The sequence below is a fragment of the Rana temporaria genome, chromosome 9 (assembly GCF_905171775.1).
Source record: "Rana temporaria chromosome 9, aRanTem1.1, whole genome shotgun sequence".
Taxonomy (NCBI): Eukaryota; Metazoa; Chordata; class Amphibia; order Anura; family Ranidae; genus Rana; species Rana temporaria.
The window spans coordinates 38,395,978-38,518,726 of NC_053497.1; the positions used below are offsets into that span (position 1 = coordinate 38,395,978).

Genomic DNA, 122,749 nt, shown 5'->3' on the forward strand with positions numbered 1-122,749 from the left:
AGATTACCATTCCTGCAGTTATCCATTTACCCTCTAAACTTGTCTCCTGTGAGGCTTTTGTGGATTCTGGAGCTGCTGGCATATTCTTGGACTACACTTTTGCTAAAGAAAATAACATCCCATTTGTTCCAAAGTCTAGACCCCTGAACATTACCACCCTGAATGGACAACCCTTGGGAGATGGCATTGTAAAATTTGAGACTACAACAATCACCCTTCAGGTAGGCGTACTCCACAAAGGGGAAAGTTGTCTTGTCTCTTATTGATTCTCCACTTCTGCCAGTTATCCTTGGTTACCCATGGTTACAACAACATAACCCTTCTTTTGATTGGGAAAATGGAGAACTAACCTATTGGGGGTCGTTCTGTCATCCAAACTGTTTGTCTCAACCCAAAAGACTTTCTGCTTGTATGTTGGCTCCCGTGACCGTCCCACCTACCTTGCCTCGTGAATACCATGAGTTTGCAAACAAAAGGCAGAAGTTTTACCTCCACATTGTTCTTTTGACTGTGCAATTAAATTGATTCCTGGTGCACCTCTTCTCAAAGGAAGGACATATGCCCTGTCTTTGCCTGAACAAAAATCCATGGAGAAATACGTAAAAGACAACTTGGAAAGAGGTTTTATCCGACCCTCTTCTTCTCCAGTAGGGCAGGTTTTTTCTTTGTTGAAAAAAAAGATGGGGGTCTTCGACCATGCATAGACTATGGAGGGTAAAAATCAAATCACTGTAAAAGACTCCTACCCTTTGCCTCTCATTCTTGAACTGTTAGATGTACTTAAGGGGGCTGTTATCTTCTCCAAGCTTGACCTACGAGGGGCTTAGGCCTCGTACACACGGACGGACTGTCCGATGAAAACGGTCCGCCGGACCGTTTTCATCAGACATGTCCGCTGCAGGATTTTGGTCTGATGGTTGTACACACCATCAAACCAAAATCCCCGCGTACAGGATACGCGGTGACGTGGCCGCGCCGGCGCCGCGACGATGACGCGGCGATGTGCGCGACCCTGGAAGGTCAATGCTTCCACGCATGCATCGAATCACTTTGACGCATGCGAGGGCTTTCGGCCAAGCGGACATGTCCAGTAAGTCGTACAGACGACCGAACATGTCCGACGGACAGGCTTCCAGCGGACATGTTTCTTAGCATGCTAAGAAACATTTGTCCACTGGAAACCTGTCCGATCCGCCGGAAAATTGTCCGGTCGGACATACAGACGACCGAACATGTCCGCTGAAACTGGTCTGCGGACCAGTTTCAGCAGACATGTTCGGTCGTGTGTACGAGGCCTTATAATCTCATTAGAATTATAGATGGGGACAAGTGGAAGACAGCATTCAACACTCGTAATGGATATTTCGAATATCTGGTTATGCCATTTGGGTTGTGTAATGCCCCTGATGTCTTCCAACATTTCATGAATGACATTTTTAATGATTTCAGCAACAGTTTTGTGATCATATACTTGGACGACATTTAGATTTTTTCCAAGACTCATCTAGAGCACATCTCGCATGTAAAGCAGGTATTACATCGACTGAGAGAAAACCATCTTCTGCGGCTACCCCTGTAAAGCTGATCTCTGCCCCAGTGTGGCTCTTGTCCCCTAGGCAGACCAACTCAAGCACCGCATGGCATCTTTTAGCCTGACTGCTTGCGTAGCCCCTTGAATGCTTACTGAACACTGCTGGTTCAGAGGACAAATCTGCAGAAGAGGCCATAGAGGAAGAAGAAGAGGGGGTGGAGGAGAGAGCTGTGGCAGAATCACCACTAGAATTTTGGAGGCGTGGTGGCAGAACAAGCTCCAACAACACTAAACCCTGTCCTGCGTCCTTCCCAGCTGCCAGCAGAGTTACCCAGTGTGGTTGGCTGCAAGTACTTGGGACACCTATTGCTATACCTTTATTCCTCTCAGTGCAGGTTTTGAGAGGAATGGAGGTATAATAGGGTTGGAGATCCCAGATGAGGAGCAAGGAGAAGTCCAACTTGTTCTATGATGTGAATCTTTCAAGTGCTGTTGCAAACGGACTGCATGGCAGGTCGTCATATGTCTGGTCAAACATGTTGTGCCCAACCGGCTGCTGTTCTGGCCACTCTTGATCTGGTTCTGACATAGGTTGCAAACAGCAAAGGTGCGATCTGCTGCACACGTGTCGAAAAAGGCCCAAACCAAGTAACTTTTTAAAGTCAGCAGGGAGTCAGCAGCGCCCTGCACCTGCGGAGCTCTTTAGTGTGATGTAATAGGGTGGCTGCCCTTAAGCTGCCCCCTAGAGGACATTCTGCCTCATTGGAGTTGTGCCTCCTCCTCCTCCTCACTTTCCTCCTCTCTTCTCTTAGGCACCCAAGTACAGTCAGTGACCTCATCATCCCCACTATCCTCATCACTCTAGCAAACTTGGCAGTGTGCTGCAGCTGGGAGAACATGACTGCTAGTTTCTTGTCCTTCTGTGGTATCCCCACTCTCTAGGCTTACATTACTCTCTTCCTCAACCTGTAAATTAACATTGGAGCCTTTAAATCGCTGCACATCCTCCAGCAGCATAAAACCGACACTGTGGTCGAATAATTCTGGGGACTCCTCTGTGCATGATGGTGGGGCTACGGTAGGAGTGACTGTGGAAAAAGATTTGGGGGTATATGCACTGGGGGTGATTTGTGGGTATTCGTAAGGGGGGAAATTTGGGGGGTATTTGTACAGGAGGGATAATTTGTGGGTATTTGTACTGGGGGTGATTTGGGGGGTATTTGTAGTGTGGGGGTATTTATAGAGTGGGGACATTTTGGGGGTATTTGTACTGGAGGGACATTTTGGGGGTATTTGTACTGGGGGGACATTTGGGGGGCATTTGTACTGGGGTGATTTGGGAGCATTTGTACTGGGGGAGATTTGGGTGGTATTTGTACTGGGGGTAATTTGGGGTGGGGGTATTTGCACTGGGCAGGTGATTTGGGGGATGATTTGGCGGTATATGTACTGGGGGTGATTTGGGGGGTATTTGTACAGGGAGATGATTTGGCGGTATATGTACTGGGGGTGATTTGGGGGGTATTTGTAGTGTGAGGAGTGTGATTTTGGGGGTATTTGTACAGGGGGGTGATTTGGGGGGTATTTGTACTAGAGGGACATTTTGGGGGTCATTGTGCTGGGGGGGGTAATTTGGGGGCATTTGTACTGGGGGTCGATTTTGGAGGTATTTGTAATGGGGGTAATTTGGGGGGTATTTGCACTGGGCAGGTGATTTGGGGGTATTTGTACTGGGGGGTGATTTGGGGGTATTTGTACGGGGGGGGTTGATTTGTTGTTTTTGTACTGGGGTGATTTGGGGTATATATATATATAATATATACATACATACACTCGGGGGTGATTTGGGGGGTATTTGTCCTGGGGGGCGATTTGTTTTTTTTTGTAATGGGGTGATTTGGGGTGTAATATATATATATATATATATATATATATATATATATATATATATATATATATAAATTGGGGGTGATTTGGGGGGTATTTGTACTGGGGGCAATTTGGGGGTATATGTACTTGGGGGAGATTGTAGGGTATTTGCACTGGGGGTGATTTGGGGGATCTTTGTACCAGGGGTGATTTGGGGGGGGGGGGTATATGTACTTGGGGGGTATTTGTACCAGGGGTGATTTGGGGGGGGTATATGTACTTGGGGGTTATTTGTACCAGGGGTGATTTGGGGGTATTTGTACTGGGGGTGATTTGGGGGTATTTGTACTGGGGGTGATTTGGGGGGATTTTGGGTCCAGTGTTCTATGACTGAGTAATTGTCATTCAAAGCGCTGAGATCCTGGGCACGGAGGGGGAGAGGAGTGTAGTAGTAAAAGGGTTAAAGCGAGGACACTCCCTCCTAATGGCGGGAACATCAAGTTTGGTATAAATTGTATTCTTAGTTATTTCTATGTGTATAGTAGGAGCGTCTGAAAAATCCAAAGTTTGTATTTTTACATATTTTGGTTATTCATAAAATAATTATATACATTGTATTTATATCTTATATAGTTGTACTCGTTTTTATTTTGGACAGATCCTGTATTTGATACATGATGTATTTATTAAACCTTGGGGCGTAGTATAATACAGGTTTCTATGAGGGTGTAATACTGATAATCTTCCACTAGATGGTGGTGTACTTATAACGAGGAGAGCTAGGGGCCGCCCTGAGGATTATTTCCTCTTTTGTTGGAGAGGAAGGAAGTCTTCCGGTGGCCATATTGGTTGTGGAAAGGAAGTTCTCTGGTGGCCATTTTGGATGTGGTTTTTCCTCAGATCAGCATATATGGACCTACCCCACTCGTCTGTAGAACCATTAATATGGGAGGAGTTACACCCGGGGGTGTATAGGAGGTGGGAATACCCCCAGTGAGGTAGGTGCCCTCGCTAAACTCTGTGCAGATTGTAGGGGAAGCGATGATTAGATAACAGAGACAATATACACTATATTACCAAAAGTATTGGGACACCTGCCTTTACACACACATGAACTTTAATGGCATCCCAGTCTTACTCCATAAGGTTTAATATTGAGTTGTTCCACCCTTTGCAGCTGTGACAGCTTCAACTCCTCTGAGAATGTTTGACCATTCTTCCAGAGGTCAGGCGCTGATGTTGGACGAGAAGGCCTGGCTCGTCTCCTCTCTAATTCATCCCAAAGGTGTTCTATTGGGTTGAGGTCAAGACTCTGTGCAGGTCAGTCAAGTTTCTCCACCCAAACTCGCTCATCCATGTCTTTATTGACCTTGCTTTGTGCACTGGTGCGCAGTCATGTTGGAACAGGAAGGGGCCGTCCCCAAACTGTTCCTGCAAATTTGGGAGCATGAAATTGTCCAAAATGCCTTGGTATTGCCTAAAAGTGGGAGTTCACCCATAAAACAATTTTTCCCCTTAGATGGATGCTCGTTCGGTCTAGGGGAATCGGCTAGTTGTTTTAAAATATGAGCAGTACTTACCCGTTTTCGAGATGCATCTTCTTCCGTCGCTTCCGGGTATGGGTCTTTGGGAGCGGGCGTTCCTTCTTGATTGACAGTCTTCCGAGAGGCTTCCGACGGTCGCATCCATCGCGTCACTAGTAGCCGAAAGAAGCCGAACGTCGATGCGGCTCTATACTGCGCCTGCGCACCGACGTTCGGCTTCTTTCGGAAAATCGTAACGCGATGGATGAGACCGTCGGAAGCATCTCGGAAGACTGTCAATCAAAATAGGAACGCCCAGTCCCGCAGCCCATACCCGGAAGCGGCGGAGAAGATGCATCTTGTAAACGGTAAGTACAGCTCATATTTTAAAACAACAAGCCGAGTCCCCTAGACAAAACGAGCATCCATCTAGGGGGAAAAAGAGTCATGTACGGGTGAACCTCCGCTTTAAGAGTTCCCTTCACTGGAACTAAGGGGCCAATCCCAACCCCTGAGGAGCTATACCCAACCCCTGAAAAACAACCCCCACACTATAATCTCCCCTCCACCAAATGATTTGGACCAGTGCACAAAGCAAGGTCCGTAAAGACATGGAGGAGCGAGTTTGGAACTTGACTGGCACGGGGACTGCTGGGACTTGTAGTTCTGTATTGGCTGTGTGCCGCTGTCTGGTAGAGGCGTCACTAGGGTTGGTGTCACCTGGTGTGGTAAAACATGGTTCCCCCCCGAAACCATACTTAGGTTATATACACTGGTATGTATATATGTAGCACTACCCCCGGAGGAGCTGCTGGTTTGTTTTGGGTGGCATGTTACCTCATGGCTCTTCCGCCGGCCTAGGGGTGTATGGTGCATATAGCAGTAACGGAATAACTGCACGGACAACAAATATAACCAGCCAATGTCTAAAAATAAATTGTAATCTCGCTACACTCAATACTTGTGGTAGTGTCTTGATTACCCGATCGATCGTAGGAGTCCACGCACTCAGATCAGAGCTCACAGAACAGAACAAGGCAAAACCTTACAATGTCCACGTCAGGCGTCTTTTGCTGTGCTCTTTATTACCCAGCCGGGTAAAAACATTAAAACTTGTGATGAAGAGTAGAGGTGAAGTAAAAGAAGAAGTAGCAGACTCAGGCGCAACAAAAGGGAAATAGTCCTGCTTCCAACAATGCTTTGTATTCTTCACCACTCCAGCTGGAGTGGGTATAGCGTACCTGGACAGGCCTCTCTCACTGACCCGGCAGCCAGGGTATTACTCAAACTTGATGGAAAAGTCTCTGCCACAGACCCTCCTGAAGTGGACTCAGGGAAAAGCCTCTGCCACAGGCCCTCTCTGTGATTGTGATTACGGAGATGATCCTCCTTAATAGAATTGCGTCTGGAACTTCTTCAGATAATTCTCAGGCAGGGATGGACTGGCCATTGGGACTACAGGGAGTTTCCCGGTGGGCCAATGGCTCAATGGGCCTGCATCAGTGACAGCAGACCGCCGCCCCCCTCCGCTCCTCTGTCTCTCCCTTTCCGCAGCGCTCACCTCCTCTCCCTCCCCGCAGCGCTCACCTGGGGGGAACAGAGAAGCAGGGGGAGGACCAGAGGGGACAACAGAGGAGCATGGGGAAGGGGACAGACAGCTGACTCAACAGCATGGTCTGGGAGTTTCTCACTTCTGCCTAATCTTGTCCCATAAGGGGGGGGCACCAAACTGATTATTTTATTATTATTTTATTTTAAAATAATGTCTAGCTTCCTCACTGGTACTGCCTATAAAAGTACCAGTACCAGCTGCTCTACTCTAATAAATTAGAACGGCTAGTGGCTAGTGAAGGGGGAGAGGGGGCTTGGGTGGCCGGTGGGGGGGGGGGGGGGTGCGGGAGTTGTCCGGCCGCCATGGGAGAGACCTGTTAAAGTGAGCCAGTCTGGATGAAGTCCAGGGCCAAATTTTTGTCCCAGTCCAGCCCTGTTCTCAGGTACCGACAGAGAGGTGACCAGTCTCTCAGTGTCCGGCTACCTTGATCCCCGGGGGTTTGTCGAGACCCTATTGGATGGCCAGCCTCTCATTGGCTCTCCTCAGATGGACTCCCCACCGAACAGCTATACCGCTTGGAATCTTCATGATTGGAAACCCAGTCGACCACTGGGCTCCCTGCCACAGCTCAAATGCTCTGGACCAGCATGGTCCCGGGAACCAGGAACACCGCGTGGCACGCGCACCCCGGCCTGGAAGGCCATTTCGCCGGGGCGCCATGATGCACGGTCACCCTAAAGGTGGGTGCCGCACTCCGAAGAAGAACCCAGAACAATGGCGTCTGCCCCCAAAAAAACCTCCCCTAGCATGCACAGCGAGGCTCAACCCTCCTGATAGGCTGCTGGGGAAGAGCACCCAAACCTTGACTCCACTGCTGCCACCCACTGTCCTGGGGTATGAACTACACCACAGTACCAACAGACAGAACATAATAATTGGATAAGAGTCAGTTAACACTCTGATCCCTCTCTAAATTTGACTAGCATCGGTATCTTTTAAGTAACCAGGCGCTACATATATAATGTACAGCATTGTGTGTCAGGGTATAGACTATACATTATATACACAGGTCTGTATATAATGAGAAGAGAGAGATGAAAACAAGAGTTGGTGGAGGGAGAGTGGGCAAAGATAGAGAAGGTGATGGGAGAGAGGAAGATGGGGGGGGAGTAGAAAGAGAGAGGAGGGAAAAGGAGGCGGGTGAGAGGGAAGAAAAAAAAACAAGCATGCCCCCCTTCTCTCTGGCTTCTCCCCCTGTATAGCAGCCATTGTTTTATATATCCCACCCAGCTGCTCGCATACACCTCACACAGCTCACTGAAGGTATTGCTTGCAGAAGGTTGGAGTGTGGGCAGACACAAATTGGAGGTAGAATGTGGGATTGGACAGGTGGTGGTGTAAGGGAGGGGCTAGAAGAGTAGTGACAGGATAGGACACTAAGCACTTACACCCCGACTCCCGAGTAAGATGTCTCTCCCAAGGTCGGTGTCAGGCAGAGTCCCACTATCTGGCCTTAGAAATTACTGGAAGTCGGAGCGAGGCAGAGCAGAGATTAGAAATGAGTGAGGGAGTCGGAGCGAGGCAGAGATTAGAAATGAGTAAGGGAGTCGGAGGGAGGCAGAGATTAGAAATGATTGAGGGAGTAGGAGCGAGGCAGAGATTAGAAATGATTGAGGGAGTAGGAGCGGGGCAGAGATTAGAAATGATTGAGGGAGTCGGAGCGAGGCAGAGATTAGAAATGATTGAGGGAGTAGGAGCGAGGCAGAGATTAGAAATGATTGAGGGAGCCAGAGTGAGGCAAAGCAGAGATTAGAAATGATTGAGGGAGTCGGAGCGAGGCAGAGATTAGAAATGATTGAGGGAGTCGGAGCGAGGCAGAGATTAGAAATGATTGAGGGAGTAGGAGCGAGGCAGAGATTAGAAATGATTGAGGGAGCCAGAGTGAGGCAAAGCAGAGATTAGAAATGAGTGAGGGAGTCGGAGCGAGGCAGAGATTAGAAATGATTGAGGGAGCCAGAGTGAGGCAAAGCAGAGATTAGAAATTAGTTAGGGAGTCGGAGCGAGGCAGAGATTAGAAATGATTGAGGGAGTCTGACTTTTTCGTCTCCATTTCCCTTATCCTACTTGCTGTTACTGAAACCTTGAAACCCGCCTTCAGGAATCTGACTCTGCCTCTCCGCTGGTGACCTTCACTAGATTCACTAAGGGGGGTGGAATCCTATCCCCACAAAGCACTTCTATCGTTTATTTTTCTCCCGTTTCTCTGAGGATTTCTGTGATTTATCAGACTCCTGGATGAGTTTCTGGCTTCCTAGAAAACTTCTCTACCTGGCTACTATACTTTCTCTCCTCTGAAATACTCACTATCATTCCTGGTGACTTCAACATCCTTTTTTAATGCTAACACCCCAACTACCTCCCAGGCTCCTCAGACTAAGATCACCTTCTAACACAATGGACACGCTCCTACTCACTGTGACGACAACATCCTTGATCTCCAACACCCCTTTTCTTCTTTCTAATCACAATCTTATCAGATTCACAATCACCCTGTCTTCATCTGCATATCCTTCCAACCAGCAAACACTTACCCGTAGAACACTTCAAACCTTCTCTTCTCTATTCCACTACTGACCACCTCTCACACCTGTCCTACCCCAACCTGGCCACGTCTGTCTACACCAGCTCACTCTACTCCTCACTGGACATACCTATTTATTTACACCCTTACTCACCCTGTGTAGGAATGTACAGATCTGGTCAAATTGAATTTAATGAGACTTCCATATCGCTATTTTTCTTTCAGCGATGGCATCTGCTGATCTGAGGAAAGACTTGGAATGTTCAATCTGTCTGAAAATATATAAATATCCTGTAACCTTAGAATGTGGACATAACTTCTGCCGGGACTGTATCGGGCGTGTGCTGGATACACAGGAGAGGTCTGGAGGTTATTCCTGTCCTGAATGTAGAAGAATATTCAAGAATCGTCCAGTCCTTCAGAAGAACATTACTCTGTGTAAGATATCAGAGACCCTCCAGACTACACAGGGCGATCAGGACAAAACCGGGATCTTCTGTACTCACTGTATTCACATTCCTGTACTTGCTGTGAAATCCTGTCTGCATTGTGAAGCTTCTCTGTGTGACAATCACCTGAGAGTCCACAGCAAGTCACCAGAACACATCTTATGTGACCCCACCACTTCCCTGGAGAACAGGAAATGCTCTGTCCATAAGAAGGTCCTGGAGTATTACTGCACTGAGGACTCCACATGTATCTGTGTGTCCTGCAGGCTGGATGGAGAACATCAGGGACACAAGGTGGAGACCCTGGATGAGACCTCTGAGAAGAAGAAGAAGAAATTGAGGAAAGTCCTGCAGAAACTGAAGAGAGAGAGAGAGAAGATAGATACAAGAGTCCAGAGTCTGCAGGAACAGAGGAGGAAAGTACAAGGAAAAGCAGATGGTGAAACAGAGAGAGTCACTGCCCTGTTCAGAGACCTCAGAAGACGTCTAGAAGACCTGGAGAAGAGAGTGCTGAGGGAGATCTCCATGAAGGCAATGCTGATCTTCATCTCTGTGTTTGATGTGATCCGGGAGCTAAAAATTAAGAAGGAGGAGCTGTCCAAGAAGATGGGTGACATTGAGAAGCTGTGTAACATGACGGATCCACTGACTGTCCTACAGGAATCAGACACAGGTGACTTGTGTGATTCTGAGGATGGAGATGATGAGGACAGAGAGAGACATGACGATCTTCTCCATGATGGAGGGGATCTGGATGTGGCTGCAATCTCATACACATTACACACAGGTTTATCTGATATCATGTCTGTGGTAAATGTACAGAAATGTACAGGCACACACGTCTATCCACATTCTACTACAAAGGGCAAAGGTCACATCAATGCTGAACCATCCAGGAAACGCCTTAAGCTCACCCCCACTATACAACGCTCACACCACCAGACTGGAGGACCAAATATTGGGGCTGTACAGCAAAAATGGGGGGTGTTGGGGGTTACAGACATATTATTGGATGTAAGTACAGCTGGTAATCATCTGCGTATCTCAGATGACAAGAAAACTGCATCCAGGTCTGATAAGAGCCAGAATCACCCAGAAACAAAAGAAAGATTTGAGTGTTCTCAGGTGATGAGCAGCCAGAGTTTCTCCTCAGGGAGACATTATTGGGAAGTGGATGTTGGGGGGGCAGTGTACTGGAGAGTCGGGATGTGTTACCCCAGTATAGACCGGAGAGGAGATCAGTCAGTGATTGGATATAATAAGAAGTCCTGGTGTTTGGAAGGGAAGTGGATGTGTTCTAACCAGTACTCGGTAATACATGACAGTAATAGGATCCCATTAACCGGCGATGTTCCCAGTAACAGAGTCAGGATAGATTTGGATTATGAGGCTGGGCGGATCTCCTTTTATGATCTGTGTGACCCGATCCGACACATCCACACCTTCATCACCACCTTCACTGAGCCCCTCCATGCTGGGGTATGGTTAAGGGGAGGTATGAGTTGTGTAAAGATCTGGGGGGAAACAGATGTGTGAAATCTTCCCAGAGACTGGTGACATTACAGGGTGGAGAATCTGATTGGTGCAATATTCAGTCAATAGTAGGAAGCAGAGCACAAGAAACAACATGACTAATTTATTTAATTAGCGGACCTCCAGCTGTTGCAAAACTATGAGTCCCATCATGCCCCCGCCTCTGGGTGTCATGCTCGCGGCTGTCAGAGTCTTGCTATGCCTCATGGGACTTGTAGTTCTGAAACAGCTGGAGGTCCGCTGATTGCATATCCCTTGTGTATAGCCAAAATGTGTTTTATTTTCAGTTTTGCATGGTGTGAGGAAGGATTAGAACCCCTGTCATGTTTTTATTGATTTCTGTAGCTCCATTAGACAGGTTCCCTCCCACTTCCTGTCCTAGTGACAACATATTACCAGACAGGAAGTGAGGGGAACTCTCCAACAGCAACTTGAAAAAAAAATACAATTCTTTTGTAGAGTAGGGAAAGGCTAGAACCTCTGTCAGTTTTATTTCTGTCTGTGTCCCTGTTGTAGATCTTACTTTATTTCCTGCTCGATAAAATGTTGTCACCAGGACAGGAAGTGAGGGGAAACATCTCTAATAAAGCCCCAGATAGCAGTAAAAACGTGACAGGGGTTCTAATCCTCCCCTACTCCATCTAAAGTTAGAACAATTGGTTTTGTTTAGACACCTCTATGATCCTTATGGAGCCGAGCAGTTGTTACATTTCTTCTATGGCCATATTCATCTGATAAAGAGAAATAATTATCATATGACTTACTAATGATGCAATTACATGACCAAGTGCTTATATGCTAATGTTAAGTTCTTTCTATAACAGGTTCTCTGTCTAGAACGACTGTACAGAAAGATGTTATTAGAACAAATTGTTGTTCTCCGGGTCGTTGGGAGGTCTTGTTGGGGAACATAGAGACAGTTGGTCTCCATCTTCTGCAATGAGGGATTTGGGAAAATGGAGGTGGGACAAGCTGATAAGGTGTTGAGAAATAACAGAAATTAATGTCTCTTGTCATGAATGATGTGCTGTTTGTACACATTTTTTCAGTGAATCATTTCATCTGTAAAATGTTAATGTTTGGTACGTTCCTCCATGACAACTGCCCAGGATCGCAGGGTAAAAGCCTCCCGTTTGATGAAGAGGTCAGATTCTTGGTCCACACCTTCATCTCTCTACTTTCTAATCTTTACTTTTACTTTATAACTCTTCGCTTCCAAATAAACTTCCAGAACCTTTACCAGGATCAGAGTTTGTTATTTTCATATCACATTCCACAAGGACTTTGTAATACCGATGGAACACATCAATCATTTTATTGGCACACACAAGGCTCAAGGTCAAGATTGTCCTACATAGATCATTTTCTATATATAATGTAACAGGAAGCCAGGAACGGGAGATATATTTGTCCCAGGTTCATGCTGTACACTGATTGCTGTGCTGTGTAGTGTGCCTGTTTGGTCTCAATGAGGGGTAAGGATCTCGGGTGTAACCAGTGGCGACTGGTGCTCAAAATTTTTGGAGGGGCGCAAACGAAAAAAAATTGCAGCCTCACTGTGCCCATCAAATGCAGCCACTGTGCCATCAATTGTCACCACTGTGCTGTGCCATCAATTTGCACCACTGTGCCATGCCATCAAACGCAGCCACTGTGCCATGCCATCAAACGCAGCCACTGTGCCATCAATTGTCACCACTGTGCCATGCCATCAAATGCAGCCACTGTGCCTATCAATTGTCGCCACTGTGCCAATTGTCACCACTGTGACCTTTAATTGTTGACACTGTGCCCATTGATGTCACTGTGCCCTTTAATTGTCGCCACTGTGCCCATTGTCCCCACTGTGCCAATTGTCTCCACTGTTCCAATTGTCCCCACTGTTCCAATTGTCACCACTGTGCCCATTGTCCCCACTGTGCCCAGTGTCGCCGCTGTGCCCATTGTCAAGCGGGGTGCCCTGTAAAATGCCCCTTACCTTTCTGGAAGTCAGCCATCCTCCTTCCACGTCCCTCGATGTCTTCTCCCGCCTTAGATGACGCTTCAGCCAATCAGGTTACCGATAACCAGAACCGGTGAACCTGATTGGCTGAGATGCCTGTCAGTCTTATCCAAAAAACGCCCCCCCCCCTCCCGTATGTCCCCTGGATAAGCATCCGGAAGGCTGAGGGCTGTACTCGAAAAGCATATCAGAGCCGCTGGCTCTGATAGGCACTTCCGCACAGCCAACCAGCTGCCGTTATTCAGGTGGCCGGCGCTCAAGGTCCGGCCATCTGAATAGACCAGCGGCCGGCAACAATATCATAGATTCATGCAATGCATGAATCTATGTTATTGTAATCAGTGGTGGTGCCAGAGCCAGAGGGGAAGCGGCGCCACTGGGTGTAACAGATTAGCACTCAGGGCTCTATAAAACTCCCAGGCTGGTTGGGGAAGATTCTCCACCCTGGAACCAGATTCCTGTAGGACCAGGAAGCAGCATCTTCTGGTGGCGGTGAGATTAAGTATGTGTGACTACAAGCCCCTGTTCATTCTGTGTGACAGTCATGTGTCTTGGCAGTGGTAGGCTGTTCCACGCCAAGTAGTCAGGTTTCTGTGTTTTGCAGTTATAGGCCCGAAGTGGCAAGGGTTTATTTTCTGTTTTGACTTAATCTCACCACTCAGAAGATGCTACAGGACTAGGGAACAAGTTCCTTTCACACTGGGGCGGGAGGTGTGGTGGCGGTAAAGCACCACTAATTTTACGGCACTATTCGGCCCCTGCTAGCGGCCGAGAAAGGGTAAAAAACTGCCTGCAATGCGTCTATGCAAAGGCGCATTGCCAGCGGTATAGCCGCGCTGTCCTATTGATTTCAATGGGCGCGAGCAGTGAAGGAGCGGTATACACACCGCTCCTTCACCACTTCAAAGATGCAGCTAGCAGGACTTGTTTTCCCGTCCTGCAAGCGCACCGCTACAGTGTGGAAGCCCTCGGGCTTTCACACTGGAGAAACAGCAGCAGCTGTTTAGGGTCAGTTTGCAGGCGCTATTTTAGCGTAATAGTGCCTGCAAACCTCTCCAGTGTGAAAGGGGTCTTATAGAGCCCTGAGTGCTAATCTGTTACACCTGAGCTTATTCTATATCTATCTATCTATATACAGGTGATACTCGAAAAATTAGAATATCGTGCAAAAGTTCATTTATTTCACTAATGCAACTTAAAAGGTGAAACTAATATATGAGATAGACTGATTACATGCAAAGCAAGATAGTTCTAGCCGTGATTTGTCATAATTGTGATGATTATGGCTTACAGCTCATGAAAACCCCAAATCCACATTCTCAGAAAATTTGAATATTGTGAAAAGGTGCAATATTCTAGGCTCAAAGTGGGCCACTCTAATCAGCTAATTAAGCCATAACACCTGCAAAGGGTTCCTGAGCCTTTAAATGGTCTCTGTCTGGTTCAGTAGGAATCACAATCATGGGAAAGACCGCTGACCTGACAGTTGTGCAGAAAACCATCGTTAACACCCTCCATAAGGAGGGAAAGCCTCAAAAGGTAATTGCAAAAGAAGTTGGATGTTCCCAAAGTGTTGTATCAAAGCACATTAATAGAAAGTTATGTGGAAGGGAAAAGTGTAGAAGAAAAAGGTGCACAAGCAGCAGGGATGACCGCAGCCTGGAGAGGATTGTCAGGAAAAGGCCATTCAAAAGTGTTGGGGACTGCGGCTGGAGTCAGTGCATCAAGAGCCACCACACACAGACGGATCCTGGACATGGGCTTCAAATGTCATATTCCTCTTGTCAAGCCACTCCTGAACAACAAACAACATCAGAAGCGTCTTACCTGGGCTAAAGAAAAAAACACTTGGGCTGTTGCTCGGTGGTCCAAAGTCCTCTTTTCTGATAAGAGCAAATTTTGCATCTCATTTGGAAACCAAGGAGCCAGAGTATGGAGGAAGAATGGAGAGGCACACATTGCAAGATGCTTGAAGTCCAGTGTGAAGTTTCCACAGTCTGTAATGATTTGGGGAGCCGTGTCATCTGCTGGTGTTGGTCCAGGTGTTAAGTCCGGGGTCACCGCAGCCGTCTGCCAGGAGATTTGGGAGCACTTCATGCTTCCTTCCACAGACGAGCTCTATGGGGATGCTGACTTCATTTTCCAGCAGGACTTGGCACCTCCCCCACACTGCCAAAAGCACCAAAACCTGGTTCAATGATCGTGGGATTGCTGTGCTTGATTGGCCAGCAAACTCGCCTGACCCAAACCCCATAGAGAATCTATGGGGCATTGCCAAGAGAAAGATGAGAGACATGAGATCGAACAATGCAAAAGAGCTGAAGGCCGCTATTGAAGCATCCTGGTCTTCCATAACACCTCAGAAGTGCCACAGGCTGATCGCTTCCATGCCACGCCGCATTGAGGCAGTAATTGCTGCAAAAGGGGCCCAAACCTAGTACTGAGTACATATGCATGCTTCTACTTTTCAGAGGTCTGATATTGTTCTATGTACAATTCTTGTTTTATTGATTGCATGTAATATTCAAATTTTCTGAGATTGTGGATTTGGGGTTTTCATGAGCTGTAAGCCATAATCATCACAATTATCACAAATCACGGCTTAAACTATCTTGCTTTGCATGTAATGAGTCTCTCTCATATATTACTTTCACATTTTAAGTTGCATTAGTGAAATAAATGAACTTTTGCACGATATTCAAATTTTTAGAGTATCACCTGTGCCCTTTAAAGTGCTATTGCTCTGGCTTTCCAGAGGTTCAGGTCGTATATTACATTTTCTGGGATGTGGATACGATTTAAGGTTTCCTGGCAAACCCAAGGATTATTTTGGTGTGTTCTCTCTTTAAATATATACACTTAACAGGCCTCCTGGATTCCTTTACCAAATAGCCCAGTTTCAAAGGAGTAAAACATTCATCACAGGGTCTATAAGCTTTACAGGATAAAACATTCATCACAGGGTCTAAAAGCCTCTTCCCCTTTTTTTTTTTTTTTTTTTTACAGAAATGTTTTTTTATTGGACAAACAATGACAGTACAAGACACAAGCAAAATATCGAAGAAAGGTCATGCACTACAGTAGATGTCATAACAAAAGCACCAGAGCAAAATTAGCACATAGAGTATTGATTACCCACATACAATAAAACATCATATAGAGGGAGCAAAATATGCATAAAAAGAGTTGAATTAGGAGTTTAAACTGTAGGTATCCTTAATCCTGCACTACCCCATAGTGCCAGCAGGTAGAACAACCAGGATCTCTAAGAAACTGGGTGGGGGGACCACCCATCCCATAGATAAATATGCAAGATAGGGTACTATATAGGCTGTTGAGGGATTAACCACAAGCATCAATTCAGTTCCATTGCGCGCCAAACTGCAATTCTACTGTGCATGCGTGTGTGAACCCGTCACTACCGTCTGTTGACAGCCCTGCCATGGGCATCATTGTTATTTCCCTGAAAATATGTCTGTCACAGCTCCTGAAATTACATTACCCCACCACCTGTCATCTAAGGCTGCATGTTATGGTTCCTTCATCACTACAGGACACAGTACTGACATAGAGGCCAGTGGGAGGAGCCACAGTGTGCAGTGGTGGGGACAGGCATCTGACACTCCTACAATTGTCATGGCAGAAAAAATCCCACTACCTGTGGTCAGTGGAGAGAAAATAAATCACTATCTGTAGGGAAAAAAAAACATCATCTGTGGTCAATGAGAAAAAAGTGGAGAAAAATAACCATTACGAGTAGTTAGAGGGAGGGGATGCCGCTATTGTTATCAGTGAAAAAGAAGAATTGGTGATCACAGGGAAAATGTGAGACATTGGGGGTTAGTAGGAAAAAGAGGGAACATTGGTGCTTATTGAGGAGCAAGGGAGTGCTGCTCATTGGTGGGACAGCAGGGTGGTGAGGTTGACAAGTGGTCGTGGGAGGATAGAGGGATGAAAAAAGGGGCAGTGGGGTGGACAGGGGAACAGTGGAGTGCACAGATGGACAGTGGGAGGGGGACAGTGGGGTGCACAGATGGACAGTGGGGTGGAAAGGGGAACAGTGGGGTGCACAGATGGACAATGGACATATATCCATTGGACTAAAGAAGGAATTGGACTCTCTGAGAACGACAACCGTCACCACCAGGGCCTGGACTCTGAGGGTGGCAACCTTAACCCTTCCAGTAGAAAATCATCTGTTTTACATCAAAGTGGATCCTCCTCCACCAGGCAGTGACACAAACCAGTGTCAGGCCTATAAGATGTAGGCATTCACAGCATGAACTCTAAACAGGTTCTCCCCAGGTCAAGGCAAGAGAGCTCACCAGGCCACTCCCTGAGCTTTTATAACCTCTCCCAGCATGCATTACTGCAGAAACTACTAGTAGGAGCCAGCAGGGACATAACGACGTATTAGCACAATTTTTACCGAACCCCATAGCTATAGGCCTAGATGTCAGAGACACCTAATGGTGACAATAGGGTGCTGCAGCAACTCTAAACATACACAATGAGCAACTAACAATTGTCCCAGGTAGCTAACAGCCAGGGAGTATAAATTTACACATTTACTAAACTACAGGGTGGCTACACGGTGGAATACCCGTCAATGTACGTCCACGGTTTTAAGGACACTTATTAATTTCACTTTTTTTAAATAACATTTGTCTTATGTGGGTACTTTTGTTTCTTTGTACGATATACTGGCATGGTGTCAGTTACTTTACTACAGCAATAAAAAAAAAAATTCAAAAAAGTATGGCACTAATAAAAAAGGACAAGACCAGTAGGAAATTATGTCCAGAATACAGAACATATAAAATGGCACCTTTATGGTCTCTAACAACTTCAACAAGTCTTGAGTCTACCGATGCAGAATACCATACATGGTGAACTATAAAAATCTGTCTGAGAGGAAAACATGCTGTAAAAATTCTTCATATTCAATATATTGCATATAAAAAAAGGATCATAAAGCCGTGCCCCTTGTTTAGATCTTTATTATTCTATGACATTCCTAACACACCATGGTGACCATACCCCCCTTGTTTTGACTCAGGAGGGGCGGAACGCACAAGTTTCTTTTGGTACCTCTGTGCCAGCTACCATTTACAGGAGTCCAATTCTGTCTGACCATACTTTTTTCCTAAAGGGGAACTCTACCCAACACCTTCTTTGTTGTCTCCCTCTAAGCATCACTGTCACTCTGCTACAGGCAGAGTCCTTTCCAACCTTTTTCCGAGTTCTCCTCCAAAAGTACTTTCCCTCCTGAAATTTTAACGGGGCCTTTCAAACAAACCTTCTACCTCCACGATTCTGGTTCCCAGGTTTACCTGTACCTTTGGACACCACATTTTCACCACATTTTCATGTACCATTTTTACTACTTTTTTGGCCCAGTGACCCCAATCTCTTTAACCATATTTGTCTGAGCCATGGTCATGATCTCTGCTGCTCTCTGGTCCATGCTTGGCCCTTCCTCTTCACGTGGTTTGGCCACTGGAGAAGCATATGTGCTCTTTACTAACACCAACAACTGACCGCCACCACCCTCTACCATAGCAGCAGAAATGCTTCCCATCTGGCTGTTAGGAGGTCAAACCTCTGACATTTAGGACTTTATTTTCGTTTCTCCATAGCATCTCCCAGGTACCATTTTTTTTAGGAAATAACCCAGCAGCATACCCAGAGGCAACTTTTAACAAGAGTAATACATTCAGGAATAAACCATTCCTGTCTTGTTCTGTCCAGCCTGAAATTCAGTGCTCCACCTTGTGGTACTCTGCAGCACCACACTGTCAGACTGTGGAGGAGACACACTAGTATAAATTGGCTGTACATCCCAAATATTAAAGTGGAGGTTCACCTGGAAATGACAATTTTTAAGATTAGATTCATGCTCATTTTGTCAAGGGGAATCGGGTAGTTTTTTTAAAATCAAAGCCGTACTCACCGTTTTAGAGATACATCTCCTCCGCCGCTTCCGGGTATGGGCTGCGGGACTGGGCGTTCCTTCTTGATTGACAGGCTTCCGACAGGCTTCCGACGGTCGCATCTATCGCGTTACGATTTTCCGAAAGTAGTCGAACGTCGGTGCGCAGGCGCCGTATAGAGCCACACCGACGTTCGGCTTCTTTCGGCTACTCGTGACGCGATAGATGTGACCGTCGGAAGACTGTCAATCAAGAAGGAACACCCAGTCCCGAAGACCATACCCGGAAGCGGCGGAGAAGATCGCTCTCTAAAACGGTTAGTACTGTTTAGTTTTTAAAAAAACTACCCGATTCCCCTTGACAAAATGAGCATGAATCTAATGTTAACATTTTTTTTTAGGGTGAACTCCCGCTTTAAGCATCTCCTTTAATGCTTTGGTTACAAACCAGACTTTTGATCCCAGACCCAAGTCCTTCCTGGAGACTGATATTACACTAGGAATGCAGACAGACTAATTCACTGAGACTTGAGAAGTTGCAACTTTCAAATGAACATCCTCCGAGCTGGAAGTAACCAAAGCCTGGTGCTCTACCAGAGCACTGCCAGATGCTCGACTCATCCAACTTCTCAGGTTTAGCATGAATGAACTGCTCCAGAGCATTGCCAGCGACATCGTTGTGTGGATACTCCATGCCCACATCACTTTTGTGGATCACGTACTAAGTTTCTGTTGTATGCTCACCCTTATTTGGTCTATCTTTCTCACAAGGGTTAACCCCTGCAGCAGCCACCATGCCCTCAGGTACAAGCTGTTCTGCAGTCCTTCCTGCTGGCACAGCAGAAACAGTGTCCACCTTATTTTGTGCATGAAAGTCTTATCTAACATCTGGGGTCACTCTCACATCGTCGTGGGCAGTTGCATAACTGATCTTTCTTGATATGACATTACCAGTTCCAGCTTTCATTTCATTAAAGACAGTCTTACCCACCACAGTAGTAGGGGTCACCATCTTCATTTGAGTAAAACGTTTCATAAACCAGTCCTCAGCTGCACTTTCACAGGTAAACTCTCCTTGGTGGCCACAGTATGAAATTACAGCAGGCATCTCCAACTGTTTAGCACCCTCTGCAGACACAGCAGAAAACTCCTCCTTGTTGCCAGGGGTGACAACAGATATGCTTGCAGAAGACCCAGGACTGATACACTGATGCACACTCACGCTTTTCTGAGTCATTGCTGGACTCAGTGAACTGGTGCTTTGTTGTCCAAGTGATGCCTCTCCTAATGCTACAGGTGACGACCTCCCTTTGCTGGAGCGTTGCTGGTTTTTCCATTCACATCGGAACATTTCTCCATGCAGAAAGGTGGTCCTGGAGGGGTCAGAGAGGACAGAGCTAATTCATAGTAGGCTGACATGGGGAGGTCCAGGAAAAAAAATGTCTGTATTGTCTATATGGTTACACCATCTTTGTGTATATAAACATGGAACACACCCTTTGTTCTCTTTTTTTACACAAAGTGCAGTAAACCCATCAACCAATTACAATGCAGTAAGTTCAAATTTAATTACATGATTGTTATAGATGATTGAACTTTGTACATTGTTTTCTTATTTAATAAGACTTACACAGTTCAATCTTCCCACTTTACTCTTCTGTCCTCAGTGATGGCGTCTTCTCATCTGAAAGAGAATCTGGAATGTTCCATCTGTCCGAATATTTCTACGGATCCAATAACTCTGAGATGTGGACACAACTTCTGCCGAGGCTGTATTGGTCGTGTGTTGGATACACAGGAGGTGGGTGGAGGTTATTCCTGTCCGGAATGTAGAGAAAAATTCCAGAAACGTCCTGTCCTTCAGAAGAACATTACTCTGTGTAAGATATCGGAGACCCTCCAGACTACACATGGTGATCGGGACAAAACCGGGGTCTTCTGTACTTATTGTATTCACACTCCTGTACCTGCTGAAAGAGAATCTGGAATGTTCCATCTGTCTGAATATTTATACGGATCCAATAACTCTGAGATGTGGACACAACTTCTGCCGGGGCTGTATTGGTCGTGTGTTGGATACACAGGAGGTGGGTGGAGGTTATTCCTGTCCGGAATGTAGAGAAGAATTCCAGAAATGTCCTGTCCTTCAGAAGAACATTACTCTGTGTAAGATATCGAAGACCCTCCAGACTACACATGGTGATCGGGACAAAACTGGGGTCTTCTGTACTTATTGTATTCACACTCCTGTACCTGCTGTTATATTCTGTCTGCTGTGTGAAGCTTCTCTGTGTGACAATCACCTGAGACTCCACAGCAAGTCACCAGAACACGTCTTATATGACCCCACCACTACCCTGGAGAACAAGAAATGCTCCGTCCATAAAAAGATCCTGGAGTATTACTGCACTGAGGACTTCGCCTTTATCTGTATGTCCTGTAGGATGGATGAGGAACATAGGGGACACCAGGTGGATACTCTGAATGAGGCCTCTGCAATGAAGAATAAACAACTGAGGAAAGTCCTGCAGAAACTGATGAGAGAGGGAGAGAAGACAGAGAAAATAGTCCAGAGTCTGCAGGAACACAGGAGGAAAGTACAAGGAAAAGCAGATAATGAAAAAGAGAGTCACTGCCCTGTTCAGAGACCTCATGAGACGTCTGGAAGACCTGAAGAAGAGTCCTGAATGAGATCTTCAGGCAGGCAGAGCAGGTCTCCCTCTCTGTTCTGGATATGATCCGGGAGCTAGAAATAAAGAAGGATGAGCTGTACAGTAAGATATATTACATTGAGGAGCTGTGTAACATGACGGATCCACTGACTGTCCTACAGGAATCAGACACAGGTGACTTGTGTGATACTGAGGATGGAGATGATGAGGACAGAGGGAGACATGATAAACTCCTGCATAATGGAGGGGATCTGGATGTGGCGGGAATCTCACACACATTAAACACAGGTTTATCTGATATCATGTCTGGGGTAAATGTACAGAAATGTACAGGCACACATGTCTATCCACATTCTACTACAAAGGGCAAAGGTCACACCAATGCTGAACCATCTAGGCCACAACCCCAACTCACCCCCATCATACAGCCATCCAGATGTCCCCAACCCACCCCCATTATACAACCATCTAGGGAACAACCCCCATACCTTATTAACAAACAATGTTCACAGGCTGGTGGACCAAATATTGGGTCTGTACAGCAAACATCGGGGGGGTAGAGGGTTACAGACATATTACTGGATGTGAGTACATCTGGTAATTATCTATGTATATCAGATGACAGGAAAACGGTGTCCTGGTCATATGAGAGCCAGTGTTACCCAGAAACACCAGAGTGATTTCAGGATTACTCTCAGGTGATGAGCAGTCAGAGTTTCTCCTCAGGAAAACATTACTGGAAAGTTGATTTTGAGGGGGCATCTAGTTGGACAGTCGGGATGTGTTACCCCAGTATATACAGCAGAGGAGGTCAGTCACTGATTGACTATAATAGGAAGTCCTGGGGTTTGAGGAAGAAAAGAAGTATTTTTATGCAAGATTATCAGTACTCAGTGATACATGACAGTAATAAGATCCCCTTACCCAGCGGTGTCTCCAGTAACAGAGTCAGGATAGATCTGGATTATGAGGCCAGGCGGATCTCCTTTTATGATCTGTGTGACCCGATCCGACACCTCCACACCTTCATCATCACCTTCACCGAGCCCCTCCATGCTGCCTTACATCTATATAGAGGTTGTATAAAGATCTCCAAGGGGAATCAGATGTGTGAAATCTGTCCAGAGACTGGTGACATCACAGGGTGGAGAATCTGATTGGTGCAATACACAGCCAATAGGAGGAAGCAGAGGACAAGAAACAACATAACTTATTTATGTATAAACCTGCAGGTTTCGGGGCTCTCATCTTCATCCTAAGGCTGGGTTTGCAATTGTGCGACTGCGGTTTGCAGCCCAGGTTCCGTTGCATTCCTGATGGGATTCAAGTGCAGATTTTTTACCTAAATTTGCACCTGAACCGGACCCAAAAACACACTGGACCCTTTTCCAAACCGCACCGCAGATGCCCCAGACATGTCACTACCTAGTGTGTCACTGACCAGGAACAAGCATGCAGGAGGGTAGAGTGTTCAGACTTCACTGGCTGCATGCTTGTTCTGGGTCAGTGACACACTGCATAGTGTAGCCAGGATTGGGATGACAGCCCTGGAGCCTTCACTGTTTTAGTGTATCTATAGCCAAAAGTTTTTTGAACTGGGGGAGGATAAGAATCCCTGTCAGTTTCTTACTGCTTTTCAGGGGAAGATTTCTTATGTGGGTGATAACATTTTATTAGACAGGAAGTGAGGGGAACTCTCCAACAAATCAGACAGGAAAATATTACTTCAGTAGAGTAGGGGAAGGCTAGAACCCCTGTCAGATTTATATTCCTGTCTGTGTCCCTGTTGTAGATTTTCTTTCATTTCCTGCAAAATATTGTCACCAGGACAGGAAGTGAGGGGAGATCTCTCTAATGAAGCCCCAGATAGCAGTAAAAACCGGACAGGGGTTCTAACCCTCCCCCATTCCATCTAGAACTAGAACAATAGGATTTACAATCCACAACGAGAATTCCTTAATTTCTGTCCTCACAGGTTTCTTTACATGACAAATCCATGGATCTGTGATTGCTGCTAACCCTCCATGTGATTGGCTATGATGATTGTCACTATGAATACAGCCAGTGCTAGTCTTGTTCCTATTGGTTTATAACGTAGAGGGGGTGGGGATTGTGGACAGGTGACGGGGGGATATACAGTCTCAGGAAGTGGAAATCCTTGACTCTTTATATGGGAATATTGATCAATGATTGCATATAGATAGAATCATGGGAGGGATTGGACGATGACTGCAATCACCTTTATACATTTGCACCTTTATACCATTTTTTATACAGTTTTATTATGCCACAGTTGCGCACTTCTTGCTAGGAGTGAACCTGGGGACATTGTTACTGTCTGTACCATTCACATTAGCCTGCTCTTTAGCAGGTTACTGTATGACATTATTTTAATAAATACAGATTTATCTAAAGCCACTTCAGCCTCAGACTATATCACACTATTGGAGCCCTTGATTTTTCTTTTCGAGGAACTAATACAACAGCATACTGGGAAACGGCTATAATCCATATACCCACCTGAGAAGGAGAGGAAGCAGCGGACTGGACCAGCAGCCACAGGATCCCCCGAGTTATGCACGCTACCCCAAGAGGGGGCTTCGTTCTGGTGAGTGGGGAACCTTGAGGGGAGCACCGGGATCACGCCGAATTCTGTTGTAGGAGCACCTCACCTGCCACATTCTGCTGCATCAAGTTTCCTCCATATCTTATTTAGATGTATTCCCCTATGCCTAAGGACTAGTGGATATGGATGGACTCTAGTTGTTACCATTTCCAGGATTTTCTATATCTAATTTTTGTGATATCATAGCATCACGGACTATTTTTTATCTATTTTCTATGTGGCTAGATATAGTTGCGGTACAGACGCAGATTTCCGTAACATCTGTTAATGATCTTTGATATTTTTATTTTTATTTCAACTAATCAATTTTTTAATTTTTTATTGGTATTTTTTGTGTCATAGTAACATTTTATGTTAGAGAGAGATCCCTCCTGATTTATAGGGATATACTGACACTTCCTTACCACTGTCTAGCAGCACACTTTCTCCAGGTTCAGACTTCATGTTTTACCATTAGAGCACTTAAGTGTAGCTGTCGGCCACTCTGTGCCTAGACTCATTGGTCCGTGCAGGACATTGGATCTTATTCCTTAGGTCTGCTGGCCTATTGGAGATCCAGTTACCCCTTTCTTGGGGCCATTTATGACACCTATTCCTGGCTAGGTATCACACCTCCGGGGTTTAACACATCAGGTGTACACTTAGGCAGCGCCACCTATCCTACTTACATATATATATTCAGTTTCTGCCCCTTAGGGGACAGTTTTTTAGGAAGGCAGCAGCCTACAACCTCATATATCCTAGCGCAGGTTTCTATTTATTTTTTCAGTTCTACTTACCTTAGGGTGAGATCTCTTCCGTGCAGCTATGGATATCTTTGGTTACATGAGCAATAGACAGATTGATGTAGGGGGAATTTTTAGCCAGGAAGACATCACCAACAGACAAGATATGCAGGGGCTGATGAAATCCCTCAGGCACACTATGGAAAAACAACTCCGGGTGTGGTGGGACATTGCCTCATTGGAGATGTATATTAAAGAAAAAATCACCCCCAGAAGATTAAGGTGGGATATACACCCAAATGATAACATTGAAGATGCAGCCCTGATGGATGAATGGTACTCGTTCTTCAATAAATGTGAGAATGAGTTACTACATAAGATCATTAGCAGAAGACGTTTTAAACTTAAAATGATTGAGTCTAGCATTGCAGATATTAAGGGATCACTGACACCTTTTGCAACACAACAAGACTACAAAGACAAAACGCTAGAACTCCAAGACATCATTAAGAAATATGATGCTGACATACAGGCAAAGAAACAGAAGAAATTTAAAAGGGATGTAATTGACTACAAAGAACTCAGAGTATACAAATGGCAGTTATATATGGAAGACCCTAATGAAGATCTAGATGAAACCCTGATGGAAGCCAGTGGAATAGACTCTACATTCCCTAATCTGGAGAATTCTCCTACCCCTGGTGTTAGTCCTGTACCACAGATGAACACACCGGGTAATAGGAACCAGGTGGTGACAACACAGGGTTGGCATCAACAAAGATCGCGGAGTAAAAAAGTCAGATACCAGGATAACAGGAGCCCTCGTAATAGAAGAAGGACACCAAGTACTCACAACAGATATTCGTCAGCGTCTGACGAATATTCTGATGACTATGATGCTGTACCACGATATCCCCAACCAGGGAACCACCATAATGGGCAACATCAGAGATCTAGGAGATCCTCTTCCCATATGAGAGGAAATAACAGTCGGGATTTTCACAGGGGAGGACCCCGAAACAGACCCCCGGGTCGGTGGCAAACAAGACCAGGAAACAACAACCCAGGCTGGAGGGGGAATGGCAACCGAGGGGCTACCCGTGGAAATACCCGAAGAGAGGAAGATCATCGAGAACCACGGACAACACAACCACGAATGGAGCAAAGAGATCCTACATGGGACAACAGGAGCGTGGGACAATCAGGAATACTACCACAGAGGCACGCATTAAGAGAAAGCGGCCCAGAGGATGTAGGGGAGGGAAGAAACAAAAGGCCAAGACACCATTAGGTAGGGGTATCTTTAACCTCAGTGGGGTTACGTTCACACCAGAGGAAATAAAAATCTTGGACCTTGGTCTCAAATATGCCCCCGATAAGCCCCTGGACCAATTTGAAGTGTATATTGACTTCCAGAAATTTCTAAGGAAAATTAATTTAAAGAAATATTTTGCCAATAACACAGAGGAAAACGTCACTAACGACTCTCGATACACACAAACAGGACTGAAAAATAATTCCACATTCAATCCCACCAACCCAGGGAACCAATGTGTGATCGCGTTTAAGAAAATGGTGGAAAATGACCTTAGAAAACTAGAAAGAAAGATTGACAAGAAGAGTAAAAGCACATGGAGAACCATTAAAGAAATTGGGAACAAACACGAAGTGGTCATCCGCCCAGCGGATAAGGGGGGCAGCCTAGTCATCCTTAGCCGGAGTGACTATGAGGAGGAAATGAAGAATCTCCTCTCAGTACCTAACACGTATCTGAAACTGAATGGCAACCCTAAATATAAGTACCAAAAGAAGCTTGAAAATTATGTTAAAAAGGGGAACGATATAGGAATACTCAATGGAAAGGAGGCAGAATATCTCATTTCTAATTCTACAAAAACACCAGTGATGTACTATACCCCAAAGGTCCACAAAAATATGACCAAGCCCCCTGGAAGGCCAATTATTAGTGGCATCAACTCCATTTTCTCACGACTTGGAGAATATTTGGACACCTTCCTCCAACCCCTGGTCAAACAGGGAAGATCGTATCTAAGAGATAGCCTCCAACTGATACAGGAACTGAGAGGGGTTGAGAGAGCAGAAAATCTCATGCTAGTCACCATAGATGTCAGTTCTCTATATACAAGCATTGAGCAGGAGGATGGGATCATGGGGGTGGCAACAGCCCTGTATAATAAAACCACATACAGACAAGAACAAATACAGTACATACTGGAAGGATTGAAACTGGCGATGCAGTGTAACCATTTTTGGTATGCCAATGAGTATTATGTTCAAACAAAGGGGGTCGCAATGGGGGCACGGTATGCCCCCAGTGTCGCCAATCTCATGATGAATATATGGGAGGATGAGTACATCTACAATGGAAGACACCCGCAGATTAAGATGTACCGTCGATATATTGACGACCTCCTCATTCTTTGGGATGGAACAGTAGAACATCTGCAGAAATTTCTAGATAACCTAGACAACAATAGGTTCAATCTCAAATTCACTGGGAAGTTTAGTGCCAATAATATTGAGTACCTGGATCTAGAAATTTACAAGAGTGGTACATCATTACACACCAGGACATTCTTTAAAGAGAGCGATAGGAATGGATACATCCCTATCAACAGCTGCCACCATCCGAAGTGGAAGGCCAATATCCCTAAAGGGCAACTCCTTAGGCTCAGAAGGAACTGTGACTCAGATGAAGACTATGGAAGGCAAGCCGAAACCATTGTGGGCAGATTCAAGGAAAAGGGGTATACATCTGCAACTCTGGAAAAATTGCAAAATGATATCTCACAGAGGGATAGACAAGATCTACTAAAGCATAAGACCGCCACAACCCAGAGCCAGAATCACTGCTCCTTTATTACTGGCTTCAACTCCCAGTACAAGGAATTTGAGAGTATCCTCAAGAAATATTGGCCTATTCTGAAAGAGGATTGTATCTTATCAAAAGTTCTCCCTAATAAACCCTCATTTATCTACAGGAAGGCTCCCACCCTTAGACAATATCTGGTACACAACATCATCAACCCCCCGAAACAGGTTGAAATTTGCCCAGATCTAAAGGGGTTTTACAAATGCCAAAGGTGCATAGGGTGTAGAGAAACCAAAGCCCAACCCCGTAGAAAAACTGAGTTCAAATCTAGACATGACCACAAGGTGTATAAGATCAGAAACCTTATCACATGTAACACCACCCATGTCACGTATGCCATTGAATGCCCCTGTCATATGCAGTACATAGGCAGAACCACTAGAGAACTGCGTGTCAGGATTAGAGAACACATAAACCTCATTAAGAAAGGGTCCTCTAAACATCACCTCTACCGTCATTTTGAGCAATTCCATCAGAAAGACCCCTCATGTCTCATATTCTATGGCATAGATAGCATCAAAGATAACTGGAGGGGAGGTAACAAAGAAACAGCAGTGTCACAAAATGAAACGAGCTGGATTTACCGGTTGGGGACACTGGTGCCACATGGCCTTAATGTGGACATAGATCTTAACTGTTTCCTGGCTAATCCCTAGTGACATAGGTGTGTGTAACTCTAAGCTATCCTTACCTTTAAGACATCCCCCATTTTCCTTAGTGTCCTCTATCTTACACTTACCGGGCGTGGCCCTACATGGAGTATGGCACCCGGACTCACGCCTACCAGGCCCCATTTTATTTACTTTACATATATATATATACACTTTTTCTCTTACTAAATTATCCTCAATAGGAATGTTCAACATTTGGTTTTCACATTTAATATTGTATATGTCACTATGCACATATTTATGCAGTATAGGGTATATCAGCCCTCATGTATATTGCACACTCACCTATGCGGGTGAAGCAGGGATATTACATTGATTACTCTTTTTATTTTAATTTTATTTTCACCTTATGTATTCATGCACATTAATATATAGCGTTATGCTGTATACTTTATTACTATCCCAGTGGGATTTTCCACAATGTTATCGTATCACTTATACTCTAGTACTCTATACAGAGGTATGTATCACCTATATTAATAATGGCCTCCTCTGTATGCTCAGGGTTCCTGTGTCCCTGAGTGTATTTATAGCAATATGCTCACGATTTGTCTATGCCCTAATATAGCGCAGACACTTTAGAATTATTATTATATTTCAACATCTAATTATACTGTATGCTCTATGCAAGGATACCCCCGCGCTGATTTTCTAGTATACGCTAATTGTCACCCTGGTTCCTATGCTAACTAAACATCTATGTACTTCACTGTATGTAAATGCTCGTATCCTAAGTGGGATGTTGAGATCTTCCATCCCCCCATATATATCCCTATATACGTATAGGTCATCATGCAGCATCCCGTTACCTATCTAGTCAATTCACAGCCGTTTTTATTTTTAGTTTGTGGTACTAAGGGTATATCTATGGGCTACGCCGTGCCGCGTATATTTTACTCCAAGGGTTAACACATACATTGATCTAGCCCTCGCTATCAGAAACGGAGGTTCCGTATGAGGGATACCTATTGGATGTAGCCCTGGGTGGGTGGTCTGATGCGGCCTGGCGATTCCCATAAATTACACCTGCAGACGCAACACTGACACGCCTCAGAAGACGATCAACATTTTCGAAACGTACGTCAGGCTACGTCACGTGCTACGTCACTTCCGGGTACACGCCAGATGGTTCGGCTGGAACGCACGCCACCATCTAGCTAGCACACGCCAGTCTCTGAGTCTAGCCAAGCAGCGTTATTTACACGAGCACGGCTCTCAGTAGACTACGGCCCTTATATATATATTTTTTTGCTTCTGTCTTTCCATTTTTTATACAGTTTTATTATGCCACAGTTGCGCACTTCTTGCTAGGAGTGAACCTGGGGACATTGTTACTGTCTGTACCATTCACATTAGCCTGCTCTTTAGCAGGTTACTGTATGACATTATTTTAATAAATACAGATTTATCTAAAGCCACTTCAGCCTCAGACTATATCACACTATTGGAGCCCTTGATTTTTCTTTTCGAGGAACTAATACAACAGCATACTGGGAAACGGCTATAATCCATATACCCACCTGAGAAGGAGAGGAAGCAGCGGACTGGACCAGCAGCCACAGGATCCCCCGAGTTATGCACGCTACCCCAAGAGGGGGCTTCGTTCTGGTGAGTGGGGAACCTTGAGGGGAGCACCGGGATCACGCCGAATTCTGTTGTAGGAGCACCTCACCTGCCACATTCTGCTGCATCAAGTTTCCTCCATATCTTATTTAGATGTATTCCCCTATGCCTAAGGACTAGTGGATATGGATGGACTCTAGTTGTTACCATTTCCAGGATTTTCTATATCTAATTTTTGTGATATCATAGCATCACGGACTATTTTTTATCTATTTTCTATGTGGCTAGATATAGTTGCGGTACAGACGCAGATTTCCGTAACATCTGTTAATGATCTTTGATATTTTTATTTTTATTTCAACTAATCAATTTTTTAATTTTTTATTGGTATTTTTTGTGTCATAGTAACATTTTATGTTAGAGAGAGATCCCTCCTGATTTATAGGGATATACTGACACTTCCTTACCACTGTCTAGCAGCACACTTTCTCCAGGTTCAGACTTCATGTTTTACCATTAGAGCACTTAAGTGTAGCTGTCGGCCACTCTGTGCCTAGACTCATTGGTCCGTGCAGGACATTGGATCTTATTCCTTAGGTCTGCTGGCCTATTGGAGATCCAGTTACCCCTTTCTTGGGGCCATTTATGACACCTATTCCTGGCTAGGTATCACACCTCCGGGGTTTAACACATCAGGTGTACACTTAGGCAGCGCCACCTATCCTACTTACATATATATATGCAATCACCTTTAACCCCTTCAGTCCCAGCACTTCTATGATCCTTATGGAGCTGAGCAATTGTTCCATTTCCTCTATGGCCCTATTCATCTAATTATCGTATGATTTAATAATGAGGAAATTACATGACTAATGACTCGTACACACAAACGGGTTTCCTGGCTGACTTTTTACTGCCGGGAAACCCGAGGGGAAAGCCGAGAACCTGCTCGGCAGCTTTTTCCCCCTACACACGGCCGGTATTACTGGCAGGAAAACTGCCATGAGAGCTTTGGCCGGGAAGCCATGTGTATGCTCCACCGCAGTGTTTCCTATAGGAAAACTGCCGGGAAAAAGGCCGCCGGGAGAACATGTTCGCATTTTTCCCACCGGGATTCCCAGTGGTTTTCCTGACGGGGAAACTGCCATGGAGCATACACACGGCCAGTTTTCCCGGCCAAAACCTGTCATGCCAGTTTTCCTGACGGGAAAACTGGTCATGTGTACGAGGCATTAGTGCTTATATGCTAATGTTAGGTTCTTTATATAATAACAGCTTCTCTGTCTAGAATGACTTTACAGAAAGATGTTATTAGAACAAATTGTTCTGGGGTAGTGGGGTAGAAAGCATCAGAAGAGAACTCTTCAAATCCACCCCCACCATCGCCTAACCATTGACCTACAACCACAACAATTGAGTCAGTACAGCGCGATCTCCAACCCTACAGAAGCTGCTTTTCATGAAGGATCGCTCAGTTTCTCATCTGCAACAGATCCCTTCCTTGGGACTGTAGGCCATACTCCTCACCAACCACCTTACTCCAGGCACAATAACAAATAAACACACTGACCCATTATTGGCGAATAAAGGCCGCGGTAACTTTTATTGGTTTAAACACAAAGAATTTTAAAATTCAAATCCATTTTTATTACATAACTTCAACCATCAATAAATTGCCATTAATCAAGCAAAACCAAAATATGTGTAACTGCTCAGTTTTTGTAACTCAAGCAGAATTTAAATTATAATTGACATATCACGTCCCCCCTGGATCCCAAGGTGACGCATACCACATAAACTTTACCGCGACAGGGGAGGAGGGAGGGAGTTCCACAGCTGCTGCTGCCAAAGGGAAAGAGGGAGATTCCCAGCCCAGCCAATCCTTATAAAGCCTTCCCAGGCTCCTAGAAACTTCCGACACCTCCTATTGGCTGGCTGATGATCCCAGAATTTAAAGGAACAGAAGCATATTAATTACATACATCATTTAAACAGATACAACCCATACTCCAGCAACTATTAACCTATTAACCCCCTGTTGGCCACAATCCCACTCAAGTGGGCTCCTAATGTGCCCCCTTTCTTATGGGACTGTAGGCCATACTCCTCACCAACCACCTTACTCCAGGCACAATAACAAATAAACACACTGACCCATTATTGGCGAATAAAGGCCGCGGTAACTTTTATTGGTTTAAACACAAAGAATTTTAAAATTCAAATCCATTTTTATTACATAACTTCAACCATCAATAAATTGCCATTAATCAAGCAAAACCAAAATATGTGTAACTGCTCAGTTTTTGTAACTCAAGCAGAATTTAAATTATAATTGACATATCACGTCCCACAAGCCGGGCCTGAGCATCATGCCCGGCCCCACCCCACCTCCGCGGCCTTCTCGATTCCATACTGCAATCCCAAATTAAATATATCAATTCCCACGTCCGAGAGGTGGACGCCATCCTGCCTGTATAGCCCGTTAAAACCCCCTTCTAAATCCACATGTCTGTAGGACAAACCACCAATTTGGGTCATGAACTTGCACATGGCCTGATTTATACGCTTCCTTATCTTCTCCATGGCCCTCCTCTGTGGAGAGGAGAGCCAAGAGAGGCGCGGAACGATTTCTGAGAAAATTTAAATTGTACCTGGAGAGGCTAACGAGAACCTTTGCAGATCCCTTTGCATCAAAAAAAGTAAATCCAGGGTTCTTACTTTACCCAAATCATTCCCACCAGCATGAACTAATAATAAATCCGGCTTAGGCCATTGCTGACTAAGCCTACTTAAGTGAAAATATAGTTGGTGCCACTGTAGTCCCCGCACACCTTTCCAAAAGACCTGGAATGATTCTGGACAAAGTGATAAATTAGTTGAATACCTCCGCAAGGCCGCTCTCTTATGCGCCCAGTGAATGTAGGAATGCCCCAGAATCCAAACCGTGCGGGGCTGACCTGAAAATTAAACAAACAAGTTAGGACGAACATAAACTCTAAAACAATTTGATTTCCACCTCCCCATGTCTTTAATGGCTGACTCACATACTCCTCTCCGGGCCGCCTCTGATGCGGCGCCAATTCTAAAAGAGTGGGAGGATATTCGCATGTTCTGCAAACCTAAATTTACCAGGCACTTATGCAGCACCGCATCAAATTGAAATTTGGTAAGCGGCCCTCCATTCTGGTGAACTAAAAATAACCCTGGAACTGGGGGCCTGACACCCAAAAAACGAGTCACCGCGTCAACGGGGCAAACAGCCTTGACACCCTGGGCCGCCAACCGAATCCTAACGCCTTTACCTAAAGCGTCGGTCTTAGAACGACTTAACCATAGCTGAATTCCCGTGGGATCTACCGTTACGTGGTCGACTAAAATGCCCGACCCCCCCCGTTTAGAATTTGGGAGTAGCTCCGATATCCGTAACGCCCCGTGAAAAGCGAGCACAAACGCCGTTCTGAAAAGTAGGGATTCAAAACTTGAAAAACAAACGGACGACGCTGTCTCGCACAACTTGCCCAAAAGGTCAAGTGAAATCGGCCTTCTGTCGTCTGGAACAAAATTAGCCCTTCTATACCCTTTTAAGGCCTGTTTCACCGAAAAGTAAGCTGTGCACGGCGTAAAACCCCGCAGTCGGCAAAAAAAGGATATTCCTGCTAAGGTTTTTGAGATATGGCTGAAAGACAAACTTTGCTCCATCAAGGAAGCCACAAACGCTAATAAAGCCCCCTCGGAAGGGCGGCCATCACTAATTCCTAGCTCTTCTGCAAAGGATAGCCAGCTCTTCCAAGAAGCAGCGTAGCACAACCACGTCTTTGGTGCCACCGAACCCTGTATTGCTCTTGCCACTAAGTCCAGATTAGGTCCCACAAATATTCTGGGCAACGAATCCCTTCCACATCCGCCTCCGGCAGCAGCTGGCGAAAGCGGTCCATCTGAAACCGAGATAACGCATCGGCAAGGTTATTTTGCACTCCCGGTGTGTGCTTAGCTTTTAGCCAGACATTAAAGTGTAAACAAAGAAAAACGACCTGCCTTAAAATCTTGACCACCAGCAGAGATTTTGACGAAAGGCAATTTATGGCAAAGAGGACCCCTTTATTATCTGTTTCCACCAGAATCCTTTTATTTGCAAACTGAGCTCCCCACAACGTTAAAGCCACCAATATCGGAAACAACTCTAACAGAACAATGTTTCTTGTGACCTCTTGAACCACCCAGGACTCTGGCCATGCTGCACAGCACCAGTGTGTTCCCCATATTGCAGCAAAGCCCTTGGACCCCGCCGCGTCCGTGAATAATCTGAAATCTGGCGCTGCCACAAACTCCTCCTGAAAAAATGATCTGCCGTTGTACGTCTCCAGGAACCGAGCCCAGACCAACAGATCTGCCTTGATCGAACTCGTCAGCCTGACATGGGCAAACGGGGACTTTAAACCAGCTATTGCTAAATACAAACGACGCGAAAAAATACGCCCAACAGGCATGATCCTGCTAGCAAAAGCCAGGACTCCCAGCAGCGACTGCATCTCTTTGAGCAGCACTTTTTTTTTTGATAGAAAGGAAGCTATTAATGAATTTAATTTCAACAATTTTGCCTCTGGCAAACGAAACTCCATCCTACACGTGTCTATACAGATGCCTAAAAACTCCAGGGTTGTCGCCGGGGCACACGTTTTCTCCTCCGCCAGCGGGACGCCAAACTGCGCCGCCATATCCTGAAACGCCTGCAATAACTCCTGACAACTCCCCGAATCCTGTGGTCCTATAAACAGAAAGTCATCCAGGTAGTGGACGATTTTGTCACTACCTGAACGAAAGCCAACCACCCAATGCAAGAAGGACGAAAATGCCTCGAAGTAGGAGCAAGAAACTGAACACCCCATAGGCAGACACCTATCGAAGAAATAGGCCCCGTCAAAATAAAAACCTAACGAATTAAATGCCTCAGGGGCAATGGGCAACAGTCGAAAAGCCGATTTAATATCGGCTTTTGCCAGCAACGCACCTTGGCCACACTGCCGTACTTTAACAATCGCCTCCTCGAAAGTCGCATACTTCACCGAGCAAAGTTCCACATTAATCTCGTCATTAAGCGAATCCCCTTTAGGGAAGGATAAGTGATGTATAATCCTATAGGTATTCTGCTCCCTTTTGGGCACCACTCCTAGAGGTGATATACGGAAATTGTCAAAGGGGGGGTGCTCAAAAGGACCCGCAATGCGACCTTCCGCAATTTCTTTTACAACCTTTTCCCTCACCGCTTGCGGAAACTGACTGACTGATTTTAAGTTATCCACTACTGTGCATCCTGCCCCTGAGAATGAAGGGAGGGGGAAACCAAATTCAAAGCCTCTACTGAGGAATTGCGCCGTCTCCTGGTCTGGATAGATTTCCAGCCATGGGCGCATACTTTCCAGCCTCACTGGCGTGCAGGCTTTTTGGAAAAATATCCCTAGTACTTTGACTAGCAGCATTTGCCGACTTCTTTAAACACTTTGCCGCAGGGTGAGCCCCTGCGCAAAACGAACACTCGTGTCTGTATTTACAAGCCGCATTCCAGCGGCACTGACTATCATTGAATGCGAAACAGCTTCCTTTCCTGAAAACTGCGCCAGAAGTGGAAGCCGCAGCTGGCTTTGGCATGGCAGACCTCTGTGGGGCCAGCAGATTTAGCCAAAGGCCGACGTCCTTCATACCCCAGCGCAATGAGGGGTGGACCGCCAATTTCTGTCTAAACGACTCATCGTAATAGAACCAGCCAAGTCCACCAAAACTCTTGTATGCCTCCAATATATGATCCACATGTTGGAACAAACCACTACTGCGTTCCGGGTACTTATCCGACATGACACCAGCAAAGATGCAAAACGCTTGCAACCAGTTATTGAAAGACCTAGGTATGGGTCTGCGTCTGTCATCATCATGTTTGTAATTTTTTTCCGTTTTGGCCATAAAGTCCTTCTGGGAGGGTAAAAGGGATAGAATGTCCATAAATTCCCCCCTCCAAATTTTTTCCTTCACTAACGTGCTCAAGTGATACCCCAGGGGAGACATTTCGCAGGGCATCACTTCTTTCATGCATGCCTCAGGCACGCTGCCCCTCCCGGCGGAGTTACCCTCCCCCGACACACTCCCAGGGGCCATAACCATATTGGGGGATTGCTGTACTGGAGCAATGGGATGTGTGCTGTGTAAAGGATTAATCATTAAATGTGACACAGTACTTGCAGTTTGCACAGGACCAGCAGGGGTCAGTGTTCTGACTAGGGAAGACAGAGAATCTACAATGACATTCAGAGCCTGCAACTGAGCACACTCACCCACTGCTTGAGGCTGTGTACTGACGGCTGGACTAGGCTCTTCACACAGCATGGCTGCTGCAGGCTCCTGCCTGAAAGGTGAGCCTTGTGGCTCCTGTCCCCAAACGGAGACCTGCGGCTGTCTGGGTGAACGTGGGGGGGGGGCGGGCGCCCCCTCCCCACGCTTGCTGTGGGCTGCACAGCCCTGCCTCTCCTGGCGTTCCCCCTCGCAGGGGACTGAGAAATGTTCCTCTTCTGCCGCACTCAGCGGCGCACGCTTGCGGGTCCGCCCCCGCCATCTTCCTCCTCACATTCGCCGCTCCTCCGCTCCGCCTCCACAGCTGACTGGGATTCCCCTGCGCGTTCTGGAGGCTGACTCCTCCGTGCTCTGACAGGGAGCTCCCTGCTCCCAGACGCGCTCTCACTCAGCTGCTCAATGGGTGACACAAACCCAGAGTCTGACGCCACTTCTGCAGGTTGTTCTTCAGGGACAATGTCCCCCAGAGTTAAGCAGCGTTTAAGCCACTCTTCCCCCCCTTCACTGCCTGCCTTCTCCAAAAGTTTTTTAAAGAGGGACTCCATACCTTAAAGAGAAGGGCAGCTAGACCAGAGAAGTCCAAGTTCCACAGCTGCTGCTGCCAAAGGGAAAGAGGGAGATTCCCAGCCCAGCCAATCCTTATAAAGCCTTCCCAGGCTCCTAGAAACTTCCGACACCTCCTATTGGCTGGCTGATGATCCCAGAATTTAAAGGAACAGAAGCATATTAATTACATACATCATTTAAACAGATACAACCCATACTCCAGCAACTATTAACCTATTAACCCCCTGTTGGCCACAATCCCACTCAAGTGGGCTCCTAATGTGCCCCCTTTCTTATTCTCTCAGAGCTGTGTTGTTTACTAACACAAGACCTCTAGACTGTAATTGCACATAGCCGATCAGCAGATCCCAGCAAATGAATCATGCTAGGCCCCTAAACCTGGAAGTAGGCAGCAATGTACCAGCTTCTACAATGTACTGCGGGCAGTCAGCAAGTGGTCAATAAAAAATAAATATAAAAATGACCAAAAGTTATAATGTTTCCCTTCTTTTTTTACAAAAAACTTTGCAAATAAAAATCCTTCTTCATAAATCTAGGTCAAAATGTATTCTACTACATTTATTTAGTAAAGAAAAAAAAAAAGTATATTATTTAGACAGTGTGAAAGTTATAGAGTTCAGAAGCGATGGTATATATATTTGAAATGTATCAACCCTGAGGCCCCATACACACGAGAGGATTTATCCGCAGATACGGTCCAGCGGTCCGTATCCGTGGATAAATCCTCTCGAGGATTTCAGAAGATTTCTATGCGATGGCGTGTACACACCATCGCATTGAAATCCGCGCTGAAATCCTCTGGCGATGACGTGTCGCGCCGTCGCCGCTATTATGACGCGGCGACGGCGCGACGCTGTCATATAAGGAATTCCACGCATGCGTCAAATCATTACGACGCGTGCGGGGAATCCCTTTGGACGGATGGATCCGGTAAGTCTGTACAGACGAGCGGATCCATCCGTTGGAATGGATTCCAGCAGATGGATTTGTTGTGCATGTCAGCAAATATCCGATCTGCTGGAATCCATCCCAGAGGAGATTTCTCCGCGGAAACGGATCCGCTGGCGTGTACACACCATAGGATCTATCCGCAGAAACCCATTTGCTGGGATTTATCTGCGGATGGATTCTATCGTGTGTATGGGGCCTGAGTTGTTGACTGCCTGTCTCATTTCTTCAGGCTATAAAATGTTCAAATATATAAGGGGTCCATATAGTGAACTTGGTCTTGAGTTATTCACTTTACGGTCACAACACAAAAGACAAGGGGCCAGTTTTTACGTCTAGCGGAAAATCCGATTGCCTCTCAGGGGATCAGGAAGGGATTTTTCCCCTGCTGTAGCAAATTGGATCATTCTCTGCTGGGGTTTTTTGCCTTCCTCTGGATCAACTGTGGGTATAGAATTGGGTATATGAGATTATATTTTTTATTTTTATTTCTTTTATTTTTTTATGGTTGAACTGGATGGACTTGTGTCTTTTTTTCAACCTGACTAACTATGTTACTATGTAACAATTGTGAGATTGGGGGATCAGACTCCAAGGGTAGATACGTTTTTCAGTGAGACGCCAATCCGATACTGAGTATTTAAGGGCTGGTAGCCCACTTTTATTTAAAAGCAAAGTTTAAAGAAAAGAAAAGTAGCCCTCGCAGGGGGTTTTCATCATTCCTGTATCTTGGAAATACGACAACAATTCAGCCTCCCGGCTTTCACATTTGCCATCCGGCTGTTCAGGCCTTTAGCTTAGGCCCCACGTTCTGCTCCTCAGAACTACCCGCTTCTTAGCCATAAGCACACGTCTAGCTTAAATCCTGCTGCAGCTAAGCACACACCTAGCTTATCTCTTGCTGCTCCAACAGTAGTCACCTCTGCCTCCTGCAGAGATGCATCCACTCTGTCTTCTCTCACAGAGCTTTTGGGAGTCACCTGACTCCTTAGCACAGACCTCCTGTCTGTGGGGTGGGGCCCTGAATGCTGCTCAGATCAGCCTTTAAAAAACCAAAACACAGCTGACCAATTATCATGTGTTTCTTTACAGAATCTGGCGTAAAATAGCCATTTCTCACCCAGCACAAGGTCCTATCCTCACACAATGTTTTGGAAAATTAAGAAAATTAGAAAAAAAAATATTTGCAAAGTCATTTAAACAAAAGTGTCTCATATACTGCATAGGCATACTAACAATTACACCCCAAAACACATTCTGCTACTCCTAAGTGTGGGCAACTACATGTGTGAGACTTTTTTGCTGTCTAGATGTATAGATGGGTCCAAAACCTGATGAGCACCTTCAAGCTTTCAAGAAGCATAATCAATGCATCAGATTTTATCACTTTCTATCACATTTTTTGAGGCCCTGCAGTGCCAGGACAGGAGAAACACCCACAAAATGACCACATTTTGCAAATTAAACCCTAATTAGAGGTATGGTGAGTCTTTTGAAGATCAGATTTATTTGCCACAGGTTTTTGGAAAACTAAGACAGAAAATTAAAATGTAATTTTTTTATACACAGCTGTCAATTACTTTCCCACACAAAGCTTGTGCTCTAGCTGCATTGACGTGCCCAAAATTCAAAGAGTAACTTTATGCTTTCAAGGGGCATAAATTACATTACATGACATTAATTTCTTTTTTTTTTCTTCAATCATTTTTATTAATTTTAGCAGGAGTATACAAGCATCAGTTGAGTACAAGATACAATTTCCGTAAGTAGTGCGAACAATATAAACATCGGAAACAGCATGACAATGTGCAACGTCAACGTGAGAAGTAAAACTAGACCACAATTGCATATAACTCTCGAAGGTACTTGGTAAATATAGTGCAGGAGCGTGACATTAATTTCTTGACCTATCACATGTTTGGAGTCCCTGGAGAAACAGAACAGGGGAAACACTCACCCCATCCTGGCTTACATTGGTCTGGGGAAATTGAGATTGGTGTGGCAGCAATCAGGAACACTGTTGCTGGCTTACACTTTATCTGGTGACACTGGGACAGGTGTGGCAGCAGTCAGGGGTACTGTTGACAGCTTACACTGGTCTGGTGGCTCTGTACTGATGTGAAATATTACATATTCCGCCACAATGTATAATAATATAAAATCGCAAAATCTGCAATTGATTGTAGTGAAGATAATAATATACAGATGTAGAGATATGAGCTGGCAAGTGTTATTGGGTAGATTTATGTCTGGTTGAAGTTGACTATTTTAAATTAATTGTGTACAATAAAGTTATGTTTATGTTAAATTATACAGCATATGAGTGTTAATTGATACCACTTAGAAAATAACAGGTAACCAAATATTGTAATTGGTTGACAATGATAAATGGACATGGGTGCTAACCCTTCCCTGCTCTTCCTAAAACAAAAAGATGTTATATTCTAACAAAAAAAGATAGAAACATGATGGATGATCTACTTTAATTGACAAAAAAGTAATGTGACCTGGCCACCACAACAATGACAAAACTCCATCTCTAATCTATATATATAAAACTCAGTGGCCCAGATTCAGGTAGATCCGCACAATATTTGCGTGGGCAAAGGGCAAATATTTTTCTCTGCGCCCACGCAAATATTTCGATTTGCCCGCGATTCACGGAGCAGTAGCTCCGTAAATTGCGCGGGCGCTATGCTAATTAGCCCTGCGTAAGGGCGCCTAATGTAAATGATCCCGCCGGGGGCGGGAATCATTTAAATTAGGCGCGCTCCCGCGCCGAGCGAACAGCGCATGCTCCGTCGGGAAACTTTCCCGACGTGCATTGCGGCAAATGATGTCGCAAGGACGTCATTTGCTTCTAAGTGAACGTGAATGGCGTCCAGCGCCATTCACGAATCACTTACGTAAACGACGTGAAATTTAAATTTCACGAGCGGGAAGGGCGGCTATACTTTAGCATTGGCTGCTCCTACTATGAGAAGGAGCAGCCTTACGCTAAAGTCGCCGTACGGAAACTCCGTACCTTGCGTGCGCAGGGCCCGCGCAACTTTTGTAAATTGGTGGTAGTATGCAATTTGCATACTATACGCCGATCACAATGGCCGCGCCCCCTAGCGGCCAACGCAAGAATGCAGCCTGAGATATGAAGGCATAAGGAGGCTTATGTCTGTCATATCCTAGGCTGCAGTCCGCGTAGCGATGTTCCTGAATCAGGGGCATTCGCTACGCGGGAGCAAAACAGCTATTGCGCCGCGCAACCTATGGTTGCGCGGGCGCAATAGCTTCTTGAATCTGGGCCAGTGTGTGTATGTATGTATGTTCCAGCATCACGTCCAAACGGCTAAAGATATTAACATGAAACTTGGCACACATGTTACTTATATGTCAGCAACAAACATAAGATAGGTGGTTTAACCCTTACCCACCCCCATTTGCCATGGTCGGGGTTTTCCTTTAAAGTCCCATTCAACTCTATGGGAAATACATGTTACTTCATAACTTCCAAACGGCTGTACATATTTCGATAACACTTGGTCACATGTTACTTATATGTCCACTTAAACTATAGGATAGTTAATTTATCCCTTAACTACCCCCATTTGTGAGGGTCGGGGTTTTTGTTTAAAGTCCCATGCAAATCAATGGGAAATGTATGTTCCCACATAACTTCTGTACGCCTGGAGATATTTCAATAATACCTGGTACACATATTACTTATATGCCAAATAAAAATATATGACAGTTAAATTAACCCTTACCTACACCCTTATATAAAAGATGGGTATATTTATATTACTATGATTTTCCTCCTCAAAAGGTTAAGATAGGAAAACCGGGCAACGGTATTCAGCTAGTATACATATAAAAACAGAGGAGAAAAATAGCGGGACTTTAAATGAGGGATGTCACTGCAGACAGATATTGCATAGAGTATACCTGTAAATTGTATGTTTCAAATAAAGGTATATTTGAACATTTCATAATATGGGGATACACAGTGTGTTTGTAGCTAGTAATAAACAATATGCAAAAGAGCAGCCATATACAAGAATACACATACATAACATAAAACTGAATAAAATCTTGGTACATAGATAATATATATTATACACAGGCCAATAAATTGGGTAGATATTGGGCCGACATTGTCAGAGCACCCTAAAAAACTCAACGTGTTTCATGGCTCTTTACCATTCGTCAGGAGTTAGGTGCAAGGATATAGCTATAGATACAAAAGATTTGGGTTAATGAATGCTGCCCTTTAAAAAAGGGAGAAAAGGCTGTTTGGGAGCAAGGGACCTGTAAGTCGGCTGTAAAGTGTGCCCAGCTGATATAAAGGTAGGAGGAGCCCCAGAGAAATTGTCTTTTGTATTTATAACTATATTATTGCACCCAACTCATGGCAAATGGTAAAGTGGTAGTTTTTTTTAGGATGCTCTGACAAGGTCGGCCCAATATCTACCCAATTTATTGGCCCGTGTATAATATATATTATTTGTGTACTGAGATTTTATTCAAAGGAGAGAAATGAATAACTTGTCATCTGTCAGGCCCCATACACACCATAGAATCTATCCGCAGATAAATCCCATCAAATGGGTTTCTGCGGATAGATTCTATGGTGTGTATGGGGCCTAAGTCATTGGCACCACATCCCTTTTGTTAGCAAACATATAGAGGAGATTTTGGACTTTAAAGGTGCAAACATACACAATTGGATACTGAAAGATAAAAGAATATGATGAACAGACATAATACACAAATAATATTCAAAAAACAAAGAATCAAAACACAATATACAAAATGAGTTCAATCCCATAATGGCTGGATTCACAAGAACTGATTTAGTAATGAGAGACAGCCATTACCTGTATGTAGATGAATTTAGTTTGAAAATATAAAATAGACCAAAAAGTGAAGAGGAAGCCTGGAGATAAGGATCAATTGGTGTGCTATAGAGGAAGGCATACAGAGAAGACATACTCAAAAGACTGAAGAGTAATATGGGATCCACCTGGATTGGGAGAGAGATAGCTTAATGAGTGATTTAATAATTGTTATATAATTGATCCTTATCCTAGGGCTTCCTCTTGACCTTTTGGTCTATTTTATATTTTCAAACTAAATTCATCTACATACAGGTAATTGCTGGCTCTCATTACTAAATCAGTTCTTGTGAATTCAGCCATTATGGTATTGAACTAATTTTGTATATTGTGTTTTGATTCTTTGTTTTTTGAGTATTATTTGTGTATTATGTCTGTTCATTATATTCTTTTATCTTTCAGTAGCTAGTGCTCTACAAATGTAAATCTCCTGAAGAAGCTACCAAAAGTAGTGAAACATGTCAATAATTATGTCCACTGGCACACTCTGAAATTGTATGCTTATGCATTAGATGGATGCAGTGCCGATCCTGCCCTCTCTGGGGCCCTAAGCAAAATGACATGGCACATTAAAAATGAGAAGTGGGGGGGCGCTGATGACAGTGACATGTCACATTAAAGAAAGTTGAGAAGCGGGGAGAGGGGGTGTTCTGCTGTCGGAAATGACATCTTACATTAAATTGAGAAGCGGGGGGTGCTGACTTCTTACCTCTTCTCCCATGCAGCCAGCGAGTTGAGAAGCGGGGTGAGGGGGCGAAAATGACTTCTCACCAGGCAAGGCCTCTAGTAATTTGGGGGGCCCTTCGCAGCTTTGCGGGGCCCTAAGCGCCTTGCATAGTGAGCCTATAGGGCGGATCGGCCCTGGATGGATGGTATTCTGTCAATTTTAACTTAAAATAAAAATATATATTTTTTTGATATATCTAATTGTGTATGTTAGCACCTTTAACCTCCCTGGCGGTATCCCCGAGCGTAACTCGGGGTTGGTTCTCAATGCTAAGATCGGTATCCCCGAGTCACGCTCGGGGTGGACGTGCAGCGGCGCGGCTTACCTTTCGCTGGATCCACAGGCAAGTTACTCACCTTGTCCCTGGATCCAGCGATGCCACCCCGCTGTGTGAGCGAGCGGGTCCTCCTCGCTCGATTCACAGTGTCCGTGTGCCGCCGATCTCCGTTCCCTGCAACGTTACAACGCACGGGGACGGAGAACGGCGCCAAATTCAAAAAAGTAAACAAACACTTTACATACAGTATACTGTAATCTTATAGATTACAGTACTGTATGTAAAAAATACACACCCCCCTTGTCCCTAGTGGTCTGCCCAGTGCCCTGCATGTACTTTTATATAATAAAAAATGTTCTTTCTGCCTAAAAACTGTAGATTGTCCAAAAGTGTCCCTTTATGTCAAAAATGGTTTTAGATCAGCTAGAAAACAGCGATAATAAATTATAATCACTTGCAGAAATGTGCGATAGCGATTTGCGGGGAAATTCGTCATAAAAAAAAAAAAAACAATGACAGCGACAATTCTGCAACTGCAAATTTCAGTGATTTTGAGTTGATTACATTATTGAATAATTTTTATTATAATTATATTATTATTTGTTATAATTATTTATAATTATTTATTATATTATAATTTATAATTTTGTTTTAAAAAAAAAAATCATACCCGGGATGCCTACAAGACTCTTGCTTGGTCAGATTTAAGTGAGTTATTTCTAAAAATTACAGGCCTACAGTATAAAACGCCAAATTTCCTTGCAAAATAATTGTACCGCTTTTGGTACGTAATTCCAGACAGAATCATACCGCCAGGGAGGTTAAAGTCCCAAATCTCTCTATATTTGAGATTTTATTCAGTTTTATGTTATGTACTCTTGTATATGGCAGCTGTTTTGCATATGGTTTATTACTAGCTACAAATGCATTGTGTATCCCCATATAATGTAATGTTCAAATGTACCTGTATTTAAGCAATAAAATTTACAAGTATACTGTATGCAATGTACACTAAGATGCTCAATCGCCCTACCTAAAATAGCAGCACTCAGGAAAAAGCAATTTAGATCTATGAGCAAGAATTAAAATGCAGTAATGGCTTAAAATAAACAGCAGCTACTTAAAAAAAACATCAAAACATGAATAAAACAATATTAAAACAGTCCAAAATAATATTGTAGCAGCGCTTCAATCAAACGACAGTTTGACCAACTTCAATGTAATGTTCATACAAGGGCCAGTAATGGTGCAGAGGAAAACAACAGTGATTGATAATGGAATCGATATTAAAGCGGAGTTCCGGCCACAATTTCACTTTTTAAATATAAATACCCCTGTAATACACAAGCCTAATGTATTCTAGTAAAGTTAGTCTGTAAACTAAGGTCTGTTTGTTAGGTTGTTACAGCATTTAGACACTTTATAAAATAGAAATTGACTGGGGCCATCTTAAGTGTGGGCATCATGAAGCCAGACTGTATGAATTCCTGGATTTCAGCCGTGCAGATCTCGCACATGCTCAGTGCTGCACAAGCAGTGTAATAGGTTTCAGATCAGGTTTCAGCACCTGTACTGTCCAAGTCACATGATTCTTCGAGACTGGGGAGTGCACAGACTCCTGGAAAGTTACACCCACTACATTCCCAGGAGTCTGTGCGGTGTAGGTTAGGAAGCTTAAGCACCTAGGTGCAGGAAGTGGGAAGATTAACTATTCTGCCTAGCAACAACACTTTGAAGGCATCTAAAAAAAAAAAAAAAATCTTAAAGGACTAATGACATTTCTTTAAAACTACTGATATAATGTTATATTTATGGGTGGAACTCCACTTTAAATAGTGCAGCTTCCACCAAAAACTCTTCACCACGTGGAGGGGGGGGGGGTTATTTCACCCCCTTTGAGGATGCACTCACCACAATTGCAAATCAGATGCGCATTGAATCACCATGGTCTTCCACTGTTTAAACTGCACTCTCCACCAACATTAGTTGCTTAATGATATGTGAAGAAATAAAATATCCACATAGGGTAGTGCTGCTTTAAAAGTTTAATAACCCACAAGGCCCCTTACAAATAAAACGTACCAAAAAGCAAATAATCACAAGCAAAATATGATAAAAATTTAAGTGTGGTCACGTGACTAGGAAGTAGAGCCGCCTGTGTTACCAGCCATTCTGTTGCTTCCTGGTTCTTCCCTGGCCCTTGGAGCACACACGTCACTTCTGGTTGGTTCACAGGAGTCACACACTGGAGCGTTTCGTCACTTTCTGACTTCGTCTGAGGGCGTCAAGTGAAAGTTGGTCAAACTGTCATTTGATTGAAGCGCTGCTACAAAATTATTTTGGACTTTTTAAATTTGGAGTGTTTTAATATTGTTTTATTCATACTCTATGCAATATCTGTCTGCAGTGGCATCCCTCATTTAAAGTCCCACTATTTTTCTCCTCTGTTTTTATATGATATACTTTAATTATCAAGCTAAAGACATTAATAAATCAAGGCTGCTAAAAATTAGACCAAAAAAAAAAAACAGAGGTTCATTCCTTCCACTGTCCACATGTAACTGGCAGCAGAATATTCACCCAGTGCACTTTACTAAATATGCTCGGCCTCTGAATGTTTAGGTTGCAGTAAGAAGGTTGATCTGCATGGATTTGTCTTGGACGTCACCAATCAAACAGAAGATGAGTTTATCTGGGGACCAAACATATATCATAAGGCCGATGAACAGTGCTGTTACTGTCTGGCAGAGGAGAGATGTCAATATCTGAGGGATCCTCATCAGATTGTAGGTGAAAGTTTTGCAGGATAGTGGTAATAAATAGGAAGAGCTCCATTCTTGCCATTCCTTCTCCAAGGCACATTCTCTTCCCTGTGGGCAGAGGAAAACCCAAGGCAATCATGATGTTGACTGATAGGGATTTTTTCTCATATCTGATCTCATATCACCTATTTATCCACTCCTTCTGTTTACCTGTAGAAAATGGTATGAAAGCCTCCTTCTTCCGAAATCCACCCTTCTCATCTAGAAAATTATTTGGGTTGAATTTGTGAGGGTTCTGAAAGTATTTTGGATCCTTCAGGACAGACGTCAGAAGTGGAAAAATAGTGGTGCCCTTCAAGAAGAAAAATGGTTACTAAAACATTCTAGATAATATTAATATAATAATAAATATTTATATAATAATATATATATATATATATATATTATTTTTTTTCAGATGACTTAAATAAAACTATGGCCTCCCATAAAAATAAAAGAAAATATGTCTTTTAACTGAACACCAGTTTTTAAAAAGAAATTCAGTGTCTAAAAAAGTATTCACACCACTTATAATGTTCTACATTTTGTCATGTTACATCCAAAAACATAAATGTATTTTATTGGGATTTTATGTGATAGACCAACACAAAGTGGCACATAATTGTGAAGTTGGAAGGAAAATGATAAATGGTTAATTTTTTTTTACAAATTTGTGAAAAATGTGGGGTGCATTTGTATTCAGTGAAATGAAAAAATATATGCGCCACCCAAAAACAAATACATAAAAAATTAATCAAAAACCCCCAGGAAAAGGGGTGAAGCAGCTACACAGGAATGTGACAAATTCAAACAAGTAAAGATAATTATGTAGCGCTACATAAGAGCCAAAAGAGCATTAAACTGTGTATACCCAATAGGGTGTAACCATATAATGTGACACAAAAAGTGTTAGGCAATGATTACCCAACAGAAAAATGTGAGAATCACTCTGTGGATTGATTCTCAATTTTTTTCTGTTGGGTAATCATTGCCTAACACTTTCTGTGTCACATTATATGGTTACACTCTATTGGGTATACACAGTTTAGTGCTATTTGTATTCAGCCCCCCTGAATCAATACTTTGTAGAACCCCCTTTCACTGCAATTACAGCTTCAAGTCTTTTTTGGGCATTTCCCTACCAGCTTTGCACATCTAGAGTGACATTGTTGCCCATTATTATTTGCCTATAAGCTCTGTCAGATTGGATGGAGAGCATCTGTGAACTGCAAATTTCAAGTACTGCCACAGATTCTCAATTGGATTTAGGTCTGGACTTTGACTGGGCCATTCTAACACATGAATATGCTTTGATCTAAACTATTTAATTGTAGCAATGGCTGTGTGTTTAGGGTCATTGTCCTGCTGGAAGGTGAACATCTGCCCCAGTATAAAGTCTTTTGTAGACAGGTTTTCTTCTAAGATCAACTCTGACCGGCTTCCCTATCCCTGCTGAAGAAAAGCATCCCCCACAACAGGATGCAGCCAACACCATGTTTCACAGTGGGGATGGTGTGTTCAGGGTGATGTGCAGTGTTAGTTTTTCACCACACATTACATTTTGCTTTTAGGCCGAAAAGTTAAATTTTGGTCTCATCTCACCAGAGCACCTTCTTCCACATGTTTGCTGTGTCCCCCACATGGCTTCTCGCAAACTGCAAATGGGACTTCTTATGGCTTTCTTTCACCAATGGCTTTCTTCTTGCCACTCTTCCATAAAGGACAGAATTGTGGAATGCACAACTAATAGTTGTCCTGTGGACAGATTCTCCCACCTGAGCTTTGGATCTCTGCAGCTCCTCCAGAGTTATCATGGGCCTCTTGGCTGCATCTCTGATTAATGCTCTCCTTGCCCGGCCTGTCAGTTTAGATGGACAGCCATGTCTTTGTATGTTTGTAGTTGTGCCATACTCTTTCCATTTCCGGATGATGGATTGAACAGTGCTCTGTGAGATGTTCAAAGCGTGGGGTTTTTTTTTTTATAACCTAACCCTGTTTTAAACTTCTCCACAACTTTATCCCTGACCTGTCTGGTGTGGTCCTTGGCTTTCATGATGCTATTTGTTCACTAAGGTTCTCTAACAAACCTCTGAGGTTTATTTATACTGAGAAACAATTACACACAGGTGGACTCTATTTACTAATTAGGTGACTTCTGAAAACAATTGGTTCCACTAGATTTTATTTATGGGGTATCAGAATAAAGGGGGCTGAATACAAATGCACGCCACACTTTTCAGATATTTATTTGTAAAAAAAATTGAAAAACATTTATAATTTTCCTTTCACTTCACAATTATGTGGCACTTTGTGTTGGTCTATCACATAAAATAAATTTACGTTTTTAGTTCTAAAATGACGAAATGTGGGAAATTTTAAGGAGTACGAATACTTTTTCAAGACACTGTAGCCTTGCAGTGCGTCTTTCCACCCCACATAAAAGTTAACAGCTTGCTAAATCCTACTCTACACTAAAGCCTCGTACACACGATCAGTCCATCCGATGAAAACGGTCTGAAGCACAGTTGTCCTAGGTTAACCTATGAAGCTGACTGATGGTCCGTCGTGCGTACACACCATAGGTTTAATAATCGATCGTGTCAGAACGCGGTGACGTAAAACACAACAACGTGCTGAAAAATGCTTCCAAGCATGCGTCGACTTGATTCTGAGCATGCGCGGGTTTTTAACCGATGGTTTTGCATACTAACGATCGGTTTTGATCTATCGGTTACCATCCATAGGTTAAATTTTAAAGCAAGTTGCCATTTTTTTAACCTAAGGTTAAATAACCTATGGGGCCTACACACGATCGGTTTGGACTGATGAAAACGGTCCTTCAGACCGTTTTCATCGGTTTAACCTATTGTGTGTACGAGGCTTTAATAAGCCCCCCTCCCTTCTCTGCCTCCATTGAACCCCTAACCAATCGTACAAGGCTTTTTACTGTGCTTACCCGATGAAGCAAAACATAATGTACTTAAGACCCCTTCCAGGTCCCTCGCCACTGCTGTTCCTGGGTGCAGGGAACCATTGAGTGCTGCAAATACACCTAAGACCACAGGTAGCCCCTGCTATTCCTCTAAGGTGAAGAGAAAGTTCCCCTCTGTAGGCGGGGTCTGAACAAGGTACCCACAGGTCTCGTGAGGTAAACTTTTTATTAATTGTTTGGAGTTGAAACAGTCACAATTAATACATAATTGTCTCACTGTAGAACAGGGCAGTTCAGTACAGTATCACACTAAGGCCTCATACACACAATAGGTTAACCAGAGGACAACAGTCTCATGGACCGTTTTCATCGGTCAAAACCGATCGTGTGTGGGCCGCATAGGTTATTTAACCATCGGTTAAAAAAAAACTTTAAATTTAACCGATGGATTCCTAACCTATGGGAAAAAAACGATCCTTAGTAGGCACAACCATCGATTAAAAATCCACGCATGCTCAGAATCAAGTCGACGCATGCTTGGAAGCATTGAACTTCCTTTTTTTTCAGCACGTCGTTGTGTTTAACGTCACCGCGTTCTGACACAATCGTTTTTTTAACCGATGGTGTGTAGGCGCGACGGACCATCAGTCAGCTTCATCGGTTAACCGATGACAATGGTCCATCAGACCGTTCTCATCGGATGGACTGATCGTGTGTACGAGGCTTAAGATTACCGGAGGATGGCTAGAGGGGTGGTGGTATTCTGTATAACCAGTCTGCATTAGCCCACTGAATGGAATCCTAGGAAGGTTCTACAGCACCATACTGTGTCCATTACGCTGTCCCTAATTGGCAGGAACTTTTCCATGCACTAAGCACTGTACCTAACCAGCAGGTTCCTTTCCCCTACCTACAAAAACATACATACTGTATAGAAGAAGAGCTCCCGTACTGTCTAAGAGCTAAAAATAAAATAAAGGGGCACTGCTGCAGACACCTGATGATCTGATCCAACCAGAAAAAATGTGAAATGAATAAGTGATATCTGCGCTGTGTAACACAGAGGAGGAGGGGGGAGGGAGTGGGGTAGCTAGTGGATTCACATGACGTGACATGACGTGATGATACGCGTTGGGATTGGAGCACTGGGCATACTCACAGTCTGATGGCAGGAGACGCAGATATCACTACTTACACAGCGCAGATATCACTACTTATTCATTCAACATACATACTGTGCTCTTGTAATCAAAGTAATATGTGAAAAAAACATATGTGATAAATGATCAACTCATTTAATGTGGTAAGTATTCAGTGAAAAAACATAAAGTGAATTCAAAGTCCATCAAGTGTGCCTTTTATATCTAAAGAAAAAAGAACTAAACTTTTGCCACACAAATTTGCTAGATTGGAAAAGTATCAACTAGAACTTGTGATTCAAGTGCTCTGCCCTTTGCTTGCCTTTATCAGCTCTCAGGACACTATTCCTCCCACTGACAACAACAAGGGGGCTCCATTCCTTCCACTGGCACCAAGAGTGGGCAACCAGTCCTCTTACTGACACCAAGAATGGATCATTTTTCTTTCCACTGGCTCCAATGATGAGGCACTATTCCTCCCACTGACACCAGCTATGGGGCATAATTCCACCCACTGATATAAACAATTTGGCACTATTTCTCCCACAGATACCAATGATGGGGAACTATTCCTCCTACTGATACCGATGGGGCATTATTTCTTTCACTGATACCAATGATGGGGCACTATTCCTCCCACTGATACCAGTGATGGGGCATTATTCCTTCCACTGACACAAATGATGGGGCACTATTCCTCCCACTGATACCAGTGATGGGGCATTATTCCTTCCACTGACACAAATGATGGGGCACTATTCCTCCCACTGACCCCAATAATGGGGCACTATTCCTTCCACTCACACCAATGATGGGGCGCTATTCCTCCCACTGATACCAACGACGGGGCACCATTTCTTCCACTGATGCTAATGATGGGGCCTTCCACTGGCACCAACAATAGGGTACTATTTCTCCCACTAATACTAATGATGGATCCTCCTTCTACTGACTACAGGAACTATGTAATTTTTTTTATTGCTACTGATGCTGGGCATTTTCTACTTCCACTGACTACTCCAGCCCCATTTTGGAGACAAATGCTCCATGAGATGACGTATTATTGCAGAATACAAGGTGGTCAGTGATGTTACAGCAGACCCCTCTATGTGGATGCGATGTCAGATACCATGATCCATGAAATATACCAGGGAGCACACAAGGAAGAACCAGCAGTTTCTAAAAACTAAGATGGCAGCCAATGGTGGTGTGATGATGCCATACGTGATGTGGGTGGGTGTGGCAAGATGTTTTGGGGTGGGGAGCCCCTTTCTCAAGCCAAGAGTCTTGAGAAAGGGTTTCCCCCACCCTGAAATGTTGCCATGCCCATACACCTCACAGATTAAGAGTGCTTGCACACTCCCAGTGCCCGGGCATCGACAGTAAAACTACGCTATTTTTAGTGCTATAGCGCCTGCAAAGTGCCTCAGTGTGAAAGGGGTCTTAGTCCTCATACCCCAGCAAACTCCCCCATCATGGTTTTTACATACCGCTGGTTCATTTGCAGGTTCTTCCTGGTGTGCTCCCTGGTATACTTCCTGGATCATGGTATCTGACATAACATCTACCTAGAAGGGTCTGCTGTAACACCACTGACTACCTGGTATGCTGCCACCTATAGGAGACTTGACATATGTACATATATAATCGTATTACATGTAAGTGCAATATATCATTTTCATTTTTATTATGTTTGCAAGCTACCACAGTGCAGATCCCAGATCTTTGACTATTATAAAATTCAGACCCCCACATGGTTACACACAGTGCAGCTTGAAATACAAAGATATAACTTTTTTTTAACCTTGGGGATGGTGTAACCTCGGAACACGATAGTCTGTGCAGTTGCATGTGGTACACTCATGGGCAAGACATCTGTAATTCTTTGTATTTCATGGATCACGGCATCTGTATATGGCATCTTGCTTCGATCCTCCACAGAGGGACAGCGGTTCTGACCAATCACATAGTCAATTTCTTCCTGCACTTTAGCTGAGTAAAAAGGATTAATTGTTTATTGAAAGTTTTATTTAAAAACTTGTTCCTCACCAAAAACATGCAGCAATAGGCTATTGTTATACAGTGTTGCAGAGTTTCCTGGTGCATTAGGCCCCTTTCACACATGTGGACCGTATGTCCGCTTTTCTTTTTCTTTTTTCAATTTTTTTTTTTTTAAGTGTATTTTGTGCGTGTACTCGAGAGAGAGGAGCCGGACTGCAGGAGTTGGGAGTAGGCAGGCCTCCCCCAGAGGCAATCTGCCACCTTTCTCCATGCCCCGGGTGGCAATGGTGGGTGTGTGAGGGGGTCCTCCCACACAGCCCGCCGTACCTGCTCCGCTTTGAAGCCCAACGGGGAAGAGGGACTCCCTATAAAGGAGTGAGAGGATCTAGCCCGCTCAACCAGCCCCGTTAGTCCTTCGCCTCTCTTTTTTTAGAGACCACGTGGTCAAAGTGCGTGCATGTTAACCCAATTTCGAGTGCGTGTAAGTGTGGTGGTTTTTGTGGGAGGGGGGTGGGCGTACTAAGCGCAGGCTTACCTCGCATAGCACACCCACCGGGAGCCGGGCTGAGACCACCAAACTCAATTCACATGTAGCTGAGACCGGGATTCGAACCCCTAGCTGCAGAGGTGAATGGCTTGTCAGCGCAGTGCCAATCGCGTTGAGCCACCGCAGCTCATATATGTCCGCTTTTCCATCCATCCGTTTACGGATGAAAAAGGGATATACATTGATCCCTTTGAGATAGCGGGTGTCAGCGGATGAACATTCGCTGACACCCGATCTCATCAGTGTCCGCATTCCTCCAATTCTGCAGACGGAGGAAAATCCTATTTTTCCATCCGTCTGCGGATCGGATCGGGTGGACACGGACAGACAGTCCATGTTCATCCAATCCCCCCATAGGGGAGAGCGAAGATCTGACATGGCGGTCCCTGCACAGTGTGCGGGGACCGCCCTGTCATCTGCCAGCTCAGCGGGGATCAGCGGAGCGATCCCCACTGAGCAAGCGGAGGTTCACGGGACGGATAATCACGGATCCGTCCGTGTGAAAAGACCCTTAAAAATATACAGTACTGCGCAAAGTTTTAGGCCGGAGTGAAGAAATTCTGTGAAGAATGCTTTCACAAACATAAATTGATATAAATAAAACATAAATTGTTAAAAAATAAACAATTAAAATATAACAAATACAAAGTTAGTGAACAGAACTTCAAACTTCAAACCAGCTTCAATTCCTACACACGACCGTTTTTCGGGTTGTAAAAAATGACATTTTTAATGGTCTAGAAGTTTTTTTCAACCCGATAGTTAAAACGGCTTTGCCTACACACGATCGTGAAAAAAAATGCTCTAGCTACAACACGTACCACGACACTATAAAGGGGAAGTTCCATCAAGATGGCACCACCCTTGGGGCTGCTTTTGCTGATTTTGTGTTAGTAAAAGACAATGCGCGCTTTTCAGTCTGTTACAGCGTGATGAATGTGCTATCTCCATTACGAATGCTAGTTTTACCAGAACGAGCGCTCCTGTCTCATAAATTGCATCTGAGCATGCGCGTTTTTTTCACATCGTTAAAGCCCACACACGACCATTTTTTACGACGTTAAAAACGACAACGTTAAAAACGTTGTGAAAAATTAGAGCATGTTCTAAATTTTTAATGGCCATTTTTTTACATCGTGAAAAATGCTCTGGAGCCCACACACGATAGTTTTTAATGATATTAAAAAAAAACTTAATTTTTTACAACCGGAAACACATCCGTGTGTACGCGGCATAACACTTGCACACTTTGTAGACTTGCATAAAGTCAGGGATTTTATAGGATTAGAGTAACGTGTATAATTACCAATTATACCAAGCAGGTGTTAATTATGATCAATTTCATATGTAGGCTGAATCACAGCCTGAAGCAGAAACAGCTGTGTGGGAGGTTTAAAACGGTGAGGAACTGCTACTAAGGTAAGATTATGGAAGACAATTTCATGTGACAGGTCATATACCATGGCAAGACTGAGCACAGCAACAAGACACACAGTAGTTATACTGCATCAGAAATGTCTTTCACAGGCAAAGATTTCAAAGCATAAGAGAAAACAGAAGGCGCGTAGGCCTAGTGCATTATCCTTGATACATTATTTTATTAGGTAAAAAGAAGGTGAATGTACTCACAAACCAGTACTTGTGTCATGGTTAAAAATATAAAAATCATCCGCTCATGTCCGTGTGGGAAGATCCACTATACATGTAGACACATTGGCTAATGCGGTTCGAGGTAACCCTCTTCCTCAGAGCCTTGTCTAGATGTACATGTAAGGAACTTAACGGGATCCTGATCTGTGGTAGTCTTGTCCAGTGCTGCTTTCCCTGGGAGCCTCTGTATGCTCCTCAGGAGTACCCTGAGCCCATCCAGTTGTGTGACAATAGCAAATTAATATTCGCTATTGTCTTCTTGATTCTTCTCCCGTCCCATCGGGATGCTGGTTCTGAGACCCTAGGAGTAGAAGTAATTGTATTGGCTGCCGTACGGAGGGAAGCCTCCAAGGAGGAAGCTACCATGAAGCCCAGTAAAGCCGCCGAGGAGGACCTAGATGGGGTAAGTGCGAGGCTGGTGGTGGTGTAAGTAGTGCGGACCGACCTACCTGGGATGTCTTGTTTGCCGCCCCCCCAAAATATACAGTACCAGCCGCCACCACCTGAAATGACTAACAGACCTTCATGTTGCCCGGCATAACGCCAGGGAGGTTAACAGCCAATGTCCACTGAACTGTTCAGACCCTCCAAAAGTTCAATTGGTCCTGAAGCTTCAGAAATCAGCACTGGAACCAACTCATTGCTTGGAACATCTCCTAGTCCAGGGAGTACAGGGTTCTCCCTCAGAAGAAACTCCTTATGCCCCGTACACACGACCGGTTTTCGCGTTGGAAAAACTGCGATGAGAGCTTTTCGTCGGGAATCCCCACCGTGTGTATGCTCCATCTGACTTTTTCCCACAGGAAAACTGCCGGGAAAAAAAAGAGAGCAGGAAAAAATCATAGCGGGAAAACCGTTCGTCTGTATGCTTTTCCGACGGGAAAAAAACACGCATGCTTGGAAACAATTCGAAGCATGCTCGAAAGCATAGGACTTAATTTTGTCGGCTCGTCATAGTCTTTTACGTCACCACGTTCTTAGCAGTCAAAATTTCACCGGACTATTGTGTGACCGTGTGTATGCAAGGCAGGCTTGAAAGGAATTAAAAGGGGTTGTAAAGGTTTGTTTTTTATTTTCTAAATAAGTTCCTTATTTTTTAAATAGCTAGTGCATTTTTGGTTCACTTACCTTTTCCCTCGATTTCCCTTCTAAATGTTTTTTTTCTTTGTTTTCTTTGTCTGAATTTCTAATTTCCTGTTCCTACTCAGTAAGCTGTTCTGGCTGACTAACCCCCAGCCAGAATGGCTCGGATGATGGGGGCAAGCTTACTGAGAAGAAACAGGAAGTGAGAAATTAAGACAAAGAAAAAAAAACATTTAGAAGGGAAATCGAAGGAAAAGGTAAGCGAACCAACAATACACTAGCTAAAGGGAACCTATTTAGAAAAAAAAAACGAACCTTTACAACCCCTTTAAGTTAGGAAAACCATCAGTTTTTTTTTCTGATGGGAAAACCTCTTGTGATGTATACTGTAGGGTCTAGGAAATTGACATGTGTGTTTTTATAATCCATGTTTAGTTTAATAGATGGGTGAAAAGTGTTGATCAATGAGAAGAATTGTTTTAGATTTTCTTCACCTTCAGTCCATATCATGAAGATATCATAAAAGCGGAGGTTCACCCATACCTTACACATTTTCCCCTTCGCTTTTTGCTCGTTTTGTCTAGGGGAATCGGCTATTTGTATTAAAATATGATCCGTACTTACCCGTTTTCGAGATGCATCTTCTTCCGCCACTTCCAGGTATGGGCTGCGGGAATGGGCGTTCCTTCTTGATTGACAGTCTTCCGAGAGGCTTCCGACGGTCGCATCCATCGCATCACGATTTTCCGAAAGAAGCCGAACGTCGGTGCGCAGGCGCAGTATAGAGCCGCACCGACGTTCGGCTTCTTTCGGCTACGAGTGACGCGATGGATGCGACCGTCGGAAGCCTCTCGGAAGACTGTCAATCAAGAAGGAACGCCCGCTCCCGAAGACCCATACCCGGAAGCGACGGAAGAAGATGCATCTCGAAAACGGGTAAGTACGGATCATATTTTAATACAAATAGCCGATTCCCCTAGACCGAACGAGCAGGAAGCTAAAAAAAAAAAAAAAAAAAGGAATTGGTTGAACTCCCGCTTTAATATAGCGATAACATCTGTATGGCTTTTGTTGTATGCTGTTCAGGAATTTGTCCTCCACGTCAGCCATAAATAAGTTTTCATATTGGGGAGCCATTTTACTTTCCATAGAAGTACCCATACACTGCTGATAGATGTCATTATTGAAAGTGAAGTAGTTGTGTGTAAGAATGAATTTGATGAGCTGTGTTAAGCCCCATACACACAGTCGGACTTTTGACCGTCCAAAATCACGCCGGAATTCCGACAGAATTCCATCAGAGTAAAAGAGAACATGTCTCTATCTATACTCCGGCGGAATTCCTTGGAATTTCCGATTGAAAAAATCCTATGGGGAAAACAAACGGTCGGTCGGCATGCACTGTTAACTGTGGGACCAGGTGTGCCTTTCCAAATCATGTCCAATCAACTGAATTTACCACAGGTTGACGCCAATCAAGTTGGAGAAACATCTCAAGGATGATCAGTAGAAACAGGATGAAGTTTCATTGCAAAGGCTGTAAATAATGATGTACATGTGATTTTTTTTTTTAATACATTTGCAAAGATTTCAAACAAACTTGTTTCATGTTGTATGGGGTATTGTTTGGAGAATTTTTGAGAAAATAATGAATTTAATCCCTTTTGGAATAAGGCTGTAACATAACAAAATGTGGTAAAAGTGAAGCACTGTGAATACTTTCCAGATGCACTGTAAGTGTTGAATCCCAGTTAACTGACTGAAACTTGATTATTTTTTTGGGGTTTATACTTATGTCTGTACTAACATAAACCCATTATGTTGTCACCCATTTGTCAAAAGTACCAAAAAATTAAAGTACCATAATTTCCATTAAAGTATGAACAGGATTTTTCAAGAGAAAAAAAGTCTTTGGTCGCACTTACCTAAAACGTCTGGGTACTTTAGCAAAATCCGTAAGCCGAGTCTTATTGTCGTACTTGTTGTTTCTGTCCCAGCTAAGAAAATATTTATCACGGTGACAGATAGGTTTTGAAAGACAAACTCAGTGGTAGGGTTATCCTTCTCCTAAGAGCACAAAATAAATGATTTAAAAACTAGATATACTCCTAACTTTCTCTACAATAGCAACAAAACTACTTTTCTGCCTTAGGTTGGTGCGACAGTTTGAGAAGCACTGGGTCCTAGTTAAAGACCCATTTTGAGATATAATAAAATGTTTTCAAAAATGTGAGGGGTGTACACACTTTTGTGAGATACTGTATATATATATATATACAGTATCTCACACAAGTGAGTACACCCCTCACATTTTTTTAAATATTTTATTCTATCTTTTCATGTGACAACACTTTGCTACAATGTAAAGCAGTGAGTGTACAGCTTGTATAACAGTGTCAATTTGCTGTCCCCTCAAAATATCTCAACACATAGCAATTATTGTTAAAGTCGCTGGCAACAAAAGTGAGTAGACCCCTAAGTGGAAATGTACAAATAGGGCCCAATGTGTCAATATTTTGTTTTATGTGGGGCATTCTCAAATAGAAGGTGGAGGAGTGCAAGGTCTCTAACATCCACCAGCTTCATGATGTTGTCATGGAGGAGTGGTAGAGGACTTCAGTATCAACCTGGGAAGCTCTGGTGAACTCCATGCCCAAGAGGGTTAAGGCAGTGCTGGGAAATTATGGTGGCCACACAAAATATTGACACTTTGGGCCCAATTTGGACATTTTCACTTAGGGTGTACTCACTTTTGTTGCCAGCGGTTTAGACATCAATGGCTGTGTGAGTTATTTTGAGGGACAGCAAATTTACATTGTTATACAAGCTGTACACTCACTACTTTACATTGTAGAAAAGTGTAATTTCTTCAGTTGTCCCATGAAAGATATAATGAAATATTTACAAACATGGGGCTTGTACTCACTTTTGTGAGATACTGTGCATATGTGTGTATATGTATGTATGTATGTATGTATGTGTGTGTGTGTATATATATATATATATATATATATATATATATATATATATATATATATATATATACAATTATATATATATCCTACATGTACTCTAGAGATGGACAGGTCTTTTACAAACGCAAAGTATTGTGACTGAACTCTTACTTGCCTGCTCCATTTTTATGAGGAAGCAATCTATGTAATCCCTGGGACAGTTTTGATCCAGTGTCTTCTGATGCTCTTTAACTTTATCCATCACAAATTCATTCAGAGTGAAGAAATTCTGAATTACTTGATGATGTGGCCCTGGCAACTGATGCATAATTTTTGGAAAAGAATTCAGCAGCTATTTTTGAAAAAGAAAATAAAAAGTATATCAGATAACCTCAGCAACTGCAATATTTGCATTTAAGAAACAGTAACTTCTAATACTAATATCTACTACATCTCCCGACAATGAAGCGATCTGGTTACTTTTCTAGAAAGATTAAAGAAAAAAAGAATGAAGCTAGATCAGTTATTACGCAATTCCAAAGATGCACAATCACATCCCGGCAAAATTTGGAAATTTGTAAGAGAAGATAGCCCCTGGGATGGGTATATAAAGTAATATAGTATATAAAGTATATAAAAATAGAAAAGTTTATTAGGTATAAATCATGATAGTCACAATATACAAATAATTAGAGAGTCCCAGAGCCGGGAGTGCAGCGGTAGGAGGAGGGACGGCATGACAGGGGGGGACCGCAAGAAAGACAGGGTCTGTGGCCGTTTTAAGAAAGGAGGGTCCGTGTGGGGAATCAGTGCAGCGCTGCTTTAAGAGAGTGTAGCAGGCTGGGGGAGGAAGGAGGGGCTGGCTGGCTCTGGACTGTAGGGAGGAAGTGACGTAGCGTCACTCCTCCATCTTACCCCAGCAGGAAAACGTGTGTGTCTGCTCGGCTCTGCATCATGGCGGCCGGGGCAGATTTTTTGGCGCAATTGCGGGCGGCGGTGTCCGTCCCGGGTACAAAGTGGGTTAGAGCACAGATGGCAGCAGCACTGGATGGCTCGGCGGCGGCGGCGCCCGGCGGGGGGGGGGGGCGGCAGCAGCAGCACGCGCTCGGAGGTCTAGGCCTCCGGAGCGGTACAGCCCGGACAACTCCCCGGGGGCTGGGAGGCATGATCGGAGACCCGATGGGGGCCCTCAGACCTCATCTTCACAGCGCTCTCCACCTGAGTCTGTGGGGGGGGCCGGGAGGAATCCGCGGCGTGGACGAAGTGCGACGGCGGGGACAGCGAGCAGGTCTGCGGGATCCTCCCCACCTGCGCGGAGGAGGTGCCAGGATGACGCGGTCGGGGCTGCCAGAGGGGTCCAGGGCAGTTCCGCGGCCCGGCGGGGAAGACCTTGTCAACGGGCCGGAGGCCAATCAGCGGTGGCGGCCAGGGGTCCCAACTCATCCGGAAGCGGCACAGCAGGAAGGTCGGTTGGGGATGTCGGCGGTGGAGTGAGCGAGTCTGGACCCCGGGGAAGGGCCAGGAGTCCGTCGGTGGCAGTTGCTAGCGGGTCCAGTTTGGGTCGTGGGGGACGGAGCGAGCAGCAGCCGGGGCCCTCCGCATCCAGGTCATGGGAGACGGGAACGAGATCAGAGGACGCCTCGCCAGCACGGAGCGCGGTCAGGTCGGAGGGGGAGCTGTCCGGGTCGGAAAGCGGAGAGGACTCGGGACATCGGTCAGCGGTGGATGGCGGTGCAGCGGCTCGGGGACCCGGTCCTCGGCAGCCCGGTAAGTCGACTACATCTACTACTATTTGTGCACTCTTACACGATTTGTTAGGTCAAGGCCGGCAGGGGGTGGGTGCTAACTCAGTGCAGACACATACGGCAGGTAAGGGGGCCTTGGCGGGGCAAGGGGCGGAGGATCAGAGTCAGGACTTGTGGTTGGGCCTGCTAAATTTGGTGCAGCGTTTTGGGCCCGACAGCGGGGGGGTTCGGTCACCGGCGGTGGCTTGGGGGTCGAGGGTGGAGCCGGCGGCGGCACCTATGGTGCCTGCGGTGGCTGCACCGGTGGTGCCCACGGCGGCTGCTGCTCCGGTGGCTCCTGCAGCGTCCCCAAGCACGGTGCCCTCGGTGGGAGAGACGCCGGCGGGTGGTTCTACGGGCGAAGGGGTAGCCGAGGCGGGGGACAAAAAGAAGGATGCGGTTAGGTTGGCGGATGCGGCGAAAAGCGAAATGTATTTTTGCTTTGAAGCCCCTCTGGGAATGCATCTCAAGGCAGAGGTGAAGGAGAAGATCTGGAAGGGGGAGTACGTGGAGATCTTCACGTTGCTGCCCCTGGAGAAATTCAATCTGGACAGATTGAAGCCGGAGGAGAGTAAGAAGGAGGATGAGGAAAAGCGGCGTTATCGCTTGATTCCTCGCACGTTTAACAATTGGCTGCAGGCCTTTTCGATTATGGCGTGCGTGATTGGGGAAAAACACCCTGAGCATTGTTCGGGCTTGTTTATCTATCAGGAGTCGATTTGCGAGGCTCAGCGGACGTATGGGGGCACGGCGTGGCTCCGTTACGATGAGCAGTTCAGGCAGAGGATGGCCGTGAGACCGTCTCTGCGCTGGGACCACAAAGACATAGCGCTGTGGATGAAGATAATGACGGCGGCGAGGGTGCCGGGTCAGTTTTTTCAGGGGGGGGTCGGAGGTGCCTCGGCCTCGGGACAGCCGACCGAAAAACGATGGGGCTATTGCTGGCAATTTAATTACAATACGTGCAAGTACGGCGCGAACTGCCGTTTCAAGCACACTTGTTCAGGGTGCGGGGGCTCCCATTCCCTTTCCAAGTGTTTTAAGCGCGGAAAGGGGCGTCCCGGTGATTCTACGGGAAAGGGGGTTGACTCCGGTCCGGGTGGAAAGGATGCGCCCCTTTCTCAATAGGTACCCTGACAGACGAGCCGCCAGGTTGTTGGAGGACGGTTTTACTGACGGCTTCAGAATTCCGTGTTCCCTTTCGGTGGTCCCCCCTGAGGCAAAGAATTTGAGGTCCGCCTTCTTGCACCCCTCGGTGGTGGCTGAAAAGCTGGCAAAGGAGGTGCAATTGGGGCGGATGGCCGGGCCTTTTCCGGTGATTCCGCTTAAGGACTTGGTGGTTTCTCCTTTGGGGGTAGTCCCGAAGAAGGAGCCGCTTAAGTTCCGCTTGATCCATCACCTTTCCTTCCCGAAGGGTGGTTCGGTGAATGAAGCGATTGCGCCGGAGGCATGTTCCGTGTCATACACTTCTTTTGACGCGGCTGTGTCGTGGGTACGGAAATGTGGACAGGGTGCTCTCATGGCGAAGGCTGACGTGGAATCGGCGTTTCGGTTGCTTCCGGTTCACCCGGAGAGTTTTCGTTTTTTGGGTTGCGCTTGGGATGGAGCATACTATGTGGATCGCTGTTTACCCATGGGTTGTTCCATCTCTTGTGCATTATTCGAAACCTTCAGCTCCTTTTTGGAGTGGGTGGTGCGGGATTCGTCAGGGCTCAGCTCGGTGGTCCACTACCTAGATGACTTCTTGTGTGTGGGCCCCCCGAAGTCGAACGTTTGTTCGGTCCTTTTGGGGACGTTGCAGTACGTGGCGGAGCGTTTCGGGGTCCCTTTGGCACCCGAAAAAACGGAAGGCCCCACGTCGTCCATCGTCTTTTTGGGCATTGTGCTGGACTCAGTGAGGATGGAGTGCAGGTTACCCGTCGATAAGTTGGAGGCGCTTAGGGAGGAATTGCAGGGAACTATTGGGATGCGTAAGATTCAGCTGCGAAAATTGCAGTCCCTGCTGGGGAAGTTGAACTTCGCATGCAGGATAATTCCCATGGGCAGGGTCTTTTGCCGCAGGCTGTCCGCAGCGACTGCTGGGGTGAGGGCGCCGACTCATTTTGTGACTTTGATGGGGGAACACAGGGAGGATTTGGAGATGTGGCACGAATTCTTAGGGTCCTTTAATGGACGGGCATTGTGGGTGTCTGGGCCCGTTAGCAATTTTGACCTGGAATTGTTTACGGACGCCGCCGGCTCCACTGGCTACGGGGCCTTTTGTCAGGCTAAGTGGAGTGTGGGCGAATGGCCGAAGTCATGGGAGGAGGCGGGTTTCTTGAAGAACCTTGCACTCCTTGAGCTATTCCCGATTGTGGTGGCGTTGGAGTTGTGGGGCGAGTCTTTTCGGAACTTGAAAGTTCGCTTTAACTGCGACAATTTGGGCGTCGTTCAAGTGGTGAACCGAGTGTCGGCTGCTTCGCAGCCGGTGGTGCGGTTGCTTCGGCATTTGGTTTTACGTTGCATGTCCTTGAACGTGTTTGTGTATGCTGTGCACCTGCCTGGGGTGGAGAACACTTTAGCTGACGCTTTGTCTCGATTCCAGTGGGACAAATTCCGTGAGTTGGCACCAGCAGCGGAGCAGCACGGAGTCCCCTGTCCCGTATGGATGTGGGACATTGCTTTGAGCAAGCGGCAAAGTAGATTCGGCGGTCGGTGAGTGTTGCTACATGGAATGCCTACTCTAAGGTATGGCGGGAATGGCAGGCTTTCATGGATGGTTTGGGAATTCCACCGGCGGGTCAGGAAGCTGGCCTGGCGTTGCTACACTTTCTTAATCTGAAGATGGAGGAGGGGGTATCGGCGTCAGCAATTGATCGGCTCTTGGCCGGTTTAGCTTTTCTTTTCAAATGGCATGGCGCCAGGGATTTCACCAAGGATTTTTGGGTGAAGCAGGCAGTTAAGGGGTACAGGAAAGGGCGTCGGACGCCGGACGGCCGTCGCCCAGTTTCATTTTTGATGTTGCAAAGTTTGTTTCACCACTTACAGTCAGTGTGCAACTCGGCTTACGAGATTGCACTTTTCCAGGCAGCGTTTGCGCTTGCCTTTTTCGGGGCTTTGCGTATCGGGGAGTTGGTCAGTGCGTCCAGGACGGCCCATGGGGGCCTCTTGGAAGGAGATGTGGAGTTGTGTGGAGACGAGGTGAGGGTTTGGGTACGCAGGTCGAAAACGGATCAGGAAGGTAAGGGCATGCGCCTATCGCTGTTTCGCGTTCCGGACGTGACAATTTGTCCTGTACGGGCGGTGGAACACTTTTGTTCCGTGCGTCCTGGACTAGGGGGTTCCTTTTTGGTAGTGCGTGGTGGCGGCGGGGTATAATCCCAGGGATTATGCTACGCATTCATTTCGCATAGGGGCCGCCACGGAAGCAGCGAGGGCGGGATTGGATGCGGCCGCGGTGAAACGGATTGGGCGGTGGGATTCGGACAGGTTTAGGATTTATGTTCGCCCGCAGTTGTTGCATGAGTAAGGGGGTGGAAATAGGGACGTTGGTGGAGGTTGGGCATTGGGGTATAGGTGAGCAAATTTTATGGGGGTTGTTTGTGTTCTTGTTTTTCAGATGGTGAGCCCTGTCTGGTCTGGATCTTTGGGCATTCTTATGTGTCTTGGGGGGCCAGGCGGGCCGAGGTGAGGCCTACGGGTAGACAGCTGGGGATTCCCACTCAGGACGCGAAGGTTCGGTGGATTGGGTTTCCGGGAATGATGTGGGGCAGGGTTTTGCCGGAGGTGCTGAAATTCACCCGTTTGGACAGGGCCCCTGACATTCTGCTGCTACATGTTGGGGGTAATGATATGGGGGCCAGGTCCATGCACCAACTGATTAGGGACATAAAGTGTGATTTCTTGAGATTGCGCGCTTTGTTTCCCGGCATGGTGATAATTTGGTCGGAGATGGTGGGTAGGACAAATTGGCGGTGGGCCTGGTCAGTAGACAAAGTAAACAAGGCCCATGTGAAAGTGAACAAGGAGGTGGGGCGGTTCGTGGTCAGGAATGGGGGGTTGGTTGTGAGACACAGGGAGTTGGAGGAGGAGACTTGGCGTTTTCTGAGGAGTGATGGGGTCCACCTCAATCCGATAGGCATTGATTTGTGGGCCTTGGGTCTGGAGGAAGGAGTACGTAGGGCCCTTTCGGTGTGGAGGTGCACGCATGGGTAAGGTTTTGCCCTTGCATGCGGTGGCGGTGTTTGGGGTTTCTGGAGAGGGTAAAGGCAGGAAGTTTGCTTGCAAACGGTTGTACCCATAGGTATATGGGGATACGGGTACCTTTCGGTCAACAAGGTTGACCAGGAAGGAGTTCATGTGTAGGTCACTGTGGACAGGTGTACTGCCTCCGAGTCTGGGGTTTGCGACTGAGGCCGAAGTTAAAAAACAGTTATTGTCCCAGTGGCCAGTTGAAGTTGTGGTCTTTAGACCACCAGATGGTTTAAAGTTGTGAAATACGTTGTTTATAGAAAATGGTTATTTATGTTAATCTTAGTTTTGTTAAATAAAATCGGCCGTAAGGCCAACTTTACTCCACACCGGTGTCAGTCGTTAATTTTGGTAAAGGGGGTAAAGTGGGTAGCAGGTAAAAGGTGGGTGGTCAGAATTCTAAGTCGGCCCTTAACATGTCAAGAGAGTCCCAGAGCCGGGAGTGCAGCGGTAGGAGGAGGGACGGCATGACAGGGGGGGACCGCAAGAAAGACAGTGTCTGTGGCCGTTTTAAGAAAGGAGGGTCCATGTGGGGAATCAGTGCAGCGCTGCTTTAAGAGAGTGTAGCAGGCTGGGGGAGGAAGGAGGGGCTGGCTGGCTCTGGACTGTAGGGAGGAAGTGACGTAGCGTCACTCTTCCATCTTACCCCAGCAGGAAAACGTCCCACCCACCCTCCCATGTGGTAGGCGAGTAGTAAGGGGAAGGCGGTGTTTGGGGTTTCTGGAGAGGGTAAAGGCAGGAAGTTTGCTTGCAAACGGTTGTACCCATAGGTATATGGGGATACGGGTACCTTTCGGTCAACAAGGTTGACCAGGAAGGAGTTCATGTGTAGGTCACTGTGGACAGGTGTACTGCCTCCGAGTCTGGGGTTTGCGACTGAGGCCGAAGTTAAAAAACAGTTATTGTCCCAGTGGCCAGTTGAAGTTGTGGTCTTTAGACCACCAGATGGTTTAAAGTTGTGAAATACGTTGTTTATAGAAAATGGTTATTTATGTTAATCTTAGTTTTGTTAAATAAAATCGGCCGTAAGGCCAACTTTACTCCACACCGGTGTCAGTCGTTAATTTTGGTAAAGGGGGTAAAGTGGGTAGCAGGTAAAAGGTGGGTGGTCAGAATTCTAAGTCGGCCCTTAACATGTCATGAAAAAATTCATTTAAAACAAAGGAATTGACATACAAAGTGAATTCACCAATATACAAAAATCCACACCCGAATTCTGACAAATAAATCAAGACAAACAAGGGTGGATAAAACCCGACATGTTTTGGAGGCAGACGGTTAGGTTAATTCATAAACCATATTCAAATTCATTCTTCGGGTATTCTTAGTATTGGTGTAAACAACATTTTTTAATTTTTCCTAGTAAGGAGAAAAGAAAAACATAATATAAATATAATTTGTAGCATTGTTAATTTCTTAGATTGCTTCTATAGCTTTTTGTTCTGCATATCATTAATAGACAATTAGCTAGATTCAGGTACGGCGGCTTAACTTTGTGCGAGCATAGCGTATGTTATTTACGTTACGCCGCCGCAATTTAGAGAGGCAAGTGCAGTATTCACAAAGCACTTGCTCCGTAAGTTGCGGCGGCGTACCGTAAATTGGCCGGCGTAAGCCCGCCTAATTCAAATGTGGAAGAGGTGGGCGTGTTTTATGTAAATTAATCGTGACCCCACGTAAATGACGCTTTGAACGAACGGCGCATGCGCCGTCCGTGGACGTATCCCAGTGCTCATGCTCCAAATCACGTCGCAAATAGTCAATACTTTCGACGTGAACGTAACTTACGCCCAGCCCCATTCACGGACGAGTTACGCAAACGACGTAAACGACGTGAAATTCTACGGCATGAAGGGGAGGAAATGGAGGAGTCAGCTGCACATGAGGCACACCTTACTGCTTTTCCCACAACTGGGCAACCTGTAATTGACACCGCCCTCAAAGAAATGTCATTATCACTCAGAGGGGCTTTGCAACTTGACATGGCGTCATTTATGAGCTCCACACATAAAGAGTTAGAGGCCATTGGTGACAGGATGGACTATATGTAGAAAACATGGGGGACTTTACTCCCCAAAGCCTAAAGTGGCAGACTTGGAGAGCAGGTCCAGGGGAAATATTATTACATTTAGAGGGATCCCAGAATCCATTAAACCTCCTGACCTATGCTCCGTACCTGCAAAAGATGATATTGGAGCTCATACCCTCTTTTTCTCTTAGTGATGTTCTTTTTGACAGAGCACACCAGCTACCTAAGCCGGCCCACCTACCAGAAAGAATACCAAGGGACGTGATAGCAAGGATACATTTTTTTCAGGTCATTGACCAGCTGATGCACTTCTCTCAGCAACACCCTGCTCTACCAGAGCCTTACTCAGGAATATGCCTATACACTGACTTATCCCGGGTCAATTCATCCCTACTACTAAGATTCTGCTTAACCGTTTGAAGACCGCCACACAACGATATACGTCAACAAAATGGCATGGCTGAGCACGCGGGGGGGGGGTAATGTATGTCCCCTTTAAAAATCCAGCCGTGGGTCGCGAGCGTGCCGTTGGCGGTATGCTCGCGACCCGGTCCTCTTCTCTTTGACGATCCATGCAGGAACAGCAGACCCGATCGCCACCAGTGTCCCGCAATCGGGTCACAGAGAGGAAGAACGGGGAGAGGTAAGTGAAAACAAACCTCTCCCCTCGCTTCCTAGTGAGCCTGTCACTGATCCTCTGTTCCCTGTCATAGAGAACGACAATCAGTGACGTCACACGCCCAGCCACGCCCCCTCACAGTAGGAATCACTCCCTTAGGGCACACATAACCCTTTCAGCACCCCCTCTTGGTTAACCCCTTCACTGCCAGTGTCATTTTTACAGCAATCAATGCATTTTATTTTGCCAATGGTCCCAAAATAGTGTCTAAAAGTGTCCGATGTGTCTGCCATAATGTTGCAGTCATGATAAAAATTGCTGATCGCCGCCATTACTAGAATTTTTTTTTTTTTAATAGAATGCAATAAAACGATCCCCTATTTGGTATACATTTTGTGCAAACCAATCAATAAACGCTTATTGCAATTTTTTTACCAAAAATATGTAGAAGAATACATATCGGCCTAAACTGAGGGAAAAAAATGTTTTTTTATATATATTTTTGGAGGTATTTATTATAGCAAAAAGTAGAAAATATTGTATTTTTTTCGAAATTGTCGCTCTATTTTTGTTACAGGATTTTCCTGTATTTTAACCACTTACTTGGTGGTTACCCATGCTAGGTTTTCGTTTATTTTTTGGGGCTAATAGCTCCTTTAAAAGGAAAGGTGTATTGATAGCAGTTAAGGATTCAATTGCCTTTAAACTGATTTATCTTTGCACCAACCAACAAGGTCAGTTTATTATCATTGTCGCTGAGTTCAAAAATGTAGTTCTTACATTATGAATGTTTATACACCCAACAAAAAGCCTACAACATTCCTCCACAAGGTGTTTAAATTGGCTAGACAAAGGCAAAGTGTAAGGCCTCGTACACACGGCCGAGGAACTCGACGTGCCAAACACATCGAGTTCCTCGGCCAGTTCAGCCCTGAAGCCGCCGAGGAGCTCGGCGGGACGAGAGCTCCCATAGAACAACGAGGAAATAGAGAACATGTTCTCTATTTCCATGTCGAGCTCCTCGTCGGCTTCCTCGGCCGAAAGTGTACACACGACCAGTTTCCTCGGCAGAATTCAGCCAGAAACTCGGTCGGAAGCTGAATTCTGCCGAGGAAACTGGTCGTGTGTACGGGGCCTTACATTTCACCTGTGTGAAATAGCTATTCTAGAATTCTAGATTTTTTTCCTTACTGATACATACTGTATTTCCTATAACAACGGAATAAGGCCACTATTTATAACATTGCATGGTCTAAACACACCCCTGTAACCCCAGAGGTGGTAGGTTCATGATCAAGACCACCTATTTTCCTTTGGCGAAACAATACTTTTCTTCTCTCTAATTCCCAGCACAAATAGGAGATAGAGGGAAAAAAAATATTTGCCTTATAAATTCTGACTTGAAAATATATGCGAACATTCTAGCCAATCAGATACCTCCTTATTTTTAGGTATGGATCAAGTGGGATTCGTAAAAGGCCGCCAAGCCCCTGATGGCAAGAGGAGAATGGTTGACCTTCTTTGCTATGTGGAACTAAAACGTGAACCCTGTGTATTTTTAGCTTTAGATGCCAAAAAAGCTTTTGACAAAGTTCATTGGGGTTATTTAGCATAGACCTTAACAAAATTTGTCTTCATTAAACCTGCAATAATGTCCCTTTATACAAAACCCTCAGCCAGGGTATTCACTTAAGGGATGCTCTCCAAAGAGTTTGGCTTAACAAATGGAACCCAGCAGGGGTATCCCCTCTCCCCACTCATTTTCTCCTTGGCCATTGAACCCTTAGTGGAGTCTATTTGATCTAACTATACTGTACATAGCATTAAGATTGGCCAAGGTGAGCACAAACTGTGACTCTTCACGGATTACATTATTCTTACATTGACCAACCGGCTTGAGTCTGTACCAGTTATCCAGAGTATCCTAACTCTGTTTGCCACAATCTCTCTATATAAGGTGAATACATCTAAATGTTTTGCACTGCCAGTACAAATGGTACAACCTAATCTTAGTTGCCTTAAACTAACATTTCCCTGCTGTTGGGATTGCTCATCCATCACCTACCTGGGTATACAGTTAACATCTCCTATGTCCAACTTATATAAATCTTACTTCCCCAATCCCCAGCCTCCTTGACCAAATATCCTTGGAACTATCACATATCGGATAAGCACATATATCATAGATAGGGAGGATACCTCTGCTTATAAAATGCATATACTACCTAAACTAATCTCCCCATTCCACTACCACAGAATTTAATTTTCTCAGGATGGCGCGCGCGTACACGTGAGGACGCGCACGCGCTCGTAGGTGGGGGGAGTGAAGAGCCCGGAGCCTGAGGGGGGATGAGGACGGACCGCGCTCAGAGAGGGAGAGGAGCCGACAGCCTCCGTCTGCCTGCCGCATGTTGATCGCGGCTCCCCTGAATAGGCTGAGCTGTTCGAGCACCGCTGCAGCGGGGGGTGGGAGGAGACACCCCCGCACGGACCGGAACAAACATTGCCGACAACACGCCATGTGGACTGACAGTGCGGAGGGCTCCAGCTGATGAGAGGAGGAGACGGACGGGGAAGGAGGAGAGGTGAACGCTGCTGGAGGCTCGTATCCCCAGGGAAGCGGTAGAAATACCCGAGCACACACACCACCACCGGGACTAAGGTTGGATCTCTTATTATAACGATATATATGTGTCTAGCTCTGCCCCACTAAGCACTTGGAGGAGGAAGTAGAGGTAAAGTAAAAGACTTTTAAGGGGATGAGATTAAGTGTCAGTATGGTCAAAGAGGTAAAGCACAAACAAAAACTGTGATGGTACATAGTGGCTGCTAAAGTTCTAGAAAAAAGTAAAATCAGTGCAAAATGTTCTATGTACCAATGATAAGTACCTATTAATAATCTATCCAAGAGAGACCGTCCTACTTAAGTAATGTACTAGAAAGAAGCAATATCTGTGCAATAAGTCCTATATACCAAGGATAAGTGTCCATTAATAACCCTTCCAAGAGAGACTGTTCAACCTAAGGGGGGCCGTAAAAAAACGGTTTAAGGGGGCCGCACTACTCTTTAATAAGGGACACTCCCCCCATCTGCATACAGAAGCATTTTATATGGTGCAGATGAGGGGATTTAAAGGATTAGGACAAACATAGGAACGCCACAGACATCCCCCCCCCCCATCCCTGGGTGTACTACATTGCACTTGGCGGGGTTGGAATTTACAACGTTTAAAGAGCTGGAAACGGCTAATTTCTGTACTTGTACAACTCCACCTTTACTGAGGAAAAGGTTGGACCTCCCCTCATAGCCCATTATTTCTCCAGAAGCACCCCCTGAAAGGGTGGCCCCGAGGAGGTCGGGTAGAGGAAGCTCTAAGAGGGCTCAGGTAAACCGTAGCTGAAGGAAGTGCCGGGGCCTGTGCCGGGGCCTGTCTGTTGCAGGATATAAAGGGGAGAGCGATAAGGCAGCTAAAGACTTTCATGCCCCCTTTTTCTTTTCTGGATTCTCCCTTTTCTCTTTTACCATAAATTAATTAACCTCATGATTTTGAAGGGGTAAATCCATCTTTGATTCAATGACCTTCCATCACCAAGCACACAGAGTAACTTCTAGAACTTTGAAAAATGAACACTGAATAAGATGCCAAATTTTTAAGAAGACCCCCCCAAATCCCCTAGGCTTAGGCAGATAATCACACATACAAAGACGTATGGGATTTCGGGTTGAGGAGAACTACAAAATCGCGGGACCCTTACTAAACCGGTTTCTGGAGTAGCTTGTCCATAGTTAGTAACAAAGGGGCAGTTAGAAAATTTTTTGAAAAATAGGGAGAAAAAAAAAAAAAGGGGGAACAGGAATTCCACCCAGTATTTCTCTCCTCGCCATTTGGAAGGAAGGGGGGAACCGGGTGGAGAGCTGTAAGGGAACCGGGGAGATAGGGGAGAGAGGGGAAGAGGCAGCAGAAGGTCAAACTGGGGAAACGAATCAGAAAAAGGGAGAATAATATGAGCAGAATGACGAGTAGGTCTACAAAGGGGGGACCTCCAACAACCCCGAGCAATATAGTAACAACAAGCTCTATTAGACCTTTTATGACCAAAGGAGTAAGTCCACAAACACAAGGAACCCAGGGAGGAACAAAGCAACAACAACCTAACAGAGAGCAAAAATCGGTCAATAAGAAACCCCAGGGGGGAAACATCAGTGAAACATCAATAGAGTCAAGAGAGGAAAGCAACATAGAGCACGGGCCCGAAGGAAGGGGGAACAAGGAACATCGACCAGACATACCGCCCCCGTTAAACGGGGAAATCGCAGAGATGTTGCGAAGGATGGAAACGGCGATCAAGGAGGAAATTAAAGGGGAAATTCAGAACTTACGCACAGACCTTGGACACTTCATGACTAGAATAGTTACAATAGAAGAACGAACAGAGATGGTAGAACAAGAAGTTAAAGGAATAAAAGACCAAATAGACCAGACACAAAGACAGCAGAGACTTATCCTCTACAAAATAGAAGATCAAGAGAACAGAAACCGTAGACAAAATTTGAGGATAAGGTCAATCCCAGAGGAAAGGGGAGAAGACCTCAGGAAAATAATGAGGAAGATTTTTAACCCCCTCCTGGAAAAACCAATTGAAGATCCCATCAGGATTGAAAGGGTCCATAGAGTGGGGAACCCACAAAGAGCCAACGCAGAGCGTACAAGAGATGTCATAGTTAGGTTCCGACTATATGAGGACAAAGAAAAAGTGTGGAAGAAACTGAGGGGCCAACCCCCGATAGTCTTCGAGGGGATAGAGTTACAGATATTCTCGGATCTATCGGCTGAGACTCTAGCAAGACGACGAGCACTGAAACCACTGTTAAAACAGATGATAGATCTAAACATAAAATATACTTGGGGACATCCGGCTTGTCTGATCGGCACAAAAGACGGAAGATCAACGATACTTAGATTCCCGGAGGACCTAGAAGAATTTTGTAAAAAATTGGATATCCAGATCCCTGATTTACCAGGGTGGGAATAGAGGAGAGGGGGAGGGAGAGGGAGAAAGATTAGTGAATCCACAATGATCTATTTATAGAGAACTTTATTCTCGGTTATTTGTTTATTGTCTTTTTCTTTCCCCTTTACCTTTCTTGTTCTTGGTTCTTTTTCCTGTGGTGAAACCCGGTGGTCGGGGATCTACCCGTCCCCCCTCTCCCCCGCTCCAGAATTGGAGCGGAGGGGAGGCTACCCTAGGACCCCACCTAGAGAAAACTGGACCAGACATGGAGGACGGTTCAGTGGCCAATAAATGGCCGAAAGGGGAGGGAGGGGGAGGGAGTGGGGGGGAGGGGATGGGGGGAGGGGGGGAGAGGGAGGGGAGGGAGGGGAAGGGAGGGAGGGGGGAAGATATCCTATCTCACCAAAACAATCGGAAGAAACTGTAACCAACAACCAAGATGCCGGTAATTAAATGCATATCTTATAACGTAAAAGGCCTCAATAGTCCATCAAAGAGACATAAGGTACTAAAGGAACTAAAGAGGTATAGGTCAGATGTAGTCCTCCTACAAGAAACCCATCTTACATTAGGATCAAACATAAAGCTATATTCCCCTGACTTCCCCATATGGTACTACGGTGACACCATTTCTAAAAGGGCCAGAGGGGTAGCAATCGGGATAGCTAAGGGGACTAGGTTTGTGTTAACAGACCGATTGACAGATCCAGAAGGGAGATTCCTCTTTTTAAGGGGAAAACTAGAGGAGGAGGAATATACTCTTGTAAACATATATGCACCGAATACCTCCCCGATGAAATACCTCCAGGGAATCCTGGGGAAATTAAAAGATTTCAGGAGGGGAAAGATAATACTGGGAGGAGATTTAAATTTCTGTATGGACACAAAGGCCGATAAAACACACCAAACATTAGAGACTCAAGAAAGGCAATTAAGAAAGGTAAAAGGTAGCCTACATAGAAGCCAATTAGTAGACACATGGAGGATCTTTAACCCAAGCAAACGAGATTATACATTTTACTCTCATGTACATGAGAGCTACTCCCGGATCGATCATATTTTCATTGAGCATAGAATGTTAGATGCGGTGGTTGAGACAAAAATAGAGACCATGACGATTTCCGATCATGCTCCAATTAGTATATCCATAAATATCATAGGCAATCAAAGGACCTATCCAAATTGGAGACTAAATGAGAAACTACTAATAGAAGAGAAAAGTTTAATGAGGGTTAAAAAAGAATTAGAGGAATATTTCAAGATAAATAAGACTGATGAAATTTCGGTGGCAACATTATGGGATGCCCATAAGGCGGTGATTAGAGGGGTGTTAATCTCCGAAGGGGCAAGGAGGAAAAAAGAAATGAACAGTAAGAAGGAAAAATTAGTAGATGAGATCTTCAATTTTGAACTAACACATAAGAAAAATGGTAAACAACGAGATATTTATTTGGACCTAGTTAATAAGCGGAACGAACTTAAAGAACTTATTGATCGGGAAACAAGAAGGGAATTTAACTTGGTGGCAAGGGAGAGATATAGGTGGGGAAATAAAACAAGCAAACATCTGGCTCGGATGGTACAAAAAAAGAAATCAAGGAATTATATAGATAAAATTAAAAACGAAAAAGGAGAGGTCTTGCACACAACAAAAGATATTGCTGAAACATTTAGATTATATTATGAAAAATTATACTCAGTAGAACAAAAAAACTGGCAAAAAGGGGAGAAAGACAATAAAATCTCAGCATTCTTAGAAGAAGCAAGGTTATCAAAAGTCAGTCAAATAGACGCAGAGGGGATGGACAGGCAAATAACGGAAAACGAAATTAAAGCAGCATTATCAAGCTCTGCCTCAGGTAAAAGTCCGGGGCCAGACGGCTTTACAGTAATGTATTACAAAAAATTTAAGGAGATACTTCTGCCAAGGCTATGCCAGTATTATAATGGGCTTGGAAAGGAGTACGAACTAAGTAAAGAGGCATCAGAGGCAACTATCACCGTTATCCCTAAGGAAGGGAAGGACATCGGAAACTGTTCAGGATACCGGCCGATATCTCTGCTCAATACAGATTTAAAACTGTTTGCAAAGGTATTGGCCGGGAGAGTTAAACAGGAAATGGCGAAATTGGTGTACCCAGATCAGACGGGTTTTGTCCAGGGAAGAGAGGGGAGAGACAATGGGGTTAGAACACTGTTAATCCTCCGGAAAATGAAGGCGGCGGGGTCCCCAGGCCTACTACTGTCGATAGACGCAGAAAAAGCGTTTGACAGGGTAGACTGGGGACTCATGTTGCTCACCCTGAAGGAAATGGGGTTTGGACAGAGGATGATGGAGTGGATTGGCACCCTCTACAGGTCCCCCACGGCCAAAATAAAAATAAATGGAAGTCTCTCTCAAACCTTCTTAATGAGAAACGGTACAAGGCAAGGGTGCCCTCTATCGCCATTACTGTTCGTGCTCACATTGGAACCCCTGCTGGCTAGGATCAGAAACTCTCAAAAAATAAAAGGGGTTAAAATAGGAGAGGAAGAACATAAACTTGCAGCTTTTGCAGACGACGTCCTCTTCTATTTAATGGAACCCAAAACATCAATCCCAAACCTCCTAAACCTATGTAGCGAATACGGAGAAATCTCAAACTTCAAATTAAACATCACAAAAACGGAGATTATGAGTATAAACATAAGCAAGATAGAAGAACAACTCCTGAAAATGAAGTATAAATTTGCTTGGGTTAAAGAACTCAAATACCTAGGAATACTGCTAGCAAAATCTACTAGGGAGATGTATACGATAAATTTTATCCCTTTATTAAATGAAATTAAGACAGAAACAAAAAGGGTGGAAAACAGGGCAATATCATGGATAGGACGAATTAATTACTGCAAAATGATCATTCTACCAAAAATTTTATATAAATTCCAGATGATCCCCATTGCCCTCCCCGGGACATTGCTCTCGGCCCTTAGAAAATTAATAATGAATTATATATGGAGAAATAAGAAGCACAGGATAGCACTTCAGACCCTAAAACAACCAAAAAAAAAGGGTGGATTAGCGGTCCCCGATGTCAAGAGATACTATGAGGCGGTGATATTAACAAGAGTGGTGGAGTGGGCCAGGGCTAGCAAAGAAAAAAGGTGGGTTAGTGTAGAAAATGAATTGTCACAGGCAAGGTTAGATAAGATAATTTGGAACCCTCCCCAATTTAGGACAATAGATAAAAACGCACACGAGATAACTAAAAATGCACTTAAAGTTTGGGACACGGTTTATAAAAAAATTGTGAAAGAGTACAATTCACCCCTTATATCACTAAAGAATAATGATTATTTTGCACCAGGTAAAACACAAGTGGGGGGAAATTGGATTAAAACGGACACTATACAATTAAGGGATATAATGAAGGAAGGGCACATTTTAACACTACAGGAGTTGAAATTAAAAAACTCTTTCCTGGAAATTAATGAATGGAGATATCGGCAACTAAACCATTTTATCCAAGACCTTCCACACCCACTGAGGTCGGGAGATCAGTTATTGGAATTGGAAAAAATATGCTCTACAAAAAATGCCAGAGGATCTATCTCGGGACTATATAAGATGTTACTGAAGATGGAAGAGCAGAACATACCTCCATTCATTAAAAAATGGGAAAGGGAACTAGGGACACATCGGGATAGGATCACAATAGAGAAAATGCTGACCCTGACACACTCCTCCGCGGTGGATAACCGCACAGCAGAGATGTGTTTTAAATGCATAGCCGGATGGTATATGACACCAGACAAATTAAAAAAGTATAAAGAGGGACAGACTGGAGAGTGCTGGAGGGGATGCGTTTTACCAGGAAATATGGCGCACCTGTGGTGGGGATGCCCTAAGATAAGGAGGTACTGGGAAAAAATATTGGCCTGCGTCGAAGAGATTACAAAGAAAAAGATAAAGATGGACCCTTGGGTTGTCCTGTTCCACGGGGGGGAAGAAGGCATTAAAAGTTATAAAAAATCGCTAGTACCACACCTACTGAATGCTGCCAAAAGATTAATTCCAAGGGGCTGGCAAGAGGTGGAATGCCCATCGATCTGGGAATGGATCGATGCAGTTGAAGAAACGTATAAAATGGAGGAACTGCAGGAGGACATGGAGGGGAATAACATATTACAAAATATGAAATGGGAAAATTGGAGAACTTTTAAGAAATCGTGGAGTTACGCGGAAAAATTAAGAGAAGACACTTAAGGTCACTATAGAAAAATCAGAGAGAAGTAGAGGTATAAGGAGGTTGTTTTGGTGAGATAGGAGGGGGGGGGGGGAGGGACGGGTAAGGGGAGGTGAAGTATTAAGGGAAAACTTTTGTATATGTCTAGCAAAAGAAGTTAAAAATGTATTCAAGAAAATAATATAATATATATATAATAAAAAAAAAACAAAAAAAAAAAAATAAAACACAAAAGTGGAAAACAAAAACAACTAGCATAAGAAACAGAGACACTAATGATGCAAAACCGAAATAGAGATGCAATGGGCTGGTACGCAGAACATGAGCATGTAAATGCACACTCTATGAGGTGGAGTCTGAAGTTAAAAAAAAAAAAAAAGAATTTAATTTTCTGATCTCACTTCCATGATAAATTAATTTATATGGGCAGGTAAAAGACCCAGAGTACCTATATCAAACTTATACAAACATAGAGACTGTGGAGGCCTAGGCTTACCAAACGCAAAAGCCTACCATTGAGCCTCACTACTGGATCAGGTGCGTTTTTGGTTTTTCTGCCAGGAAGATAAACTATGGGTCAAAATAGAAAGAAAGATAATTCCTGGCAACAACCTAGCAGCTCTAGCAATAGCCTCATGTACAATATGCATCATAATCCGATTACCCCGGACTACCCCACCTTTTAAGGAACAATAGGAGCCTGGTCAGCATTAATTAGATCTAGCCATCCTGATGAGTATTCTCACACCATAGGTTTGCCATTAAAGACTTATGAATATCTGATACCTAAATTATCGGTAAAACACTGGTCTACTAGAGGTATACACTTTCTTACTGAAAACAGAGGTGCACAGGAAGGCGCTATAGCAGTGTATAGACTACACCAGATCACACATTATCATAACACCAATCCCCTTAGCAAAATAGAAGTCTCCCAAAAAATTTGAGACGTTATGATGAATAACAGCATTGTACACATTAGGGGAATTTCACTCTTCTATAAGTCCTGTAACTATTACCCACTACTCAATAAGATTGCACCCATGGTAAATTGGGAGACGGATTTGAATCAAACATTTACATTGAAATAATGACAATATGCCATTGCGGCCAATAAGAGAGCATTTTCATGTATTGACCACTGGGACAACACCCAGAAGGTACTTCATAGATGGTATATGCCCCCATGAGATTGCATATATTTTACCCAAACGCTTCAGAACTATGCTGGAGGAAATGCCAGCACAGGGGCAACATATTACACACTTTTTGGAGGTGCCATAACCTTAACCATTTCTGGAAAGGGATTTCCCAACGTATATCAAAGGTGTCAGGTACACAATTCTCCCTTACTCCTGCACTGGCACTACTCAGCCTGGGTTCAAAAAATTTCCCTCCAGCCGTTCGGACTGTAGTCCTACATATCCTGTTTGCAGCCTGCATAGCCATAGCACAAGAGTGGAAATCCAAAATTGCACCCACAGTGGAATCAGTAATTGCTAGAGTAAATACACTGTGCCATTTTGAGAAGCTGATTGCCCACCAAGACCATAAGGCACATATTTTCCATAAAAAAATGGGACACATGGAGGAACTACTCTAAGGACTCACCACAAATATAATTTAATGTAACATTGGAATATCAACATACTCTCGGGGAATAGAAGAAGGGTTAACACTCCCACAGAATGTAATGTTAAACTGTTTAAATACTGTTCTTTATTTTAGTGATATTGGCTTATCTCCCTTAAGGAAGGCATACCTTAAGGTCCCTGTTTAATATAGGGCAGGACCTGGTCACAGTTTGAGCCTATCTGGGGTGTCAGGCTCTATCCCATATAGGGAGTCCTATTAAACCTCTATGTCAAAATGTGTGCGTATTTTGTATTAATACTGCTGTAGAAATTGAAGCATGTTAATTTTGTTTCATTGCATTAATGTTCTCTTCAACTGATAAAACACATCTGTACAAATTGAGAACAGTGTTTCATATCTTTCATATTTTGCAATAAAAACTATGGTTATATATAAAAAAAATATTCAAAGCAAATTAACCCATCCATCCATGTCTCCATGGTTTATTTTGCTGAGAAATAACTTTAAAGGAGATGTACAGCCAACATCACAGAGCCAGTCCAGCTTGGGCAAGATCGTGACAATGAAGTCAGGATCCGGCCACATGACTGGACCAACACCTGACTTAGCCTCCCAGTGAGCCGCTAAGAGGCTGGGCTGGCCACTCCCATCCCCTCTACAGCCCAGCACTCCAGTAAGTGTGTGGGGAGCAGAGCAGAGAGCTGCTGATTGACAGTCAGCAGCTCTCTGCTCAAGGAGCTGTGGAACTGAGCAACCGGCTTTGTTTGGTCGCTCGGTTCTCAGTGTTAGAGGCACCGGGGGCAGATGTGGCTTCGGACCCCTCCTCCCCACTTGAAGACTCCTGGGATGTATGACAGTATTTGTCTATTCCTGGAAACCAGGAATATAATATACTTTCCTATTGATTTACTAATATTAGCAGCATAAGGATTAAAAATGGTCAACGATTATGGGAATGTAAAGTTCTGCTTTAGGAAAACACTAAGAAAGAAGGGAGAGAGAAAAGGGAAGGAAGGAGGGGGAGGAAAGGAGAGATTGGTCAATCAATAGGATTGCATATTTCAGAAATAAATTTAGGCTACCATTGCTGACCTTTAGACAATACAATTTTTTCTGACTATAGAAGAGGTATGAAGTATAAGTAAATGATTTTCAATAAAATAAATACCCTTCATTATAGAATTTGTAAACTGTCATTGCTGGCCTCCTTCAAAAATTCTTGCTCTTCTGGCTACTCTCATTACAGTTCCCCTTTAATAAAAAAGGAATTTAGAAAGTGAGCACATACAAGTTGTTTTACCTGACCAACAAATGAGTTTCTTATTCTGAATGCTTTTTTCAACATTGCAAAAAGACCAAGAAAGTTCTTGTCCTCATAATCAAAACGTTGACCAAAGATAATGGAACAGATCACATTTGATACTGCCAAGGTTACCAGGTATGTAGGGTCGAAGGGTGAACCTAGAGAAAAATTAAATGCCTTCTGTGAATCAAGTGAACAATTATGCAACTGATTCATGAAAACAAGTGAAAAGAAATTAACGCAAAAGTGGAGATGTATGAAAGGTGACCAATTATAAAAAAGATGACACTTGAATGGACATCTAACAGCCATCATGTCAGTATTATTGTATGTTTGGATCAAAACCTTTTTAATTTTGATAAATGCTCTAAAGCCTGAAGCCAAACAGATCACAGAATATTCAGTGGAGCATTTGAAACCCACCTGCTTTTTTTCTTAACTCCTCTACAAGGCAACGAGACTCCTCCTGGATCCGCTCTTCAACACTTCTCTTCCCCATCCCGAAGTTCCTTAGTGTAGTAAGGGAGAAACGTCGCAGCTGTCTCCAGCGCTCCCCATTACTAAGCATCACCCCTGTTGACAAAAATTGTTTTCATTAATTATTCTATACCTGTATGTAAATCCAAATCTTTATATATATATATAGTGTGACTGAGCGAGCAGGTGTTCCAAGTCAGGAAGCCGCTCCCCATCTGAATATGCAACTAAAGTGATGTTGCGTCTCGGCCATCTTAGTACACCCGCATTCATCCACAGTAAGCCTAGATAGAGTTAGAAGTCGGCAAGCGGACATATTTATACACCCACCTGGAGTCTTGCTTTTCACAGTTATTTTTAACAGTGAACCCAATTTTAAAATACAATGTAATAATAGAAATAATGTGCTTCAATCATCCTGACACCATGGCGACGTAATGATTGACGCGCCAACACCAGCCATTGTACCGACAATTTGCCCGCAACATTTTCTGACAGTGCCCCTACCGAGATTAGACTCTAAATTTGTGAAAAATGACATGGCAGGACGTGGTAGAGCTCTGCCAGCTGCCCAAAGAATCCCTAACTGCTCTCCTGAGGTGCCCAAACATCACACAGGCACAGAGGCACATGCCATGAGCAAGGCTCACTCGTCTACCCTGGCGAATCGGCTTACAGAATTTGCCCACATGGAGAAGCAAGATGGCGCCTACGCCCCTCCTCTCACACGTAGTGGTGGGGCAGCTGCTTGGAGTACCACGAAAATCGACACATTGGCAGTGGAGAAGTCGGGTAAGATAACCCTGGAGCAAGTGAATGGCCAGCTCCTTGAGGCGATTACTGCCAGCAACACTTCCCTAACAGGTAAAATGGAGGAGATACAGGTTGATATAGGCCTTATGAGGCATGACATGCAGAGTGTTAGGGAGAGGGTGGCAGAAACTGAGAGGAGAATCTCCACTATAGAAGATGATTTCTCCCCTTTCCCTGGCTAGGTGGCAGTTTCTGAGAAACAAATCTCTTTCTGGTTTCAAAAGGCGGATGACATGGAGAATTGCCTGAGGCGCATTAACCTCAGGATTGTGGGGCTCCCTGGAAAGGCAGAGGAGCAAAACCCTGGGGACTTTGTGGAGGCCTGGATCAAATTCACCTTCCCTGAAGCTAATTTCTCTGCTGCTTTTGTTATTGGGAGGGCTCACAGAGTCCCAGCAACATCCCCTATCCCTGGAGCAGCTCCCAGACCCCTGGTTGCCAGAATACTCAACTGTAAAGATTGTGATCTTGTTCTCCACAAGACCCGACAGAAAGAAAAGATTATTTTTGAAAATGTGCAGATCTTAATTTTTCCCGATTTATCGGTTGAATTACAAAAGCCGAGAGCCACATTCACAGATGTTAAACGGAAGATGAGACAGAAATGGGATTATCTACTCTATGTCTTTCCCTGCTCGGCTGCGAGTGATTAATGGCAGTTGTGCCCTTTACTTCAATACTCTGGATGAGGCCCAGGAGTGGTTAAATACAAAAAGTCATCTGCCATAATTTTCTTGAAATGGAATCGTTGCTGGAGGAAAAATCCTTCTGCCTTGCCTGTCTTTATTCTGCATCATTCCTGTGCTAAGTGTTTGATAATGATCTTATTCTATGCAAAACCTTTTCTTTTTTTGAGTTTCAAGTAAGTGCCTTTGCTGTATTAAAAGCAAATTTCAGAGGTTTTCATTCTCCCACTGTTTGGAGAATTGTTTTGATGAACAGCATAGACTACCATTTACATTTAACAAATGTTTTTTTTTTTTTTTCTTCATTACTTTCTTGTCCTTATGTTTTCTGAGTTACAGACTTCTTATTCAGCTTTGCCCGTTGCGGCCATCTTGTGGACAAATCTGGAATTTTTCATCAAGAGGCAAGTCCTCTGATTTCTGACTTCTGAGGTTGCTGAATTCTGGTAGTATTATACACATTACATTATGGGTACTGTACACATCTAACATTGTCTAGTCTGGAACTGTTTACTGATCTTAATGCTAGTAATGTAGAATATACTCTCACGAGGGAGTTTTCGGGGAAGGCTGCAACCACGTATTGCCCTTACATATGCAGTTGCATTGTGCGGGTAATGCCCTGTTGAAACCTTTTCAATATATCACCAGTCAAATGTCACTGGTTACCTCTGTTAAATATGGTTTGGCTCTTGGCCGAGAATGTTGGGTCATCTGCCAGTCTGTTCAATGGTACATATATGATTACACTGTTTTGCAGTCTACCTCATTGCATTCTACATCATTTTTATTACCTGATATGTTGACAATGCTTTACCGATTGTTTGATGGCTTATCTATGTAACTTCTTGTCCTAGAATGTTAGGGGGCCTAGGCAATCCACACAAACATTTCGAAGTGTTCACCACAATACTTAAATCCAATGCCCTCTTGATATGTCTTCGGGAAACACATTTACTTCCTGACCATATAGATTACCTTAAGAAGCCTTGGAAGCAGTTGATGGGCCATTCCTGTCACTCCTCTTATTCTGGGGGGGGGGGTTGGTCACGGTACACCGTGCAGTTCCGTGGGAATGTGTAAGGTTACAGGCAGTCCCCCATAGGAGGTATGTCTTTATCAGGGCCCAGGTGCATGCACTTCCATTTGTGATGTTTGGCATCTACAACCCCCCTCCTGCTAACCTACAAGTGATAAAAGGAGGCTATGGTCTTTGCTTCAATGTATCTGGAAGCTTATGTTTTATGCTTAGGAGACTTTAATCTGCTCTTGGACCCAGTCATGGACAGACATGGTGACCTTCCGGCCTCACAGCCCCAGACTTTATCTGCTTTTGGCACCTTAGTCACTGAATTTGGCTGGAGTGATTTATGGTCGGTCTCTAACACCCACACAAGGGCATACTTGTGGTTCATCCCTAGCAGGGGCCTTCTCTCGAGAATTGATTTGGCCTTAGGTAACGATAAATTCCTTACCAAATTGTCTTCCATCACATATTTTCCTAGGGGAGTGCCAGATCACTTGCCGTTGTTACTTTCAATAGATGCCACTGGGATTCACAGGCCTTGGTGGGTTCAACCTTTCTGGCTGTCACTGATTGGGTCTAATCATAGGATACCAGACCAACTAACTTTTTTTTGGAGGCTCATGGTACTGAGCAAGGTTTAATATTTTGGGACACCTTGAAGGCATACTTGAGAGGGGCCCTTAAGTCCACCAAATCATCCACCAAATCATCCACCAAATTAAACATTCTTCTCGACAAGATGAGGAAGATTTAGCAAAAATGTATCAAGCAGCTGAAGCGACTTACTTAGAATCCACAACCTCCTCTTACAGTATACATTGGGATTTTTTTTTGTCTCGCCTGTATGCAGATGATGTTTCTGCTAATGCAAAAAATGAAGTAATTTTATGCCCAGCAGAAATATTTTGAGTGTGGTAATCAGGCTACTTGGTTGCTAGAGGAATTAGATGCCGATATCACGGAGGATGCAGTCAGGGAGGTTGTGGTGTGCATGGTTAATTGGAAGGCTGCAGGGCCTGGTGGTCTACCTTTTGGAGATCTATTGTAGATACCTAGATATGCTATATATACAGGTGATAACACACAAGTGATTCTGAGAAAGCATGGCATAATATTTTAAAATACTGTACCATACAACCCAAAACAAAATGGGGTTGCAGAAAGAATGAACCATACTCTATGTGAGAGTGGAAGAACCATGCTGTTTGATGCAAACATGCTATCCACATACTGAGGGGAGGCAATTATGACCTCATGCTACCTCCAAAATCAACTACTAGGAAAATCAACTGAGAAAACTCCATTTGAACTGTGGAATGGAAGGGCCACAAATTTGAGTCTTGTGTTGCTTGTGTCTCATTGGAACCATAGCCAGATTCATGGCATGAGATGCAGACTTCAAACTCATGAAAAACAAAAGCGGATCAGATCTGCAGATGTTTTGACAAGGCCACTTACAAGAAACAGATTTATAGAACTAAGATCTGAAAAGGGACTAATACAAGAGTGACACGTGCTGATAAACCTTGATAAATGATAATATTCAATAAAATATTCAATAAAACAATTAAAGTGTTTAATACTAGAAATGGGAAAGGGCTGTTGTTAAAACCCTAATAAACAAATGCATACAGTGACAAGTGCTAAATAATCGAATATTGAAACCTTCACAAGCAAAAATAAACATGAAGTTACACGTGCAACTGTAAATAATTGGGTGGTACAATTAATGGTGCTAAGTTGGTGATATACACATACAATATTAGTCCATACGTAAAAAATACAAATGAAAATAATATTACTAGACGAAACAACTTGGAACAAAAGAAAAACCAGCGCTGCTCCTGTGAACTAATGTAAATATATATCTCTCTTAACAATATACTAAAGTGCTCATTGTCAATATAGTGCAAAATTAAATAAAGTGCAATCAATAAAGTCCATCAGATATGGAGTGTTGAAAGGGTGACAGTTTCAAGTATATATTGATGACTTTCCGTGCTCCCCTCCTGGGTCCCCACTCACCAAATGAAGATGATAAATGCACCTGTATCAGAATGGTAATGTCCGTCCACAGAGTAAGTTGGTGTGTCTGGCCTTAAGGAGAGATGCCTGTTTGTCTCCTCTTGCTGATCCAGATCCTTCAAGCTCACCCGATCAATAACAATCCATTATGGTGCGATTTTAACAAAATGGAAGAACGAGTATGTAGTGTAATACTGCAATTTTATTTTAAAAGGTTTAAAATCATTGCTCTTACATAAAAAAAGCTTTAAAACGTGCAGAGATTGCCGCCTTGGCATACAAACAGCCTTCACATACAAACAGCCTTCACAGATACTCCGTAGCTTAACGTGTTTCGCCCCCCACTGGGCGTCATCAGAAGCTTCTGTGAAGGCTGTTTGTATGCCAAGGTGGCATACTTTAGTATATTTTTAAGAGAGATACATAGGTACGTTAGTTCACAGGAGCAGCGCTGAGTTTAATTTCTTGTTTCAATTTTTTTGGGGTACTCACCTTACACTACAGCAGCAGCCCTATTTATTATTTTTATTATTATTAGTAGTATTATTTGAACACATTACCATAGTGCGGGTTTGTAATTTTCTTTTTTCAAAAGAAAAACCAGTCCTTCAAAAATGACCAAAACAGAAGAAAACAAATCAGGTGACTTGTGACTTTGTTCCTCTCCGTGCCGTGTGAGATAATTAACTTTTAAGTGTAAGTGCTTCAATCTGTGCTCTTTTTATATATTTACTCTTACCAGAGAGCTCTCACCACTAGGGGGTGTTGCGCTTTCACAGCCTCTCTGCTGTATGCTGGAACAGACCTCCAGTGTTGGTGACTCCTTATAGTCCTCTCTCCTCGTTGTTAAATATGTTAAAATCAATTGCGCAGTGTGAAACGGGAAGTGCTTCATCTGCATTTCACGATCAAACAGGAAGTGATGCTATGACACTGTGGCTCCGACCTATGCGTTTCATCATCAAGACGTCATCTGGAGTGGCTGAGGGGTAACAACCCTGTGAGCCTGCAGCACAAGAGCTAGCTTTAGAGTTTGGCGTTGTTGACCTCTGCCGGCAACAATCAACTCTGCAGGAGCTCCAGGAAGAAAATGTAATCGGCACCTCACAACTGCAGCTTGAGGTGGTGTCTGTGGATGGGACTGCCGTCTCCACTGACAGCAACCCTGCAGAAGAGTTTGCAACAGGGCATAGTTCTGCTGACCTCTGCCCTCAACTAACAAAAGATGGATTTCCTTTGGTAGTGGAGGGAACTGCTGGCATAACCCCAGAAAAAGGTCTCTAACACACTGTTTCTGTTTGTATACAAGCATTTAAGACTGGTGCTTAACATGTAAATTTGATCACCTTATCTATAGATTTTATGTTCCTCTTGAAGTAGCAGTCTATTGCGGCAAAACATGTAGAGGATGATCGTGCACTGAGGAACTTCAAAACTCCTACTTACCATCATGGGGTGTATTTGAGTACCAGAGTAATGTAATCAGTATTTTTTTTTTATAGTTGCAATTATTGTATCTAGATACCCCATTATATTTTAACTATGTATCAGTAAAAATTATATGTTTTATCTGATGTCTAATCTATTCAGTGTACCAAGATAGTACATTTTTCCCCTGCTCCCCCTTCCTGCTATGGAGACTCCTTTTGAGGAATTGTCTTCTTGCACTTAATTATTTACTAGTAGCTAAAGTAAATTATTGTGCCGACTGTTTCTGGATTTAAGTGCAGTAATGAAAATGTTTGTGAGAGACGCATAGATGTTGCCACTGCTGACTTTTCAGGGAATGGTAGTTCCCTGACTATTTGGCTGATGCTCATGCTTCAATACTGTGAGTTGCTCAGTACTTGTTTTAGGTCAATGAATTGAAAAGTATTGGAGTAGATCAGCAAAACAGCCAGCTAGCATTTTCAGAAGGGGGTCAGCATTGATAGCTTATATAGCTCTCTTAGGAAGGGTTTACATTTTATTAGAGGTGTTACATACCATAGTCTTTAAATACAAGTTGTCCTGCAGGAAGTTTTGCTCTGTCACCGAAAATATCTGAGTTGTCTACTAGAGCCTCTTTCACAGCATCATATCCATGAAGGACCACTACTGCATTTCTTCCCAAGTGGACAGTAAACACATCTCCATGGATCTTTGCAAGCTAAAACAAGAAAACACTATTTGTTATTGCTGTACCTACTCTGAACTTCACACCTGCTGTCTGCAATATGTAAAGAAGCCTTCAAAGGGAAGATGGTCTTTGCTTAAAGCGGAGGGTCACCCTAATAACATGTATATCTGACCAACTTCCTTACATTCGTAACAAGTATAGTCCGCAATTTTTTATATTTTTTTATGCTTTACGTACCTTGTAATCCATCTTTTCAATCTACTTCTCCCTGCGGGAGTAGGCATTTCTATGCCTAGGGGGAATGTCATCTGGGAGGTCACCCAGATGACTGACGTCTGTTCCCCCCGGCGGTTAAGGCCCCGCCCCCCGTATTGCGTAGGCACGCACGAGTTACGGGGTTTCCGAAAGAAGCCGAACATGGAGAGCGCAGGCGCCGTATAGAGCCGACTCACATCTCTGCATGTTCGGATTCTTTCGGAAACCCCGCAACTCGTGCGCGCCTACGCAATACGGGGGGCGGGCCTTATCCGCCGGGGGGAACAGACGTCAGTCATCTGGCAACCTCCAAGATGATAATCCCCCTAGGCATAGAAACGCCTACTCCCGCGGGGAGAAGTAGATTGAAAAGATGGATTACAAGGTACGTAAAGCATAAAAAAATAAAAAAATTGCAGACTATACTTGTTACGAATGTAAGGAAGTTGGTCAGATATACATGTTATTAGGGTGAACCTCCGCTTTAAGTTGATACCAGTTGCATTGGTAATCTAGGCTACGCGCTTGTAGCCTTCTGCTCTTTCAAAAGGCCTTTAGAAGGAGCAGAAGGCTCCGAGCGCGTAGCCTAGATTCTCAGTGGTGTGCCTCATACTGTCCTTCCCCTGGTGCTCTCTCTGGTTCCGCTTCCTGTGACATCATCGTCTGTGTTTCACACTGGTTCTGGCTGGCTTCCTGATTACTACAGGATGAATTTCTACACTCTTCTGCCTACCCGTGAGCCTGGATGCACCTGAGACCGGACCACACTGTGATTACAGCACACAGATGATCCGTTTTTTATACATGTTTGTAAGTGCATTTCCTTTTTAACCCAATAAATTGTGACCAACATATTGCACTTAGATGGCGCTTTCTGTTTTGTTACCCTGTCTTCCCCTTACAGAGCCTACTTTCTCTGAGGACAGCTGCCGCCTACCATCCTCCCATCTCTCTCCTCTCCTCCTTTAAAGGACTGGTTATTACCACATATTAGAATATGGACTAAAGAACTGTGAGGCCTCGTACACACGACAGAGTTTCTCGGCAGAATTCGGCGAGAAACTCGGTCAGAGCCGGATTCTGCCGAGAAACTCTGTCCTCTGTACACTTTTGGCCTGATGGAGCCGCCGAGGAACTCGTCGAGAAAATAGAGAACATGTTCTCTATTTTCTCGTTGTTCTATGGGAGAAGGCGGCCCGCCGAGCTCCTCGGCGGCTTCATCCCTGAACTCGACGAGGAACTCGACGTGTTTGGCACGTCGAGTTACTCAGCCGTGTGTACGGGGCCTGACTGTTTTTTAGATCTATCCTCTGTCCATATCCATTTACATTTGTTATGCACTAGTCTTTTGCGCTGACAGTTTATCTTATTGTTTTAAGAAAAAAAATGTAATTGTATGTTGTATAGCTATTTTTTTTTTTATTATTTTGGATAAAGTTAGGAACAGTTTAAATCCTGACAGGTTATTTATTTGCTGTCTCTGTATCATTAGAGATGTTGCCCTTAACTTCACAACAAGAAGTCAGAGGAAATCTTCCAAAGTGAGGGAAATTCCTGTCTTAGACAGTTGTCCACGAAACAAGTATCTCTGGGAAGAATTTGAAACCGGCATGTCGGTATATGACATATTTAGATGTACCAGATACCTAGTCTCATGGTAGAAGTTGTGTTTTCTTCTGCTGGCCACTACCAGACACAGTAGTGACATAGTGGCTGATGAAAGGAACCACAATGGCAGCAAGGAGACCATAAGGTTGAGTTCCAAAAACTGGAGAGTGAAAAATCTGATGCAGATGTGCATGGTAGCCAATCATCTTCTAATTCCGTTTGTTCAATTAAAGTTTGACAAAAAACCTGGAAGCTAATTGGTTTCTATGCAGAGCAGCTACATCAGATTTTGCATTCTCCAGATTTGGGAAATCAACCCCAATGTGTCCAGAAGTGGTGGATACCAGACAAGAGAAAAGACGTGATCTGCCAGAAGGGTAAGTATCAAATATGCAGAAAATTCCCTTTTGAATTTTTTTCATCAATCAAGAATCCATAAAGAAAAATAGCAGTACACCTGCAAACTTGGGATGCTAATTTATTTTGCCCAAAATGGAATTGACTCAACTAAGCTGAGAGATAATAACTTTGTTCAACATAAATTTTAGGGCCAGTTCACTGTTTTATTGCGTGTTTCAGTGTGCTGTGTTACCATAGCACTTATGCCGCGTACACACCATCACTTTATGTTATGAAAAAAAATTCATTTTCTGTGAAGTAAAAAACGACGTTTTTTAAACTTAAATTTTCAAAAACGATGTTGCCTACACACCATCGTTTTTTCACAATGCTCTAGCAAAGCGAGGTTACGTTCAACATGTTTTTCCATTGAAGCTCGCTTCATAACTAGCTTCTGGGCATGCGCGGGTGTAAAAACGTCGTTTTAAACTTCGTTTTTTGCTACACACGGTCAATTTCTGTGAAGTAAAAAACAAAGTTTTGAAAAACGACACATAAAATTGAAGCATGCTTAAATTTTTTTGGTCGTTTTTCACAAGACATAAAACAACGTTTTCCCCCACACACGGTCATTTAAAGTGACATTTTTAAAAACTTCGTTTTTTTTTTCATCACATGTGATGGTGTGTACGCGGCATTACATTTTGGACTCCAACATGAGAGAAATTATTCCTGCTCTGTTTTTATTTTTGCATTGCAGTCAAAGCAAAATGTGCATTCACTTCTATTAAAGCTGAAATTTAGGTATGGATGTTTTTGCATAATAACATTGGTTTATACCTGGCCAATCCCCATAGAAGCTGGAAATCAATGTAGCCTAGGCTTTACTACTACAGTGATCTCCTCTAACTTCTGGATCTCCTGCCTAATGGTTGCCCTTCTGCATAGAGAACCCTCACTTGAAGTCTCTCACTTGACATACACAACATTCAGAAAACGTTTTGAATTTCCTCAATGGATGTAAAGTCATCTCTAATTGGATAAGGTGGAGAGGAGGGGCTGTAATGTCATGATCTCTTTTGTCCAAACAGAGGATGCTTTGAATTAGTTGAGAAAATGCAAAGTGTTCTCTAAATGACACCTGTACTGAGCAAGTAACCTCCTGTAGCGATATCCTCGTAAGGGCTGCTGAGTGTTGTGGTCTGTCTGTCACCTTGTTCAGCCAGGCACACAATTTCAAGCATCCAGAGACAAGAAACAGTCCTTGTAATTGTTTTTTTTTTTGTATTTTTATGGAGGGGAATTAACTTGGATAGGGATAGGGAAATCATGAGATGCCCAGATGATTAAAAGTCAATGTTGGGACTAAACTTTATACACTCACGGTATATACAAACTTCTCTCTTCCTCCAGCACATCACGTGCTTGCACTTCCCGGACCAGCTAGCAATGATTTTTAGGCATGACACTGACTCAGCCAGGCCTAAAGCAGATGCCCTTTGCAGGCAGGGACCGTGGGCTTCTTTGATGTAGAAAAATATAGGAAGCCCCAGTGCTAGCTGCCTACGTGGCTACTGCTCCCACTGCCATCCATCCAGGCTGCAGCTGCCCCTCTCCACTGCCTGTGCCACCACAATCCTCCCAACTGGCTCTGCACCCATCCGAAACTGCTCAATCCAATCCTCAGGCATGCCTCCCCAGTCTTTCTGTCACTCACCAGCTCCCTTGGCTGCCTATGTGGAACTCCTGGAGACTTGCCCGACAGTGTTTTCCCACTGTCCTCTCTTACTCCTCCTTTGCCTCCTGATCAGGACAATTCCGTGGGTTGTAAGAGAGTCCTGTCTGCACCCGAGACCAGGCCCAAGGTCACCCCCCAAACTGGGGAGCTTCCTCAAAGGCCCAGACAGCCTAACACTCCATCTCCATCTTCCCCCCTATCACCAACTCCCCCCAGCTGGGATGACCCTGGGTATTTGAGGAGGCCTGCTCCCTGCCAATCCAGGTTGGGGATTGATCAGGGTTCCACAGAACACCCCAAAAAGCTCCACCTCCCCTATGCTCCTTCCTTTCCAGAATATTCTAAAAGGCTCTGGAAAAAAGTGGGAGGTCTGGGTGATGCTGCTTGCAAGTCACTAACTCTGCTCTGAGTCACTCCCAACCCAGATCCAAACACACCCAGGACTGGCTGCTGGAAATGTACCTACTCTCACAAAACTCTGCAATTCTACTTCTAGCACACTCTTTTTTTCACTAAGCAGCAGGGTGGCTGCTTGGCACGGGATTGTAATTATATAGCAACTATTGAACATTTCTGATATGGGACTTTAAGTTATACTATTGGTTACCACAAATTATAAATAACCAATATATAAAACAATCACATTTTATTACAAATCTACAAAAAAAAAACATAAATGGTCTGCAGGTTTTTCCTGCTTCTTCAGGACCGACAAGTAGATTATAACATATAATGGGTTGTGCAGAATAATAGAATGATCTCTAATAAAGAAAATAAAACATTATCAAATGTTTATTATCCATAATATAATGCCATAGGTATACTTTATATGTGCAGGAATCTATGATCAAAAGCCAGTGAATGTATCAACATAAATGCATGTGAAATATATGCATTTATGCAGATCTAGCATTGTGGATACATAAGGATTACTTAAAAGTATCTTACCCCTATAAAAGAATATGTTCAGTGGTGTTATTTATCCAGAAACTTCAAAAATCATCACAGTGTCAACGTTAAATGCATATCTGCTTATATGGTTGCATTACCTTATTCCACCACTATATATAATAGACATGTGCAATTTGTTTAGTTTCTAATTCGTTTTTTAACGAAAATTCGGAAATTCCGAATTTTCGTATTAACACATTTTTTTATTTCCGAATTTTCGGACTTCCGAAAATTTGGAATTTGTGAATTTTCGGATTTCCGAAAACTCCAATTTTTGTATTTCCGAAATTTTCGTATTTCCGAATTTTTCAATTTCCGAATTTTCGGACTTCCGGAATTTCGAATTTCCGAATTTTTAAATTTCCGAATTTCCGAATTTTTAATTTCCGATTTTTCGTATTTCCGATTTTTTTAATTTCCAAATTTTCGTATTTCGGAATTTCGGAAAATCAGATTTTTGGAAATTCGGAAATACGAACATTTTCAGTTTTTTTTTTAATTTTCAAATTGTAGAATTTTAGAAATTTCGAATTTTTCATTTTTTATTTTATTTTCTAATTTCTAATTTTTTATTTTTCGAATTTTCGAATATTCGAAATTTCAAATTTCGAATTTTCAAATTTCGAATATTCTAATTTTCGATTTTTTATTTTTTCAAATTTTCATTTTCTAATTTTTTATTTTTCGATTTTTTCAATTTTCGAATTTTTCATTTTCGAATTTAGAATATTCGAATTTGCAAATTTTTTTTTTTAGAATTTACTAATTTTTCATTTTCGATTTTCAAAATTTGTAATTTTCTAATTTTTCATTTTTCAATTCTCGAAAATTCGAATTTTCGAATTTTTCTTTTTCGAATTTTCAAATTTCGAATATTCAAATTTTTGGGAATTTTTTATTTTTCGAATTTTTCAATTTCAAATTTTTCATTTTCGATTTTCGATTTTTCCGAGTACTTGTGTCTTTTTTCAACCTGACTAACTATGTAACTATGTAACAAAGTTCCATAGTTAAAAAACAAAAGAAAGTCTGCTAGTTTCAGTAAGCAGCAGGTTCACTCACAATCTTATCTCCATTCCAACATAGGATGTGATGTCACTGTGGTGTCAAAGTCTGTGTATGATGCATTTTGCCCTTCCCACAGGGCTTTATCAAAGCCCTGTAATAAAGTCCTGTGGGAGAGGTGAAATGCATCAGACACAGACTACGACAATGCAGTGACATCACATTCTATGTTACAATGCATACAAGATTGTGAAAGAACCTGCTGCTTCCTGGAACTTGCAGACTGTCTTTTGACGCTACATCCTTTTTTACAATGGAACTTTGTAAGCTTTCTGATTTCTTGCTTTCACATGGATGCACTGAGTAGGCTAGATACTGAGCCATGGGGAGCAAAAAAGAACTGTCAAAAGACTTGCTAACAAGGTAATGGAACTTTATAAAGATGGAAAAGGATATAAAAAGATACGCAGAGCCTTGAATATGCCAGTCGGTACTGTCCAATCACTTATTAAGAAGTTGAAATTTCAGGGATTCCTTGATACCAAGCCAAGGCCATATTTATAAAGTTCTATTACCTTGTTATGCAGGTCTTTTCTGCTCCCCATGGCTCAGTATCTACGTATTTACTATTCTGCACAGACCATTATATGTTATAATCTCCTTGTCGATACTGAAGAAACAAGAAAAACTCACAAAGCATGTTGACCTATTTCAAGGACATATGTATTTTTCTCTTTTTTTAATTACCTTGGGGCAGATCCACAGAGATCTGCACCCGTGCAGCATATCAGAGATACGCTACGCCGCCGTAACTTACCCGGCTTTAGTTCGAATCCTTAAAGATTTTTTAAATCGGCGATTAGGGGGCGTGTTTAATTTAAATGAAGCGCGTCCCCGCGCCGAATGAACTGTGCAAATTTCCGGCCGTGCATTGCGCTAAATGACGTCGCAAGGACGTCATTTTTTTTAACATAGACGTGAATTACGTCCATCCCGATTCACGGACGACTTACGCAAACAAAAAAAAAAAATTCAAAATTAAACGCGTGAACGACGGCCATACTTAACATAGCAGGTTTAACTATACGCGACGAAATACCAGCTTTAACTATACGCCGAAAAAAGCCGACTAGAGACGACGTAAAAAATGCGACGGCCGCTCGTACGTTCGTGGAGCGCCGGAAATAGCTAATTTGCATACTCAACGCGGAAAACGACGTGAACGCCACCCAGCGGACGCCCAAGAATTGCATCTTAGATCCGAAGGAGTACGAAGACGTACGCCTGTCGGATCTAACCCAGATGCCGTCGTATCTTGTTTTGAGGATTCAAAACAGAGATACGACGCGGGTAATTTGAAAGTACGCCGGCGTATCAGTAGATACGCCGACGTACTCGCTCTGTGGATCTGCCCCCTTATCTATTAATATGTGCGGACCATTTAAAGTTATTTTTTAGTAAACTTGTAATAAAATTTGATTATTTGATATATTGGTCTCTTTATGACTTGTGGTAACAAGAAGTATAAGTTAAATTCCCATATCAGAGGTGTTCAATAGTCGCTATATACTTACAGGATGAAAATCTATACCACAATTGCTTTTTGCCGATACACCATACCCTATCCTAACCAATTACTCACTATCACTGTGGTAGCCTACTTCAATGATTTTCAGCTTCCTTTGGGATCTTTCAGGTAAGACACATACATGTTTACCTTGGTCCACGCTGAATCAATGCAAATATGTCCATATCTAAAACTGTGATGAAAATACTTAAATTTGTTGCACTTTCAAGAACCAATCCTAAAGTAAGCACACATGAGGTGCGGCTTCATTTGGCCCCCCTTATCTCAGTGGTCATGTGCCTGCTGCACCCCCTGTTGTTGCTCCCTCTCACCTTTATGAACGATTTAGGCAGATCTTTCATGTTCAGCTGCAGTACATTTCCCAATAAAGGAAGAGGAGAAGGCCCTGGAGGCAGATTCTCATACTTTTTATTTCTGTTTCGCAACAGGAAGAATATCAAACAGGCAAAACAGAGAGCTAGGATCAGCGTGCTAGAATCCATTGGCTTTGGAATTTGCTACCAATTGCTCTGCAACATAAAAAAACATAAAAACAGACACAAAAACTGTATTAACAATGAGCCTCACCCATTACTATTTATATGCAACAGAAATTCAAGCCTTCCGTTTTATTTCATCTAGACATATGCCGTCAATTTTGTAATGAACGGAAATGTATCTGAATCTCCATATAACAATAGTAACACATTTTAATGAATCCGAAATACATTATAATGAAACAACAAAATTCATTTGTTTTACAGATTTTTCAAATTGATTTGTGAATAGCTTGTTGTTAAAGAGGGAGTGACCACCACATCCTTAAAGGGGTTGTAAAGGTAAAACAAATGTTTCCTAAATAGCTTCCTTTACCTTAGTGCAGTCCTCCTTCACTTACCTCATCCTTCAATTTTGCTTTTAAATGTTCTTATTTCTTCTGGGAAATCCTCACTTCCTGTTATTCTGTCTGTAACTCCACACAGTAATGCGAGGCTTTCTCCCTGGTGTGGAGAAGAAATAAGGACATTTAAAAGCACTAAGGTAAAGGAAGCTATTTAGAAAAAAAAAAAATGTTACCTTTACAACCACTTTAACCACTTCCATACAGGGCTTTTATACACACCTCCATACCAGGCCTATTCTGGCACTTCTCTCCTACATGTACAAATCATAATTTTTTTGCTAGAAAATTACGCAGAACCCCCAAACATTATATATGTTTTTTTAGCAGACACCCTAGGGAATAAAACGACGATCATTGAAACCTTTTATCTTGCACGGTATTTGCGCAATAATTTCTCAAACGCCTTTTTTTTTGGAAAAAAATTGTTTCATGAATTAAAAAAATAACAAAACAGTAAAGTTAGCCCGTTTTTTTTTGTAAAATATGAAAGATGATGTTACACCGAGTAAATAGATACCGAACATGTCACGCTTTAAAATTGCACACACTCATGGAATGGCGCCAAACTTCGGTACTTAAAAATCTCCATAGGCAACGCTTTGAAATTTTTTACAGGTTACCAGTTTAGATTTACAGAGGAGATCTAGTGCTAGAATTGTTGCTGGCACTCTAGCGCACGCGGCGATACCTCACATATGTGGTTTAAATGGCGTTTACATATGTCGGCGGGACTTGCGTGTGCGTTCGCTTCTGCGCGCAAGCTACTGGGGACAGGGGCGTTAAAAAAATAAATTTTATTTCTTTTTTTTTTTATATATATATTTATTTATTTTTTTACACTTTTTTTTTAATTTTTTTTATTTTTATTATCACTTTTATTCCTATTACAAGGAATGTAAACATCCCTTGTAATAGGAATGTGTGTGACAGGTACTCTTTATGGAGAGATGCGGGGTCAATAAGACCCCACATCTCTCCTCCAGGCCTGAAAGCATGAAATCGGTGAAAAAAAATTCACTGATCTCATGTTTACTGTTGCTTAGCAGCCGCAATCGCGGCTTTGTTTACTTACGGGGACCCGGGCGTGACGTCATCACATCGCGCCCGGGTCCTCCGATGGTCATAGAGATGACTGGTGACCATCTGGTCACCAGTCATCTCTATGCTTCCTGCGAGCGCCGGACGATTCGTTCTCCGGGCCCCCGATGGCACGGGAGAGCCCGGTGAAGCCACGGATGGCGGCGGGAGGGGGGGATGTCCCCTCCCGCCGCCTGTAAGAACGATCTAGTGGCGGAACCGCCGCTATGATAATTCTTACGTTGTGCAGAATCGCCGGCACAAGAGAAGGATATCTGAATGATGCCTCTAGCTGCAGGCATCATTCAGATATCCCCCCCACAAAGCCCAGGACGTCATATGACGTCCACTCTGAACGGCAGAGGTTCTTTGTGGACGTCATTTTACTATGGGCCGGTAGGGAAGTGATTAATAACCATATCTTATTTGCTGTCAGCGGGGTTGCCCACTGACAGCAGAATGTAAACAAAGGAGCTAGCATTAGAAAAGAAAAAAACAAGAAAAACAGTGTGGTGGTCTAGTACAATCCATACCAGGCCCTTCAAGTCTAGTATGGATTTTTGGGGGGACTCCAAGCCCAAAATTATTATCCATATCAGGCTATTAGGTCTGATATACATTTTAAGCCCAAAATCATAACCAGACTCTTATCCAAGCATGCAGCCCAGCAGGCCAGGTAAGAGGGGGGGGCACGATTGAGAAACCCTCTTTTGAACCACACCATGTTTATGAGGACAAGGTCCTCTTCCCCACAACCGCCAGATTCCTGCCCCCTCATATGAATGGGGTACTTAACCCCTACTCAGTCACCAAAAAATATGTCAAAGGAAAAAAAAACCCAGAGACAGTATTTGACAAGTCCTTGTAAATAAAAAGTCCCCGGAAGTAGATCCACAGATACCAATCACGATGAATGCAGATCCACACAAAAAAAACTGAAAATGCCAGCTGAACATGACATGTCCCATTGAAAGACACTTGCCAAATGACAGGCAAATAGGGAGCGGAGTCTTCTGGTGATGTCACCGTGAGTGATGGGACTAGAGATGGGACTGCATGAATTTTTTTTTTACATTGAGAAAGAACAGGTTTTTTATTTCTGGAAAATTTGGGGAAAAAAAAGAAGAAGCGTGGACTATGTTCTTTTACATTGATAAGTAATTTATCTATTACATGGTATTCAAGCTAAATAACAGTAAGACCTTAGGCTGGATGCAGATTGTCTGTATAATGCTTCTTCCTGAAAAGAGTATTTTTACCCAAGCCGTTTACCTTTTTTTCCAAGGGAGGGGGCGAGCATGACACTCCACACCAGGGAGAAAGCCTTGCATTACTGTGTGGAGTTACAGACAGAAGAACAGGAAGTGAGGATTTCTCAGAAGAAATAAGGACATTTAAAAGCAAAATGGAAGGATGAGGTAAGTGAAGGAGGACTGCACTAAGGTAAAGGAAGCTATTTAGGAAAAAATAATTGTACCTTTACAACCCCTTTAGGGCTATAGCTATACCCTTAAAGGCATATGAATATTTAATACCTTCGCTTTCAATCAGTTCAGGGTCCCAATCAGGATTTCTAACACTAGAAGAAATGCAAACACCAATGGACACTAACACCTTATATAGAGCAGCGCAAATAAAACATTTCCAAAGAGACCATCCTTCCTCATCATACACCAATGCCAATTACACTATTTGGTCATTCTATAATAATATAAAACCTTCTAGAAAAGACATTACTTGGTTTTACAAATAATTAAACTATCCACACTCCGAAATAAAACCTCCACAGCTTATTAAATGGGAAAAAGAACTAAAGATGGAATACTCACTGACAGACTGGAACAGGGCACTTTCCACGACCGTAAGCTCTTCCCACTGTACAATACACTGGGAAAAAGTTATAAAGAGTGTTTATAGATAGCACATGACACCTACCAAACTTAAAAGCACGTCCCCGGATACCCCCTATGTGTGGGCAAGTTGATGATATGTACCACACCTTATGGGCATGCAAAGGCTTGAAGAGCTTTTGGAACTCGGTGTTCAAATTAATTTCACAAATAACCGTAAATTTCACTACATTGCACTCCCTATCCCTGCTTGGAATGCATCTAGACCGCTTACCCAAACAATATTTATTGATAGTCTAACGCATACTAATAGCAGCTAGATTGACAATAGCAAGCAAATGGAAACAGACATACTCCCTGAATCCCTCTGAAGTTATACAAAGTTAACAGCCAATGTATATGCAAAAAACACATAGCGGGTCTCAATCGTTCCATGCAAGCATTTGAGTAAAAATGGATGGCATGGGTCGCATTCTATAATCTAGACCAGGGGTGTCAAACTAAATTTTATCGTGGTCCACATCAGCATTATGATTGCCCTCAAAAGTATCTGTAAGATTAGATGTCCAGTGCATCCCCTCCCCTTTACATTAGATGTCAAGAGGCACCCCACCATCAGAAGTTGGGTCCCCCGCTCTCCCTTACATCACTGTGCACCCCAGTGGCGGTTCGTCCATAGAGGGCGCTGGAGCGCCGCCCCCGCTGGCTCTCACCGCCACTGAGTCTAATAACATAGATTCATGCATTGCACGAATCTATGTTATTATCGCCGCTGCCGCTTTTCTATTCAGATAGTCTGCGCTCATGTCTGGCCATCTGAATAACGGCAGCTGGTTGGCTGTACGGAAGTGCCTATCAGAGCCAACGGCTCTGATAGGCTTTTCCGAGTACAGCCCTCGGGTCCCAGAAGCTTATACAAGGAACGCACTAGGGATGCGCTCCTTGTATAAGACTGACAGGCGTCTCAGCCAATCAGGTTGGCCGTATCTGGCTACCGGTAACCTGATTGGCTGAGACGCCTGTCAGTCATCGAGGGAGGTAGAAGACATCAAGGGACGTGGATGGCTGACCCCAGTAAAGGTAAGTGCCGGGCTGGGGGGGAAAGGGGCACTTTACAGGGCACAGCGGCGAAGAAGGGCACAGTAAGTGACATCAATAGGCACAGTGGGGACAATGGGCACAGCGGGGACAATTATAGGGCACAGCGGCGACAATTAAAGGGCAAAGTGGTGACAATTAAAGGGCACATTGGTGACAATTGATGGCACAGTGGCTGTGTTTGATGGCATGGCACAGTGGCTGCGTTTGATGGCATGGCACAGTGGTGACAATTGATGGCACAGTGGGTGCGTTTGATGGCATGGCACAGTGGTGCGAATTGATGGCACAGTGGCTGCGTTTGATGGCATGGCACAGTGGTAACAATTGATGGCACAGTGGCTGCGTTTGATGGCATGGCACAGTGGTGACAATTGATGGCACAGTGGCTGCGTTTAATGGCATGGCACAGTGGTGCGAATTGATGGCACAGTGGCTGCGTTTGATGGCATGGCACAGTGGTGACAATTAATGGCACAGTGGCTGCGTTTGATGGCATGGCACAGTGGTGACAATTGATGGCACAGTGGCTGCATTTGATGGCATGGCACAGTGGTGACAATTAATGGCACAGTGGCTGCGTTTAATGGCATGGCACAGTGGTGACAATTGATGGCACAGTGGCTGCGTTTGATGGCATGGCACAGTGGTGACAATTAATGGCACAGTGGCTGCGTTTGATGGCATGGCACAGTGGTGACAATTGATGGCACACTGGCTGCATTTGATGGCATGGCACAGTGGTGACAATTAATGGCACAGTGGCTGCGTTTAATGGCATGGCACAGTGGTGCGAATTGATGGCACAGTGGCTGCGTTTGATGGCATGGCACAGTGGTGACAATTAATGGCACAGTGGCTGCGTTTGATGGCATGGCACAGTGGTGACAATTGATGGCACAGTGGCTGCATTTGATGGGCACAGTGAGGCTGCAATTTTTTTTTCCGATTGCGCCCCCCCCCCCCCAAAAAAAAAATTTGAGCACCAGCTGCCACTGGTGCACCCCCCTTTTTTTATGCTGCTGCTGGGAAGAAGCTGGATGCATTGCTTGGAAGCAGAAAGTAAGGGTCTAGGACCAGAGGAGGGCTGGAGCTCTCCTGCAGCTGCAGGAGAGGTGCGAGGGCCACATGAAATGGCCTGGAGGGCCGGATTCGGCCTGCGGCCCTTGTGTTTGAAACCTCTGATCTAGACCATATCTGATATTTTTACAAAGGGAAACCTACCCTCTTCCAAGAGTCCAACTAATAAATCTGCTGATGGATCTCCTTCACCCCTAGAGGAAGTATTGCTCTGGAATATGTGGCACTAGTAATGTGATATGAGGTTAAAACTACCATACATACCTTTTAGTGAGTGAGTGAGAAACTTACATAGCGCAACACATGCGAACTCAATCGCCTCTGGGCGCTTAGTGTCCATTCCCTAACTTAACTTTTGCCCTCAGAAGAGATGGGTTTTTATTTTTTTTCTGAAGGCCAGGTAATTCACCTCCAATCGGATGCTGGTTGGTAGAGCGTTCCATAGTCTAGGTCCTTGGACTGCAAATCTTCGTTCTCCTTTGGACTTGTATCTGGCTTTGGGTATTTGGAGTAGATTTCGGTTGGTGGATCGCAGAACGCGATTGGGGTTGTAAGTTTTTAATTTTTCGCATAGATATTTTACCTAAACGTTCTGTTATATAACTTTTTTTTTTGTAAAATTATTTTTTATTGAGTTTTCAAAACACGTATACAATAACAGGCCACATATGTGACCAACATTGACCGGTCAAAACACAGAGACCGGTGTACAAAACCCGAACATGACAAAACTGAAGGGAAGGAAAGAGAGAAAAAAAAAAAAAAGGAGGGGGGGGGAAGGAATGGGGGGACAGAAATGCTCGCATTGAACCCCGTCAGCGTTCGCTGAACGGGCTAGGATGAATAGAAATGAAATATGGGTCGGAGCACAACCGATCCCCCCCACATAATATACCTAAGACTCTTCCGCCTACACCCAGCTCCAGTGCCAAATCAAATGACGTATGGCCCCGTTCTCTCCTAAGGAGCCCATCCATAGCAATAGCTTACCCCAAGATCCTCCACAAACCTGAACTGTCACCCCTATGCGTGTGGATCATATTTCTCCACAATTCCCTCCTTCAGGATTCCCCGACCACTGTAGCTGCTAGACACTAAACTTCTCCATCAAAGTAGCTTAGTCTGATACCGTATCTGTGGAGGCCATCCAACCCCCCCACACCCTATCGAACTTGGTCAATGCCCCTCTACTCAAGTATGTGGCTTTGTAAAATGGGATGGCTTTGTTGACTAATACCTTCCAGCAGTGGCGGCTGGTGCTCAAAATTTTTGGGGGGGGCGCAAACGAAAAAAAATAAAAATTGCAGCCTCACTGTGCCCATCACATGCAGCCACTGTGCCATCAAACGCAGCCACTGTGCCATGCCACCAAATGCAGCCACTGTGCCATCAATTGTCACCACTGTGCCATGCCATCAAACAGCAACTGTGCCATCAATTGTCACCACTGTGCCATGCCATCAAACGCAGCCACTGTGCCATCAATTGTCACCACTGTGCCATGCCATCAAACGCAGCCACTGTGCCATCAATTGTCACCACTGTGCCATGCCATCAAACGCAGCCACTGTGCCCCTCAACTGTTGCCACTGTGCCAATTGTCACCACTGTGCCCTTTAATTGTCACCACTGTGCCCCATGATGCCACTGTGCCCATTGTCACCACTGTGCCCCATGATGCCACTGTGCCCATTGTCACCACTGTGCCCCATGATGCCACTGTGCCCATTGTCACCACTGTGCCCATGATGCCACTGTGCCCATTGTCACTCACCACTGTGCCCCATGATGCCACTGTGCCCATTGTCACCTCTGTGCCCTTTGTCACCACTGTGCCCCATGATGCCACTGTGCCAATTGTCACCTCTGTGCCCTTTGTCACCACTGTGCCCCATGATGTCACTGTGCCCATTTCCCTGTAAAAAGCACTTACCTGAGGATTCCATGTGCTCCCTCGATGTCTTCTGCCGCTGTGGTGAAGCTTCAGCCAATCAGGTTCCTGATAACCAGAATCCGGGAACCTGATTGGCTGAAACGGCCGTTTGTCTTATACAATGAGCGCAGATTGCCTGCGCTCAGAGTATAGACAGCTGAGAGCCGGAGAAAAGCCTATCAGAGCCGCTGGCTTTGATAGGCAGTTCCCCTCAGCCAACCAGCTGCCGCTATTCGGGTAACCGGCGTCCCGCATCCGGTTATCTGAATAGACCAGGCAGCGCTGGCAACCAACAATAACATACATTTGTGCATTTATGCACGAATGTGTGTTATTTGCGAGAGGGGGTGGCGCTGCAGCGCCCTCTATAGACGGCCGCCAGAACTGCGGCTAAAATGTCAAAATGACATTTTAGCCGAATAAAAGTTCTTAAAGGGCCAGTTTTTTTTTTTTTTTTTTGTGACTGTGGGAGGGGGGGGCGGCGCCCGTGCGTCCCTATGGACGGGCCGCCACTGCCTTCCAGGCTGTCACCGTCGGGGCAGAGGAACTTTTCCAAGAAAGAATAATTCGTTTCTTAGCATAGAAGAGCACAAGAATGAGAAGAGTCCTTATAGCCCTAGTCGTAGCTAGGGGTTCAACCAAAAGTAGCAAGCACACCTCCACAGTCATGGGGATCGAAATAGTAGTGACCGACCGGATGCAATCCACCACTGCCTGCCAGTATGCCTGAATCTGGGGGCATTCCCAAAAAACATGCATAAAATCGGCAGTAGGCATGGAGCACCGCCAGCAAGCCGATCCCTGACCCCTGAACATTCTAGCCAGTCTGGCAGGAGTCAGGTACACCCTATGTAGGAACTTGTAGTGTATAAGTCTGTCTCTTGTAGAGACTAAGGCCTGGAAAGCCGCCCCCCAGACATCATCCCAGTCGTCCCTGTCCAATCCCGTGGTCACCGAGTCCCAAGCACGCCTACAAGGCGACAGCAACCCGGTAGTCTCGGGGAAAAGGTCTTTATAGAGGCTGGATACCTCCTTGGGAAGTGGTTCACTACGAGCCAGTGATTCCAGGTCCCCAGACTCCAGAACCAAAGGATTCCCCCCGAACTGGGCCTGAAACGCATGGCGCAATTGTAGGTATCTAAAAAAATTTGTATTAGGTAGGTCATATCGCGTTTTCAAGTCATCAAACGTCCTCAGGGTACCATTCACTACAACGTGGCTTAAGGTCTTAATCCCATAGGCCGTCCATACCACCGGGTCCGGGTAGGCAAAAAAGTGGACCAAGTTGGGGTTTCTCCATAGGGGCGCGTGAGGGGAGAAGGTAGCACGATCAGTGGGTCTTAATGCTTGAGCCACGACCCATGCTCTGATCACTGACCTCATGGAAGGCGTTAAGGGGTACGGGGCCCTCGGGCCCCTGTAGACTAACCGGGAGAGTGCCTCATAGGAGCCCACGCAGGCAGCTTCCAGCGACACCGCAGCATCATCCGGAGCAGAAGTCAGCCAACGGTGTGCTACCGTCAACTGGCCGGCCAAGAAATATTTAGAAAAATTGGGCACCGCCAGGCCCCCCTCCCCCCATGGCTGTTGATCTGTTATATAACTTTAAGGGTTTGTAAAGGTAAAACATTTTTTTTTCCTAAATAGCTTGCTTTACCTTAAAAAAGTATAAACAGAATATACCAGAGTGGGATCTTGCAGTTACATCTAACAGTCTAGCATGTTCTACGTACCTTAAAACAGGCTAGACTGCTGAATGTAAAGTCCAGTACACACAGCCTTGATTCTCGTCAGGAAAAAACTGTTGTTTTTCCTGACGAGATTCCTGGCAAGATTCTCTTTCCGGCCAAGTGTACACACGTACGATTCAAAAGAACTGCCGTTCTTTTGAATGGCACGAACGTGGTGACGTCATCGACTACGACGAGCTTGCGCTCGTCACATTCGATGCCGTCGCGGCCATCTGGTTTCCATGGAGACAGGTAAGTATACACACGCTCGGGTTTCATGATGAGAAAATAGAGAGCAGGTTCTCTATTTTTCTCGTCTAGATTTTGGGCAGTTTTCTAGACGAGAAACCTCAAAGCTTCGTACACACGCATGGGTTACTCAGCAAGATAGCTCTGCCAGCAGTTTTCTTGCTGGTTCTTGCCGAGAAAACCGTGAGTGTGTACGAGGCTTGACTGCAAAATCCTGCTCTGTTATATTCTGTTTATGCTTTTCTTCTAAAGCATGTAACTGCAAATTATTGCTTTGTTATATTTTATCTACCCTTTTATTTGTTTAATGAAAATGTAATACAAAATATTAAAAAAATTAAAATATAAAAAGACACAATTTCGTCATCAATTTAGGCTAATATGTATTCTGCTACATATGTTTGGTAAAAGAAAAAAAGCCAAATAAGCGTATATAGATTGGTTTGCGCAAAAGTTATATATTTTTGCACATTTTTGTGACACTAATGCCGCGTACACACGGTCATTTTTCGGCATGAAATAAAATGACATTTTTAAAAAGGTCATTTAAAATGATAGTGTGTGGGCTTCACATCGTTTTACGTCTTCTGAAAAACGACAAAAAAAAATCGAACATGCTTACATTTTTTATGTTATTTTTGAAAATGTCGTTTTTTGTGTTGTAAAAAATTAACGTGTGTGGGCTAAAACAACGTTTTAAACCCGCGAATGCCCAGAAGCAAGTTATGAGACGGGAGCGCTCGTTCTGGTAAAACTATCATTTATAATGGAGTAAGCACATTCATCACGCTGTAACTGACAAAAAAGCGTGAATCGTCTTTTCCTAACAAGTAACCAGCTAAAAGCAGCCCCAAGACGAATAGAACTTCCCCTTTAGAGTGCCGTCGTATGTGTTGTACGTCACCGCGCTTTGTTCATAATTTTTCAAAAACGATGGTGTGTGGGCAACGTCGTTTTTTATGATGAAGTTGGAAAATTTTTTTTTTTTTTCATGATGAAAAATGTCATTTTCTTTCATGACAAAAAGTGATCGTGTGTACGGGGCATAATGCTCTGAATTTCCGCCAAAAAATGTTCGATGGGAGATTTTGGTCGGAAAGTCCGACTGTGTGTAGGCCCCATCGGACATTTGTTGTCGAAATTTCTGCCAACAAAAATTTGAGAGCTGGTTCTCAAATTTTCCGACAACAAAATCCATTCTCATAAATTCCGATCATGTGTGGACAATTCCGACGCACAAAATTCCATGCATGCTCTGAATCAAGTACGAGACGTAAGCGATCGGTCTGGTAAAACTAGCTTTCGTAATGTAGATAGCACATTCGTCACGCTGTAACGGACTGAAAAGCATGAGGCTGAAAAGCGTGAATCCTCTCTCACCAAACTTCTACTAACATGACTGGTATTGAACTTCCCTTTTCTAATGACATTTTACGTGTTGTACGTCACCGCGTTCTTGACGTTCGGAATTTCCGACAACATTTGTGTGACCGTGTGTATGCAAGACAAGTTTGAGCCAACATCCAACGGAACTTTATCCACGGTTTTGTTGTCGGAATGTCCGATCGTCTTTAAGCGGCATTAGTGACACTTTCGACACTTTTTTGGGATCCAGAGGGGCAATCAAATGGTTAAGTGTGTCCCTAGGGGATGCTTGCTAACTGTGTGGGGGATGGTCTGAGTGGGTGAAGACAGAGATTGGTGTTCCTGTTTAGCAGTAACATGACAAGTGCATTTGAGATATCCCCAACTCTCCAATATCACCCTTTTCCCTTTTAAACCCTTCTTGTAACACTTCCCCATATCTTACCCCCTTTTACCAATAATAGACCACACCAGAGTTGGAGTATAACTGGCCATTACAGCCTTTTTTATTAACCAATAAAATAAATAACTCCAATAACTTTCCATTAATATATATTCAACATTTTTAAACCACATTTTTTTTTACTCCCAGTCTGTTGGTCGCTGACGGCACCCTGAACTTTAAACCACATTCCACCACTACACTGTGGGACCATAATTTTTACCATACCAGGCCTACAGCCGTATCACCAGCTCGGAGACAACCCCCTCCCACAGTGCAACCATAACCGTATTCCAGCAGACACCGTTCCACTGAAATACATGAGAAGGGCACATACCACCAATGAGCCCCCCACCATTTCCATGACATCTGTTTTTTGCCACTGTCAAAGACCAAAGACACCTCCTGTTACAGCTGTTTTGACGACCCAAATCCATGCATCCTGCAAGAGAAGAAAACAAAACAATGCAGAAAAAGAAAAACACAACAGGGAGGGTGGTCTGGGAAAGCTTCCTCTCTCTGTCTAAAACTCCTCCAAGTGCCCTCGAAAGTTCCCGCCACTTCCTTTTATACCGCCCCACCCCTTTAGTTCATTTTAGCCTCTAGCCTCCACCTCTCTGTACTTCCCCCAAAATGTAACCCTGTGTTGCCTCTCCTCTCCACCTAGTCATGCCCGGCCCTCCATTACTTTGTATTTCTTGCCTCTCCATTTCGGGCCTCCCTTGACCAGTGTATTCGAGATATTCCCAACTCTCCAATATCACCCTTTTTCCCCTTTAAACCCTTCTTATAACACTTCCCCAAATATAACCCCCTTTTACCAATAATCGACCACACCGGAGTTGGAGTATAACTGGCCATAACAGCCTTTTTTATTGATCAATAAAAAAAATAACTCCAAATATTAAATAACTCCCAGTCTGTTGGTCTCTGACGGCACTCCAAAAATCTGACTTTACAGCCGATATCAGATACCCAATGAATCTGACCCCCGAATCATTCCCTCCCACGTGTAATACCAATACGTCTGGCAGTCTGTCCAACTGCGCGTACCAATATACTTCAGGCGCCACCCTGCTCCAGACCATAACCGGGATTCCCAACCACCTAATGCAAGCCTCCTGTCTTGGGATCCCCAGTTGCCTGACATCCAGCCTAACATCTGCTCTCCTGGCCCCCCAAAAGACAAAGGAATGGCCTAGAATCCAGATGAGGCGTATTTGACCTCCATCTGAAACAAAAGAACACAGAAACAAAGTAGAACAAACACCCAAAAACACGAACATCAACGTCACCACCCCCCCCCCACCAACACTACACAGCATAACATATCAGACAATTAATTCCCGCCCCACCCCAACATCGTGTCAAACTACATCTGCTATCAAATAGGGGCGCACATACGAACGAAACCTCCTGTATTCCCACCTCCCAATCCTTTTTATTGCCACCTCATCCAACCCGCACCTGGCAGCCTCTGTGGGCCCCCCAATGCGGAAGGAGTGTGAAGTGAATTGCGTGCAGTCGAGCCCCGCCGCCCAAAGGAACTTGCGAAAAACTGCCATGAATTTAAACCTAGACAGAAAAGACCCAACCTCACGCACCAGGAGTGGTCCAACCCCAACTGGACGCACGCTCAATAATTTTTTCACCACCTTAACCGGGCAAATCTGAGCCCCAGGCAAGGTAAAAAAACGTATCTCCACCCCCTTACCTTTCTGATCCATTTTTTACCTATGCAACCACAACACCGCCCTATTATAAAAGAGACCCACATCCTCCACCGTTAAGCCCCCTGACACCCGCCTAGATGGACTCACAAGCTCCCCCATTCTAAATGCTCCAAAAAACGCGAGCGAAAAAGCTGCTCTGAACAAAATTAACTTATACTCAGATGAACACACCCCGCCCAACTGTCCGCTAATAACCTGTAGAATCGCAAAATAAACCGGCCTCCTCGCATCTTTTTGAGGGTGAACTTTACGATACCCCTTAAACACTTGACACACCCAAAAATCTTTTGTAAAATTGGGCAGGCCTCAATCGCGGACACCGACCCCCCTTCCTCCATATGTCTCGAAACAAAATATACTACCAGTAACCTCATCTCTGACCCTCCCAGCTCAGCATCCTCTAGCCATACAAAAGCAAGCCACTCGGTCCAAATCTTGGTATAGGCCGCCCATGTCTGCCCACTTACCGACTTCCTGATCCATCCCGCCGCGGCTCCTAAGCAACCTCCCACAGCCAACCCGGGCAAGGAAGCCCATCCTTTTCTGCAGCCGGCGCCAGTTCCCTGAATCTGTCCCACTGAAACCGAGACAGGGAATCAGCTAAAGTGTTATCAACGCCTGGGATATGCACCGCATACAGGAAAACTTTCAACTGTAAGCAACGCAATACGAGGTGGCGCAGTAATCGAATCACCGGCTGAGACGATGCGGAGACCCAATTAATGGCTTGTACAGTACCACCCTCATGTTGTCACAGTTCAACCTAATCTTCAAGTTCTTACAGGTTGATCCCCATAACTCCATAGCCAGGACCACTGGAAATAATTCCATCAATTACAGGTTACCAAGCAACCCTGCCTCCACCCAAGACTCAGGCCAAGCCTCAGCGCTCCATTGCTCCTGAAAAAATGCCCCATATCCCGTGGAACCTGCCGCATCCATACCCAACTCTAAATCAAAATTGCTCACTGGTCCCCCCATCCAGACCGACCAACCGATCATTGTACATCTTCAGGAACGTATGCCAAGCCTTTAAATCCTCCCTGTGTTCCCTGGTGAGTCTAATGAAATAGGTCAGAGCCCGCACACCTGCAGTTGCTGCCGTCACCTGTTTCCCAGAAGACAGCGGGGGGGGGGCGGGGGGAGTGGCGCGACCCCCGCGGGGCTCTATGCTCAGAAGTGGGTGCAAATACCTGTATTATGCAGGTATCTGCACCCCCTCCCCCCTGAAAGGTGCCAAATGTGGCCTCGGAGGGGGGGAGGAATCCAAAAAGCGGAGGTTCACGTTTTGTGTGGACCTCCGCTTTAAGTCTTATTCCCATTTCACCATGGGAAGTATTTTGCTAATCCTTGTAGGATTTAAAATGAAAATGTTGTATGTGTGAGCTATAATCTTTTGTTCTCCCTGGGGAGACTATTGCTCAGATGAACCCCCTGGGGGAGTTTTCTCCCATGCTGAACTCCCTGGAGAGATTTCTCCTCAACTGAATTCCCTGGGAGATTTAATTTCCACTAAACCCCCTATGGGAAACACTGTGGTGGAGCATACAGACAGCCGGGATTCCAAGCCAAAGCTCTCACAGGAGTTTTCCCGACTGGAAAACCTCTGGTGTGTACACGAGGAAAGTTACCGAGCAGCTTCTCGGTTTTCCCCCTGGGAATCCCGGTCATGTGTACAGGGCTTCATACTGCTTGAGACGAGAAAAATTTAATTTTTTTAATTGGTTGTGAAAAACGGTCGTGTGTATGCTCCAGAGCGTTTCTCTTGACGAGAAAAATGCCCGTTAAAAATTTAGAACATGCTCTATTTTTTCTCGTCGTTTTTCACGTTGTTCTTTTTCACGTCTTGAAAAACGGTCGTGTGTACACTTTAACGTGGGGGGAAAAAATGCGCATGCTCAGAAGCAAGTTCTGGTAAAAGTAGCGTTCGTAATGGAGATAGCACATTTGTCATGCTGTAACAGACTGAAAAGCGCAAATCGTCTCTCACCAAACTTTTACTAACACGCGGTAACACGAAATCAGCAAAAGTAGCCCAAAGGATGGCGTCATTCAAATGGAACTTCCCCTTTATATTGCCGTCGTACGTGTTGTACGTCACCGCGCTTTGCTCGAGCATTTTTTTTCACGAACGTGTGTATGCAAGGCAGGCTTGAGAGGAATCATGATGAGAAAAACTTTTTTTTTTTTTCAATGACATGAATAACAGTCGTGTGTATGCGTGTGTATCTTATCTGAGCTACACACAGAACATCGATTCACAGGACTGAACTGACCCTTGTTCTGTATATATGTCATAGAAGTCAACCACAGGTCAACCACCTCGTATCTCCCTCTCTCTGCTCACCTCAGCTGCTTGCTTCACCTAAAATAGCCTGTCTGTGTCATTACATGACGGGACCTCCCCTGTTGCGTAAATGTCTTCACTCTTCAGCAAAACATGCAGTATAAAAGGCTCCCTCTTCTAATAAGGTACTGCCATTGTGTGCCTACCGCTCGGTCACTGGCATTGGGAGGGTTAAAATGATACTAAGCGCGGGTTTATAAAATATATATTTAATCCAAGTAATTATTCTTAACTCAGAAAAGTCCCTCCTATTACTCTCTTTTTTTTTTGTTTATCGGATTATTCGTTATGATCGGCATTCGTTATTTCAATAATTTGTAACTTCGGATGCATTCGAATTAGCTACTCTTCCATACATATGGATGTGGCATTCGTTATTTCAATAATTCAGAACTTCGGATAAATTTGTATTTGTTACGTTCACTAACAGCCAAATTTGAAAGGAAATTCCAATACCTATAATTTAATAGTTTATAATTATTATTATAATTTTTATTATTATTGTTATTATTATTATTATTATTATTATTATTATTATTAATAATGATAATTAAAAAAAAAACTATAATGTTTAATAATTTACCGTACTTATTGGCGTATACCGCGCACTTTTTTCCCCTTAAAATAAGGGGAAAATCGTGGGTGCGCCATATATGCCGATACCCGCTTCCCGCGCTCAGTTTGAATGCCTGCGCCGACATATACCGAGTGCAGTACACTCGGCTACATTCGGCCAGGCTCGGCTTCGCTCATGCTCACGCATAAACGTCAAAGAGCATGAGCACGAGCGAAGCCGAGCCTTGGCCGAATGTAGCCGCGTGTACTGCACTCGGTATATATCGGCGCAGGCATTCAAACTGAGCGCGGGAAGTGGCGATTCGACGGGTAACAGCGCGGGAGAAGCCGGGAGGACACCACCGAAGCCGCAGACGGACGCCGGACCCGATGAGGAGGACACTACCGAAGTCGCAGAAGGATGCCGGACCCGACGGGGAGGACACCACCGAAGCCGCAGACGGACGCCGGACCCGACGAGGAGGACACCACCGCAAACGGACGCTGGACCCGACGAGGCCGCCGATGGACGCCGCGCAAGACACCAAAACTGTAAGTACTAAAAAAAAAATTTACAGGAATGCGGGTCCACTTTAGGGGTGCGCGCTATACGCCGGAGCGCACAATACCCTGATAAATACGGTAACTATAAAATAGAAAAATATGAAAAACAAAATTTACTAAATGTTTTTTGTCCTTTCCAATTTTTGAATGTTTCGGATTTTCGCTCTAATTTTCAGATTTTGTTCTTATTTTCAGATTTTTGTTCTTTCGGATTTTCAGATTTTTGTTCTTTTGTATTTTCAGATTTTTGTTCTTGTTTTCAGATATTCATTCTTTCAGATTTTTGTTCTTTTGGATTTTCAGATTTTTGTTCTTGTTTTCAGATATTCATTCTTTCAGATTTTTGTTCTTTTGGATTTTCAGATTTTTGTTCTTGTTTTCAGATATTCATTCTTTCGGGTTTTTGTTTTTGTTTTCAGATATTCATTCTTTCAGATTTTTGTTCTTTTCGAAAATTCAGAACGAAACGAAATGCACATGTCTATGACTTTCTGTTAGAGGGGGGCTACATTTGTTCTCCATGGTCAGACTATATGTAGGAACGTATATGTTGCTCATCCCTGAGATGGACCATGGCATGTGTAGTGTGCATAAGGCACTGCGCTGCTCATTTTAAACAAACAGAAGTGGGGGAGAGGTTCAGGAACTCACATGTTACAAGGAGGCAAAAAAACACAGCAAGAAAGAATTTCAATGAAAAAAAAAAATTGATTACAGGGCCATTAAGCATCGGATGTGTATGGATTTGTTTTAGAGAATAAGGATATAATTTGGTGTCACTTTAACCCTTTTTTTTTGCCAATGCCATAATTACTACATCTTTGGCTTTGGGGGCTTTACACCCCCCTGGTGGTTGTCAGATGGAAGTGGCTGTTTTGGAATCTCTGGAGAAGAAGAGGACAAAGGTGGTGATGAGGATTAAAACAAAGGAGCCACCCTGCACCCGAGCGAGCAATGGAGGAGGTCAGGTCAGTGACAGCATCAGCGTCCAGCCAGGCAACACAAAGTCTGGGGGGGAGGAGGGGGGCACTAATGTAAGGGGGTGCAAATACACTAAAGTAAGGGGGGACACTGATGTAAAGGTTCCACCTTATATCAGTAATCCATACCTCCCAACTGTCCCTGATTTTGAGGGACTGTCCCTGATTTGGAGCAATGTCCCTCTGTCCCTCATTCTCCTCATTTGTCCCTCATTTTGGTCTGTTCTATATAGATGTATATAAAATGCACTTTTTATCTATCACAAAGTGTTTTCCAGCACTAAACCTTTCATCTGATTTCTAAATTACTGCATTTTTAAATTCCAAGAGCCAATATAAAGGAATAGTAGTGGTAAAAAAGCACTTGTGGGTTTAACCAATCGTATGTTTTCGTACAATTCTCCTTTAAGGGGGCGTGGCAAGGGGGTGTGTCCTATGCCTGCATACTTTTGCCGATAGGTGTCCCTCATTCCCATCTCAGAAAGTTGGGACGTATGGTAACCCCCCACCCTATTGTATTCACTTTGTAGAAGGTGGTCTGTTGTCACCAAAGTCCCTCCCCCCACATCAGTGTTTCCAATGTACCCCCTTCATTCAGTGTCTTCAGAGCTCCCCTTTACATCAGAGTTTACAGGATTCCCCCTTGCAGTGCAATAGGGAACTCTGATGTACAGGGAAGCTTTGCGGATTCTGATGTAAGGGGGGCTCTGGTGACCGGAGACCAGCTTATATCAGAGTTCTAATTTACACCAGAGTCTGCAGCATTTCTCCCTCTACATCATAGTCAGCACAATTGCCCTTTACATCAGAGTTCCCCTTTACATCAGGGTCTGCAGAGTTCCCCCTTGCACTGTAAGGGGGGAATCCTGCAAACGCTGATGTAAGGGGGAACTCTGTGGACCCTTGTGTAAAGGGGGCTTTGATGACCAGAGACCACCTTATATCAGAGTTCCCCTTTACATCATGGTTTGCAGAGTTCCCCCTTGCACTATAAAGGGGGATCCTGCAAACGCTGATGTAAGGGGGAGCTCTGTGGACCCTTGTGTAAAGGGTGCTTTAATGACCAGAGACCACCTTATATCAGAGTTCCCCTTTACATCATGGTCTGCAGAGTTCCCCCTTGCACTATAAAGGGATCCTGCAAACGCTGATGTAAGGGGGAGCTCTGTGGACCCTTGTGTAAAGGGGGCTTTGATGACCAGAGACCACCTTACATCAGAGTTCTCCTTTACATCATGGTCTGCAAAGTTCCCCCTTGCACTGTAAGGGGGGGATCCTGCAAACGCTGATGTAAGGGGGAGCTCTGTGGACCCTTGTGTAAAGGGGGCTTTTATGAGCAGAGACCACCTTATATCAGAGTTCCCCTTTAGATCATGGTCTGCAGAGTTTCCCCTTGTACTGTAGGGGGGAATCCTGCAAACACTGATGTAAGGGGGAACTCTGTGGACCCTTGTCCCATTGCGGACGCCTGCATTGATCACCTGGAGGGATTAGGGCTACAGCAACTTATATGCGGGCCAACACATGCTTCAGGTCACACACTCGACCTAATTTTCAGACAAAATCTGAAAATAAGCATTTTAGAAAATGAACCATTGCCATGGACAGACCACCATGCAATTAATTTCATAATCTCCAAAATTCCCCCAGTGATAAAAGCACCCAAGCCGGTGACAATACACTGGGCTAGATCTCAGAAGAAGCTCCATTCGGAACTCTTCAAATCTACCTTGGGAAACAGAATCAAAACAATCCATCCACATCAAACAGCCGCAGATACACTGGATGCCATAAACGCAGCCCTGCTACAGTCAGCCGATTTAGTAGCACCGAAACGCAAAGCCTGCATCCGAAAAAGAAAGTCCGGCTGGTTCAACAACCAGCTGTCGCTTCTGAAGCAAGAGCGCAGAAGGGCGGAAGCCGCCTGGAAAAGAAGTCCTGCAGAGGATAACCTCATCATCTACAAGGAAATAACAACACGATATCATAAAGAAATCTTCAAAGCCAAGAAACATCATTTTTCTTTGGCGATTAACAGCGCCCTAAACCGCCCCCGCGAACTCTTCAAGATGGTCACCCAGACCATGAACCCAGGATGTCTTGAAGTCCCCAACTCAGACACCCAAGAGTTCTGCAATGAACTATCGGATTTCTTCATCAACAAAATTGAAAGAATCCGGGAAAGCATCATGCAAAACAATACCCCCCTCAACCCCACCGTCAATCAACCACAAAACACCCACAGAAACGCTCTACAATCAACAAAGTTCACTCTGGAACCGATCTCCATCGATACCACAAAAAATATCATTGGTGCTTTGCGGAACAGCACATCGCCCAATGATATCATCCCCACCAAACTGCTGAAGGAATGTGCCGACATCCTGGCACCACCCATCACACAGCTTATAAACCAGTCATTTAAGGAAGGCACAGTGCCATCCCTGTTGAAAGAGGGCACAATCCAGCCCATCTTGAAAAAACCTAACCTGGATCCCAAGGACCCAACTCAACCGCCGTCCCATAACAGGCCTAAATGTTCTCTCCAAGATAATGGAGAAAGTAGTGGTACAACAGCTGCAACAGCATCTAGATACCCACAATCTACTGGATCCATTACAATCAGGCTTCCGTCCCGGACACGGGACAGAAACGGCCTTACTCAAAATATGGGACGATGCCCTCGAGGCCGCAGACGAAGGAGAATCTTGTCTCCTGATTCTGCTGGACCTAAGCGCAGCCTTTGACACGGTAGACCACAAACTGTTACTGATGCGACTAGCCAAGGTAGCAGAAGTCGCAGAAGGTGATTTACCATGGTTTTCTTCCTTTCTTGAAAACCGATCACAAACAGTTAAATTGGGTTGTTTCACGTCGGAAAAGCGCACGGTGTCATGTGGAGTCCCCCAAGGATCCCCCCTGTCACCGGTGCTTTTCAACATCTATCTTCGCCCTCTCTTTGATATTATCAGTAGCCAAGAACTACTCTATCACTCTTATGCAGACGATACGCAACTGTATTTTCGCATCTGCAACAAAAAGGATCATCATCTCAGTTTAGAGAAATGTCTCTCTTTGATAGAAAACTGGATGACTAAGAGTTATCTTAAACTCAACAGTTCAAAAACAGAACTCCTTATGTTTCACGCCAGCCGAAAGAGTCAACTGGCAACAACCTGGACACCCCCGCCCATTCTGGGCCAAATCATCACCCCTAGCTCCAAAGTCAAAAGTCTTGGGGTCATCTTCGACACCTTCATGACAATGGACGCACAAATAGGGTCAGTAGTCAGCGGAGCGCACCATCTGTTGCGCCTACTACGCAGACTTATTCCATTTATCCCCAAAGAAGACGTAGCAGTCGTGGTGGGAACAATCGTGAATTCCAGACTGGACTATGCAAATGCCCTTTACCTCGGACTCCCAAAGTACCAAATCTCTCGTCTGCAAGTCGTACAGAATACGGCCGCCAGACTTGTGACTGGGAAAAAAAAATGGGAATCAATCTCACCTTCGTTGAGAACCCTTCACTGGCTGCCAGTAAAAGACAGAATTGCATTTAAAGCACTCTGCCTGACACATAAGTGCATCCATGGGAAGGCTCCGCAATATCTTTGCGACAAGATAGAACCTCACAATTCGAATCGCGTTCTGCGATCCACCGACCAAAATCTGGTCAGGGTACCAAAAACCAAATACAAGTCCAAAGGAGAAAGAAGGTTTGCTTTTCAGGGTCCTAGACTATGGAACGCTTTACCAACCAGCATTCGGTTGGAGGAAAACCACCTGACTTTCAGAAGACGAATCAAAACTCTGCTCTTTTGATGTCATGAGACACGAACAACTAGCGCCCAGAAGCGATTCAGTTCGCATGCGCCGCGCTTTATAAGTTTTTCATTCATTCATTCATTCTTGTGTAAAGGGTACTTTGATGACCAGAGACCACCTTACATCAGAGTTCCACTTTACATCATGGTATGCAGAGTTCCCCTTTACATCAGGGTTTAAAGTGTTCCCCCTTACATTGTAATTAGGAGCTTAGTGCATTTCTGGCTGGGAGATCACAGACATTTTCCTGTCCTTGCAGGCTTTTTAAAAGCATAAAACATGGGAAAACATTCATGCATTTTAGAGTTGTACTGTGTACAGTTTTTCTTATTTTTATTTTGCCTTTACATGTTTAAGTGCATGAGTGCTGGGTATTGTGTAAGGCCCCGTACACACGATAGAATCCATCCGCAGATAAATCCCAGCAAATGGGTTTCTGCGGATAGATTCTATGGTGTGTACACGCCAGCGGATCTCTTTCCGCGGAGAAATCTCCTCTGGGATGGATTCCAGCAGATCGAATATTTGTTGTGCTGCACAACAAATCCATCTGCTGGAATCCATCCCAACGGATGGATCCGCTCGTCTGTACAGACTTACCGGATCCATCCGTCCAAAGGGATTCCCCGCACGCGTCGTAATGATTTGACGCATGCGTGGAATTCCTTATATGACAGCGTCGCGCCCGTCGCCGCGTCATAATCGCGGCGACGGCGCGACACGTCATCGCCAGAGGATTTCCGCGCGGATTTCAATGGGATGGTGTGTACACTCCATCCCATCGAAATCAGCGGATATCTTTGAGAGGATTTATCCGTGGAAACGGTCCGCTGGACCGTATCTGCGGATAAATCCTCTCGTGTGTATGGGGCCTGAGTGTAACACTTCCAGGACTTTATTACCTCCCACAGAGATCATATTACTCCCCTTGGCAATGCCTTGATTTACTTTTCTCTCCAGAAGGACAAAGTCATGTTTGTTCAGGCATCATCTGGGGTCATCATCTGCTTCCAGGACTGCGGTGCTGGCTCTGAGATGACACAATCGTATAAATCATTATGCCTGAACACAGATTAGCCCGCTGATGCAACCTCTTATCGGGTGGTTTGCCAGAAACTTATAAGGTTGCAGTCCAATCACTAGAGGAGAGGAGACAGAGGAAATGTTTCATTCTGCTGCAGCAGACTGATTATATTATCTCAGCCTAGGCAAAGCAGAGCTAAAGGATAGCTTTTATGACAGTGGTTACTGTTGCTGTATAATGTGACATGTCAGGGATGTATTAAGGCAGATGTGTAAAGTAGGGTCCCCTCCTCCTTTCCTGACCAGCCAGTCTGCTTGCTCGGATAAGGGTATGGTATGAATTTTGGGGGGGACCCCACGTCCTAATTTTTTTCCCTATTGTTTTCCAATAACCTGGTATCAAAAAATCATATTTTTTTTTTGGGGGGGGGGGGGCGTGTCCCTGAATGGCAGTTTGAAAATGTGTTCACCCTAGTGTAAAGTTAGTACCAGGTCCCACTTTACATTTACAGTAAAACCTTGGTTTGAGAGTAACTTGGTTTGAGAGCGTTTTGCAAGACAAGCAAAATGTTTTAATACATTTTGCCTTGATATACAAGCGATGTCTTGATATAAGAGTAGCGTCATGTCACAACTGAGTATAAAAGAGAGGAGCCTCTTTAGCCTCGTACACACGATCGGTCCATCCGATGAGAACGGTCTGATGGACCGTTGTCGTCAGTTAACCGATGAAGCTGACTGATGGTCCGTCTCGCCTACCACCATCAGTTAAAAAAACGATCGTGGTGACGTAAAACACAACGACATGCTGAAAAAAAACGAAGTTTAATGCTTCCAAGCATGCGTCGACTTGATTCTGAGCATGCATGCATTTTTAACTGATGGTCATGCCTACTAACGATCGTTTTTTTCCCATCGGTTAGGAATCCATTGGTTAAATTTAAAGCAAGTTGGCTTTTTTTTTAACCTATGGTTAAATAACCTATGGGGCCTACACACGATCGGTTTTGACCGATGAAAACGGTCCATCAGACCGTTGTCCTCTGGTTAACCTATCGTGTGTACGAGGCCTAAGTGTAGCAATATGGTTACATTTAATGAAGGTACAACATTTAGCAACTTATTGCTACACTTAGAGGCGCCTCTCTTCTCTTTTATACCCTGTAAAAAAAATGCTTTGATATACAAGTGCTTTGGATTACATGTTTCTGGAAAAAATGCTGCTCCCAAACCAAGGTTTTACTGTATAATATATTATTATTATTATTATTATTATTATTAACAATTGCAGTACAACTAGAAATTAAAGCGAAGGTCCACACAAAAAGTGAACATCCGCTTTTCGGAACTCTCCCCCCCTCCAGTGTCACATTTTGGCACCTTTCAGGGGAGGAGGGGGTGCCAAAATGTGACACCTTTCAGGGGGGGTGCAGATACTGTGGTATCTGCACCCCCCCCCCCCTCCAGCAACACATTTTGACACCTTTCAGGGGGAAGGGGGGAGTAGATACCTGTATAATACAGGTATTTGCACCCACTTCCGGGCATAGACTCCCGCCCTTTCCCGTCCCCTTCCCTATTGTGGGGTCACCAGTACGGTATTTGTAAATTGAAATCATATCCCCTCTCAAGTGTCTCTTCTCCAGAGAGAATAAGTTCAGTGCTCGCAACCTTTGCTCATAACCAATATCCTCCAGACCCTTTATTAGCTTTGTTTCCCTTCTTTGTACTCACTTCATTTCCAGTACATCCTTCCTGAGGACTGGTGCCCAGAACTGGACGGCATACTCCAGGTGCAGCCGGACCAGAGTCTTGTAGAGTGGAAGCATTATCATTTTATCTCTGGAGATAATCCCCTTTTTAATGTATGTCAATATTCTGTTTTTTTTTTTAGCAGCAGCCTGGCATTGAACGCCATTGCTGAGCCTATCATCTACTAGAACCCCCAGGCCCTTTTCCATCCTAGATTGCCCCATAGGCTCTCCCCCCAGTGTATAGATTGCTTTCATATTTTTGCCACCCAAATGCATTATTTTTCGCGCCCCCTTACTTTCAGTATGGGTGCTACGCTAAAGTTAGTGGGGAATGGGAGAGTTATTTTGCTCCCATTCCTAATTTGTTAAATTTGGGCTGCTGTCATTCCTGAACTGTCCTGTAGGTCAGTCTGCGCTCCAGGGGTGTCGATTCCACCCCTGGGCGACAGTTAGCGCTAGAGGGGTTCTGGCAGAGCCTTTTTTCCCCAGCAGCCAATTAGAGGGGTTTTCCCTTGCGGGGCATGCTGGGGGTGAGTATATCTGTGGCAGACGCCATTTTCTTGGGTTCTTCGTGGGTTCCAGGTTTAGGGTGTGCGCATCCAACAGACCCCGGCGATATGGCCTACCAGGCCGGGGTCGCATACTATGGGGAGCTCCATGCTGCTGAAAGGGGCCCCAGTGACTTGCTGGGTCCCCGGTTTTATTGAAGAGATCCCCAGCTATGTGCTGTGCGATGGGGGGTCGGCTCAAGGAAAACCCGGAGGCAGGTTATCCGAGGGGCTTGAACGAAACATCGGGGATCTGGTGACCGGGACATTGACAGGTACACTTCAACTGTCACCCGGTGAACCTAACCTAATCTACTGGGAGGATTCGCTCAATCCATTTAGCTCATCCAAGTACTAGGCCTGTGGCAGAGGTCCCTAGAGCCAGGTCTGTGGCAGAGGCCTGTTCCTCCCAGCAACCATAAAGTGGCGCTCCGGCTGCCAGGCTCGTGGCAGGAGTCTGTCCGGAGGCACTTCACCCACTCTGGCTAGAGTGGCGACGAACTGTAGCTACTTCTACTGAGAGCAGGATTGCTCGCTTCATATCCAGGCCTGATACTGCAAAGTTCTCTCTCTCGCTTCATCAACCTTTTCTCCCTACCTCATGTTGATGTTGGTCGTGTTGGGCCGAGAAATAAAGCATTCGGAAAATCTCATTCGCTGATTGGACATTCGTTTACTGCTCTACTCACTACAATCACCCTAGACAACGATAAGAGGTAACTTAATAGGCCGATCCAAAAACAACCAGCGGCTCCTGAGGGGGTAGCGCTACATACATTAAACCTCATTTGCCATGTAGTTGCCCACCCCATTCATTTGTTCAGATCTTCTTGCAAGGTTTCCACATCCAGCAGAGAAGTTATTGCCCTGCTTTGCTTAGTATCATCCTCAAATACAGAGATTGAACTGTTTATCCCATCCTTCAGGTCATTTATGAACATATTAAACAGGATTGGTCCCAGCACAGAACCCTGGGGGACCCCACTACCCACCCCTGACCATTCCAAGTACTCCCCATGTATCACCACCCTCTGATTTTCTAAATGAACACAGTGAACACACTCATCGTGTTCATTCATAACCGAAGCATAGTAAACTACGTTGCTTTAATTTGCAAGTATAGTAAACTGTGTTTCTTATGCTTCAGTTTGTGAATAAGAAGGATCTCAGCACAGCGCACTTCCCATTAATTTACTGTCCAGTACAGCTGAGGCTGCAGAGAAAATCATGTGTGTTTAAGCTTTGGGGTGCACACCCTAATGCAATAGGCTGCACACACCTATGGCAGGTGCGTTTACCATTACCCTACAAATGTGGGTGTTTTCAAAAACGTATGTAATGTATGTAATATACAACCTAATGTATAGAGGTCTGTGGTCAGGAGTCACTACTGGTTGCTGTACAGCCACACCCGACGCGTTTCATCCTTACGACTTTGTCCAAGGGGTTTACAAATATTGTTTGTTGCTGGACACACCTATGAATCTGACATCTCCACTCTTCACTTTTCCTGTGCTGTTTATAAATGAATCAGAGGGTAGTCATTAATGCTTTATTGGATTTGAGGATACACTTCAGAGATGTTGGGCTTCTGGTGGTATGTGTTGTACCTTTAAGGAGGAAAGGACTACCTCCAAGCCATACCTAATCCTAATTAGGGATGGGCTGAACGACCAACAACCCCCCATAAAAACGGGGGACCCGGGTACTGCCCCATGGGACATGTATCAATCCAAAAATATTTTTTTAAACAACCGTTTTTTTAGGAACAGTGATTTTAATAATATTTAAAGTGAAACAATGAAAAATATTGTGCCTAGGGGTCCCCTTAGTCTGCCTGTAAAGTGGCAAATCTGTCTGATGTGTTTTACAGTGCCGCGGCAAAATTTTATTTCTAAAGGAAAAAAAATTTAATTGCTTGCGGCTGTAATGTTTTTCCGGCTCTCAGGAATATAGATATAAATCAAGGATACAAATCGGAGTGCCCCCCCCCCCCCAAGTCCATACCAGGCCCTTCAGGTCTGGTATGGATATTAAGGGGAACTCCATGCAAAAAAAAAAAAAAACAGCATGGGGTCCCCCCCAAAATCCATTTCAGGCCTTTCGGGGTTGGTATGGATTTTAAGGGGAACTCCACACCAAAATTAAAAAATAAATTAGTGTGCCCCCCCCCCCAGAATCCATACCAGACCCTTATCCGAGCAAGCAGCCTGGAAGGCCAGGAAAGGAGGGGGTTAACCATTCCCCCCCCCCTCCTGAACCATAACAGGCCACTTGCCCTCAACATGGGGAGGAGGCTTTGGCCTGGTGGTTTAGGGGTCTGCGGGCGGGGGGAATTATCGGAATCTAGAAGCCCCCTTTTAACAAGCCAGATCCTATGTGGCATGCATTTGTATTCATCCCCCTTTACTCTGATACCTTTAACACAAATCTAGTGAAACCAATTACCTTCAGAAGTCACCTAATTAGTAAATAGAGTCCACCTGTGTGTAATTTAATCTCAGTATGAATACAACTGGTCTGTGAAGCCCTCAGAGGTTTGTTAGAGAACCTTAGTAAACAAACAGAATCATTAAGGCCAAGGAACACACCAGACAGGTCAGGGATAAAGTTGTGGAGAAGTTTAGAGCAGGGTTAGGTTATAAAAAATATCCCAAGCTTTGAACATCTCACGGAGCACTGTTCAATCCATCATCCGAAAATGGAAAGAGTATGGCACAACTGCAAACCTACCAAGACATGGCCGCCCACCTAAACTGGCAGGCCGGGCAAGGAAAGCATTCATCAGAGAAGCAGCCAAGAGGCCCATGGTAACTCTGGAGGAGCTACAGAGATCCACAGCTCAGGTGGGAGAATCTGTCCACAGAACAACTGTAACGGTCACCACCGTTTACGCCCTTCCATTCCATCCAAGACAGCTTATTGACACTCCACAATCAGGCAAACGAGCAAGACCCATAAGAATCCCTCCCAGAAACGAGACACACAGCTCTTGTTTGAGGTTTAAAACAGGGAATGACTCTTTATTATCTGCACATGGTAATACATTTCTCTTCAAAATACATCCCTCCCACCCTTGGGAAACAGGGTGGGTTAAATTGTCCAATGACAATGGTGATACAGGTCAGGTGTGTTCAAACTTCTCCTTCAGCAAACAGTCCCAGCAGGGGGGGGGGGGCTGCTGGAGTGATTCCCCCCTTTCCTCACAGCAAGACATTTAAACATCCCATAATAGGTATGCAGACTGTACCAAGCTCCAATACACATAGCAGACTTAATTACCACAATAGACAATGGAATGCA

At 44.4% G+C, this 122,749-nt stretch overlaps 2 protein-coding genes across 3 annotated transcripts; one reads left to right on the forward strand and one right to left on the reverse strand.

The window, feature by feature from the left end:
* Positions 1-4,251: 4,251 nt before the first annotated feature.
* On the forward strand, positions 4,252-11,150 carry LOC120913340 (E3 ubiquitin/ISG15 ligase TRIM25-like). The gene is made up of 2 exons (XM_040323210.1): positions 4,252-4,398; positions 9,282-11,150. Exon 2 carries the CDS (start codon positions 9,284-9,286, stop codon positions 11,039-11,041), a length of 1,758 nt encoding a protein of 585 aa, XP_040179144.1. The 5' UTR covers positions 4,252-4,398; positions 9,282-9,283; the 3' UTR covers positions 11,042-11,150.
* A 34,749-nt stretch (positions 11,151-45,899) lies between these two features.
* Positions 45,900-98,305, reverse strand: LOC120913341 (cytochrome P450 2C8-like). 2 transcript variants are annotated; one of them, XM_040323211.1, is made up of 10 exons: positions 98,197-98,305; positions 94,719-94,916; positions 86,791-86,953; positions 80,200-80,349; positions 79,774-79,934; positions 59,152-59,328; positions 57,948-58,089; positions 52,546-52,733; positions 46,842-46,983; positions 45,900-46,739 (listed from the first exon to the last, which is right to left on the reverse strand). In XM_040323211.1, exons 2-10 carry the CDS (start codon positions 94,887-94,889, stop codon positions 46,558-46,560), a joined length of 1,476 nt encoding a protein of 491 aa, XP_040179145.1. In that variant the 5' UTR covers positions 94,890-94,916; positions 98,197-98,305; the 3' UTR covers positions 45,900-46,557. The 2 variants fall into 2 exon arrangements, with proteins under 2 accessions (XP_040179145.1, XP_040179146.1); XM_040323212.1 differs by lacking the exon at positions 98,197-98,305 and adding an exon at positions 95,285-95,326.
* Positions 98,306-122,749: the final 24,444 nt, after the last annotated feature.

Coding starts and splice junctions, on each gene's coding strand:
- LOC120913340 (XM_040323210.1), top strand. CDS start 9,284: ATGGCATCTGCTGATCTGAGGAAAGACTTGGAATGTTCAATCTGTCTG.
- LOC120913341 (XM_040323211.1), bottom strand. CDS start 94,889: ATGGATTCTAGCACGCTGATCCTAGCTCTCTGTTTTGCCTGTTTGATA. Junction 59,329..79,773: donor GAAACTCATTTGTTGGTCAG/GTAAAACAACTT, acceptor TTTCAAAAATAG/CTGCTGAATTCTTTTCCAAA. Junction 46,984..52,545: donor GAGGTTACACCATCCCCAAG/GTTAAAAAAAAG, acceptor TTCTTCTTGAAG/GGCACCACTATTTTTCCACT.